General features: G+C 39.2%; 3 protein-coding genes, 1 long non-coding RNA gene and 31 other non-coding genes across 36 annotated transcripts; 18 read left to right on the top strand and 17 right to left on the bottom strand.

The window, feature by feature from the left end:
- Positions 1 to 51,833: 51,833 nt before the first annotated feature.
- LOC141320502 (uncharacterized) lies at positions 51,834 to 52,874 on the bottom strand. Its single transcript, XM_073833309.1, has one exon. The coding sequence runs from the start codon at positions 52,716 to 52,718 to the stop codon at positions 51,834 to 51,836; it is 885 nt and encodes a 294-aa protein (XP_073689410.1). The 5' UTR covers positions 52,719 to 52,874.
- A 3,461-nt stretch (positions 52,875 to 56,335) lies between these two features.
- On the top strand, positions 56,336 to 56,418 carry trnal-cag (transfer RNA leucine (anticodon CAG)). The gene has a single exon. It is a non-coding gene; the product is annotated as a tRNA-Leu (tRNA).
- Positions 56,419 to 57,303: 885 nt separating this feature from the next.
- Positions 57,304 to 57,377, bottom strand: trnam-cau (transfer RNA methionine (anticodon CAU)). Its single transcript has one exon. It is a non-coding gene; the product is annotated as a tRNA-Met (tRNA).
- A 4,880-nt stretch (positions 57,378 to 62,257) lies between these two features.
- On the top strand, positions 62,258 to 62,340 carry trnal-cag (transfer RNA leucine (anticodon CAG)). Its single transcript has one exon. It is a non-coding gene; the product is annotated as a tRNA-Leu (tRNA).
- Positions 62,341 to 63,051: 711 nt separating this feature from the next.
- Positions 63,052 to 63,125, bottom strand: trnam-cau (transfer RNA methionine (anticodon CAU)). The gene has a single exon. It is a non-coding gene; the product is annotated as a tRNA-Met (tRNA).
- A 287-nt stretch (positions 63,126 to 63,412) lies between these two features.
- On the top strand, positions 63,413 to 63,495 carry trnal-cag (transfer RNA leucine (anticodon CAG)). The gene has a single exon. It is a non-coding gene; the product is annotated as a tRNA-Leu (tRNA).
- Positions 63,496 to 65,502: 2,007 nt separating this feature from the next.
- Positions 65,503 to 65,576, bottom strand: trnam-cau (transfer RNA methionine (anticodon CAU)). The gene has a single exon. It is a non-coding gene; the product is annotated as a tRNA-Met (tRNA).
- Positions 65,577 to 65,863: 287 nt separating this feature from the next.
- trnal-cag (transfer RNA leucine (anticodon CAG)) lies at positions 65,864 to 65,946 on the top strand. Its single transcript has one exon. It is a non-coding gene; the product is annotated as a tRNA-Leu (tRNA).
- A 711-nt stretch (positions 65,947 to 66,657) lies between these two features.
- Positions 66,658 to 66,731, bottom strand: trnam-cau (transfer RNA methionine (anticodon CAU)). The gene has a single exon. It is a non-coding gene; the product is annotated as a tRNA-Met (tRNA).
- Positions 66,732 to 67,018: 287 nt separating this feature from the next.
- trnal-cag (transfer RNA leucine (anticodon CAG)) lies at positions 67,019 to 67,101 on the top strand. Its single transcript has one exon. It is a non-coding gene; the product is annotated as a tRNA-Leu (tRNA).
- A 702-nt stretch (positions 67,102 to 67,803) lies between these two features.
- Positions 67,804 to 67,877, bottom strand: trnam-cau (transfer RNA methionine (anticodon CAU)). The gene has a single exon. It is a non-coding gene; the product is annotated as a tRNA-Met (tRNA).
- Positions 67,878 to 68,164: 287 nt separating this feature from the next.
- On the top strand, positions 68,165 to 68,247 carry trnal-cag (transfer RNA leucine (anticodon CAG)). Its single transcript has one exon. It is a non-coding gene; the product is annotated as a tRNA-Leu (tRNA).
- Positions 68,248 to 70,254: 2,007 nt separating this feature from the next.
- Positions 70,255 to 70,328, bottom strand: trnam-cau (transfer RNA methionine (anticodon CAU)). Its single transcript has one exon. It is a non-coding gene; the product is annotated as a tRNA-Met (tRNA).
- Positions 70,329 to 70,615: 287 nt separating this feature from the next.
- trnal-cag (transfer RNA leucine (anticodon CAG)) lies at positions 70,616 to 70,698 on the top strand. Its single transcript has one exon. It is a non-coding gene; the product is annotated as a tRNA-Leu (tRNA).
- A 711-nt stretch (positions 70,699 to 71,409) lies between these two features.
- trnam-cau (transfer RNA methionine (anticodon CAU)) lies at positions 71,410 to 71,483 on the bottom strand. The gene has a single exon. It is a non-coding gene; the product is annotated as a tRNA-Met (tRNA).
- A 287-nt stretch (positions 71,484 to 71,770) lies between these two features.
- Positions 71,771 to 71,853, top strand: trnal-cag (transfer RNA leucine (anticodon CAG)). The gene has a single exon. It is a non-coding gene; the product is annotated as a tRNA-Leu (tRNA).
- Positions 71,854 to 73,857: 2,004 nt separating this feature from the next.
- trnam-cau (transfer RNA methionine (anticodon CAU)) lies at positions 73,858 to 73,931 on the bottom strand. Its single transcript has one exon. It is a non-coding gene; the product is annotated as a tRNA-Met (tRNA).
- Positions 73,932 to 74,218: 287 nt separating this feature from the next.
- On the top strand, positions 74,219 to 74,301 carry trnal-cag (transfer RNA leucine (anticodon CAG)). Its single transcript has one exon. It is a non-coding gene; the product is annotated as a tRNA-Leu (tRNA).
- A 711-nt stretch (positions 74,302 to 75,012) lies between these two features.
- Positions 75,013 to 75,086, bottom strand: trnam-cau (transfer RNA methionine (anticodon CAU)). The gene has a single exon. It is a non-coding gene; the product is annotated as a tRNA-Met (tRNA).
- A 287-nt stretch (positions 75,087 to 75,373) lies between these two features.
- trnal-cag (transfer RNA leucine (anticodon CAG)) lies at positions 75,374 to 75,456 on the top strand. Its single transcript has one exon. It is a non-coding gene; the product is annotated as a tRNA-Leu (tRNA).
- Positions 75,457 to 77,454: 1,998 nt separating this feature from the next.
- On the bottom strand, positions 77,455 to 77,528 carry trnam-cau (transfer RNA methionine (anticodon CAU)). Its single transcript has one exon. It is a non-coding gene; the product is annotated as a tRNA-Met (tRNA).
- A 287-nt stretch (positions 77,529 to 77,815) lies between these two features.
- Positions 77,816 to 77,898, top strand: trnal-cag (transfer RNA leucine (anticodon CAG)). The gene has a single exon. It is a non-coding gene; the product is annotated as a tRNA-Leu (tRNA).
- Positions 77,899 to 79,892: 1,994 nt separating this feature from the next.
- Positions 79,893 to 79,966, bottom strand: trnam-cau (transfer RNA methionine (anticodon CAU)). Its single transcript has one exon. It is a non-coding gene; the product is annotated as a tRNA-Met (tRNA).
- Positions 79,967 to 80,253: 287 nt separating this feature from the next.
- Positions 80,254 to 80,336, top strand: trnal-cag (transfer RNA leucine (anticodon CAG)). The gene has a single exon. It is a non-coding gene; the product is annotated as a tRNA-Leu (tRNA).
- A 1,992-nt stretch (positions 80,337 to 82,328) lies between these two features.
- On the bottom strand, positions 82,329 to 82,402 carry trnam-cau (transfer RNA methionine (anticodon CAU)). Its single transcript has one exon. It is a non-coding gene; the product is annotated as a tRNA-Met (tRNA).
- A 2,821-nt stretch (positions 82,403 to 85,223) lies between these two features.
- trnat-agu (transfer RNA threonine (anticodon AGU)) lies at positions 85,224 to 85,297 on the top strand. Its single transcript has one exon. It is a non-coding gene; the product is annotated as a tRNA-Thr (tRNA).
- Positions 85,298 to 85,463: 166 nt separating this feature from the next.
- Positions 85,464 to 85,537, top strand: trnat-agu (transfer RNA threonine (anticodon AGU)). The gene has a single exon. It is a non-coding gene; the product is annotated as a tRNA-Thr (tRNA).
- A 297-nt stretch (positions 85,538 to 85,834) lies between these two features.
- Positions 85,835 to 85,908, top strand: trnat-cgu (transfer RNA threonine (anticodon CGU)). The gene has a single exon. It is a non-coding gene; the product is annotated as a tRNA-Thr (tRNA).
- A 166-nt stretch (positions 85,909 to 86,074) lies between these two features.
- trnar-ucu (transfer RNA arginine (anticodon UCU)) lies at positions 86,075 to 86,164 on the top strand. The gene is given in 2 exon segments: positions 86,075 to 86,111; positions 86,129 to 86,164. It is a non-coding gene; the product is annotated as a tRNA-Arg (tRNA).
- A 3,615-nt stretch (positions 86,165 to 89,779) lies between these two features.
- Positions 89,780 to 89,853, bottom strand: trnat-ugu (transfer RNA threonine (anticodon UGU)). Its single transcript has one exon. It is a non-coding gene; the product is annotated as a tRNA-Thr (tRNA).
- Positions 89,854 to 92,795: 2,942 nt separating this feature from the next.
- trnat-cgu (transfer RNA threonine (anticodon CGU)) lies at positions 92,796 to 92,869 on the bottom strand. Its single transcript has one exon. It is a non-coding gene; the product is annotated as a tRNA-Thr (tRNA).
- A 377-nt stretch (positions 92,870 to 93,246) lies between these two features.
- On the bottom strand, positions 93,247 to 93,320 carry trnat-agu (transfer RNA threonine (anticodon AGU)). Its single transcript has one exon. It is a non-coding gene; the product is annotated as a tRNA-Thr (tRNA).
- A 3,768-nt stretch (positions 93,321 to 97,088) lies between these two features.
- Positions 97,089 to 99,623, bottom strand: LOC141320486 (uncharacterized). The gene is made up of 2 exons (XM_073833308.1): positions 99,539 to 99,623; positions 97,089 to 98,161 (listed from the first exon to the last, which is right to left on the bottom strand). The coding sequence occupies exons 1-2, from the start codon at positions 99,621 to 99,623 to the stop codon at positions 97,089 to 97,091; spliced, it is 1,158 nt and encodes a 385-aa protein (XP_073689409.1).
- Positions 99,624 to 108,728: 9,105 nt separating this feature from the next.
- LOC141320468 (uncharacterized) lies at positions 108,729 to 128,120 on the top strand. The gene is made up of 2 exons (XM_073833307.1): positions 108,729 to 108,813; positions 127,135 to 128,120. Exons 1-2 carry the CDS (start codon positions 108,729 to 108,731, stop codon positions 128,118 to 128,120), a joined length of 1,071 nt encoding a protein of 356 aa, XP_073689408.1.
- LOC141339570 (uncharacterized) lies at positions 114,809 to 115,623 on the top strand. 2 transcript variants are annotated; one of them, XR_012356164.1, is made up of 4 exons: positions 114,809 to 114,843; positions 114,949 to 115,107; positions 115,214 to 115,307; positions 115,609 to 115,623. It is a non-coding gene; the product is annotated as an uncharacterized lncRNA (long non-coding RNA). The 2 variants fall into 2 exon arrangements; XR_012356158.1 differs by lacking the exon at positions 114,809 to 114,843 and having other exon boundaries at positions 114,857 to 115,107.
- Positions 128,121 to 144,179: the final 16,059 nt, after the last annotated feature.

The raw sequence follows: 144,179 nt of genomic DNA, 5'->3' as shown, positions 1-144,179 counted from the left end.
TACATCAATGTAAACAAATTTCTGGTCCACAACCTACTAAAGCCATTAGAGCAATTGAATTGAAGCTTTTGTAATTGTAGTAATGGGACCCTGAATTTGGAGGAGGATAGATGCTGACATGCTTGCCATCTAAGGCACCGATGCAATGTATTTAGTTCCACCTCTCCTCAAATCTGGTGGAGATGAGTTTCCACTCCTCTTCTGTGGATGGTACTTTAAGGTAATCTTGCTGTAATGCCTTTTAAAGAGCCTCACAGGTTTCGACTACAATCCTGGAAATACTGTGCCTACTAACCCGAAATGTGTATTCGAGAGAGGAGAAAATCTGTCCTGTGGCCAAGTACCTCAGCGTTACTCCTCACTGTGTCTTGCCTTTTTAATGAAATTGTCCTCAAATTCTGAACTTGTTCCTTGACATGATATTGTATATATGTTTGTGCCATCAGATAGGGCAGTAACGGTTTTCAAATAAAATGATTCTATTTTTATTTTGTCCCCCTCGTAATGATATGAGGTGGCTTTTTTAGTGGACCTATTTGCAACACACTTGCAACGAATCGGTGCTGGCTGTGTCTATTTCCGTGTGTGAGTGTGGTTGCCAGCTGTGGGGTTAGTCAGACGGCAATTCTTCCAGTTATCTTCTATCCTAAAACAACAAAACGAAAACAATGCAGTAGTATTATTTTTTTTCATTTCTAGGACTATAGTTTTTCCATTGAAAAATAATTTGTAAAGACTGTTGAGACTGTTGGATTTAGACCAGGCGTAAATTTAGTGTAAATGAACATATCCGTCCCAAATGAGCTTTTTTGCCGCATTGGCGTCTCTGTGTATAATTTACCACGTGAAAATTAAATACTTAAGTTCAGTTTCTGTACATGTACATTTAATCACTTCACCTTCACATGCTAACGTTCACATATGCTAATGGTCAGCGGCTGTACACGATGGACAACTTCAGAAAACATTTTGTGAACTTTTTAGCACCAGATACACAGTGATTACGGTAGCTAATGTCTACAAATATAAAAATATAAATACCTTTTCAACCGACGAAAGAGAAAACAAAAGGCTGTGTCTGAAGAAATAAGCAGGAGGACCGTACTAACCTATACTGCCTCATGGCAGCCTTTCACACTTTCACACAGAAGCCTGACTATTTTTCAGGGTCTGACGTTTCCACCTACACTTGGAAACATTTCCGGTACAACCATTAGATTTGAACACTTTGACCAATGTTACATGTAAACTTCAGGCATGATAAAAACAACCCAATGATTAATAATTTCCACGCTGCTCATGGCAGTCATTGTAACAGTTCCGTTTTGGTAGAAAATACAGTGGAACCTCACAGATTGCACATATGACTGGTGTCTTCTGGATGCAAAGCTTGCACTTTCACTGTCCAACAGTGCTGTCATCTGTGACGTGCTTCAAATTGTGGCAATCAAATTTTAATTCCTGAGGTGCAGCTGCGCTTGATTCCAAACCTGCAAATTCCAGAACAAGTGTTTTCTGGGTCAGGGGTCTTTCCTTCTTTTCTCTGGCCAAAAGTTGTAATCCTGTTGAGACCACTGCCCATCATTGTCCTTCACCCTCCTTTGCACTGTGTGACCTTCATATGCTTTTTGGAAAGTGGAGCACATCAGTACTTCCCTTGTGTCTTTCCATTTCACAAACAGTAGCTCATTGCATGGACCCTCGTGGAGCATTCTGTTGCCGGTTGTCTTTGGGAAGCCAATCTTGTTTGGACGAATGGTGTCACATGCCCAAATCTTCTTAGAGAGGAGGTCTCTGAAAAGCATGGGACTGGTGTAAAAGTTGTCAACATACAGCTTGTAAGCAGTGCCGAACATCAGTTCATCTATGAGTGACATGACAGACTCATAGCTCAGCCCATTCTGAGATGGCATGGACTTACCCTCATACACAAACTCACAGGTGTAACCACTTAACGAGTCTGCCAAAACAAAAAGCTTTTAGCCCCATTTAGTGGGTTTGTTCTTCACGTACTGCTTATGTCCAGACCTCGCCTTGGATGCCAACATCCTGTTATCTATGGAGATGTTCTGATTTGGATGAAAAAATGTTCTGCAGGCATCCCTAATGTCATAGAGAGACCTGATCTTCCCAAATTGGTCATAGGCTGTTGTTCCCTTTTTCTTTTCATGTTCTTTACATCCCCAGGATCGCAAAGATGATGTTCAGAAACTTCCTACAGGTCAAAATCTTAGTAGGAAGGGGAACACTATTAGCCTGGAAAAATCCAGACCATAATCTATTAAGATTAAGGGTCTGGCATCGAGCAATGAAAAGGACCTAACCAAGCGTGCATTTGAAACTCTCACTGCACGCAATCTGATAAAGCCACAAGAATACATGGTGTGACGTATCCAGAGCGACGGTGAACACATAAGAGTGGATTTCAATGTTATAACATAAACAATGTGACAAGATTAGTAACTATTAATTACGACAGCCGTATCAACCTCATAAAACAATTAGGTCCAATCAAACCATTCAACTAATATGTGGATGGACGCTAGCTTTTCATTCAGCAGCGAGACATATCGTCCTGTTCCAGTTAGGCTACTGCATTACTATTGAATATTTACATTTTTCGTTACAGTAAGTTTACCAAGTGACTCTTACCATTTGTAAATGAGATGGACCTCATCCACCACAATCCCGATCAGCTTGTCCCGGTAGACCTTGTTCGAAAACATTTATCGCCACTTCTTTTCTAACAGCCAGGACTCGAGACTGCCGAAAGCTATCTGGCATTGCCCGCTTCGGATCTGTTCCTCTTCGTGGTCGCCCCATACGCTTAACTACCAGCGGAGCTAACTGAGAAATTATACTCTTGCCGTATCCAGTCTGCATAACAGCAAAAACGTCCTTCTTGCAAAGGACTTCTGTTCCTCTTTTAAATGAAAAGCCAAGTCTAACTCGGTCATTGTAGCGGCCAAAGCCGACTGATTTTCATCTGTAGATCTCTTTCAATGTTTACTAATGATTCCGGAGGTCGCAGTGCTGTCGTCATCAGCTTAGATCGCCTCTGGCCCGCCTACATCAGATTCACCTATTTGATTGTTTCCCAGTATTGCTTATGTATTGCAGTAACATGCATCATTGCTCGATACCAGAGTGTCTTGCAGAGACAATTCAAATTGTGCTCTCGCGAGACCTCTGGATTTTCAGGGTAGAAAACTATAGGTTTGAGAACTCCTTCAGTAGTGAGACCACAGCAGAGACCTCACAAGACCCATGTAAACAACATGTGCCAGGTAAGACTTAACCTTTTCACACGTGAGTTTAAAATATTCTATCTAACCCCAAAGAGTGAGTTTTTTTAGGCGACCGTTATTTTGGATTGTTTCGCATTACTGTTTCCATGGCGACGCGTCATGTGACACCGCATCCAAAACAACACTGTAAGACACATGGATCGCTTTTATTTCGTTTTCCCTTTTTTATTATTGATATTCACAAGCATGCTCACTATATTATGAAATATCTGATATTCCGATTTCGAAATATGTGAATGTATTTAAAAGTTGAAACACTTTTATAATGACCGCGTTAGTTAATCTATACCAGGTGATGGGCGCTGCCATGTTTGTTCACGCTGAATCCGAGCTGAGGGATTCACAACACGCAAATTCATCCTCTCCTCCCGAAAGACATTAACCCTCAAAGACCTACCCAGATAGCACACGCACGTCGCGGAGACGTCTATGCGACGTCGTCTTTTTCATCTGGCAGATGTCTGGCAGAGGACGTTTGCTCATCTGGCAGATGTCGCCGAGACGTCCGTGCCAGATATTAGAACGACGCTTAGCCTACATATTTAAGACGTAAATGAATTCAAACATCCCTAATCCGCTCTTTAGACGATGTTAATCAGAAGTTCATACATCTGCCAAATGTCTGATTCATGTCGGAAAGACATCGTTTTATTAAAACACCCCCATCCCATTATTTGAATTAAATACCCTTTTGCCACGTCTATAATCCTCCCTAGTACATGTTACAATAACCAAATATGATAATAAATATATAAACCGCACCTTCAGCTAATAATAAAACACACATTCGTTGATTTTATAAAAAATACATTTAATAACAAACAAACATTTGATTTATTTATACAAAAACGACAAAACGAGATAATAAACTATATGCAGACAAAACAATACACTTTATATTTATAACATATGTACATAAAAAAAAAAAAATTACATCCTCCCTGGGGCCAAGCGAAGGAAATCTTTAATAAATTTCTCCGCATCCGATTCCGTTGGAGACTGGAGGATCGGATTCCTCATAGCTGAAGGTGTAAGTTAAAAGGAGCAATTACAATAATTTAATGAATATAAACCAATCTTTTCCCACTTAAACTTAATTAACGTCAGATGTTTTTTCTTCATCTAGTTCTTCTGAATAAACAGGACAAAGTTATCCACTGAGCATAAACAACACCTAAAGCTAGTTTGCCACCTGCCAATAAACAAGAAGAGGGCGCACGTGAACTACGCACGTGAGTTGAGGTGAGTCAAAGCTCTTCGCGCGTATTTCAACCTAACCATGAGCTGTGCAGAAGACACGTCCTGGCATATTGCGAGGGAAGATTTGGTTAAGGTAGGTGCATATTTTAAAACTAATTGTGCAGTGTCTGCGATCGATTTTATAATAACTTCCAAATTAATTTTGTGTCGGTTGATCATGATGACTCTCACCAGTTTGTCAGCTAGCGAGGATACCATGCGTTGTTTAGGGAGCGTTTTGGTTTCAACTAAATTTCTAACGGATTTAACTGATGTTTTAAATCTCATTTAAGTTCTTAAGTTATTAGCATTTCTAAATATTCTCGAACACGGCTGATGCCACGTTATTTGACCAGTTTGAACATTGTTATAAATCATTGCAGTACTTAACTAATGCTGTCATAACAGCTCCACCATTAAGCCTTTCATGCATGGTGTCCACATTTGTGGACAGTTATTTAACTCCATTTAGAGTAATATGCTAGTATTTTATAAACTAAAATTTGGAGTAAAATGTTGTTTTTATTTTTATTAACAGTGGAGTCAGATTCCATAAAGTCTGATTTCTGTAATTTGCTAGTATATATATTCGCTTTTTTTTTCCAGAGATGCTATAAAATCTATCAACATAAAATTAATTACTATAACATTAAATGGCAACTTTACACATACATAGTGTAAATTAGCATTTTGCCTGCCAAACAGGTACAGCACAGGTCAAGGAGTCAGTACAGAATAATAGAGAATATCCCAGAGGACAGTGGAAGTAATGATGAAGTAAGGATGAAAATATAATAAGTTCTTAATATCAGCCATTTTAATTTGATTTTTATGATTTGCCTATATTGCTAATAGGTTTCCCCATATATGTAACCACTGTTATTGTTCCTACAATATGTATTTTATTGTTATAATATTGTGATATTGTTTTTAATAACTAAACTGACATGACGTGATTCTTACCATTCTCTGCATAAACCCTCTGTCAGATAATCTTCCAGCCTATCTAGATCCTCCGTAGATGCTATAGGAAAGACACTGCCCTCTTCCTCTTCAGCCATCTGCATTTGGGGTACAGCACGCCTGTTTCCCACTAGAGACTGGACCAATGACATAAGATGATTTATCTTCATGTCCATTTTCTCTAGTGTTTTCATTTAATTCCAGAATGATCCTTTCTACAGCTGCAATAAGAAGATAATGTAATTTGGTATGTTGCTTTGATGAATGAAATAATGCATTTTGCTGATTATTTAAATTGATAAATAACATATATGTGCATTGATTTGGGACAGAACTCAAGACTGGATTTTTCCTGTCTCACACCAGAAGAACCTGTAAGCATTAATTTACTGTAAGGTTTTAAATGTTTGATGTAGTTTCACATGCATCTACCTTGACAGAAGCTAATAATGATGGTTTTCATAACAGCATTTAAAGGGGTGGTCTACCAGCTTTTTTCAAAGACTTGATTGTTTATAGGGTACACCGTTTTTCACATTTCTTTATTCTATACTGCTTCTCAGTTCTAAAAATGGTCTGTTGACTTCCTGATTTTCATCCCTCAGAAATACACAATTGGCTCAGATTGTTTAGCTGTCCAAAAGTGTTGTGATTTACTAACCACCTAGTGCACATTGTCCAGAAATGTCACGTCACGTGCTATAAGTAGTTGCATGCCCTCCCAGTGTATTGTTAACAATATATATATAAATTTGAGCCTGAGTCAGACCCAGAGAATATTGTTGAAGAGGATCAAGCAGAACCTATGCAAGCTGGCTTAAAAACTTATGTGCACCCCTGATTATGCCCCATGTACATTATGGAACTTTTTTCACCTGGGTAGTGGCCAAATCAAACCATATTTAGCGTGCATGTAGCTAAATGAGCACAAAAGCTATAACTGAAGAATAGCTTACACTGGTCACATAAACACCAACATTCAAAGTTGGCTGGTGGGATTAAAAAAGAACTTTGTACGTGTTTGTAGACATTTGATGGATGAGTATGAACTTTGTACTTTGTTTACATGCTACGACATAAAATGACCCCACCCCCTCTGTTGCGCAGTCCCAGGTACAGAGTTTATGTAAATTACAGGGTTCCTAACCCAGGAAGTAGCTTGTTGTAAGCTATTTGTTGTAAGCCTTAAAAAGCTAATTCTGTAAAATACAAAAATTCTCCCTTTGTATTGAACTTTTAAACATAACTTTGCAGATGATGTTTATGCTCAAACTGCCACATTACACACTAACTAAAGTTAAAAAAGCGAAATGGTAATTAATGAACATCTCATGTTTTCTCCACAGCGCTGCATTCTCTTATCTTCTGTGTAGAATTCCTAAGCATTTCACATGGGACTGGCACTTTGCATGTTTACTTATTTTGTCATTTAACTTTTTTGCTAACTCTGCTTTTATGCCGTTATTGAATGCAGAATCAATGTGAAGCCTCTCTTTTGTATACAGTCCTAAATCTCTAATTTCAGAGCAAGCTGTACACTGAATTGACCCCTCTGTGGTAACAGCAAGCCATTCTCGACCCTCTCTCCATTTTGCAAAGAGTTCTGGATCAATGCAGCCTCCAATGGTAGCCCCAGAAGACACATCATAAGCATGAAAGCCTGAATCGTTCGTCACATTAGCGTCATAATAGGGTTCCTCTCAGCCTGGGAGTAGCCCTCTTTGCTTACAACAGTAGTTCCTGTGGTCTCATTCTTAGAATTTTTAGGATTTTTTTCGTGATGTCCTGTAAAATACGCTGATATGCTGCTCTGAATTCTTTTAATTTTTCTCTTATTTTGCTAGTTGTATTTTTCACGCTGCCATTGACCGTTACTTGGTGCTTGGTGACATTTCGAAAAGGTGTGCATGGAAGGCCACTGGAAGAGGATTGCGGTATTGTCCTCGATGCGGAGCGGGATCGTTGAAAATGAAAATTTTGGTTTTATTATTGTTTATAACTAGCCTGGTAACGCCAGACCACGTTATGACTTCGTCATGATTCGTGGTCTGGGAACCACATGTTCATTTTCTCGTATTTGAGGCGTGGTTTAGGAATGCCCAGAGCCGTTTATTGGGTGCTACGAATGTCTATCAAATGCACCTGTGCATAGCTCATAGCCAATCGTTTCAATCATATAGGATGACATATACAGATCGATGGTTTAATGCCAAAAGTTGCTCTTTTTTCAAAATAAACTTGCGTTCTAAACTACTTAGAACAATAAGGGGCCGTTCACATGTCGCGGCTTTTGCGCGCGCTAAAGTTCGTTATTTCAAATGTAGATGCACGGTATGCGCGCGCATAATGGAAGCGACGCGCTCGCGTTTTCCATGCGCAAGCTACAGAGCGGTTTGGAAAGAAGGAGAAAGCGACGCGCCTAGCGTTTTCCACGCATTTTTAGGCACGACATGTGAACGGCTGCATCGAATGATAACTTGCTGCCATGCTGGATCCATAGTTATAAATAAACTGCTTCGGTGAGTCGCATAGAAGGCGTCATCGTCTTGCTGCTCCCTCCCCGTTCTGTGATTGGTTCCCTATCTGAGGTGAAAATTTGGTCCATGGTTTCGGAAGGCAGCATTGGGACACCCAGGCTAGTTTATAACAGCATTTCACTTTATTATATATTTTTTAAATATTTGAATATTTTATTTGTAGGCAATTTATACAACCTATTTATGAATAAGCATTAATGACTATGGGGCGGGGGGATCAATTATGTCCTCGCCGGGGATAAAAACAATTCAGCAGAGGTAGGGATATTTAGACCAGAGGGGGAAATCTTTTGTTGAAACAATTTTTTGTTTGTTTTTAAAACTTATAATAGATTGTGTAACTTTAGATTTGATTTTAAAAAGGGCCAGACGTTTTAAAATAACTATTTACATCAATTTTCAATTAATTTTGCTTACTATTTACATTTATAATTCTCAAAATGTTAACTTTTCCTAAAATTCAATTTTCTTCAGAAAAAAAAGTTTTTTTGTTTTTTTTTTTACATTGCTTTTATGTATTTTATGTATATTTAGTTTTTTTAACCCCTGGACAGATCCATATCTGTTTAGTAGTATTTACATTTGATGAAAACAGGGCAGGTTTTGAAAAATAACTATTTATAATAATAATTACAGCATTAATAACTATAATAATTACAACATTAGTTTTCTGCTCATTTTAGAGAATTCTGTCTCAAACTCATCCATGTCCAGTTCATGTGTTATTGCTTTTTCATGACCTAAAAGTACAAGGTACATTTTCCTTTCATGAAGCATTGTTCGGCGGAATGGAGTCAAAATTCTTGCCAGAGTAGAGAATGAGCTCTCACATGAAGCAGTAGAGGCACCCATGACCATTGCAGATACATACAATTTATGAAGACCTGCAAATGCATCTTTAAATTCCTGCAATAGCTGGCAAACAGCAGAACAGTCTGCATCATTTGGAAGCTTTTTGGAGAGCAATGGGCTGGCAACAATACTTTCATTCTGGAGTTCATTTTTTGCAACCCCTGCAATACTACAGAGACGCTCAAGCAACTGAATGTCAAGAAATGTGTTGGACTTTGGTGTCAAACATGAGAGGGCTTGCATTAGCTCTAAATTCTTTGTGGAAAACCTGTTTTCCATCTCTGATACAGCTGTATCTAGTATGTTCAACATCGGTCGCCTTAGAGCTTCAGTGGCACATTTAGAGCCTGACTGCCCTTCTTGCCCTAGTTATTACAAACTTATCTCAGGCTGCCTCAAATGTCCTGCCGAGGAGGATGTTGACGTTGATCCATGAGCCTCCCTATTACTAATAACCCTAGTCTCCTTCTGGTGTGTAAAATATCCATGTTTTATAATTAATGTTCCTTAACATACTCCTATCACCATTAGTGTGGGCTACTTGCAGACTGTGTAGTGTAGACTGTTTTTATTTTCAGAGTTTATTTTCTCGTTTGTCAATGTATTTTTTTGTTCAATTCATTTGTTTTATTTGGCAAAAATCTGATTCCATAGGATACCAAATAGGGTAGCTTGATTAACAACAAAGGTTAGTTACATTACTTCATTAAACTTCTTTATAAAACTGTTATACTAATGGCAAAGCTCTAAGAAACACAGATTAAAGGATCACCTTCAGTTTTGCCTGCATGTGTTGCTAAATGTTGGACATTTCAAAAGTGTCGATGGCTACAGCCTTGTTGCAGGACCTCTTGTTAAATTTTTGAACCAGGAGGAGCATATAGGCATTCATGACCTGAAAGGAAAAAAGAAGCAAAATAACTTTTGTAATTACATGATATCTGAATAATCCAATTAAATTATACATCTTTTTTTAAAAACTGAAATATTAGAGCAATGAGATTATCACAAAGTAAAGATGTTATTTTGGCAGCAATGTTATATTAACATGTTGAGTGAGTTTTGGCCAAGTCTAACCCCGCTTTCAAGTTCCATTGATGGTGCTGTTCCATAAATGTCTGTACAGTAAATTTTATATGGCCCTATTTTCGACAGCAGTACATACACATTTTCCCCCTCCAGGCCTCTCTTACACCTGTCAATTAAAAACAGCAATAAAAGGAGGTCTTCTCTCTTTAAGGCTTTATCATATACAGTGCAAGGGCAGCCAAGTATGTTTATCTAATGCTTTGTAATGCCAAAATATGTCTACAAAACTAAGATAATTGTTCTTTATATGATCTGCTATTATAATTTATGGAGTACTAAATACATACATCTTTCTGTAACAGTGTCTTTTCCTGATGCTTGGCTAGACTTATCTGCAGAGATGACTGGAAAAGGAGGATTGCCCAGTTGGAAACTGTGTTGTGAAGCTTAGTAGAGAGGTATGTGGAAAGAGAGGATGAACAGGTGGAGAAGGTGCTGTGGAGCTTATTGGAGAGGGAGGATGGACAGGTGGAGAAGGTGCTGTGTACTCTTTCCCTCTAGTGCCACAATAGTGTAAGGACCAAGGTAGTTAGCCTCCAGTTTTCCCCCTTTCCGCTTCTGGCTTCTCACGTTTTGTGTCCATACTTTGTCCCCAACTTCAAAAGCTTTGGTGGATGGAGACAACCTTTTCCTTATTTTCTTTTGAGAGGTTTTAATGTTTGTCTCAGCCTCGCACCAGTCCTCAACACACACTCTTTGACTTGCTCCACGGTTACTGTGTATTCCACACTTTTGTCAATCTAAAAAAACAAAGTAATTTACATATTAAAATGGTTATTCTGTGTCAACTCAACTAGACACCCCAGCTCAAATTTTTGATTTTGTTATTTTTTCTGAAGAAGAATAGACATGAATAGTGATGAAAGCCAAAATGTTAAAAACCACTGACAATCCACTATTTTGTAGAGGGATGTCAAAATGGCAATTTTCACCTTGGATTCTGAGTTACAGGGGGATGGAAATTACTTCAGAAAGATGGCTGTATCATCATCTTTTACACAAAGCAAAATCGGTTGACTTTAGAAATCTTTGTTGCACTGTGTGCCAATGGTGACCATTCAAAAATGGTGAAAAAAATGACCATTTTCCACAAGTTCTATAATATACTTTGGTTAAAAATTCTCAATAGCAGTGTAAAAACAACAGCCTTTTACCGTGTCAAAATCAGCTCTGCAAAAACTCAACTCATTTTAAGACATGGCCCCTTTAAATGCCACCGAGCTCTGCTTGCCCCGCCTCTTTTTGGGAATAGGAGACATACAATGTTTACTTTAGCAGCATTTAGCTCGTTTAGCGGCAAAACTTGCTAACAACCCAGCTAACACAATTACGTAGTGACGACGTTACTGGACCGGACCATATTCGTCGCAGCGACGTTCCAAATAACGTTCCAGCGACGTAACTTTGTGATTCCCATATTCGTCGTAGCGACGTTATTTGGTACGTTGCTGGAACGTGATGAGTACGTCTCCATGACCAAACTGGCACGTCGTGAGGACGTTACTATAAAGGACCACATTGGTCGCGGCGACGTTCCAAATAACGTACCAGCGACGTAACTTTGTGATTCCCATATTCGTCGTAGCGACGTTATTTGGTACGTTGCTGGAACGTGGTGAGTACGTCTCCATGACCAAACTGGCACGTCGTGAGGACGTTACTATAAAGGACCACATTGGTCGCGGCGACGTTCCAAATAACGTACCAGCGACGTAACTTTGTGATTCCCATATTCGTCGTAGCGACGTTATTGCGTTACGTTGCTAGGACGTGGCAAGTACGCCCTAACGACCAAACTAGCACCTTCCCAGTATTTTTAATATTTGCTTCTCACCTTTAGTCCTGTCCGAGGATGTGTTCCTACCACCTTGAAATCAGTATATAATGACAAACTCAAACATTTTCTGCTGTAAAAAACAAACACTAAATCCTTATGTTTTCAAATTGTTGTAGTTTTTGTAAATATATTCACTGCATACATGCAAACCAATGCAAAATCATTAAATTCCAACAGAAAATCAGCAAAAACACAGTGCATTCATTTATTAAATCACCATTTATTCAGTTATTTTCTACATATACTTAGCCATTGCATTTTAAACATGACACCTATTATTTAACCATGTAAAGTGTAGCCAAGTCATTAGCACAGATAATTGAACACATCACATAAAGTACATAGTAATCAAAGAATAATACAACCACTGATTAAAATGTTTTACTTTTACTGAAAAATATTAAATATTTAATTAATGATGGGTATAGTATAGTAATAGTTATCAGTAGCCTACTCTTATTAACACAACTCCCCTAGTTTGGTACAAAAATACTGATACAAAGATAGAAACAATTCAGTAGTGGTTTCTGTATTACTTTACGTTAATTTGTTTTCTGAGTGTCCTGTGTATGAAACACCTGCTACAAATATCTGGTGGTGAAGTGCTGTAATACTGCTTCACTCTCAGAAGCAAAACCTAAACAATTACCAAAGGACCGTAATTCTTCTCAGAAGATAACAGAAATAAAGAAAATAGCAACATTAATAAACAGTAAGAACATGTTAATATAACAATGTAGAGATTACATCTCCCCTGTATTAGGCCCACCCAAAAAACATACAGTAAATGAGCCTGTTGACTTTTCCAGAAAAATCTGAGATCTCTGTCCCCAGCTGTGGAGAAGACTCTTTGCTGAGAATTTAGGTTCTGGACAGTTGTGAGAGAAAAAGAAGAATGTCTTTCTTACCACAGCAGCAGAAGGTACTCTCTTCTGAGGAAAGGATAGAAGGGTGACACTTCACTCTTGATCTACTCTTGGAGAGTTGATGAGGAGTTTTGCTAAAGAATAAGGTTCCTGCTCAGCACTTGGTCTTATTCAGCAACGAGTACCTCTAATGCAGTGCCACATACTCCAGATTCTTTGCAAACTTGAAACTTTTAATAAAATTGACCATATTATTGTAGTCAGGTTTATTGTTTTTATTATAACACATGGCAAATGTATGAGAAAATTATGTCAAAGGTGTTTTTCTTCCTCTTCGCTATCCTGAGGCTGTACTGTCAATATCCTTCTCTGGCAGCTGAAAGGGAGAATCACCTTGTTAATGTTGCTACTGTATGTACACACAACCAGTCAAAATCTGCAGTCTTTCAGTTTTTTTTTTATGTTTTTCGACACACCAAAGCTATATTTATATTTAACTTCCAATACAATAATAGTGTGAAATATTTTAATTTAAAATACGTTTTCTGTTGTTTTTCAAATAGACTTTAAAATGCATTTCTTTCCTGTGAGGCAAAGGTGAATTCTTCAGTAGCCTTTACTCCAGTCTTCAGTTTCACATGATCATTCTCATATGATTTGATGCTCAAAAAACATTTTTGATTATTATCAATGTTGAAAACAGTTGTGCTACTTAATATTTCTGTGTAAACTGTGATTTCTTTTTAGGATAATTTTATAAATACATAGTTAAGGTTTAAAACCTTTTTTTTTTTTTTTTACTTTTGTAACATTATAAATGTTTTTACTACCACTTCAGATCAGTTTAATGCATCCTTGCTATTAAGGTCTTCATAAAGAAAAAAAAAACTTAAGTGACTCCAACCTAGTGTACACAACTAAATTGGGCAACACAGCATATTAGAATGATTTTGAACACTTACAACTGGAGTATTGATGCTGAAAATTCAGCTTTGAATTTAAATGAAAACACATCTTGTAATAAACAATGCACAGATTGCAAAGAACTTACATTCTGATGATTACTTCATTTTCCTCACGGCTGCCTTCCTCAGTCATTCCTAGGCCTTCTCATTTTTCACCTTTCCCTTGAATCCACATAAAATATAAATAAAACTAATTAACCAATTAATTGTATAGACAGTTTGTATAAGTTTGTATAAAACTGCAAATCTTCCTTTTGAAATCTTAAGTTATTCTCCAGCTTCTAAAGGAAAGGCACAATCTGTGGCCATGTTCACAGAGAATTTGATCTTACTATTAGGTGTCCTGGCAAGGAGATTTAGCTTAAAACTTATTCATGAAACTCTTAAGAGTCCACAATAACCAAAAAGAGGGAAACGTCATTTGCATTGACTTTTTCTTTGTTAAATTTCCACACTAAGCATGGGACGGAGCTCTTAATACAAAGTGCACCAGATAGAAAAAATTAAGTTTAAACTGTACAGTACATACTTTTGTACACTAGGCCATGCCCCCAGACAGACGAAGGTCCAGCCCCCAAAGTCTCAAACAAATCCTGTGGGAAACACAGCAAAGTGATGTGGTTGTGTATGATTTAGAAATAGGGGAGTCTTACATTGGTCAAATTCAGGCCAACTCAAATATTTTTTAAACATGTTTAAAAATGATCAGGAGCACAGGAGGTGCTCATGAAGGCAGTGGTTTACAATTGTGGTCCAGGTGACCCACAGCACTGCACATTTTGTATGTCTCTCTTGTTAAACCCACCTTCTTCAGATCATCAGCTCCTTAGGAAAGAGCTTCATGAACAAATCTGTCAGTAAAGAGAGATGTGCAAAATGTATAGTGCTGTGTGTCCCCAGGTCCAGGTTTGAAAACCACTGTTGTAAGTTACCATGACATATGACAATCATACGAGCATCAACAATTTCACAAAAATGTCTCCTGACTGACGAAAAAACAAAATCATTCACAGGCTCTGGAATTAGACTATCAATTGGTATCTATCTAGCTATGAGTAATTGAAATGATAAATCCAACCCTGTGGATTACCTGTCTCTCCTCCTGAGCATTTTGTTGTGTGGGTCCAGGAAGGATACTGCAGCACAACTCCTTTAACCATGAGAAAATGCAGTTCCAGCATGTCTTCACATCCAGGACAACAGAAGGGTCAGGGAGGCCTGAAATATAAATATTTAAGCCACTGAAATCAATTTAAATCTATAGTTGTGCCTGAGTGACACTGAAACAATGAGGTTTAGTTTTTTACCGAGGATTTGCTGGGTTCTTTTGAACACAGTCTTCATGATGGATGATCTCTTGATCCTGGATCCTTTCTGCCATACACTTAGAGATGGTTTGGATGTCATGTGGTTGTGTCTAAAATACAAATAGCAGCACCATTAGTCCTGTTGCTTTATATATATTATTTGGTACTGAACAAGTCAGGAACCAAATCAGTAAGTTACCTGTACTTGATACCCATCCCTGATCATAATCATGGTTGTCGTGTTGCTGCTGCCCAGACTCTCTCTCCACCTGTTATTAAAAAAAGTATGTTAGTTTTGAATAAAACATTGATAAAACAATGAACAATGAATAAAGCATTCAAACTACTACTTAAAAAAATAGGCTCAATACATTTAGTGCAATAATATGAAAAATTATCCAGAGACCAGCTTTGAGGACGTGCCCACGACGTTTCTGGGACCTTAGCCAAAATCCTTAAACTACTACATAGTAACAATGAACATCATTTCTAATAAGCAACTCACTGAATGACTCAACTGGTTCACTGGCATTAAGGACATAAAATAGTGAACTATTTGTTGGATACATATTTGTTAAAACTAAAGTATCAGATCTGTTTGTCAATGAAAAGTCACTAGCATAAAAATTATGCAAGTTATGTATGTAAAAATGTTGTATGTAAAAACCAATAACATGTAACGAGCAAATTACACCATTTACAGGCCTGTTAATCGTCAGGAAAGCAGGACATTATTAATCCCACATACACTGAACGGGATTTCGGCAGCCTCGGTCTAATTAAAAGTTTATATAACATCAGTGGTTTATATTAAAGTTTACAATACGGCTAGGCTAGCATGAGCATAGTCTATGCGAACGACAAGCAGTCAACGTTACTAAGGTAGAAGTTAAAATAATTAAAAAAAAAATGAATACTGTATAGTTTATCGTGGGTAAATTTCAAACTAGACTAAAAATAAGGTATAACATTTTAATTTAGGATTTTAAAAGTTAACTTAACGTTACCACAGACCGCCTCCAGAACTAAGCTAATTAACTTTAACATTAACCAAACAGGGCATTTATTTATTAAATTAATATAGAAAACCTCCAAAAACACAAAACACTACTTATCTTACGTGTCATCTAACGTTATATCAGCAAAAAAATATGAATAAGAGAAGATTTTAAGCGCTTACCTTTTCCTTCTCGTCCGTCTTCTGGAAGTTGACTGTTAATGACGGGCACGCGCACGGGGCACACGCAGCACTCAGAAAGTGACGTGCGCTGGTTTTAACCATAGACTGTAAAAAATATGGACGTAGTATCCGTGACGTCACCCGTAGGATTCTGAAGCGCTATTTTGAAGCCTAAAGTGGGCGGGAGTCGGCCGTCGCCATCTTGGAATCGCGTCACCGCGCGTCACTCCCGGATAATCAAAAATGGGCAAAAAGGCGGGAAGTGGGTGGAGCTTGTTGCTGAAACCACGCCCGCCGAGCGCGACAGTGGTGACAGCAGCGGCAATCCCCCTGTCACTCAAGTGACCACGCCCTTAATTATACAGAACTTTAAGGCTTAATATAACTTAAACGGATGAGTTATAAAAAAATTCACCCCCCTCACAGTTGACATGAAGGGCAAAACTAGCTATATAGACCAAAACCATTTTTTGAACCAGGCTGTAAACATACTTTTTTCTGCTGTGAAGTTGGGCATTTTAACATGGGGAGTCAATGGGACTGACTCCCTTCTGCAGCCAGTCTCTAGCGGCCAGTCGATGAATTGCAGTTTAAGTCACTTCCGTGTTGGTTTCAATAGAGAGAGCGGGAGGTTGCCCCTTGGTTTTAACCATGGTTTTAACCTTAACATTTGTCCCGTTCCCCCTTTCAATAAACCATTCACAACCATAAATTATCACCATTTGCTAAGCAAACTATTTGGTTTTTGTTTTGCCATTAATTTGATGACAAACATTTCTATATTTTAAATGACGGGTTATACTTATATAATAATTCATTCCATCATGCAAAATGCTTGACGAATTCAGTATATTCCCCATATTATTAGCTATTAAAACGGTTTACACCTTTAAAAATAAGCTTAATACATGTAGTGCAATAATATGAAAAGTTAGTTGGAGACCTGCTGACCACGTCGCTATAACGTTTCCCACGCGACCAACCAGCGACGTCTTTTAAGGACGTGCCTACGACGTTTCTGGGACGTTAGCCAAAATTCAAAAATATGGAACGTTACCACAACGTCCTCACGACGTTGTCATAAAGTAATGTCACGCTGACCAAATGACGACCAACTGGCGACGTCCTCACAACGTACTGTGTTTGCTGGGAAGCGCATTATTAAGAAAGGCCATTTACAAAGATGTATAAAAAATCTCACTTCTGCTGTGGGTGAAGCTGCATCAGGAACGATTCGCACAAACACCGAGGCATATGTAGATCAGAGATGTTGAAAAAATCGTTAAAATATACAGTTTTTCAGTAGTCGAAAACCAAATGTTTGTTAGTTTGAAAAAATATACTTTCTGTCTAGACAAATGCATTGAACATACCAGTCTAGGTGCCATAAATATTATTTTTAGTATATTTTGTTTAGTATATTCATAAGATTCTATATTTTAACCAGTTAAGAGATGTTTGGAAGAAGGAATTTTGTAAATTTTAACAGTTTCCGAAGCTAGTAAGAGTTTAAACATGCAGTATTGTAACATGTTTGAAACAAATCCATAGCCTCAGTAAATGGTACAACAGCCCAGCAAACAGGGGACATCCCCCGGACGTTGCGAACGTCCTATTAGGTCCGCATTTGGTCCGCTTTGTAACGTTCGCTGGTTGACGTTCGGATGACGTCCGCATTTGGTCTGCTTTGTAACGTTCGCTAAAAGACATTGTGAGGACATTACGAACGTTCTCTACAAGTCCGGGTTTCGTTCGGTTGAAACGTTCTGTAAATGACGTTTGAGGGACGTTTGCAATGAGGTTCATACATATAACCAGGCCCGGTTCCAGAACTAAATCACTGAGGGTGCTTCCTAAATTAATGAGGGTGCTCTAACATTATACCATCATAGTCGACATTAGGGCGCGACACTGATGGCGCGCGTTGCTATTTTAAAATCAAAATACTTCATTTTTGTATGTAATGGCAAATTGATTATACTTTCGTTTTTTTATTAACTTAATTTAGAAAAAAACGTTTGGAGCATTTTTGTTCGTAAAATATAAGTTTTTATTTTATTTTATTATTATTATTTTTAAGGAACAGCGCCCAGCGGTAGACTGATCAGTCTGTTAATTTGATCAGTTTGCCTACTCAAATCATCACGATTTGCATAAAATCTATAGATATGAAATAGTTCAAGTATAAAACAATGTTAGTTTAAACGTTAAACCTAGAGATAAATGTGCGGTATTAGGCGCATATCCAATAGTTTGTGCAGAGAGTGGAAGCTGACGACGCAGGACATGGGCGCCAGTGCATTTTTTTCAGTGGAAGCAATTTAAAATTATCATTGTCATTTTTGCTCACAAAGGTAAGAGTAGGTTAATACATCATTCGGTACTGTAAATGGTGTACTTTTATTTGTGTGCACTTAAAAAAAACGTATAAAATAGTTTTAAATTATTACTTAACGAAATAAAACAAATCTGTTTTAAAACAGATCTGTTCCAGCTGCGCTGCAGTCCGTGCCCGGTCTCGAAAGTGAAACCGAAAGTGAAGTCTCCTGTTGTTTCCACCAGCGCGGCATTTTTTTCTTCACCATAATTTATGGATGTCTAAAATATTAAAATAAGGAGAAACCTAAAACAGATAAAACCGGTGCCCGTCCGCCTCTGGACTTTGACGTGAAAATTGGCCTGAAGCCCAGCAACTAGAGGTGTAAAAAAGTCGGGCTAGTCAGCCGAGGCTGAAATGCAACGCTCTAATTGACTGCTTTGATGCGTTACAATATGGTAGGGCATTGTTTTAATGCTTACAGCAGAAAAATAAATGTGTTTTTTTAATGATTACTCACTGGATTGTTATCTAAATCTGCAATAAAATGACATTATTACAGCTTTAACTGAGGGTGCTATTGATTTCGTTTGAGGGTGCTCCCTCAAGCACCCCCGTAGAACCGGGCCTGCATATAACGTCCATAAATGGTTTGTTGCAGACTGCATCCTGTAAACCATGTCAAAAATACTTTATACAGATGTCAGAGGCTCATGTTAATTTAGATTCATTTTTTGTCCCCAAATGGACTTTGCTTGTATTTAAAAATTCCTTCATCTAAATGGCATGAAACTTTCTGACTGTGTTCGCTCTACAATAAAACAACAAAGGCTGCTACTTTTTGTATATGGTTAAGAGACAAAAATTAAGGTTTTACCACAACGTAAACACAAACTAGCTGATTCAACATAATTCATAACCTGACTTAAAACAACAATTAATAGTTGACAAAGATGTGTGATCAATATTGTATTTTAATTCTGAGACCATTAAATGAATAAAAGCCAATAAACTTTTATTGCTTTCTTGAGTGGTAAAAATATTAAATTGTAAGTTGTTACACATTTTGTTGAATTTGCAAAATTCCTAAGGCAGCCTGGTTACTTTTTCATGTGAAGTTTAAGTTATTGCAAAGAATTGAACTTTCCCCAAATAACTTACAAGAAGCAATAGTGACAAGTGTGACAATAATATGTAAGAATATAGCATTTTAAATAATATTAGTTTTGTTAACTGTTTACCATGTCTTAGAAATAGTCAGCATTTATAATGAATCAAAACCTTTCAAAGTTTTCCTAAAATCAAAACAATACCCGTTCTTGTCTTAGAACAACTTTAATTAACTTTTTTTGATCCACTTCAAATGTTGACTATTGTAGTATAATAAAATAATAACAATAGCACAAATGAATGCAATGAAGTAAACAGTTGTCTTTTTAATAACTATTGCATGGACGCAATATACTGACACACACGTTTCTTAATTGTTTTTATGTTTACTTAAGACATAACAGTTTACAAGGATACTCAACAAAACATGCATTTTGACTTCATTTGTGACCCTGGACCACAAAACCAGTCATAAGAGTCAATGTTTCCAAACTGAGGTTTATACATCATCTGAAAGCTGAATAAACAGGATTTCCATTGATATATCCTTTTATATTCCATTTAAATCACCTTAAAAGTTGTCCAAATGAAGTTCATAGCAATGCATATTACTAATCAAACATTAAGTTTTAATATATTTACAGTAGGAAATTTACAAAATATCTTCATGGAAAATGACCTTTACTTAATTGCCTAATGATTTTTGGCATAAAAGAAAAATCAATCAGTTTGACCCATTTAATGTATTTTTGCCTTTTTCTACAAATATACCCCAGCGACTTAAGACTGGTTTTGTGGTCCAGGGTCACATTTTGTCTGTATTTAGCTGTTCATGCTGAAGAAAACGTGAAAATGATCTGATATTCTTGTGTAGAACATTATTATATGCTATATAATAACATCATTATTATATTATTATGTACTATTTTTAGCATCCTCTTAAGTGTGAATGAAATAAATGTACTTAGAACTTTGTCCAAGTTCTCCAATGTGACAGTCTTTTCCATAATGTCTACACAAAGCTTTAACCAACCAAAACAACTGAACAGCTTTGTGAGATAGTTGTCAAGACCTATATTATTTCCATGCAAACAACAGAGCTCCTGTGACCGTGGAATTTGTGACTTGTAGATTTAAAATGAAACACTGCAGTGTTGCTGTAAGGTGCAAAAATGTTCTGCTCCTGCATTTTCCGGAGCTCACATGCTTGACTGTATATATACCATATTTAATCTTTTTTACTCCTTTTAGGTATTAGGCCATGTTAAGCATAATCACTTAATGTAGTGTAATCAATAAGGTGTTAATTGAGTTTGGTCTTTTTATGCATTTGCAGTTGCCACCCCTTTCTCCTGGCTGCAGTTGTGTGCATCAGTGAGGTGGAGCATGGAAAATGTAGTCCAGAGTGAGACAGTCAGTGTAGTATGAGAGTCAATATAATCCGAAGGCGACCTCTGGTGGCGAGTAGACCGGATTCATGACACTGACCAACACGTCTGTTTGCATCAGTAATGAGATCTCGCGATAAATGTTGAGAACGTGATATCAGTATGCAACACTTTTTTTTTTTTTTTTTTTTTTTTAGTCAACATTGTCACTAGTTGTGTGTTAAACTAAACTGCGAAATCATCTTACATTGTTAAAATTTACCAATAATAAAATAAAACATTCTAAGAACTTTTATTTTATTTATTTATTTATTTTCGCGAGGGTATTACAGCACAACTGTAATGAGATACATTTAATGTTCATATGTCATGCATTTAATGTTAATATCTCAAAAATTAAATATATAAATTTTGCTCACAAGCTCTACATTTTTACTCGCGTGCAAAGCCCGCGAAATTGCCAGAGGGTATACTGAGGTTTGAGCAAAGCATTCTGAGTGGATCGCCAGCTGTTCGTTTTTCCGAGGTAAGTTTCTTTAACTTAAAGTTTTAATTAATTTCCGTTGTGAGACACACTTAACCCACTACAAATATCAATTACATAACAAAGAAAATAAGTAATACAATTTAATTATATGATATTACTAACAGGACTGCCTTTTCAAGTAACTGTACATAATCACGTAATATTCGCACTGTGGTTTCCATCTTTACTGCAAATTATTCTTTTTAAAAAGTAAAATTAAGACATGCCTAATACTTTATAATACATATTATTACACAAAATGTAAAAACATATAATCTACTACACTTTCCCGCATAAATGGAAGTCAATGGAACAAAAAATGCAGTGTAGGCTCTGACCACACCAAAGGAGTTTTTTATGTTGCTAGGCAACCATCAAATCAGCCGTCCTGTCAATCTAATCAAAGGATTATAGCGCGAGCGCTCTAAAATCTTTGGTTTTTTAGCTGTTTAGTAAACTGTCATATCAGCAAAATCCTTAGAAATAAATCTCCGGGTAACCCGTGATAGACACCAAAAGTTCATCACTGCCGTCTCCAGACTTTTCAGGCAACGGTAAAACTTCCGTCACCACAATGGAAGGCCCGCCTCTCCATTCATTCGATTGGCAATAGACCTTTCTCACAACTTCCGTATTTTGCACCGGAAATACGCAATTGCTGTGTAAACCTATTTCCGCCCCAGTATGCCGGTACCAATTAAACAACAAAGATGGCGCAAACATCGAGCAAGATTGTTTGTAACATCACGACCACGACTGTTTTATTGCTTTAATAAAGTTGTACATGTCCTCTATACTATCCAGACATAAACTTATAACCCTAGTCCTCGGTCTAAGTGGACACACTAGTAATTTGTTAGCCTGATTGCTCTCTAACGTTAGCTACGTTACTAACCTTGAAAGTTATGGATAAACGGGACGTTCTAAAACGCTTAAAGTTTATGTCAAACCTTGTACTTATAATAAATACTTGCTGCTGTCAAAAGAACGAGCTCTTATTCAGCATATAAAGTGATCGCCCCCCATAGAAGTCCATTATAACAAACCATGTTAAGCTTTTGCCTTAATGGAGTTCTATAGGGAGAAAAGCGTGATTATTCACTTCATATTATTCACTTTATATGCTGAATAAGAGCTCATTCTTTTGACAGCAGAAAGTGTTAATTATAAGTAAAATTTTAAGCCACGTTAAGCTTTTTTTTTTTTTTGTATAATAGACTTCTATGGGGGGCGATCACTTTATATGCTGAATGAGAGCTCGTTCTTTTGAGAGCAGAAAGTGTTTATTATAAGTGAAATTTAACAGAAGTTTGGTCTTCCCTGGTCGCTGTTAAGGTAAGTTAAACCAAGCTGTTTCCTTATAATGGGCTTCTATGGGGGAGAAAACGCTTAACGTGATATTATTCACTTTATCTGTGGAATAAGGGCTTGTTCTTTAGATAGTAGTTAGTGTTTGTTCCAAGTAAGGTTTGACAGAAATTTGGGGTTTCCTGGTCGTTTTTTACGTACGTTAAGCCACGTTAAGCGTTTTAGAATGTCCCGGATAAACTCTTAGTGGAAAAATGTATATCCTTTATCCAATTTGTTCCTCTTTGTGAGGGAGTTCTCCTCCACGACTCTTATCAGGTCGGCAAAAGTTATCTTTGGCAAACCAGTGAGGGAAGTTGTGTAGACTCTCTCCATTTTAATTTTAAATTACCCGGCTTTCTGCTGTGTTGACATTACACAGGAAGTCTGCATACCCTGCGATTGCGTATTTCCGGTTTCTGTGAAAAAGGTCTATGGGTTTCCTAATTTTTTTAAAATTAAGTCAACTTATGTCTCTTTACAGTGCATGTTCTCATTATGTAAATAGTAGAAGTGGTTTGCTTTTAAAACATGATTAATTTTTAATGAAGGTTTAGAAATGGTCTAGAAATAGCAATTTCTTAATGTGTTCTAGTTATAATAACAGTGATTTATGTGTTATTTTAAGGTGCCTGCAGTAAAGTGTACCCACAGTACAAATCACAACAGGTAGAGGAGATGATTGCGGTGACCCTGAAGCATGCTCCACATCGTGAAAAAGCAAAAACAAATGCTCAGGTGAGAAAATTATATGCAAAAACTAATATTACAATTTTATTTCATGATAACTCTGTTTACTTGTGGTTGGAAGTTTGAATAAACATTGCAGAATTTTAAAAATGTTAATCATTTTGACAAAATAAGTGATTATACAATTTGACAGTATTTTGTTTGTTTGTTTTACAACAGCTCTGAATAAGGTAATTGGCATATCAGAGGTTTACATAAAGACTATAAGACAAAATAACAGAATTTACAAAAAAAAATTATTTAATAGCAATTGTGTGTCCAGTGAGTCTCCTAGTCTGCAGTTGCAAAAGAGTTATATCAAAGCAGAAAGAAAGAATTGTTGATTTGTTCTTTAGTTAATTTACTTATTACACCATAATGAATATTTGTTATTAAAACTGCAGTAATTTAAAAAATGTCCACAATTCTTTAGGGTGTTTTTGTGTGAATGTATGTACAATATGTGATCTTTTTTTCTACATAAAATCATCATATATATATTGTAAAGAACATTCTGTAAATATATATAACCTTGATATCATTAATATTGATTGACTAAGGCTATTTCAAATTTTAGACTCAGAAAATTATGTTTTTTGGGAAATTGCAATATTTAAAACCGGAACACATTTGAACCATAATTACCCTGACTATGGTACATTTAAGCTGAGTGTCACAGCGGGAGTGAGACGAGAGGCGAGCGGATCCATTTGCAAGCTTTTATTACAAGGACGCAGCAGAAACATGGTCAGGCAGGCAGAGTCATAACAGGTACAAACAGATATAACAGACGGCAGGCACAAGGGAGGTCAATAAAACAGGCGTAAGTCCAATCGGGCGAAACAATGTCCGAGAGGGGCGATCTGAGAGAATAATCCAAAACGAAGCAAGCAGTAGTCCAAAGGGCGGGCGGCAGAGAAACAAAGACCAGGCAGGAAGAGAAAACTCGGGAAACTAGGAAACAACAAAACTACTAACAACATTCCAGGAAGTGTATGGGGAAGTCCGGTGAGAGTGACATCTGGTGGTGGGTAGTCCGCAGAGCACCAACCAGATTCGTGACACTGAGATTCTCCCCATTTTTAGTGATATACTGTACAGTATAATGTTATATTTTATGCATGCTGTGTATTGTGTATATACAAAATATTTAAATTATAATATGAGTAGATAAATCATTTATGTCTTTTTTGGGCTGTTGTGTAGCATTATAGTAAATCCTTTACAACACGCACACTCACAAAAAAAAAAAAAATCACGGCATTGTTTGCGTTTCCTAGAGGTTCTGTGAACATCCTCCATCACATCCTTTCAACGTTTAAAGAACCCTACACAAAGACGTCCAGGGGACATCCGCAGGCGCTATTCAGGGGATTACACGCAAAGACAGATTTTTTGAAACATTGTATTTCTGTGTGTTGTCTAAGCGATCAGTGTGTGTGCTTCGAGTGTGTCAGTCAGAGGTGTTTTTTAACAAGTTTATATAATGCCACTATTGTTATTTTTTAAATAATAAGGCTTAAGTTTACAGTGATTGAAATGTAAATGCTACATAAACAAACAGCAATATACATAGCTGCCACTTTCGTGTAAAGTGCATCTTTGATAAACCAGGATGGTCTAAAAGTCATAAGAGGTGGTAAGGTTTAAATCCACTACTGATTTTTGTTCATTCATATTTTTTTAGGTTCCAAACATACGGCTGGAACTAACACGCAACAGATGGAACACACGACACGCACGCACGCACACACACACACACACACACACTTAAACAAACAAACCATAAAATGAAAAGATAACAAATAAAACATTGTCAAAGTACTATTGCTTCTGTGTTTATTCCTTGGGTAGTTCAATTTGACTAATGACATGTTTACAAAGGATGTTAAATTGACCTGCAGAGAACGTTACCTATAGGTCCTCACAATGTTTAATAAACGTCCTGCGAACCGCCGTGGCACATCCCCGTTTCTTTCTCCGGACGTCCCGCGAACGTCCGTGGTACGTCCTGCGAACATCCCCGTTTGGTCCTCAGAACGTTCCGCGAAACGAACTGGCGACGTCCCCATGACGTCCAAAAAAACCTACACGATGACGTCCAGGGGACGTTCACAGATGCCATTCAGGGGATGTTGTGGCGACCTTTTTTTGTTAGCTGGGATGTCTCTTTATACAGTTGTGCTCATAAATTTACATAGCCCTTGCAAAATATGCTGAATGTTAACACCACAAAGGCTCTTTTAAAAGCCATATCTCAAGAGCATATTTGGCTTTGTTAGTATATATTTTGACTGAACACTCACTATTTGAGTTTAGATCAATTAAAGCAACATCATGTCCCCATTATAGCGTCTTAAGAGGGATCAAGAAAACGGTGTTATTTTTTATTTAGTTCTGCCCTAAATAAACTATTTAACATAAAATATGTTCATATACACTCCAAAAGACAAAACAATAAATTAATTTATATAAATTACCCTGTTCAAAAGTTTACATGCCCTTGAATCTTACAGTTTTTTTTTCAATTGCTTACACACTAAAATTAAAACTTTATCACAATTAACAAAACCTTACACTCAAGGAGCAAAACACCAGCCTAGATTTGCACAACTGTAAGCACATTGTCAGCTTCACACTTTTTGCAAAACATTACACACAGTGATTTGCAAAACACTAAACACACTTGTATGCATTTGACACCGAAATTTATCATGATGTCATTTCCTTGCAATTTTAAAGCAAAGGCTTTTAAATGAACACACCCCATGAACCAATTGGTTAACCACAGCCACCAGGTGTACACACACACACTGGTGCTTAAATGTAGACTCTTCTTACCCTTCCTCTTCCCCCTCCTCGTCCTCCTTGTCCTTGTTGTCCTCTTCCTCCTACTTCTTCACATCCTCTTCCTCGGCCTTCTCTAATTCTCACTCTTCTCACTCTTCCTGCTCCCTCCATTGTACTCCACACGGACAACTTACCTGTAGCTTATTTATAGTGCTTAGGCTGATTGCAAAGTGAACTAATTATCTAAAACAGTTTTCACATGTGACAGTGTGCCAGACAGTTGGCAAAATAGTAGGGGTGTAACGATACACCAAAGGCACGATTCGGTTCGGTTCACGGTTTTGGAGCCACGGTTCGGTTCGGTTCGGTTTCTTGACTGCAATGCTAAGGATAAGCTTTACTTATCCGGGGCAAAAAAATGCCTTTTTTTGCTGTAAATTAATCCATTCTGAAGCAATAGTCTCATCACTACTCTATAAGGTCTTACTTTGATCTGAATATTTGTGATAATTGCCTTAAATTGATTTCTAGGACACCTTTTTAACCTCATTTTCCTAACCTTACTAACTGTATGTGTCATCATTCACATCAAATTCTTAAATTATCAATACATCAAATTAGAATATTATAAAACTGAATATTAAATAAAAAATATACAAAACTGTATTTACTTAGACTGTTTAATGAAGATAAGGGGTTCCAAAAAATGCATTTAGACAGTAAAATTGCACTATGTTATACTTTTTTAAACATCTAAAATACTGGAAAAATGCAATACCTTTAAATATAAAATTGAACCACCAATAGGTGGCAGTAGTCACTGTCTTAATGAGCGAGTCACGGATTCAACCATAGATGGATTCAACCAGTTCGTTCACTGACTCGATTCATTAAAAAATGCTAAATCATTCAGTACTGAAATACCACCGTGTTGCTCGGAGATTCAAGGAGTTTCTGCTGTTGCTTAGAACTATTTTGTTTGCAAAAACGGTTAATGATGTGTCTAAAATGTAAGTCAGTTAATATAAACTACTAGTTTATTGAACTACTGTTGTATAAAATCAATGTCATATTTGCAATCGTAATGGTGCTTTTCTACCGCAGTATTTTTGTTCATGCTTGTTTCTTTGTGTATGCTGTTGCGCCTATTAGTGTTGATTTTCTGTGAGTCAGATAGCCTGCACGAGCTTGATACTTGATACTGTCTGTTTTCAGTCATCTTAAGTAATAAAATCAGAATTATGCTCACCAAAGTTTCGTTGCTGCGCTAGTTATTGTTTGTCATTGATGTTCTGTTGGGCCAGTAAAATACTCGTTCACTTGAGTCCCTTTCATAAAATCCACTGGTCCCGGACAAGCGTTAATGTCGAGCCCTGAGTAGTAACCGAGTGTGATCGCTCACTCAAGTCACATGACATGACATGCAATTGGAAAATACTAACTTTAGAATATAATATTTAGAACAAAAGTTCATCATTAATAATACAATTTAATCAAATGAGATCAAATAAAGATGTTTAAATTGGTTAAATTAGTTAGAGACAAGTGATGTCAACCTCAACAATTGGGCAGCAAGGATCGTGAGAGTACCGCGGTACACCACGAGAGTTTCGCGATACGTATCGTGGTTGGTGTATCGCGATATTTCGGTTCGGTTTGTAATATCGTTACACCCCTACAAAATAGTGTAAATAATAGCCATAAATGTGTATAGTTTTGCTAGGAGTGTGTTGATCATTTGGAAATTGAGAGTAAAGCAGTGAGTTGTGTTTACAGTTCCGCAAAAAGAGTGCTGTGCAGTGGATTGTACACAAAATTACAACTGAGTGCAAAGCAGTGTTTGTGCTTTTAGTTTTGCAAACTCAGTGAGTGGTTTTGATATAAGTATGAATAGTTTTAGAAATTGTGCTATAAGAATCACAGTTAGGGTTTAAGCCATCAGAAAAAACTGTAAGACTTTTTACCAACTATAATTCCTGACTACAGCAAGTGAAACATTATAAAGTACGTTTCATTTCACTGCATCTAAATGCCTTACGATGCCAGGATGTTTTTAATAGTCTACACAATAAAGAATGATGCAATATAAAGGTTATAGTGTTCACATTTAAGCTTAACAGTTATAATATGGCCTAGTTTCTTTGTATTGTATAATACATACAAAGCATGCTTATGTTTATGACTATAAGATCATATTATTTATTTAGTTATTAATGTATCTTACAACAATAGGATGTAATATGAGGGTTTACACTGAGTGTATGTTTAGACAGTATGTATTAGTAATACTGTGTTCTCGAATGGATGTTTAACACGATAAACAAATATTATTAGTTTCTCAGATATAAAATGTCCTTTTTACGTTAGTTAGAGTCTATGACTACAAAATCATAATATATATATAAATAAATAGTATGATGCCCCTGATATTAACATGCTCACAGATGTTTTGTTTTTGTTGTTTTTTAGTGATCGGAAACCTGCTTAACACATGAATCCTGCTGACATTTACTTGAGTCTCCTCAAACTGTTTTCCTGAGAGCACTGTACCATCGTCAGATGTTAAAGAAGTTCACAAGTGAATCTCAAGTTATTTTGCCTGATAAATAAATCTATTCAAAATAAGCTATAAACATATTTTGTCCTTACATTCCTCCTTCATTCTTTCCTTAGTTCCCTCAAACATCTGACTGAATAAGTCATTATGCGGCTCATTATGCAGGTCTTTGTCTTCTCAGGTGTGAATCACAGCATTATTCATGATCATTCAAGCCTCCTTGAATACGGCCATTCTAAACAAAAAGTGTTTTCAAAAATTAAAATCAATATACTGTTTTGTGTTAACAAGTTAACTAGATGATTTTCACATCATTTGGTAGAAAAAATTCTAGCCTACCACATCCAGTTCTCAAAAGTCGTGTGAACAAATATTCTGTATGTGTTTCATGACCTTATTTCAGTGACTTCAGAAATTTAGTTTTTCACTAAGCACGCATAAACGTTGTTTTCTCAAAAACACAAACATGTACATTCATGTTGCTTACATATTATTGTAGCCCAATTTGTGCTGATTACAATGTAATCAGATTTGGGCCATTAATGTTTTTAAGATACTGAAAAAAGCACAAATGTCACGTTCCTCTGGCGGCGGTGCCCGCTGACGCTCCTCTGGCGGCGGTGCCCGCTCACGTTCCTGAGTCCGGTCACGCCCTGCCTGAGCTCCCAAGCCCTACGCTGGTCTCGCCCAGCCTCCCGGACCCTTCGTCTCCGGGACTGCTACCATTACGAGGGCCTGGCCCGTCATCCCTCCCCCTGGTTCACCATTCCCCCGTTCCTCCTCCCTCCGGATTTTTTTTCTCGGCCTTGTGGAACGTCTAGAAGCCGTTCCTTGAGGAGGGGGTACTGTCATGACTCTGGGCTGCAGGTTTTCCCTCCTCCTCCGGAGGTCGCTGTTTCCCTTCCTCCCGCACTTCACTCCCTTGATTGTACACACCTGTCTTTGATCATGACACTCGTTACACCACAGCTGTTCACAATTACCACGGACTATATAGTCAGTGTTGGGTTACTGTAATTAAAATACTTTTCCACTGAAAAAGTAGAGTAACTGATTACTGTTTATTTTTAGGTATTTTAATTACAGTTACTTTTAATGTACTTGCGTTACATTGTAAAATAATTAAACTCGCTGAATATCATTATTTAATTTTATTAATTAATCTTCTATAGATAAAAGTAAACTCTGTCGCTTTAAAATCGTTGTAGTGCAGGTGCACCTGATTACTCGCCAGTTTGCTGCATAGTCATGTTCTTAAAGCGGAAGATGTCTGACTCGGCTGAAGCAAGTGGCTGTTTTACGAAATGGAAATATTCTTAATTCAGTTTTCTGAAACAAGCAGACAAGAACATTACAGTAATATGTAAGCTACAGTATGTCCTGGGGAGAAAAAACTATCGGCCGCTGTCAATAGCACGGGTAATCTACTGAGGCACCTGACACGGCAGCATAGACGAACACTTCTGAGTGATCCTTGTTCATCATCGACGGATAACACTGCGGCAACTCCTGCTAAACAGGCAAAACTTGATTTTATGTCGGCAGTGCAGAAAGGTTACAGTTAACTTCACTTTGTTGAAACACATGACATGATAACATATGTATGAATATGGTAGTCATTGCTTTGAAAGTAAGTTTCATATTTACAGGTTGATACATGTCATGTTTAACTTTTCTTAAGTTAGTCTTTTTTGTTTTTCAGATATTTTGCAGAATAATGATTTTTTTTCTTCTTACCTAAAGAAGGTTACATTTCTTACAAAAAGTTCAGTATCATAGAATTTTTTTATATAATGTAATAAAGATGATTCAAAAAGCTAAAATGCTAAACTATATCATGTTTCATTTAATTATTTATTATTTAAAGAGTTTAATTTCTATTGTTTGTCCACTCATTGTTTATACAGATTTTAAGAAGTATTTAGTTAAATTACTTATTGAGTAATTAAGTTACTTTTCAGACACAGTAATTAGATAAGTATTTTAAATACAACATTGATTAAGTAATTAGTTATTAATTACTTTTTTAAAGTAACTTACCCAACACTGTATATAGTTCCCCATCTAGCACCACTCGTCCTGGTTTCATTGTCTTCTGATGTCTGTCCCTCACGTTCCGGATCTCTGTACTCAGCTCGTGTTTTCAGTTCTGTCTGTGTTGCATTTCAAGTCGTGTTTGTGCCGTGTTGGCCTTTTGTTTGTGTTTGTTTGTTTATTGTTTGATTAAAATATACTTCCCTGCATTTTTGGACCCTGACCTCATCTCTCAACGTGACACTGACAACATTACGCTTTAGAGGCTTTCTTTTATTTTCTATTAATTAATTTGATTGCTTAGTGTTTGCGCGCCCTGTAATAAATTTTTAGTCTGCATATAACACAGCATGTGATGGAGTCCATGCCTCATCTTATTAGTTTTTGTTAATAAATGCTATATAAGCTAGTTTAGTTTTATTGTTGTTGTGCTGTTTAATTAAAAATAACAAATCCATCTTTTATTATTTTTTAATCTTAAAATTGACAGGTTTAGCCCATATATGTAAGCAAAACCAAGATCACAAATTTTAAAGTAAAAGTGAAAAGCATCCTAAAACATCCCAATAGCGGAAATCCCGTTCACAAAATTAAAATCACAAATAATACTAATGAAAAAGAACGGGTTGAATGTTAACTACGTTACCATAAAACTATAAATTATGATAACAGACAAACTATTTATCAGCAATGAGCATTGATTAATCCCATGTTGTATCAAAAAATAAATAAACAAATAAAAATGAAACTAAAGCATATGCATGTGCGACCAGCTGAGGGCGTTATGCCGCGTTCCAGGCAACCCGTTACCCGTGTTTTTCCAAACTTCTACCCGTAAAAGTGCACTGGGAAGACAGTCAAACCCGTGAATTCCCACCCGTGAACTCGTACTAGATCGATGTATTCCCAGTTCAGAGTTCTGACATAACATAGCCCGAGAAACAACAATAACAGCCTCTAGGGGTGCGGTGTTTATGCAAGTGGCACACGGTGGAAAAATAGAGTGTAGGACAATATAACGTTGCAATCAAATTATTAGTAATAAAAAAATTATAAATGCGCTTAGGCCGTTTGGTGTGACTTGCCTGGAACGCTTCAAAGTCCGTAGTCGTGGTTTGAAGTCGAGATTTACAAGCTCAAAAACCTGCCTGGAACGCAGCATTAGTGTGTGTCCTGTTGCAAAATGTGCCGAAAAGTCCTACACAAGGGTAATTAACATACAGACCACACCTTTTACGAAAGGCGAAACTTCATTTACATTAAGCGTACAGAATCATCCCAGACAAAGGGGTGTCAGAACTTAATTAACATACAAACCACAGCTGTTACGACAGGAGCCACTTCATTTACATTAGGATAGTAAACTGTAATGCTATAAAATTGTTTGAGCTAAGGATGTTCTGGGTTCATTCTGACTCCGCTGAATCCGAAGTGCTGACTGTACTTTGTTACTGCCAAGCTGTAATAAACGACATTCTCTTCAAGATCTTCGACGTCTTCTTCACTTTTTCTTACATTGGCGAGCCACCCAACGAGGATTTCCGAAAAAAGCAAGGAAAGGTAAGAAAAGCAGTTTTTTTTTATTTTATGCTGTTTTTGTCAGGGAACCCCCTCGTTTAAAAAAATCTAGAAAGAAAATTTTAAGGACAGAAGAGAATTTGATTTAGTCAGTATTAGCAGGAGGAGTTCTTAGGCCTATACTGTACAATTCTGTTTAAAATTCTAATGGAACTGAATTAACCCGACATAGTGTGGTAACAGAGCTGTATTAGGCCTAATTGTTTCTGAAGTAACTGAAACAGAGTTGTACGTTTCTAAAGTAATTCAAACAGATTGAGTTGTTTTGATAATTCTGATGAAAGTAAACTGTTTTAAAAATATAACCAAAATTCGAATTAATGTTGCTTTTGTCTGACGTACTGTGATTGTGTTACATTTTTAATAGTTTAGTGTAGTGAAGTGTAAGGCCCGACGGTGTGTGGCCATGTCCGAAGAAGTAAAAATTTGGTTAAGAAGCCAGACATAGTGTGGTTGTTTTATTCATTTGCGTCTAGACTAACTAGACGGTTGGTACATGCCCAATCCAATTCTGAATATGCAAAGAAGCCTTTAGTCAACAACATAATTCTTCAGATGATTCTGTGAGGTTCCCAATAGCAGCAGTGCGAACAAGACAGTTTGGAAATAGAAATGGAAATGAGAAGGTTCTTGATCAAAGCACTGAAAATGGCCAAGCTGTTAGACAGCTGTCTTTTATGGACTTCCAAAGTCTTCACGATCGCTCAGGGGTGCAAATTGGTATTAAAATCGGCCTTAAAATCCTCTAGTGTGCAGCCGGCTTAAGCATTTGTGTTATTTCTTAACGATGGTGAATGTATAGAACACTAAAAAGAGACTTTTGGTGGAATATGTTTTTATTGCAGGTGTGTGTTGTTGCTAATTTTTGTCTTCCAGTGCTACCTACACAATGCTCATGTCTGTAATTGTTCAGGTAAACAATTTACTGAGAAAAATATGCTAAAAGCTATGAATTGACAAAATCTGAACAGTTACAGCAGTAATTTATGCTTAGCTTAGTTGTTCAACTGTTCAACTCTTGGAAATAATCCCTAAAACAAAACGTAATCTGAGGCACTCTTGATAAAAAATTCTGTTCCACTCACCTGTAGTACTTCTTGGCATGATTGTTTTCACATGCTGCTCTTCAGAACTGTGTAAAGTTGTCCAAGTAAGTGTACACTTGTTGCCTTATAGTTTGTATGTTAGTTGGGTACTTTATAAAAACAGCTGTTATGCATATATAGTGTTTGAATATTTTATTTTCGTGTTTTATAATAGGCTATAAGATGTGGCAAAAAGGCTAGCCCCTTAAAGAATATTCAGACTAGGCTATTAAAACTAAATTTGGAGACTGCTTTAAAACCAGTCATAATGTTCTGATACTTATTTAGCAAACACAACGTTTTAAGTCTAGTTTTTTAGATGTTTTCCAGATTTTATTTATTTATTTATTTTTTTTTTGTCATTAGGTATTTGCCAGGCTCATAGTTTCAACAAAAACAGCTAAAGCACATATTGTAGGGGCAGGGTCACAGAGAAAAACAGACCTGACCTGCTTAAACTAACATTTTTTTAAATGCAAAAGTTTACTTTTTTTTCCCTCTTTCATAAATAAAGACAGAATGTTTTGGTTATCAGTCAGCTCACTCTATAGTAAAAGTTGAATGACAGCATTCCATTTGGGATGGAGATTGAACGCTTGACTTATTCTGTATTGCAGGTTCAGACATGATGAAGGGTATTATTCCCAAGAACAAAACCAAAGGTACTGACTTCTGCGGCATCAACAGCTACTATTACATAATCCGCTCTGATCTTGGCTGCTATATGCAGTCAAGTAATTTTAACAAAGCTTTGGACATCACTGTTTTGAGTCTGCACCCTGCCTGCAAAAATGGAGACCATTACCTTGGTAGTGGAGATGGCAACTTTTACATCATCAAGGGCAAGTCGTACCGCAGAGTCAGCAACCTGACTACAGACGACAATGGTGTAGTTTACAGCCTTCATCCCAACTGCCAGGGCGGAGACCACTACATCGGGGCCTTTGGCAAGTTTTACATCATTTTCCAAGAAAAGGGCACTTACCGGAGAACAACTAACATGAATAAAGATTCAGATGCTGTTGAATACCCGCTGCATCCCAACTGCAGAGATGGCCTGTATTACTGGGGCCTGCCAAACCACTACTACTTCCTCAAGCCCGTCTCAGAGTGGGGAGTGGAGTACTACAAAGGGACCAACTTCAACAAAGACGAATGCACTGCTGTCTATTCTATCCATCCCGACATCCTTAACTTCCTTCCTGGAGGGCTGTCAATGACTAAAGGCCCAACTTTTGGCATTTGGGAAAACATTAAAACCATCACTAATGACAGCAGTACACCACTGACATGGCAACAGAAAGTCATTAGAAGGGTTGGATACAATAAGGAGAAGATGACCGAAATCACACACAACTGGAAGATAGCCATGTCAACTTCGGCTGAATCTAAAGACCTCTTAGGGTTAATTGCGAAGTGCCAGTTCTCTTTGTCGACCGAATATGGAGGCTCACATGTCAGCACTGAAAACGAAATCTGGAATCAAGCGACTGAAGTGGAAGAAAATCTCACCGTTGAGCTGAAACCAAATGAGCGTTTATATCTGTGGCAGTACAAACTAGGTCTGGGCGAAGAACCAGTGTTGTTCTGCCGTGATTTAAAGATTGACGATGAGCCAAACCCTCCAGCTGAAGTCCCGCTGCCACCTGCAAAGTCATGAAAAATATCAGTTAACTAACTCTAAAAAAAAAAAGAGGTGGTTGGTACTGTATAGCAAACACTGTTTGGACTTTAAATATGACTTAAAATATGGTAATAAAAAGTTGGTTACTGCATTTTGAGTCTTGGCATTTGGCATTTTCTTTGCTAAATCTGGTTTATCTGTTCATGGTTGGACCTTTGGGTCAGTATATAGGTACACACATCCAGATCTCTTTAATGTTCAAATAATGCAAAGATAATTGGTTATATCTTTGCTTGAAGTGAGAACATATAGCAAAAAAGCCTTTTTATAAGGAGGAAATTTACCCATTTACATGAGCATAATTTAGTTCCCTATCGAAAGGTAACTCTCGTTGCGTCGTCATTTTTGACGACTGCTTATGGGGAAACTCCTGTTTACTCCGATACTGAAGCCTGATTTGTTAACGTTTGTGAAGTTGCTCAAACCAATGGCGTTTTACCCGCCAGAAGGGGCGGAGCCGACTACTATATAAGTCGGCGAAAAGTGCCATATAATCAGAATTTTCTCCTTCAGCGACGAGACATCTCTTTGCTGACTCTACTACAAGAAGCCAAGGAAGAAGCTAGAAGAGCAAATTTGAGCAATTATCCAAAGCGCATTGTTGCAAATGTCGCTTCGCGAGTGCGGTTCATGCAAACAGCCTTTGCATGAAACAGACGGTCACAGACTGTCTGGGGATTTCCCATGCAGAGGCTGCGCTTGTTGAGGCTTCATGTTCTCACTGCGAGGATATGAACCTTTCCTGTCTTCGCTCGCGGATCACCTTTTTCAAGAAAGGCGGTCCTTCTCGTCATGTTCTCCCGCCTCTCTCAACGGAGGAAGAAGCAGCTGAACAGCGGGTCTTCTCTTCACGGTGCGAGTGACGTGTCGTCGGCGCAACGCCCGCGCTCATCACTCTCCCCGCCGCCCCCCCTCCCTCCCTCCGGTGTGTTTCGCACAGGACGACCAACGCCCCTCTTCTGATGCGAGCGGCTTGGTTTCCTTCGGCGTTTCCTTGACGGCCTCTGATGCTCGAGTGGGCATGTTCCGGCGAAGATCCCGAAGCCCCGCCGTCTCCCCAGTCGACGCGGCCAAGCGTTGACACGGAGCTGATCCGTGTGCTGATTCAGGCTGTGGAGGAGCTCGGGTTTGTCGGCACCTGAAGAGCCCGCCCCCGGCCTGCATGACGAGTGGTTTCTTAAAGGGAAACGTCAGCCTCCTACATGTCAGCTCCCAGCTCCGTTTATGCCTGCTGTCCATGATGAGCTCACTAAAGCTTGGTGGGCGCCGTACTCGGCGCGAGTTAACCCTTCCACTGCCGCTGCTCTCACGATCGTTGACGGCGCGGAGGAAAAAGGGTACTGCAAGCTCCCCCCTCTGGAAGAAGCGGTAGCTGCACGTCTTCTCCCGCCAGCGAGCAGAGGACTGAAGGCTGCAGTTCTGCCATCCAAGCCCTGCAGAATGACTTCAGCGCTTTCAAACAGAGCTTATGCAGCGGCCGGTCAGGCCGGCTCGGCCCTGCATACGATGTCAGTACTCCAAGTGTTTCAAGCCAAACTTCTCCGTGATATGGACGAGTCTGGCCGCGACATGGGTGCTTTCAGCGAGCTGCGCACCGCAACAGACCTCGCCTTTTGTGCTTCCAAGGCAACAGCCCAGGCGATCGGGAAGGTGATGGCCAACTTGGTGGTGCTGGAGCGGCACCTATGGCTGAACTTAACGGAGATCAGGGACGCAGAGAAGATGGCTTTTCTCGATTCTCCAATCTCCCCAAAAGGTCTGTTCGGCCCTACTGTGGATGGCTTTACGGAGCGTTTCACGAAGGCACAGAAGACGTCGCAAGCGCTGCGTCACTTCCTTCCTAAACGCCCCAGTGCTCCAGCGACTGTTTCAAGTCGCCCAAAGACGGCGTCCACACCACTGCCTGCAAAACCTGCACAGCCTCAGCTCTCGCAGAAGCCGGAGCCTAGCCTACAAACAGTGCCCCCGTACGGCTAGGAAATATCCTTTTCCAAAGCGCCAAGGTCCTCGTCCACGTGTAGTGCTAGAACCTGAGCCGCAGAAGCCGTCCTAAAGGAAAGAGGGAGAAAAGAGGGAAGATTCTGGCTTATGCCGGAATTCCCTTAAAGGGATGGTTCGGAGTAGAATTGACTTCATTGCTATGCACTCCGAAGCCCATGTAAATACCCCATCCGAAGTTTTTTTTTACCTTAGTCGAACATTTATGGAGATATTAGAGTTTTTCGAATTGCTTGTTACAGAAGTAGATGGTACATGAAGTGTATTGCACCACTAAACGTGCCAGTAATCTTACCAAACTTGTACAGTAGTGTAAATAGGGTATGTACTCACAAAACGCTGCATCGGAACATTTGTAAGTCCACCATGAGTGTTTTAAAAACACGTTTTACCCGATCCCTACTAGTCTCAAAAACTACAAATGGCGATACGTCGACATCACTTCCCTGGTTTGGGAAAAAGCACGTAAAAGTGCTCCTACAATTTGACATGAGACAGATTGGAATCCGCATTTTGTACTACCTCGACGACTGGCTGCTGCTAGCCGACTCAGAACATCAACTGATCGCTCACAGGTCGTTACTGCTAGACCACCTGAAGCGCTTAGGGTTGAAAATCAACGCGTCCAAGAGTCATTTGACTCCCAGACAACGAATTTCCTTTCTGGGTACAGTCATAGACTTGATTCAATTGTGAGCTTGGATGACATCAGAACGCTCCCTAACTATTCAGCGAGCGGCGATGTCTTTCAAGTTAGGGACGTTACCTCCCCTAAAAGCATTTCAGAGGATGCTGGGCCTCATGGCTACCGCATCCTCTGTGATTCCTCTGGGCCTTTTGTTGATGCGACCCCTGCAATATTGGCTGAAAGCTCATGTTCCGTCCCACGCCTGGGCCGTGCTTATGTCAAGGTGACCCACCGCTGTCTCAAAGCTGTGGCCCCTTGGACATCCCCCCGCCTATATGTCTCAGCGTTCAGTTGGGGATGACATCCAGAAGGAAGGTGGTCACAACAGGCGCTTCCAGCTGGGGCTGGGGCGCTCTGTACGAAGGCAATCCAGCGTTCGGCTCCTGGTCAATCTACGAGCGACGCCTACACATCAACTGCCTCGAAATGATGGCTGTGTGTTTAGCCTTGGAAACCTTCCTCCCAGCCCTAAAAGGACATCATGTCTTAGTGTGGTCAGACAACATGTCGGTAGTAGCCTACATCAACCGCCAGGGCGGCCTCAGATCGCGTCCCCTTTACAAGTTGACGCAGCATCTTCTGTTATGGGCACAGAAAGAACTCCTCTCATTACGAGTGGTTCACGTGCCGGGCAGTTTGAACCAAGGAGCAGATATGTTGTCAAGGAACAACATGGCTCCGGGAGAATGGAGGCTGCATCCTCTATCGGTTCAAGAAATATGGTCAGTTATTTGCAAGCCCTGTCTGTCAGTGCTGCATGCCTCAAATTTGGACCTAATGACTGCAAGGTCATCCTTCAGCCGCGCAGTGGCCATGTACCAAAGGTGCTCTCAACATCGTTTAGAGCCCAGGTCATTTCCCTTCTGGCCCTCCCCACAGTGGATGGTGAACAAGGCCCCAACCTACTGTGTCCTGTCAGGACAATTAGGCTGTACATTGAGCGTTCTGCGTCTTTCAGACAATCAGAACAGCTCTTTGTATGCTTTGGAGGTCGCACTAAAGGGCTGCCAGTTACAAAGCAAAGATTGTCACGATGGATTGTTGATGCTATAGCCTTGGCTTATGCCTCGGCTGACCTACAGTGCCCTGTCGGGGTGAAGGCTCACTCCACTAGAGGGATGGCCTCGTCCTGGGCGTGGTCTAGCTGAGTTTCTATTGGGGAGACCTGTGCGGCTGCCGGCTGGTCGTCGCCGTCTACCTTTATTAGATTTTACAATCTCGACGTGCCCGCCTTGCAGATGCGAGTACTATCTGCTTAGTTCTCTCTCACCTCCTGGTCTAGTGGGTGGAGTTATTGAAGGACAGCAGACCACAGGATATCCTTGGGTCTCTTCTTTAGCTCAAGTTCTTTCGGGCCCTTAGACTGAGCACTGAGCAGGCTAGTTCTGTTCTTGCTTTTAGCACGGCGTGACTGGATACGTTCCCCATAAGCAGTCGTCAAAAATTACGACGCAACGAGAGTTACCTTTCGATAGGGAACGCTCCGGTTACTCACATAACCTCGGTTCCCTGAGATAAGGGAAAGAGCGTTGCGTAAACTTCCGTGCTAAAGTTGCACATGAGTCAGCGACTGTAGCTTCAGTCGTTAATTCTGATTATATGGCACTTTTCGCAGACTTATATAATAGTCGGCTCCGCCCCTTCTGGCGGGTAAAAGCGCCATTGGTTTGTGCAACTTCACAAACGTTAACAAATCAGGCTTCAGTATCGGAGAAAACAGGAGTTTCCCCATAAGCAGTCGTCAAAAATGACGACGCAACGCTCGTTCCCTTATCTCAGGGAACAGCATTATTTATTAGGGCTGTCAGTTCAACGCATTAACTTAACTATGAAAAAATAACGTGATTAAAATATTTTAATGCAGTTAACATGCTGGCCCCGGCCACAGATAATTTTGTATTTCTTACAGTTGACTGCTGACAAATATGATGTGGGGCAACAACTCTATGAATGCAGTTATGATCTAAGATTCAAAATATTGGTGAAAAAATATGCCCCTGTACAGTAGCCAATGTGTTTTGTCTAATATGTCATATATTACATGGGCAGCAAGAGCAATATTACACAAGTGCTGATTTTGTCACAAGCTTAAATGTGATTTTATACAACAGTTCAGGAAATAAGGATTTGATATTGTGTTATATTTTAAACACAATACTCCATACTATTTTCTAGATTAGAGTCTTGGGTGGGTCTAAAAGCTAATGTTCTGAAATGGTTTCAGTCATATTTGTCTGACAGAAAGTTTTTAGTAAAGATGGGTAATTTTACTTCTTCCCCTGCACCTCTGACCTGGAGCCTTCCACAAGGCTCTATTTTAGGTCCATCTCTGTTCTCTCTCTACATGCTACCTCTGGGCTCTATTCTACGGAAACATGGTGTATCTTTTCATTTCTACGCGGATGATACTCAAATTTATCTTCCCATCAAAAAGAAACAACGCTACTGCTACCACTAATCTTTTGCAGTGTCTAGAGGAGGTTAAATCATGACTAGCTCAAAACTTTCTCTTCCTAAATGAAGACAAGACCGAGGTAATTGTTTTTGGTCCTAATGAGAACTCTCAGAGTTTTAGCCCTGACCTGGACAGTTTATCTGTTTTTAGATCTTCGCAGGTGCGTAACCTTGGTGTCCTCATTGACCAGCATTTAAAATTTGATAAACATATCGCCTCCGTTATTGGATCCAGCTTCTATCAGCTTCGTCTACTCGCTAAAGTGAAACACTTTCTCACCCCCAAAACTTTAGAAATGGCTGTTCATGCATTCGTTACGTCTCGTCTAGATTACTGCAATGCTTTATACTGCGGTATATCCAAATCTCAAATTGCTCGCCTACAGCTTGTACAAAATGCAGCAGCAAGACTTCTTCGTAAATGTCGTAAACATGAACACTTCACTCCAATTCTGAAAGATCTACACTGGCTGCCAGTCTATCAGAGAATTCATTTTAAAATCCTCCTTTTTGTGTATAAATCTATACATAACCTAGCAGCAGTCTACCTCTCTGAACTTCTTCATCTTTACTCTCCTTCTAGAACACTAAGATCTTGTGACCAGGCTCTATTAGTAGTCCCACACGTGAGGCTCAAGCGTAGAGGGGCACGTGCATTTGCGGTAGCAGGGCCTCAACTTTGGAATACCTTGCCTTTAGAGATTAGAATGGCACCTTCTCTGTCTTCTTTTAAGTCCTTGCTCAAAACCTATTTTTTCTCTTTAGTTTATTGATTCTGTTATACAGTTGTTTTAAACAGGTTGTTTTACTTTTGTGTGAATTTGTTTTTGTGGTATGTTTTATGATCATGCTTTTCTGTGAAGCACTTTGGTCAGCCTGTAGGCTGTTGTAAATGTGCTATACAAATAAACTGAACTTGAACAATATTATGTGTGTTTTTTCCCTCAAATTGGCGAAGCCATATTTGGTTTGATGGCTACATCTGGTGGAAATTTTGTGTCAATAGCCCACTTAGAAATACCCTTACTGATAAAAATGCTGATGTGTCAAATACTTATTTTCCCCGCTGTATCAAACATGTTTGATATTTACGATTTGAGTTTGGGGACGCTTCGTCTTGATCGGGAGCAGTTAAAAATCGGAATGACACCACACAACAGAGGATTTTTGGGGTTGTTGTTCATTTTTGTCTTCCAGTGCTACCTACACAATGCTCATGTCTGTAAAGAAAAATATGCTAAAAGCTATGAATTGACAAAATCTGAACAGTTGCAGCAGTAGTTTATGCTTAGCTTAGTTCAACTGTGTTAACTCTTGGAAATAATCCCTAAAACAAAACGCAATCTGAGGCGCTCATGATAATAAAAAAATATTTTCCACTCACCTGTAGTACTTGCTTCTTGGCATGATTGTTTTCACATACAACATGACCAAAATATTTACCTAAATGAATAAAGGCAGGTGCTGTAATATACAGTGAAGAAATATTCATTGTAACAATAACATTAAGATTCTATAGTGGGATTGGGCTAGATAGGTCTTAGATTTGGCTCAGTTTCTGATCAAGGTCCCCCCTCAGTCTCCACTCATAAACAACAGAAAGCTGCATAAACAGAGAAACCTGGAATTGGGGTTCTCTGTGGAGAAAAAGTGGATGTTTCTGACTTTGTGGTGGGTGTTTCTAAATCATCCAATGAATATGATGCCCTTACCTGACCCCACCCCTACACTGTAACACCCCTGTCGTTCTGTTTTGGTTTAGTCCGTTCCCCATATTTGTTTTTTCATGTCAATTTACGTTATTCCCATTACCTGTCTTTGTAACTATCACCCCTTTATAAGTTTGTTTGAGTTCTCTGTTCGATGTCAGGCTTCAAGTGTTCCTTTATTTCCTGTTTATTTCCCAGCCTGTGGATTAATTGAAGGCGTTGCCTTTTCTCCAACTTCGTGTTGCACATCCCTACACACACTGTGACATAAACATAACTATCACTCTGTCGTGAGCCAATCAGGTAACATGATCAAAAATGCCCCTCTGTTTTGGCCTTGCCCACCAATCTGGTGACTCCCATTTTCTTTCATGCAGAGACCTATATGTAGCAGGCACCTATGATCAATAACTCAACATATGCAGACTACGCCACCCTGTTAACAGGGAAATCTCACTAAATACGAATAGTTCACTAAAAGAGACACACAGGAACGTGGTTTCAAAAAGGAGTTGAGACGTGAATACCAAAAAGTACAAAACTTTATTTTACAATCAAATATGAATACTTAAAGTCAGTAAAAGGCAAAGGAGCCAGGCTGTAATGGCATAGAAGACAGTTGGAAACAAATGGCTTACCGAACACAGGTGTCACAGTTCTGTCTGTCTTGTCTTTGGTTTTTCCCATTTGTCTTCCCCCCATTGATCTGTCATTTGGTTTAGCCCTTCGTTATTGTGATTCCCTGCACCTGTCCTTGTAATTATTAGTCATCTGTGTCACCTGTGTTTGTTAATTAGTCTGTCTTTAAAAGTCTGTCTTTGATTTCAGTTCCCTGTCGGTCCTTTTGCAAAATAGCTGTGTGTGAATATTCCTGCCTTGTTCCTGCCTTGTTCCTGCCTTGTTCCACTCGGAGATTTATATTAAATATATTGTACTTTGTAAATATTGTCTATCATCTCGTCTACTCCTGCACGCACCCCTGACATAAGGACCGACCGCAACAGTTTACCCGGCACCTCTCCCTGCGTTTATTTTCCGTTTTTGTATCAGTGTTTTATTTTTTTTTCCCTTATGGATGACCCTAATGTCTTCATCATCCTCCTGAAGCAGGGGAAGCGCTCTCTCGAGGACCACATCAGAGACTTTCTGTTCCTCGTGCCATCTACACACTACCCGGACAGCTGCTTGTGCACGTTCTTCCGCAACGGACTAAGTGATAACATCAAGACGCAGCTGTCCGGGGAGGGTCCTCGAGAGAGCCTTGCCGGATACATCGAGTGGGTGCTGGCGTCCAGTGGATCTTCCTGGACTGTCGGCTTCGTCGAGGAGGACGTCAGCCCCACTCACGACCCAGAGAGCAGCCAATCATCGCCCCGACAAGCAGAGCGGGAACCCGAGCGCACCGCGGATGAGGGACTAGAGCCGCGAGCGACAGAGCCAGAGCCCTCTCCGGCTGACCAGGTGCGTGAGCCGGATTCCACATCTGTGACGGTGGATTGCGACGTGGAGCAAGTGAGGGAAATGGAGAGCCCTGCCCACTGCACCACCGCTGAGGGTGATATGGAAACTAACTCTGGGGACTTAATTGACTTTTTCTCTGAAGCTGTGGTACATGAATCATATGACTTAATAGACTTTTTCTCTGAGCCACTGACCTGCATAGACTTCCCTCCCACCCGCCCTCGTCTGTCTGAAACTGCCTGGTCCCCGCTGGTTCCGCCCAGTCGTCCTGAGTCCCCGCTGGTTCCGCCCAGCCGCCCAAAGTCTCCCAGGTCATCAGTCAGTCCCCTTGCTCACCCTCAGCCCACCATCTCTGCAGTGGGCTCGCTGCAGGGATGCCAGCTAACATCGGTGGCATGGCTGGAGGATCCCTCAGCTCCGCCTCCAGCCTACGAGTCCAGATCTCCACCTCGGCCCTCCGACCCTGCGGCTCCACCACGGCTCTCGACGCCCTCCTCTCCACCGTCGCCCGTCGGCCCACCAGCTCCACCGGGCTCCATCGTCCCTCCGGCTCCACCTTGGTCAGTCGTCGACCATCCGCCGCCTCGGGACTCCACTCCTCTGGCTTCGCCTCGTCCCTCTGTCCCTCCGGCTCTGTCAGGCTCCTCCTTCCCGTCAGCGTCGCCTTCGTCCTCTGTCGCTCCGGCTCCGCCGCGGACCTCCGGATCTCCGCCTCCGCCTCGGCCGCCAGAGCCTCCTGTTCCGCCTTGGCCCTCCGGATCCGCGGTGTCGCCCTGGATCTTCGGCTCTCCATCTCCGCTTTGGGTTCCTCTGCCAGCTGCTCTGCCTCTGTCGGTCGGCCCCACGGAGTCGGCGGTCCTTCCTCCACCATGGCTCCTCCCTCCGTCGGCTCCTCCGTGGGCCGTCATCCTGGCTGCGATCTGGGTCCTGCTCTCCTGCTTCAGGTCCCTCCTGTTTCCTCCCTGGCTCCTCCATCCGTCGTCGCCTCCATGGACTGTCTTTTGTGTCACCTGGACTTTTGTTCTGGTCCTCCTCCGGGGGTTGCGTCCTCCGCCGGAGCCCCCTCCCTCATTGACTCTGGTTTCCTGGTTTTCCGCCCCTCTCGTTTTTTAGTTTTTTCCACGGCGCGAGGACGCGCCTTTCCGGAGGGGGGCGTAATGTCACAGTTCTGTCTGTCTTGTCTTTGGTTTTTCCCATTTGTCTTCCCCCCATTGATCTGTCATTTGGTTTAGCCCTTCGTTATTGTGATTCCCTGCACCTGTCCTTGTAATTATTAGTCATCTGTGTCACCTGTGTTTGTTAATTAGTCTGTCTTTAAAAGTCTGTCTTTGATTTCAGTTCCCTGTCGGTCCTTTTGCAAAATAGCTGTGTGTGAATATTCCTGCCTTGTTCCACTCGGAGATTTATATTAAATATATTGTACTTTGTAAATATTGTCTATCGTCTCGTCTACTCCTGCACGCACCCCTGACAACAGGTAATCTAGTTACTAAATGTAATCTCTAATGTCTCAAATCTTACTACCCGGTGCACAGGTCACACTGCACGCGCACACACAAAATCAAGTCAATGTGCAAGTCAACCACCGCACATGAGGGCAGCCTTTCCGGAAGCCTCGACTCCTGCAACAAAATTAACAAACAGTCAATAAACGAACCAAAGAAATAACAAACTAGCTCTTATAGCTCAGAAAGAAAAATACAAAAAAAAAAACAAAATATACATGGTTAGTTACACACAGACCTAGTAGAAAACTAAGATCTGCATCAGAAGGTGGCAGATATTTACACCACCAATGAAATCAATACAAATACAAAAGAAACAAATTATCAACAAAACAATTAGATGCCGCTAAAGCAAAACCAACAAAGTTAAATAAACTTTACAAATAAAGCAAAAGCAGCAAAATACAAACTGAAATACAACTTTAAAGTAAATAAAACTGACAAAGAATTTTTGTAAATCCACAATGTACCATACAAACATAAAACAAACCAACTAAACCACTTCTACAACGAGGACGAACAACAAATACTCGTTGGAGCAGGATTAATAAGGAAACCAAAAGAATGGTACAGCTACACATCGAAGGACCAGTGTAGCATCCAGGAAATCACTCCGACAAAACAGCAGCATCAACAGATGTCACCCTGCAGGATTTGTTACATGCATTGGACCCAAATCAGACTATTGTTCCTAAAAGATAGCATTAAAATTACTCGTCACATAACAACAAAATCTGCTGCAACATTAATTGTTCTACATACCTTCTTGTTATCGTCGTTCCTACACATCCATTCACATGCAGACGTAAACATGAAAGGACATCAAAGCGCCGATCCAGCACGGGATTACAGAGGGAGAACGTGAAGGCAGCGAAAGATACTGATAAACCACAATTGATGCTCTCCGTAATGAAACTATAAATCAAATGCATTAAATGGATTATCCCAAGCCACGCATCATGATGCTACTGAGTTAACCAACAACGCATACCTGTAAGAGCGGAAGGGGCAAACGCGGAACTGGCGAACCTCAGGCAATGACGCACAAACGGTGCTCGAACACACAAATGGTGTCGTAAAATTTCCTCATATATATACCCACTGAAATTATGTGATTTGACAATGCATGCTTTGCTTATTAAATCTATTACAGATCCTCTCACTCACAATCTACCCCCCCCCCCCCCCCCGGATCGTCGCCCCGACGATCCACCACCAGATCAAGTTTACCTAATCCCAAGGCCTAAAAATGCCTGCTGCCCTCCCATGCATTTGCGGAAGAGAGGCTCTGCCCGTCTCTCCTGCAGAACGAGGAAGGTGATGTGGATTTGGATGCCGGCCCGCCGTTACGCGCCTTGTTCGACGCAAAACACCCTCATCTACCTGAAATAAGCCTTCGCACTGGGATGGCTGAGAACTGTCCATTTCCTCTTCTGGAACCTGTGGACCTGGTCCATTAACAGGGGCTGACCACATGGCACCCACCCACTCATATGGGCCAAGTTCCACCTCAGATACTAGCCCTCTCAGCTCCGGTCGGGCAACAACTGGGTTCCGCTCTTGAACTACAGCAAGCAGATCTACCTCATCCTCTTCTACAGGCAGTGAAGGTGCATCCCTAACCAAGTCGTGCAAAGGACTACCAGGGTCAACTGCCACTGTCTCCTTACAAACTCTGCTTTTCAAAAGTGAATGGTGCTCATTTCTTACCTTGGTCTGATCATTTACAGGCTTAATGGTGTACACTACACCACCTTCCTTGGGCGCCCTTCAAGAGCAATGACGTGCGGAAGGCAGTGGAGGCGGCTCTTCGAACACTGCCAGCAGACCAACAGCAGGCAGTGAAAGAGTACCTCGCTCATGGTGCTGGTGGGGTCCAGCAAAGAATGCAGTAGCCACATTTTGTTGCTGAAACAGCTCTGCTGGACTCCTTGGCGGGGTAGGTCATTTCATCCAGTGGTTCAACATGATTACGTTTTCCTTATGTTGTAATTTTTAATTTATAAACAGTTTTTTCCTTCCTTTTGCAGTTACATCAGACGACGATACTCCTGGAACCAGCACCGAGAACAGAGTGTTCTCTGCGTTTCTCTACTAGTTTCCGGTGTCACTGGACGGCCAGCCACCCAGCAAAAAACGGCGGGTGGATCAAGGTGTCCCAGCTGACCGTCTCTTTAATGACAAGTGGCGGAGCATCCAGTATTCGAAGAGAAACTAATACCTGTTGTCTAAGTAACACAAGCTAATTACATCTGACCATAGAAGCCAGTCTCTTTTAAAGGTCCAGCCATGTCTGATAACTGATTATGCTGGAGTTTGTTTTGGAAACCCTCCCGAACAATGTGGTGATGTAGGTACTGTTTTAAGATTGATTACGATTGTTATATGACTGACCTTGAGACTCTTTCTGACCCTCCAGCCGTGGTCCTTGGAGAGTCTTTAAGTCAAGTCACCTTTATTTACACAGGGTTTTTAACAATGCAGATTGTGTCAAAGCACTTTACTGACACTCTGTCCTCCAATTTGATACTGTTATGTATAATGGTAAGATTAAACTCTCCATTTTCAGTTAAAGGCATTTATTTATTGAATTCAGAGATGTCATTGTCTAGTTCAGTTTAGTTTAAATAGTATCTGTGAAATATCTGTAAATCTCACTAATTCCATTCAAGAAGTGAAACTTGTATAATGTATACATTCGTTCCACACAGACTGACCTATTGCTGTTGTTTATTTCTTTTCATTTTGATGATTATAACTAACAACTAATGAAAACCCCAAATTCAGTGTCTCAGAAAATTAGAAATATTGTGAAAATGTTTAGTATTCAAGACACCTGGTGCCACACTCTAATCAGTTAATTAACTCAAAACACCGACAAAGGCCATTAAATGGTCTCTCAGTCTACAATCATGGGGAAGACTGCTGATTTGACAGTTGTCCAAAAGATGACCATTGACATCTTGCACATGGAGGGCAAGACACAAGGTCATTGCAAAAGAGGCTGGCTGTAAACAGAGCTCTGTGTCCAAGCACATTAATAGAGAGGTGAAGGGAAGGAAAAGATAGAAGGTAGAAAAAAGTGTACAAGCAAAAGAGATTACCGCACCCTGGAGAGAAATGTGAAAAAAAAAAAACATTCAAAAATGTGGGGGAGATTGACAAAGAGTAGACTGCAGCCAGTGCTTCTAGAACCACTACACACAGACGTATGCAAGACAGGGTTTCAGTTGTCGCACAACAGACAGCGTCAGAAGCGTCTCTCCTGGGCTAAAGACAAAAAGGACTGGACTGCTGCTGAGTGGTCCAAGTTATGTTCTCTGATGAAAGTAAATTTTGCATTTCCTTTGGCAATCAGGGTCCCAGAGTCTGGAGGAAGAGAAGAGAGGCACAGAATCCACGTTGCTTGAGGTCCAGTGTAAAGTTTCCACAGTCAGTGATGGTTTGGGTTGTCATCTGCTGGTGTTGGTCCACTGTGTTTTCTGAGGTCCAAGGTCAACGCAGCTGTATACCCAGAAACCTGGGCTCTCATAACACCTGAGCAGTGCCACAGACTGATCGACTCCATGCCACGCCGCATTGCTGCAGCAATTCAGGCAAAAGGAGCACAAACTAAGTATTGAGTGCTGTACATGCTCATACTTTACATGTTCATACTTTTCAGTCTGCCAAGATTTCTAAAAATCCTTTTTTTTTGTATTGGTCATAAGTAATATTCTAATTTTCTCAAATACTGGATTGGGGTTTTCATTAGTTGTCAGTTATAATCATCAAAATTAAAAGAAATAAACACTTGAAATATATCAGTCTGTGTGGAATGAATGTATACATTAAACAAGTTTGACTTCTTAAATGGAATTAGTGAAATAAAACAACTTTTTTGAAGATATTCTAATTATATGACCAGCACCTGCAGATTAATGTATGTTTTTCTCCGTTTGCAGAAGCACTGCATGTGTGTGATGTGACCATGTGAATACTCACAATCAGTTGTTAATGCTGTATTTTTTTTTTGCGTGTATAAAATTAATACTTGGAAAACCAATGTAGGTATTTTTAATGGATCACAGTGTAGTGAATTTAGCTCAAAAGGAAAATGTATATAAATAATTACTATAAATTACAATTATTTATATCAGCCGCCGGTAGTAACTGTTGCGGGATTAACTCGCCATCGACACATAACTAGTCTAAACGAACACATACACATACAAATCACACATACATGGTACCTAGGAACGGTGAGAGGTGATGGCTAGAAACAGACAAGGAAAGAGGTATGAGGCCGAGTTGAGCATCTGAAAGAACCATCAGTTTCTATCTCAAAGCACAGTATAGCTTACACAAAACCTGTTTAGTGGAAGGAACGATACTTGCATTTGACTTTGCTGTTAAACAAGAGTCTCGTGAAGCCTCTGAGGTAGTTCTGGATGGTTCCATTTGATGGCCAAAATTGCAATTTCTTGAAACTCTGAGGTCTTGACTCTGTTGTGGTTAGGAGAGTCCTCTCTCCTGAGTAAGCAGTTCTGAAGGACTGCAGACGACAATTCAGAGATGGGGGTACATGGACGGCCACGAGTAAAGAGAGAGAAGTGTCTAATAGGGTTGTGACGATGAGGAAATTTCCCCACCGGTTAATCGGCACGTGACAACACCGGTAATACCGGTATCACCGTGGGGGTGGGGGTTTGCTCTTTTTTCTGCTTTTAAATAGCTTATAAATGCGTGCGTATTATACTTTCACTTTCAGTTTTGCGGGAATTGGCAATTCTGCGTCAATTGTTTTAATGGACGACAACGAAACTACAAAAAAAAAAAAAACTTTGGACCCAAAATATTGCCAAACAGGTGCTTTTGGACACTAAATCGTCCGCCATTCTCTTTCTGTAAATTCGACTCCTCGCACAGATAATTAACACGGCCAATTCACCATCAGCAATCACACTCCCTATCCAAGCACTACAAGAGAATCCCTTTAAATAGCCAAGCAGTCTTACCTTCATCATCTCTTGTTTTCAGCATCCCTCTCCCTGGGCAGGGGGAGTGCCCCGGGCTCGGCCAAACATGCTTAACTTTTACGCTGTTTATTATATGTAAGCGTGAACTCCTCACGTGATAAATGAAATATGACGCATTGTAGCTATGTTCAGTTTTTAATTAAATTGCATGCTCTCGTCTTAAGTAAATTATTTAGAATAATATTTTCCATTCAATTCAAATAAATATTTAATAAAAAAACGAATACTTAAAAAAAAAAAAAAAAAAAAAAGTGGAGACGGTGTCACGGTGGAAAAGTGATGTCACCGGTGTTGCGTCTTAAAACCGGTAACACCGTCAACACCGTCTATCGTGGCAAGCCTAGTGTCTAATCATTGACATTTTCATGATGATGAGTTCCAGGGTTGCGTGCAACGAAATCCAGCGGTATCAGTCTGACTCTGTGTAGTTGAGAGCCATCTTCCCAGGTTGGGGAGACCGCACACGGCTCTATATGTTGAGGCCCGCTCTGGCTCTGGGTTGTGTGAGTTCAGCAATCAAGATTTTTCAGAAGACAGGACGGAACTATGGAGGAGCCCTTTAAAGTCTAGGAAGAGTCATGCACAATGAGAAGGGCTAAATTTAAAAGCAGGAGGATGGAAATAATGGTTTTTATGAGCATTTGTCTTGGACCATTTGTCTTTCGAATGGTTGTGGCATTTTATATTCGGATTAAAGTACGAACACACATGGCATTCTATGAGGAGGTGGCATACACCAAAGTGTGCATCATTAAATGCATTAGTTTGATAGGAGACACATAGTTATACGTTGGGTTACATTGACTAGTACTTCACATATTAAGCATGCATACAACAACAACAACAACAACAAAATAAAATTCAAGAGACATTATACAAGACAGTTATAGTACACACCTTAAAGAAAATCTGTGTCCATTCAAAGAAGTTTTTCTATGAATTAGGTACGAGTCCATTTCTATGAGCATAAAGTCTTTCCTATAGGAAAGGAGTAGGAAAGGTTTTTCTGCCTGCATTCCTTTGGATAGTAAAACTAGTGTCATCAGATGGTTGCTCTGGTGACTGAGCTCCTTTTGGATGTTATGCAGCGTTCCAGGTAACCTTTTACTCGTGTTTTTCCAGCCTTCTACGCATAAAAGTGCACCCGAATGGCAGTCAAACCCTTGACTTCCCATCCGCGAAACCACCATGTCAGCACCATTATTTAAATTATTTAAAAATCATAAAATATGACTGGATTTTTTTTTTTTGATTCTGTCTCTCACAGTTGAGGTACACCTACGATGAAAATCACAGATTTCACCATTCTTTATAAGTGAGAAAACTTAAATCAGCAGTGTATGAAATACTTATTTGCCCCATTTTACTTGTTGAAATTCATGCCAGACTTGTTAGCCCACCTTTTCTTGGCACAAGTGGACAATTTAGTAAGAAGGAACTTGTACGTACACACAACATAACTCACTTGAGAATTTATATTTAATATTTGCCAAGGTTTCAGTAAATAATTTCAGCCTTCAAAATTATTTGTGCTATTTCAGTCAAAATTTCTGCAGAGCTATTTGAAACTATTTACGTACAAAAACAGAAATGCGGTCTGGTACATACTAATATATACATATAAAATTGCTCCTTCTAAACTTTTCAATGTCTTTCAGGTTTCTCTGATTGTGAAACTTATGTTGCAGAAGGTCTGTCTCCAGTGTGAAGCCTCATGTGAGCGGTAAGGTTTCCTTTAAGTGTGGAACTGTCATGTGAGCCCGAAGGTTTCCTCTAAATCTGAAAGTCTTTCCACAGTAAGGGCAGATATAATCCTTCTCTCCAGTATGAATTCTCATGTGTAGATTTAGGTTTGTCTTGTTTGAGGAAGTCTTTCCACAGTGACTGCACATGAACGGCTTCTCTCCAGTGTGAGATGTTACATGATTTTTAAGGTGGTCACTGTCTGAGAAACTCATTCCACACTGATGGCATATAAAACTGAGAGAGGGAGCTCTTGAGTGAACCACCATGTGCTTTTTAAGGGTTCCCTTATGACTGAACTTCTTTTCACACTGATCGCATGCATATGGCTTCTCACCAGTGTGAATGTTCATGTGATACTCAAGGTTTGGTTTGGTTGTAAAACCTATTCCACAAAGTTTGCAAAGGTACGGCTTCTCTCCAATGTGAGTTCTCATGTGCCTGTTAATGCTTCCTTGTTGACTGAAATGTTTTCCACACAGAGGGCATGTGAAGGGCTTTTCACCTGTGTGGACGTTCATGTGGCTTTTGAGGGCTGCTTTTTTAGTGAAAGATTTTCCACACTCTTGGCAGGTGAAAGGCTTCTCTCCAGTGTGAATCCTCATGTGGACTTTAAGATTTCCATGTTCACTGAAATGTTTTCCACACTGTTGGCAGGTAAAAGGCTTCTCTCCAGTGTGAATCCTCAAGTGGACTATAAGGTTTCCATGTTGACTGAAACTCTTTCCACAATACTGGCAGGTGAAATGAGTTTTACTTGAAGTATTTTCTGTCTGAGAGCAACTAATTGATTCTCGTCCAGTTATAAAATACTGATCTTCATCTTGCATTTCATCTAGTACTTCACTCTCCATTCTGGGCACCACCAGTTCTAAAAAGAGACAAATACAAGTTAACCCCTGTTTAAAAGCAACAGTAGAACAGAGTGCAACAATGGCCCAGATCTGGCATTTATTCTGGAGAGTCACAGTCCTGCAGAGTAAAGCTCCAACACACCTCTAATAAGTTAACCTTGAAGACCATGATTCAGGTGTGTTCAGTTAGAATTGGAGTTAAACTCTGCAGAGCTGAGCTTGACACCCCAGTTTACATTTATAGAAAGTCTTGGATATGTGAAAACATCAAAATGTGTTCTACTGGGGATGTTTGAAGTGTTTGATGTTTGACTACTGTTTTAATTTCTCATTGAAAACTTGGAATCAAGTTTTTTTTTTTTAAATGCAGCATTACATAGACGTAAAGGTATGCTTGGGATTTTGGGGGAAACTTCTGTAATTTTTAACTAAGATTAATAGTGTCATGTATGTAAACCACATTTGGGCAGCATGAAAATCACAATTGTGAGAGATTTGAGAAATGCACATTTCAGAACAAAAATTTACAGATAATGTACTCACACACTTGTCATCCAAGATGTTCATGTCCTTCTTTCTTCAGTCGTAAGGAAATTGTGTTTTTTGAGTAAAGCATTCAGGATTTATATGGTTTGAACTTCTAAAATGCAGCTTCAAAGGGCTCTAAATGATTGCAGCCAAGGAAAGAAGGGTTTTATTTAGCAAACAATGTTATTTTCTAAAAAAAAAAAAAAAATTACAATTTATATACTTTTTAACCTCAAAGTCTTGTCTAGCTCAGCAAGACAAGCATTTGAGATTAAAAAGTATATATCTGATCGTTTCGCTAGATAATAAACTTGTTCCTCAGCTGGGATCATTAAAAGCCCTTTGACGCCACATTTAAACTGCATTTTGGAAGTTCAAACTTGGGGGCACCATAGAAGTCCACTATATGGAGAGAAATCCTGAAATGTTTTCCTCAAAAAACATTTCTTCACGACTAAAGAAAGTAAGACATGAACAACAAAGCAGGAGGAAAGCAAACAAGATTACAAAAAAATCACTTGCCAACAGCAACCGAACTGAGAAAATGCACAGGCCAAAATATTGCTTACCAGCCATTAACCAGTATTTGGATTTTAAAATGTATTTGTAATTGTGACTTTTTTTTGTCTGTGCATTCATAAAAATCCCAAAACGCTCCAAACCCCCTTTTTCTGTTTCATTGTCAACAAACAATAATACCAAAATGGGGTGGGGGATGAGAAACATACAGTATCTCACAAAAGTAAGTACACCTCTTACATTTCAGCAACCATTTTAGTATATCTTCCCAAGGGATAATACTATAGAAATGAAACTTGGATATATTTTAGAGTAGTCAGTGTCCAGCTTGTATAGCAGTATAGATTTACTGTCCTCTAAAAAGACAGCCATTATTGCCAAAATAGCTGGCAACAAAAGTGAGTACACCCTAAGTGATAACAGCAGTATGTTGTTTAGCCATGTAAAGCCACATGTCCTATTCATTATGTTTATGTTTTTGTCTGCTTGACTGTTCTGTGCATCAAGTGCAGAACCTGGCTTCAAAAAAAAAAAAAAAAAAAAAAAAACAGATGCATGAGTGCTGCCAGCTTTGCTTTAAAGGTTGCAGAAGTAAAAGGTCAGTTTGTCAGTGCTCACACCATACGCTGCACAGTGCTAAAAGTCAGTTTGCACAGGCGTCATCCCACATGAAAGCCTCTTCTGAAGCTGGCTCATAAGAAAGCCTGCAAACAGTTTGCTGAAGACAACCTGTCCATGAGCATGAATTACTGGAACCATGTTCTGTGGTCTGATGAGACTATAAGATCAACTCAGATGGTGTCCAGCATGTGAGGTGATGCCCTGGTTAAGAGTACCAAGAAAACTGTGTCTTGCCTACAGTCAAGCATGGTGGTGGTAGCATCATGGTCTGGGGCTGCATGAGTGCTGTTGGTTCTGGGGAGTTGCAGTTTATTGAGGGAAACATGGAGTCCATTATGTACTGTACATTCTGTAGCAGAACACGGTGCCTTCCCTCCAGAAACCAGGCAGATCGGCAGTTTTCCATGATAACGATCCCAATCACACCACCAAAATGATAGCCCCCTTGCTGAGGAAGCTGAAGGTGAATGAGTGGCCAAGTTTGTCTCCAGACCTGAACCCTGTGGGGCATCCTCAGATGGAAGGTAGAGAAGCACAATGTGTCTAATGTACTGCAGCTATGTGATGCCATTATATGGAAGAGGATCCCAGCAACAACCTGTGCAGCTCTGGTCAATTCCATGCCTTGCAGGATTAAGGCAGTGCTGGATAACAATGGTGCTAACATAAAATATTGACACTTTGGACACAGTTTTGACAAGTTCACTTCGGGTGTACTCACTTTTGTTGCCAGCTATTTTGACAATAATGGCTGTATGCTGAGTTATTTTCATAGGACAGTAAATCTATACTGCTATACAAGCTGCACACTGACTATAAAATATATCCAAGTTAAATTTCTATAGTATTATCCCTTAAGACAATATACTAAATTTGTGTGAGGGGTGTACTCACTTTTGTGGGACACTCTATAACACTTGTTCTCAAACTGGGGTATGCGAGGTGACGGAAGGGAGTTGCCAAAAAAATGCTGAGCTTTGCCATTCATTTAGTTCTACCCCAATTTAAAGTAACATTAAAACAGAGCATGTATTTCTGACAAGCAAAATGCCGCTTTTATGCTGAAACAGGAAAATGGGAGTGCCGTAAACAAACAAAGACATCAAATTACCTCATCTCTTGCAGTCAAAACTGACTGTATCCATACCAGCAGTGTGCATATGATAGGATGCCTGCAAAGTATGCTACTTTAGCAAACAGCGCTGCATGTACTTAATTCAGGTCATGAGGGGAGGCCTCAGCAAACTGACAGCTTATCACCCTGGACCCTCAGATTAAAACTCTGATGCTCTACCGACTGAGCTATCCGGGCCACCTGCATGACAGCAGAAAATGTGCATTCTCTGTCTGCTTACAGTTTGTGGCACTACAGGATGAAGGCCACAGACTATTAGGGCAGAGACAGATAGGCTCCTTCACCGACGCCCACCAACTGCCCGACGAGGCCACACAGCCGATCGTCGGCTTGGTGTGTCCGGGCCTTTAGGTTTACGAAAGCTTGTCTTCCCAATGACATGTAATTTCATTTCATCGAATGCCAGCATTATACTAACCTCAAGAAAGCCTCACAAGGACACGGCCACATGTTACATGATTATGAATGCTATTACTGCATTCATTCAGCATTAGCCCAGCATGAACACTGAATTTCGATTACACTGTATATCAACGGTTGGTCTAGGACTGGGTGGGAGTCAGGGAATTTACCTGGAACCTCACAGTTTCTCACAAAACATCATGTCGCACGCCCTCCAGAGGAGCTGTGGCCTTTTGACTCGGGAGAAAAGGGACAATCAGGCGGAAGGGATCCTTCAGATTATGAGACTGACACGCTGCCCAACTGCGTCAATGAGGCCGGTGGGTTGACCGGTCTGAACAACGAAGAACTAGCTTCTCTGTCCTTGCCTGTAGGTGTAGCCGCAATGGGTCAGCTCCCACCACGCAGGTGTGTCAGGATGGCTGAGCGGTCTAAGGCGCTGCGTTCAGGTCGCAGTCTCCCCTGGAGGCGTGGGTTCGAATCCCACTTCTGACAGACGTAAGTTTCGGCTACGGTTTTCAGCCGCAAGGCTGTAACTTTGCCAACTTTGCCTTGTGTCACGTCAAGAAAAGCGTCTCCCTGACGCATTGATCGCAACAGCTTTCTCTGAAGCCTTGACTTGGCAGAATATGTGAAGCTGTATTAGAATCGAGTCAACACTTCATTACTATAAATACAGCATTACTTTAAGGTTCACAAAAGCTTGCCTTCCCAGTGACAGGGAATTTCAGTCCGAATGGTCCAGCAGGGCATAAACTTTGCCAAAGCACCACATTTCAGTCGACGTCAGAATTAGTATAAAGTGGCAGTAACGCCGGCGGGCGTTCCGTTAAACTTGAGAATTACTCCATTGTGTCGTTTGTGCGACGTCACTCCTTCCCCGATACCAAGTTGCAGGCACTTTTAAAGAATGCCTTGAAAGACTATGTCAAGTCATATTAGAATCAAATCAATATTTCCTTAAGATGAAGGCAACATTGCTTTAAGGTTCACGAAAGCTTGCCTTCCCATTAATAGGGAATTTCATTTCCAATGCCAGCATGATATTACCCTTAAGAAAACCTCACAAGAACACCGCCACATGTTACATGAATACGACAGGGATGGTATTCCTGCATTCATTCAGCATTAGCCCAGCGTGAACACTGAATTTCGATTATATTGCATGTCAAAGGGTGGCCTAGGACTGAATGCAATGTCGCTGGATGGGATTTAGGGAATTTACCTGGAAACTCACAGTTTCTCCCGCAATGTCGTGTCGTCCACCCTTCAGATGAGCTGTGGCCTTTTTCCCTCAGGCGAAGGAGACAAGCAGGCGGACGGGAACAGAGAGGCCTGCTCTGTCGTGTAAGCGCTCTAAGCTATCAAAAGGCACCACGCTGCCCCGTGTGAGGCTCGAACTCACGACCTTCAGATTATGAAACTGACGCGCTGCCTAACTACGCCAACGAGGCCGGCGGGATGACCGGTCTGAAATGTGAAGCGCTAGCGTGTCGGTGCCTGCCTGCAGGGCGTAGATCCAAAAGCTGCGTTCAGGTCGCAGTCTCCTCTGGAGGTGTGGGTTCGAATCCCACTTTTCCGACAGAACTGTCCTTTGTCAAGTCAAGTCAAGTCAAGTCAAGTCACCTTTATTTATATAGCGCCTTTTACAATACAGATTGTGTCAAAGCAGCTGCACAGTATTTAAACAGCACCATAGTGTGTAAGTAACGCATTATTGTAACAATCAATATTCAGTTAAAGGCAGTTCATCAATGAATTCAGTGATATCATCGTCAGTTCAGTTCAAATAGTATACGATATCACTGAAAAATGTCCCCAACTAAGCAAGCCAGAGGCGACAGCGGCAAGGAACCAAAACTCCACAGGTGACATAGATGGAGAAAAAAACCTTGGGAGAAACCAGGCTCAGTCGGGGGACCAGTTCTCCTCTGGCCAGACCAAACAACAGTTTGTACCAATGTCCGATTGTTGAGAACTCATCAGGATCCTGTGGTGTAGCGCCGATGGCCGTCAAGGTTGGCGAGGTCTATATTGATGATCCGCCTTGGAGCTCATCTGGTTGACATCCACGGCTATTGAAGTCATCTCTAGGTGGTGATCCATGATCTAAGCTGGGTACGGACTGGATCCGGGGGACTGGAGTGACCATCTGATCTGGATGCAGGCTGGGTCTGGTGGCTACGGTGACCTCGGAATAAGAATGAAACAGACTAATATTAGCGTAGATGCCATTCTTTTTACGATGCAACGAGTGCATCAGGTGTTTTGGGAGGTGTTTTCGGTTCCGGTTGACCTAATTAATGCAGCCTAACAATCCTTTAACGGATTTGAATTATGGGAATGTGTTAATGATTTTATGTGTAAGCCAGGTTAAAGAGATGTGTCTTTAATCTAGATTTAAACTGACAGATTGTGTCTGCCTCCCGAACAGTGTTAGGTAGATTGTTCCAGAGTTTAGGCGCTAGATAAGAAAATTATCTGCCGCCCGCAGTTGATTTTGATATTCTAGGTATTATCAAATTGCCAGAATTTTGAGAGCGCAGCGGACGTGAGGGACTATAATACGATAGGAGCTCGTTCAAGTACTGAGGAGCTAAACCATTGAGGGCTTTATAAGTAATTAGCAAGATTTTAAAATCTATACAATGTTTTATAGGGAGCCAATGCAATGCTGACAGAACCGGGCTAATATGGTCATACTTTCTGGTTCTAGTAAGAACTCTAGCTGCTGCATTTTGGACCAGCTGGAGTTTGTTTATTAAGCGTGCAGAACAACCACCCAATAAAGCATTACAATAATCTATCCTTGAGGTCATGAACGCATGAATTAATGTTTCAGCATTTGACATTGATAGCATAGGTCGTAATTTCGATATATTTTTAAGATGGAAAAATGCGGTTTTGCAGATGCTAGAAATGTGGCTTTCAAAGGAGAGATTGCTATCAAATAGGACGCCTAGGTTCCTAACTGATGACGACGAATTTACAGAGCAGCCATCTAGTATTAGACTGTGTTTTAGGTCATTACTTGTGGAGGTTTTAGGTCCAATAATTAATACCTCTGTTTTTTCAGAATTTAACAGTAAGAAGTTATTCGCCATCCAGTTTTTAATATCAGCTATGCATTCTGTTAGTTTTTCGAATGGATATGTTTTGCCGGGCTGCGAAGAAATATAGAGCTGAGTATCATCAGTGTAACAATGAAAGCTAACACCATGTTTCCTGATGATATCTCCCAAGGGTAACATGTAAAGCGTACAAAGTAATGGCCCTAGTACTGAGCCTTGTGGTACTCCATACTGCACTTGCGATCTAAATGATACCTCTTCATTTATTGCCACAAACTGATGACGTCAGATAAGTACGATTTGAACCATGCCAGTGCACTACCATTAATGCCTACATAATTTTCAAGTCTATTTAAAAGAATGTTGTGGTCAATAGTATCAAATGCAGCACTAAGATCCAGTAGCACTAATAGAGAGATGCATCCACGATCGCTTGACAATAGCAGGTCATTTGTAACTCTAATAAGAGCAGTCTCAGTACTATGATATGGTCTAAAACCTGACTGGAAATCCTCACAGATACCATTTTTCTCTAAGAAGGAGCATAATTGTGAGGATACTACCTTTTCAAGTATCTTTGACAGAAAAGGGAGATTCGAAATTGGTCTGTAGTTAATTAATTCATAGGGGTCAAGTTGTGGTTTTTTAATGAGTGGCTTAATAACAGCTATTTTGAAGGTTTTGGGGACATATCCTAATGATAGTGACGAATTAATAATATTCAGAAGAGGATCTATGACTTCTGGAAGTACCTCCTTTAGTAGCTTAGATGGAATAGGGTCTAACATACATGTTGTGGGTTTAGATGATTTAACAAGTTTATACAATTCCTCCTCTCCTATAATAGAGAATGAATGGAATTGTTCCTCAGGAGATATACAACGCACTATCTGATGCGATACTGTAGCGGGCGGCTGTATGGTTACAATTTTATCTCTAATAGTGTAGAGAATTTTGGTTAGCTCAAAGAATTTAAGATGATCAATATATGTGTGTATATGTATGAGACTGTTCCTCTCATCACATATACACTGCAAACTCCACCAGGTCTTACGACCAATGAATAGGATGAAATGAGTTATTTAAAACATACATTTCAGTCAGGGAAAGTAGTTTAACTCACAGGAAATCGTGTATAATAATCGTCATTAAATATACGCAATTTCCAGTTTCTGATCAGTAACAGTAATAACGATATCGACTGGTTTCTTTGTCCAGCAAATTATTCAGCGATACCCATTACTCTGACGTTGGCCCGTCGTCACGGCAACGCGTTTTTACTAACCAGAACGGAGTTAAAACAATTGAACAGAATAGGGCTTAAGGTAGCAATATGAGATCGAAACAGTTTAAGTGACTTTGTAATGTAAGCATTCAGCACAGAGAATCATTATATGTGAATATATGGTTGTTTATTAAACTATTCTACTTACAAACGATCGCACATAGACAAACGTACATAAAACACAAATAGACAGAGAACGCGCGAGAGAGAGAGAGAGTAAGAGAGAGAGAGAGAGAGAGAGAGAGAGAGAGTAAGAGAGAGAGAGAGAGACAGAAAGTGAGTTTGCAAAGGGACAGGAATGAAACGGTTCTGAACATCCTGAAATCGTTTCTTTTATAAAACGCCTTAAACGCAGCTATCTACGTTTGTAGAAAGGACGGATACTTGCAAGCTTGTTGTTGTTGTGCATTGTTCCGTTTGTGTTCAGTTCAGAAAGTCCTTTCCAGTATTGCAGGCCTCATCATCTCCTCCGCTAGGTGAGACCCCCCCCCCCCCCCCCCCCCCCCCCCATGGATCTGGGGGGAGGTGCGGGTGACGTGTCTTTGTGTCCCGAAGGCAAGAGCGGGCGAGAGAGAGATGAGGGGAGGTTTATAAACCTGTAGGTCGTTCACGCCCACAGTTGGACCTTGTCCAATCCGGTTGATCTGAGTTTTGGAGGGAAGATTGAAAGTCTTTGTCTCTCACAATGGGGTTTCGCATGTGGAAGCTGATTGGTTGTTTGGCCACAAAACTTTCAAAAGTTCAATAATACATATAAAGCAAGGAGTTATTAAGATGCCACAAACATTAACATTTAGGGAATAATAAATGCTGCTCATAGACACCAAACATGATCTATGAATCTTCTCGGTTGACTGAGTGATTCTAAACGTGAGTCTTAGCATGCACAATGATTCACCTATTGCGGATTAATGTTTGAGGCCGACATACATAACAGAAACAACGATATAAGAAAAGGTAACACATTGATATGTGTACATTTCTATATAACTGTATGTGGGACTGTATGTCTGAATAAGGAAAGTGTATCTGCATTTCTGTAAGAGTCTTATCTTGATGGTGGGGGGATGAGTTGGATAGTGAACAAAGGTCTGGCTCATAGCACATAGGTGTTAATCATGGGGGAGAAGTCATTTAAGGAATATAACTAGTTATTTCATGTCTGATTGCCCTCCAGGCACTACAATAGTGTCTATCTTGGAGGTAAAGTACGTCATAAAGTCATTACTGCTGTGCTTTTGGGAAATGTCTAAACCTGTTGCTGCTATATTTTTAGTTAATTTAACCACAGTATTGAACAAATACCTAGGGTTATGTTTGTTTTCTTCTAAGAGAGATGAAAAGTAATCCGATCTGGCAGTTTTTAATGCTTTCCTATAAGATAAATTACATTCACGCCAAGCAGTACAAAAAACCTCTAGTTTTGTTTTCCTCCAGCTGCGTTCCATTTTTCGTGCTTTTCTCTTTAGGGCACGGGTATGATCGTTATACCACGGTGTTACACTGTTTTTCTTAATCTTTTTTAGGTGCACTGGAGCAACTGTATCTAAAGTGCTAGAAAAGAGAGAGTCCATAGTTTCTATTACATCATCAAGTTTTTCTGAGCTATTGGATATGCTGAGGAATTCAGATAAGTCAGGAAGATTACTTACAAAGCAGTCTTTTGTAGTAGAAGTGATGGTTCTACCGTATTTGTAGCAAGGAATTGAATTAACAGTTTTAGATATCTGGATTATACAAGAGACTAGATAATGATCTGAGATATCATCGCTTTGCTGCAGAATTTCAACGCCATTAACATCAATTCCATGTGACAGTATTAAATCTAGAGTATGATTCAGGCTTCGGATAACAGCTACAGTCTTCAGCGCTTGGCAGAACATGTGGAGCTATATTTGAATCGAATCAACATTTCGTTAGGGATTAAGACCACAAGCTGGGTGTAGCCGCAACGGGTCAGCTCCCACCACGCAAGCGTGTCAGGATGGCCGAGTGGTCTAAGGCGCTGCGTTCAGGTAGCAGTCTCCCCTGGAGGCGTGGGTTCGAATCCCACTTCTGACAGACTTAAGTTTCGGCTACGGACAACAGCTACGGTCTTCAGCCGCAAGGCTGTAACTTTGCCAACTTTGCCTTGTGTCAGGGCATTAACTTTGCCAAAGCACCACATTTCAGTCGACGTCAGAATTAGTATAAAGTGGCAGTAACGCCGACGGGCGTTCCGTTAAACTTGAGAATTACTCCGTTTTATCGTTTGTGCGACGTCACTCCTTCCCCGATACCAAGTTGCAGGCACTTTTAAAGAATGCCTTGAAAGACTATGTCAAGTCGTAATAGAATCGAGTCAATATTTCCTTAAGATGAAGGCAACATTGCTTTAAGGTTCACGAAAGCTTGCCTTCCCATTAATAGGGAATTTCATTTCCAATGCCAGCATGATATTACCCTTAAGAAAACCTCACAAGAACACCGCCACATGTTACATGAATACGACAGGGATGGTATTCCTGCATTCATTCAGCATTAGCCCAGCGTGAACACTGAATTTCGATTATATTGCATGTCAAAGGGTGGCCTAGGACTGAATGCAATGTCGCTGGATGGGATTTAGGGAATTTACCTGGAAACTCACAGTTTCTCCCGCAATGTCGTGTCGTCCACCCTTCAGATGAGCTGTGGCCTTTTTCCCTCAGGCGAAGGAGACAAGCAGGCGGACGGGAACAGAGAAGCCCGCTCTGTCGTGTAAGCGCTCTCAGCTATCAAAAGGCACCACGCTGCCCCGTGTGAGGCTCGAACTCACGACCTTCAGATTATGAGACTGACGCGCTGCCTAACTGCGCCAACGAGGCCGGCTGGATGACCGGTCTGAAATGCGAAGCGCTAGCGTGTCGGTGCCTGCCTGCAGGGCGTAGATCCAAAAGCTGCGTTCAGGTCGCAGTCTCCTCTGGAGGTGTGGGTTCGAATCCCACTTTTCCGACAGAACTGTCCTTTGTCCTTTGGCTTCGGATAACAGCTACAGTCTTCAGCGCTTGGCAGAACATGTGGAGCTATATTTGAATCGAATCAACATTTCGTTAGGGATTCAGACCACAAGCTGGGTGTAGCCGCAACGGGTCAGCTCCCACCACGCAAGCGTGTCAGGATGGCCGAGCGGTCTAAGGCGCTGCGTTCAGGTCGCAGTCTCCCCTGGAGGCGTGGGTTCGAATCCCACTTCTGACAGACTTAAGTTTCGGCTACGGACAACAGCTACGGTCTTCAGCCGCAAGGCTGTAACTTTGCCAACTTTGCCTTGTGTCAGGGCATTAACTTTGCCAAAGGCAAGGCAAGTTTATTTATATAGCACATTTCATACACAATGGTAATTCAAAGTGCTGTACATAAAAAGGAATTAAAATCACAATAGCATAAAAATTTAAAATAATAATCACAACAATAAAAACAAAATTTAGAACATTTAAGATGATTTAAAAAAAAGGAAAATGATTTCAAATTAATTAATACAGTAAAATGATTATACATAAAATAGTGCAAACTGTTCGGACAAAGCACAGTGCTCATTCAATAAATGCACAACTGAACAGGTGAGTTTTGAGTCTGCATTTAAATGTGGCTAATGTATTAGCACATCTGATCTCTTCTGGAAGCTGGTTCCAACTGCGGGCGGCATAATAGCTAAAAGCGGATTCCCCTTGTTTTGTGTGAACCCTTGATATTACTAACTGACTCGATCCTAGTGATCTGAGTTGTCTGTTAGGTTTATATTCAGTGAGCATATCTGCAATGTATGTAGGTCCTAGGCCATTGAGTGCTTTATAAACAAGTAAAAGTACTTTAAAATCTATCCTAAACATAACTGGAAGCCAGTGTAAGGACCTGAGGACTGGTGTAATATGCTCTGATTTTTTGGTTCTAGTCAGAATCCTGGCAGCAGCGTTCTGTATGAGCTGCAGCTGTCTAATGGTCTTCTTGGGAAGGCCAGTGAGGAGACCATTACAATAGTCCACCCTGCTGGTGATAAAGGCATGAACAAGTTTCTCCAAATCTTGACGGGAAACAAAACATCTAATTCTTGCAATGTTTTTAAGATGATAGTATGCTGATTTAGTTACTGCTTTAACATGACTACTGAAACTGAGGTCTGACTCCAGAATCACACCCAGATTCTTGACTTGATTTTTAGTTTTTTGACCCCTAGTGTCAAGGTACGCATTTACCTTATGAACTTCATCTTTGTTTCCAAATGCAATGACTTCCGTTTTCTCCTTGTTTAACTGTAAAAAGTTTTGGCACATCCAACTGTTAATTTCATCAATGCATTGGCAGAGAGAGTCAATGGGGCTGTAGTCATTTGGCGATAAGGCTAGGTAGATCTGGGTATCATCTGCATAGCTGTGATATGCAATTTTGTTCTTTCTCATTATTTGACTTAGTGGGAGCATATACAGGCTGAACAACAGCGGCCCTAGAATTGAGCCTTGTGGGACTCCGCATGTCATGGACGTCCACTTAGACTTATGTTCTCCTATACTCACATAATAGCCTCTCCCTTCTAAGTATGACCTAAACCATTTGAGAACCATCCCAGAAAGCCCGACCCAGTTTTCCAGTCAAAGCACCACATTTCAGTCGACGTCAGAATTAGTATAAAGTGGCAGTAACGCCGACGGGCGTTCCGTTAAACTTGAGAATTACTCCGTTTTATCGTTTGTGCGACGTCACTCCTTCCCCGATACCAAGTTGCAGGCACTTTTAAAGAATGCCTTGAAAGACTATGTCAAGTCGTAATAGAATCGAGTCAATATTTCCTTAAGATGAAGGCAACATTGCTTTAAGGTTCACGAAAGCTTGCCTTCCCATTAATAGGGAATTTCATTTCCAATGCCAGCATGATATTACCCTTAAGAAAACCTCACAAGAACACCGCCACATGTTACATGAATACGACAGGGATGGTATTCCTGCATTCATTCAGCATTAGCCCAGCGTGAACACTGAATTTCGATTATATTGCATGTCAAAGGGTGGCCTAGGACTGAATGCAATGTCGCTGGATGGGATTTAGGGAATTTACCTGGAAACTCACAGTTTCTCCCGCAATGTCGTGTCGTCCACCCTTCAGATGAGCTGTGGCCTTTTTCCCTCAGGCGAAGGAGACAAGCAGGCGGACGGGAACAGAGAAGCCCGCTCTGTCGTGTAAGCGCTCTCAGCTATCAAAAGGCACCGCGCTGCCCCGTGTGAGGCTCGAACTCACGACCTTCAGATTATGAGACTGACGCGCTGCCTAACTGCGCCAACGAGGCCGGCGGGATGACCGGTCTGAAATGCGAAGCGCTAGCGTGTCGGTGCCTGCCTGCAGGGCGTAGATCCAAAAGCTGCGTTCAGGTCGCAGTCTCCTCTGGAGGTGTGGGTTCGAATCCCACTTTTCCGACAGAACTGTCCTTTGTCCTTTGGCTTCGGATAACAGCTACAGTCTTCAGCGCTTGGCAGAACATGTGGAGCTATATTTGAATCGAATCAACATTTCGTTAGGGATTAAGACCACAAGCTGGGTGTAGCCGCAACGGGTCAGCTCCCACCACGCAAGCGTGTCAGGATGGCCGAGCGGTCTAAGGCGCTGCGTTCAGGTCGCAGCCTCCCCTGGAGGCGTGGGTTCGAATCCCACTTCTGACAGACTTAAGTTTCCGCTACGGACAACAGCTACGGTCTTCAGCCGCAAGGCTGTAACTTTGCCAACTTTGCCTTGTGTCAGGGCATTAACTTTGCCAAAGCACCACATTTCAGTCGACGTCAGAATTAGTATAAAGTGGCAGTAACGCCGACGGGCGTTCCGTTAAACTTGAGAATTACTCCGTTTTATCGTTTGTGCGACGTCACTCCTTCCCCGATACCAAGTTGCAGGCACTTTTAAAGAATGCCTTGAAAGACTATGTCAAGTCGTAATAGAATCGAGTCAATATTTCCTTAAGATGAAGGCAACATTGCTTTAAGGTTCACGAAAGCTTGCCTTCCCATTAATAGGGAATTTCATTTCCAATGCCAGCATGATATTACCCTTAAGAAAACCTCACAAGAACACCGCCACATGTTACATGAATACGACAGGGATGGTATTCCTGCATTCATTCAGCATTAGCCCAGCGTGAACACTGAATTTCGATTATATTGCATGTCAAAGGGTGGCCTAGGACTGAATGCAATGTCGCTGGATGGGATTTAGGGAATTTACCTGGAAACTCACAGTTTCTCCCGCAATGTCGTGTCGTCCACCCTTCAGATGAGCTGTGGCCTTTTTCCCTCAGGCGAAGGAGACAAGCAGGCGGACGGGAACAGAGAAGCCCGCTCTGTCGTGTAAGCGCTCTCAGCTATCAAAAGGCACCACGCTGCCCCGTGTGAGGCTCGAACTCACGACCTTCAGATTATGAGACTGACGCGCTGCCTAACTGCGCCAACGAGGCCGGCGGGATGACCGGTCTGAAATGCGAAGCGCTAGCGTGTCGGTGCCTGCCTGCAGGGCGTAGATCCAAAAGCTGCATTCAGGTCGCAGTCTCCTCTGGAGGTGTGGGTTCGAATCCCACTTTTCCGACAGAACTGTCCTTTGTCCTTTGGCTTCGGATAACAGCTACAGTCTTCAGCGCTTGGCAGAACATGTGGAGTTATATTTGAATCGAATCAACATTTCGTTAGGGATTAAGACCTCAAGCTGGGTGTAGCCGCAACGGGTCAGCTCCCACCACGCAAGCGTGTCAGGATGGCCGAGCGGTCTAAGGCGCTGCGTTCAGGTTGCAGTCTCCCCTGGAGGCGTGGGTTCGAATCCCACTTCTGACAGACTTAAGTTTCAGCTACGGACAACAGCTACGGTCTTCAGCCGCAAGGCTGTAACTTTGCCTTGTGTCAGGGCATTAACTTTGCCAAAGCACCACATTTCAGTCGACGTCAGAATTAGTATAAAGTGGCAGTAACGCCGACGGGCGTTCCGTTAAACTTGAGAATTACTCCGTTTTATCGTTTGTGCGACGTCACTCCTTCCCCGATACCAAGTTGCAGGCACTTTTAAAGAATGCCTTGAAAGACTATGTCAAGTCGTAATAGAATCGAGTCAATATTTCCTTAAGATGAAGGCAACATTGCTTTAAGGTTCACGAAAGCTTGCCTTCCCATTAATAGGGAATTTCATTTCCAATGCCAGCATGATATTACCCTTAAGAAAACCTCACAAGAACACCGCCACATGTTACATGAATACGACAGGGATGGTATTCCTGCATTCATTCAGCATTAGCCCAGCGTGAACACTGAATTTCGATTATATTGCATGTCAAAGGGTGGCCTAGGACTGAATGCAATGTCGCTGGATGGGATTTAGGGAATTTACCTGGAAACTCACAGTTTCTCCCGCAATGTCGTGTCGTCCACCCTTCAGATGAGCTGTGGCCTTTTTCCCTCAGGCGAAGGAGACAAGCAGGCGGACGGGAACAGAGAAGCCCGCTCTGTCGTGTAAGCGCTCTCAGCTATCAAAAGGCACCACGCTGCCCCGTGTGAGGCTCGAACTCACGACCTTCAGATTATGAGACTGACGCGCTGCCTAACTGCGCCAACGAGGCCGGCTGGATGACCGGTCTGAAATGCGAAGCGCTAGCGTGTCGGTGCCTGCCTGCAGGGCGTAGATCCAAAAGCTGCGTTCAGGTCGCAGTCTCCTCTGGAGGTGTGGGTTCGAATCCCACTTTTCCGACAGAACTGTCCTTTGTCCTTTGGCTTCGGATAACAGCTACAGTCTTCAGCGCTTGGCAGAACATGTGGAGCTATATTTGAATCGAATCAACATTTCGTTAGGGATTCAGACCACAAGCTGGGTGTAGCCGCAACGGGTCAGCTCCCACCACGCAAGCGTGTCAGGATGGCCGAGCGGTCTAAGGCGCTGCGTTCAGGTCGCAGTCTCCCCTGGAGGCGTGGGTTCGAATCCCACTTCTGACAGACTTAAGTTTCGGCTACGGACAACAGCTACGGTCTTCAGCCGCAAGGCTGTAACTTTGCCAACTTTGCCTTGTGTCAGGGCATTAACTTTGCCAAAGGCAAGGCAAGTTTATTTATATAGCACATTTCATACACAATGGTAATTCAAAGTGCTGTACATAAAAAGGAATTAAAATCACAATAGCATAAAAATTTAAAATAATAATCACAACAATAAAAACAAAATTTAGAACATTTAAGATGATTTAAAAAAAAGGAAAATGATTTCAAATTAATTAATACAGTAAAATGATTATACATAAAATAGTGCAAACTGTTCGGACAAAGCACAGTGCTCATTCAATAAATGCACAACTGAACAGGTGAGTTTTGAGTCTGCATTTAAATGTGGCTAATGTATTAGCACATCTGATCTCTTCTGGAAGCTGGTTCCAACTGCGGGCGGCATAATAGCTAAAAGCGGATTCCCCTTGTTTTGTGTGAACCCTTGATATTACTAACTGACTCGATCCTAGTGATCTGAGTTGTCTGTTAGGTTTATATTCAGTGAGCATATCTGCAATGTATGTAGGTCCTAGGCCATTGAGTGCTTTATAAACAAGTAAAAGTACTTTAAAATCTATCCTAAACATAACTGGAAGCCAGTGTAAGGACCTGAGGACTGGTGTAATATGCTCTGATTTTTTGGTTCTAGTCAGAATCCTGGCAGCAGCGTTCTGTATGAGCTGCAGCTGTCTAATGGTCTTCTTGGGAAGGCCAGTGAGGAGACCATTACAATAGTCCACCCTGCTGGTGATAAAGGCATGAACAAGTTTCTCCAAATCTTGACGGGAAACAAAACATCTAATTCTTGCAATGTTTTTAAGATGATAGTATGCTGATTTAGTTACTGCTTTAACATGACTACTGAAACTGAGGTCTGACTCCAGAATCACACCCAGATTCTTGACTTGATTTTTAGTTTTTTGACCCCTAGTGTCAAGGTACGCATTTACCTTATGAACTTCATCTTTGTTTCCAAATGCAATGACTTCCGTTTTCTCCTTGTTTAACTGTAAAAAGTTTTGGCACATCCAACTGTTAATTTCATCAATGCATTGGCAGAGAGAGTCAATGGGGCTGTAGTCATTTGGCGATAAGGCTAGGTAGATCTGGGTATCATCTGCATAGCTGTGATATGCAATTTTGTTCTTTCTCATTATTTGACTTAGTGGGAGCATATACAGGCTGAACAACAGCGGCCCTAGAATTGAGCCTTGTGGGACTCCGCATGTCATGGACGTCCACTTAGACTTATGTTCTCCTATACTCACATAATAGCCTCTCCCTTCTAAGTATGACCTAAACCATTTGAGAACCATCCCAGAAAGCCCGACCCAGTTTTCCAGTCAAAGCACCACATTTCAGTCGACGTCAGAATTAGTATAAAGTGGCAGTAACGCCGACGGGCGTTCCGTTAAACTTGAGAATTACTCCGTTTTATCGTTTGTGCGACGTCACTCCTTCCCCGATACCAAGTTGCAGGCACTTTTAAAGAATGCCTTGAAAGACTATGTCAAGTCGTAATAGAATCGAGTCAATATTTCCTTAAGATGAAGGCAACATTGCTTTAAGGTTCACGAAAGCTTGCCTTCCCATTAATAGGGAATTTCATTTCCAATGCCAGCATGATATTACCCTTAAGAAAACCTCACAAGAACACCGCCACATGTTACATGAATACGACAGGGATGGTATTCCTGCATTCATTCAGCATTAGCCCAGCGTGAACACTGAATTTCGATTATATTGCATGTCAAAGGGTGGCCTAGGACTGAATGCAATGTCGCTGGATGGGATTTAGGGAATTTACCTGGAAACTCACAGTTTCTCCCGCAATGTCGTGTCGTCCACCCTTCAGATGAGCTGTGGCCTTTTTCCCTCAGGCGAAGGAGACAAGCAGGCGGACGGGAACAGAGAAGCCCGCTCTGTCGTGTAAGCGCTCTCAGCTATCAAAAGGCACCGCGCTGCCCCGTGTGAGGCTCGAACTCACGACCTTCAGATTATGAGACTGACGCGCTGCCTAACTGCGCCAACGAGGCCGGCGGGATGACCGGTCTGAAATGCGAAGCGCTAGCGTGTCGGTGCCTGCCTGCAGGGCGTAGATCCAAAAGCTGCGTTCAGGTCGCAGTCTCCTCTGGAGGTGTGGGTTCGAATCCCACTTTTCCGACAGAACTGTCCTTTGTCCTTTGGCTTCGGATAACAGCTACAGTCTTCAGCGCTTGGCAGAACATGTGGAGCTATATTTGAATCGAATCAACATTTCGTTAGGGATTAAGACCACAAGCTGGGTGTAGCCGCAACGGGTCAGCTCCCACCACGCAAGCGTGTCAGGATGGCCGAGCGGTCTAAGGCGCTGCGTTCAGGTCGCAGCCTCCCCTGGAGGCGTGGGTTCGAATCCCACTTCTGACAGACTTAAGTTTCCGCTACGGACAACAGCTACGGTCTTCAGCCGCAAGGCTGTAACTTTGCCAACTTTGCCTTGTGTCAGGGCATTAACTTTGCCAAAGCACCACATTTCAGTCGACGTCAGAATTAGTATAAAGTGGCAGTAACGCCGACGGGCGTTCCGTTAAACTTGAGAATTACTCCGTTTTATCGTTTGTGCGACGTCACTCCTTCCCCGATACCAAGTTGCAGGCACTTTTAAAGAATGCCTTGAAAGACTATGTCAAGTCGTAATAGAATCGAGTCAATATTTCCTTAAGATGAAGGCAACATTGCTTTAAGGTTCACGAAAGCTTGCCTTCCAATTAATAGGGAATTTCATTTCCAATGCCAGCATGATATTACCCTTAAGAAAACCTCACAAGAACACCGCCACATGTTACATGAATACGACAGGGATGGTATTCCTGCATTCATTCAGCATTAGCCCAGCGTGAACACTGAATTTCGATTATATTGCATGTCAAAGGGTGGCCTAGGACTGAATGCAATGTCGCTGGATGGGATTTAGGGAATTTACCTGGAAACTCACAGTTTCTCCCGCAATGTCGTGTCGTCCACCCTTCAGATGAGCTGTGGCCTTTTTCCCTCAGGCGAAGGAGACAAGCAGGCGGACGGGAACAGAGAAGCCCGCTCTGTCGTGTAAGCGCTCTCAGCTATCAAAAGGCACCACGCTGCCCCGTGTGAGGCTCGAACTCACGACCTTCAGATTATGAGACTGACGCGCTGCCTAACTGCGCCAACGAGGCCGGCTGGATGACCGGTCTGAAATGCGAAGCGCTAGCGTGTCGGTGCCTGCCTGCAGGGCGTAGATCCAAAAGCTGCGTTCAGGTCGCAGTCTCCTCTGGAGGTGTGGGTTCGAATCCCACTTTTCCGACAGAACTGTCCTTTGTCCTTTGGCTTCGGATAACAGCTACAGTCTTCAGCGCTTGGCAGAATATGTGGAGCTATATTTGAATCGAATCAACATTTCGTTAGGGATTCAGACCACAAGCTGGGTGTAGCCGCAACGGGTCAGCTCCCACCACGCAAGCGTGTCAGGATGGCCGAGCGGTCTAAGGCGCTGCGTTCAGGTCGCAGTCTCCCCTGGAGGCGTGGGTTCGAATCCCACTTCTGACAGACTTAAGTTTCGGCTACGGACAACAGCTACGGTCTTCAGCCGCAAGGCTGTAACTTTGCCAACTTTGCCTTGTGTCAGGGCATTAACTTTGCCAAAGGCAAGGCAAGTTTATTTATATAGCACATTTCATACACAATGGTAATTCAAAGTGCTGTACATAAAAAGGAATTAAAATCACAATAGCATAAAAATTTAAAATAATAATCACAACAATAAAAACAAAATTTAGAACATTTAAGATGATTTAAAAAAAAGGAAAATGATTTCAAATTAATTAATACAGTAAAATGATTATACATAAAATAGTGCAAACTGTTCGGACAAAGCACAGTGCTCATTCAATAAATGCACAACTGAACAGGTGAGTTTTGAGTCTGCATTTAAATGTGGCTAATGTATTAGCACATCTGATCTCTTCTGGAAGCTGGTTCCAACTGCGGGCGGCATAATAGCTAAAAGCGGATTCCCCTTGTTTTGTGTGAACCCTTGATATTACTAACTGACTCGATCCTAGTGATCTGAGTTGTCTGTTAGGTTTATATTCAGTGAGCATATCTGCAATGTATGTAGGTCCTAGGCCATTGAGTGCTTTATAAACAAGTAAAAGTACTTTAAAATCTATCCTAAACATAACTGGAAGCCAGTGTAAGGACCTGAGGACTGGTGTAATATGCTCTGATTTTTTGGTTCTAGTCAGAATCCTGGCAGCAGCGTTCTGTATGAGCTGCAGCTGTCTAATGGTCTTCTTGGGAAGGCCAGTGAGGAGACCATTACAATAGTCCACCCTGCTGGTGATAAAGGCATGAACAAGTTTCTCCAAATCTTGACGGGAAACAAAACATCTAATTCTTGCAATGTTTTTAAGATGATAGTATGCTGATTTAGTTACTGCTTTAACATGACTACTGAAACTGAGGTCTGACTCCAGAATCACACCCAGATTCTTGACTTGATTTTTTGTTTTTTGACCCCTAGTGTCAAGGTACGCATTTACCTTATGAACTTCATCTTTGTTTCCAAATGCAATGACTTCCGTTTTCTCCTTGTTTAACTGTAAAAAGTTTTGGCACATCCAACTGTTAATTTCATCAATGCATTGGCAGAGAGAGTCAATGGGGCTGTAGTCATTTGGCGATAAGGCTAGGTAGATCTGGGTATCATCTGCATAGCTGTGATATGCAATTTTGTTCTTTCTCATTATTTGACTTAGTGGGAGCATATACAGGCTGAACAACAGCGGCCCTAGAATTGAGCCTTGTGGGACTCCGCATGTCATGGACGTCCACTTAGACTTATGTTCTCCTATACTCACATAATAGCCTCTCCCTTCTAAGTATGACCTAAACCATTTGAGAACCATCCCAGAAAGCCCGACCCAGTTTTCCAGTCAAAGCACCACATTTCAGTCGACGTCAGAATTAGTATAAAGTGGCAGTAACGCCGACGGGCGTTCCGTTAAACTTGAGAATTACTCCGTTTTATCGTTTGTGCGACGTCACTCCTTCCCCGATACCAAGTTGCAGGCACTTTTAAAGAATGCCTTGAAAGACTATGTCAAGTCGTAATAGAATCGAGTCAATATTTCCTTAAGATGAAGGCAACATTGCTTTAAGGTTCACGAAAGCTTGCCTTCCCATTAATAGGGAATTTCATTTCCAATGCCAGCATATTACCCTTAAGAAAACCTCACAAGAACACCGCCACATGTTACATGAATACGACAGGGATGGTATTCCTGCATTCATTCAGCATTAGCCCAGCGTGAACACTGAATTTCGATTATATTGCATGTCAAAGGGTGGCCTAGGACTGAATGCAATGTCGCTGGATGGGATTTAGGGAATTTACCTGGAAACTCACAGTTTCTCCCGCAATGTCGTGTCGTCCACCCTTCAGATGAGCTGTGGCCTTTTTCCCTCAGGCGAAGGAGACAAGCAGGCGGACGGGAACAGAGAAGCCCGCTCTCTCGTGTAAGCGCTCTCAGCTATCAAAAGGCACCGCGCTGCCCCGTGTGAGGCTCGAACTCACGACCTTCAGATTATGAGACTGACGCGCTGCCTAACTGCGCCAACGAGGCCGGCTGGATGACCGGTCTGAAATGCGAAGCGCTAGCGTGTCGGTGCCTGCCTGCAGGGCGTAGATCCAAAAGCTGCGTTCAGGTCGCAGTCTCCTCTGGAGGTGTGGGTTCGAATCCCACTTTTCCGACAGAACTGTCCTTTGTCCTTTGGCTTCGGATAACAGCTACAGTCTTCAGCGCTTGGCAGAACATGTGGAGCTATATTTGAATCGAATCAACATTTCGTTAGGGATTCAGACCACAAGCTGGGTGTAGCCGCAACGGGTCAGCTCCCACCACGCAAGCGTGTCAGGATGGCCGAGCGGTCTAAGGCGCTGCGTTCAGGTCGCAGTCTCCCCTGGAGGCGTGGGTTCGAATCCCACTTCTGACAGACTTAAGTTTCGGCTACGGACAACAGCTACGGTCTTCAGCCGCAAGGCTGTAACTTTGCCAACTTTGCCTTGTGTCAGGGCATTAACTTTGCCAAAGCACCACATTTCAGTCGACGTCAGAATTAGTATAAAGTGGCAGTAACGCCGACGGGCGTTCCGTTAAACTTGAGAATTACTCCGTTTTATCGTTTGTGCGACGTCACTCCTTCCCCGATACCAAGTTGCAGGCACTTTTAAAGAATGCCTTGAAAGACTATGTCAAGTCGTAATAGAATCGAGTCAATATTTCCTTAAGATGAAGGCAACATTGCTTTAAGGTTCACGAAAGCTTGCCTTCCCATTAATAGGGAATTTCATTTCCAATGCCAGCATGATATTACCCTTAAGAAAACCTCACAAGAACACCGCCACATGTTACATGAATACGACAGGGATGGTATTCCTGCATTCATTCAGCATTAGCCCAGCGTGAACACTGAATTTCGATTATATTGCATGTCAAAGGGTGGCCTAGGACTGAATGCAATGTCGCTGGATGGGATTTAGGGAATTTACCTGGAAACTCACAGTTTCTCCCGCAATGTCGTGTCGTCCACCCTTCAGATGAGCTGTGGCCTTTTTCCCTCAGGCGAAGGAGACAAGCAGGCGGACGGGAACAGAGAAGCCCGCTCTGTCGTGTAAGCGCTCTCAGCTATCAAAAGGCACCACGCTGCCCCGTGTGAGGCTCGAACTCACGACCTTCAGATTATGAGACTGACGCGCTGCCTAACTGCGCCAACGAGGCCGGCTGGATGACCGGTCTGAAATGCGAAGCGCTAGCGTGTCGGTGCCTGCCTGCAGGGCGTAGATCCAAAAGCTGCGTTCAGGTCGCAGTCTCCTCTGGAGGTGTGGGTTCGAATCCCACTTTTCCGACAGAACTGTCCTTTGTCCTTTGGCTTCGGATAACAGCTACAGTCTTCAGCGCTTGGCAGAACATGTGGAGCTATATTTGAATCGAATCAACATTTCGTTAGGGATTCAGACCACAAGCTGGGTGTAGCCGCAACGGGTCAGCTCCCACCACGCAAGCGTGTCAGGATGGCCGAGCGGTCTAAGGCGCTGCGTTCAGGTCGCAGTCTCCCCTGGAGGCGTGGGTTCGAATCCCACTTCTGACAGACTTAAGTTTCGGCTACGGACAACAGCTACGGTCTTCAGCCGCAAGGCTGTAACTTTGCCTTGTGTCAGGGCATTAACTTTGCCAAAGGCAAGGCAAGTTTATTTATATAGCACATTTCATACACAATGGTAATTCAAAGTGCTGTACATAAAAAGGAATTAAAATCACAATAGCATAAAAATTTAAAATAATAATCACAACAATAAAAACAAAATTTAGAACATTTAAGATGATTTAAAAAAAAGGAAAATGATTTCAAATTAATTAATACAGTAAAATGATTATACATAAAATAGTGCAAACTGTTCGGACAAAGCACAGTGCTCATTCAATAAATGCACAACTGAACAGGTGAGTTTTGAGTCTGCATTTAAATGTGGCTAATGTATTAGCACATCTGATCTCTTCTGGAAGCTGGTTCCAACTGCGGGCGGCATAATAGCTAAAAGCGGATTCCCCTTGTTTTGTGTGAACCCTTGATATTACTAACTGACTCGATCCTAGTGATCTGAGTTGTCTGTTAGGTTTATATTCAGTGAGCATATCTGCAATGTATGTAGGTCCTAGGCCATTGAGTGCTTTATAAACAAGTAAAAGTACTTTAAAATCTATCCTAAACATAACTGGAAGCCAGTGTAAGGACCTGAGGACTGGTGTAATATGCTCTGATTTTTTGGTTCTAGTCAGAATCCTGGCAGCAGCGTTCTGTATGAGCTGCAGCTGTCTAATGGTCTTCTTGGGAAGGCCAGTGAGGAGACCATTACAATAGTCCACCCTGCTGGTGATAAAGGCATGAACAAGTTTCTCCAAATCTTGACGGGAAACAAAACATCTAATTCTTGCAATGTTTTTAAGATGATAGTATGCTGATTTAGTTACTGCTTTAACATGACTACTGAAACTGAGGTCTGACTCCAGAATCACACCCAGATTCTTGACTTGATTTTTTGTTTTTTGACCCCTAGTGTCAAGGTACGCATTTACCTTATGAACTTCATCTTTGTTTCCAAATGCAATGACTTCCGTTTTCTCCTTGTTTAACTGTAAAAAGTTTTGGCACATCCAACTGTTAATTTCATCAATGCATTGGCAGAGAGAGTCAATGGGGCTGTAGTCATTTGGCGATAAGGCTAGGTAGATCTGGGTATCATCTGCATAGCTGTGATATGCAATTTTGTTCTTTCTCATTATTTGACTTAGTGGGAGCATATACAGGCTGAACAACAGCGGCCCTAGAATTGAGCCTTGTGGGACTCCGCATGTCATGGACGTCCACTTAGACTTATGTTCTCCTATACTCACATAATAGCCTCTCCCTTCTAAGTATGACCTAAACCATTTGAGAACCATCCCAGAAAGCCCGACCCAGTTTTCCAGTCAAAGCACCACATTTCAGTCGACGTCAGAATTAGTATAAAGTGGCAGTAACGCCGACGGGCGGTCCGTTAAACTTGAGAATTACTCCGTTTTATCGTTTGTGCGACGTCACTCCTTCCCCGATACCAAGTTGCAGGCACTTTTAAAGAATGCCTTGAAAGACTATGTCAAGTCGTAATAGAATCGAGTCAATATTTCCTTAAGATGAAGGCAACATTGCTTTAAGGTTCACGAAAGCTTGCCTTCCCATTAATAGGGAATTTCATTTCCAATGCCAGCATGATATTACCCTTAAGAAAACCTCACAAGAACACCGCCACATGTTACATGAATACGACAGGGATGGTATTCCTGCATTCATTCAGCATTAGCCCAGCGTGAACACTGAATTTCGATTATATTGCATGTCAAAGGGTGGCCTAGGACTGAATGCAATGTCGCTGGATGGGATTTAGGGAATTTACCTGGAAACTCACAGTTTCTCCCGCAATGTCGTGTCGTCCACCCTTCAGATGAGCTGTGGCCTTTTTCCCTCAGGCGAAGGAGACAAGCAGGCGGACGGGAACAGAGAAGCCCGCTCTCTCGTGTAAGCGCTCTCAGCTATCAAAAGGCACCGCGCTGCCCCGTGTGAGGCTCGAACTCACGACCTTCAGATTATGAGACTGACGCGCTGCCTAACTGCGCCAACGAGGCCGGCTGGATGACCGGTCTGAAATGCGAAGCGCTAGCGTGTCGGTGCCTGCCTGCAGGGCGTAGATCCAAAAGCTGCGTTCAGGTCGCAGTCTCCTCTGGAGGTGTGGGTTCGAATCCCACTTTTCCGACAGAACTGTCCTTTGTCCTTTGGCTTCGGATAACAGCTACAGTCTTCAGCGCTTGGCAGAACATGTGGAGCTATATTTGAATCGAATCAACATTTCGTTAGGGATTCAGACCACAAGCTGGGTGTAGCCGCAACGGGTCAGCTCCCACCACGCAAGCGTGTCAGGATGGCCGAGCGGTCTAAGGCGCTGCGTTCAGGTCGCAGTCTCCCCTGGAGGCGTGGGTTCGAATCCCACTTCTGACAGACTTAAGTTTCGGCTACGGTCTTCAGCCGCAAGGCTGTAACTTTGCCAACTTTGCCTTGTGTCAGGGCATTAACTTTGCCAAAGGCAAGGCAAGTTTATTTATATAGCACATTTCATACACAATGGTAATTCAAAGTGCTGTACATAAAAAGGAATTAAAATCACAATAGCATAAAAATTTAAAATAATAATCACAACAATAAAAACAAAATTTAGAACATTTAAGATGATTTAAAAAAAAGGAAAATGATTTCAAATTAATTAATACAGTAAAATGATTATACATAAAATAGTGCAAACTGTTCGGACAAAGCACAGTGCTCATTCAATAAATGCACAACTGAACAGGTGAGTTTTGAGTCTGCATTTAAATGTGGCTAATGTATTAGCACATCTGATCTCTTCTGGAAGCTGGTTCCAACTGCGGGCGGCATAATAGCTAAAAGCGGATTCCCCTTGTTTTGTGTGAACCCTTGATATTACTAACTGACTCGATCCTAGTGATCTGAGTTGTCTGTTAGGTTTATATTCAGTGAGCATATCTGCAATGTATGTAGGTCCTAGGCCATTGAGTGCTTTATAAACAAGTAAAAGTACTTTAAAATCTATCCTAAACATAACTGGAAGCCAGTGTAAGGACCTGAGGACTGGTGTAATATGCTCTGATTTTTTGGTTCTAGTCAGAATCCTGGCAGCAGCGTTCTGTATGAGCTGCAGCTGTCTAATGGTCTTCTTGGGAAGGCCAGTGAGGAGACCATTACAATAGTCCACCCTGCTGGTGATAAAGGCATGAACAAGTTTCTCCAAATCTTGACGGGAAACAAAACATCTAATTCTTGCAATGTTTTTAAGATGATAGTATGCTGATTTAGTTACTGCTTTAACATGACTACTGAAACTGAGGTCTGACTCCAGAATCACACCCAGATTCTTGACTTGATTTTTTGTTTTTTGACCCCTAGTGTCAAGGTACGCATTTACCTTATGAACTTCATCTTTGTTTCCAAATGCAATGACTTCCGTTTTCTCCTTGTTTAACTGTAAAAAGTTTTGGCACATCCAACTGTTAATTTCATCAATGCATTGGCAGAGAGAGTCAATGGGGCTGTAGTCATTTGGCGATAAGGCTAGGTAGATCTGGGTATCATCTGCATAGCTGTGATATGCAATTTTGTTCTTTCTCATTATTTGACTTAGTGGGAGCATATACAGGCTGAACAACAGCGGCCCTAGAATTGAGCCTTGTGGGACTCCGCATGTCATGGACGTCCACTTAGACTTATGTTCTCCTATACTCACATAATAGCCTCTCCCTTCTAAGTATGACCTAAACCATTTGAGAACCATCCCAGAAAGCCCGACCCAGTTTTCCAGTCAAAGCACCACATTTCAGTCGACGTCAGAATTAGTATAAAGTGGCAGTAACGCCGACGGGCGTTCCGTTAAACTTGAGAATTACTCCGTTTTATCGTTTGTGCGACGTCACTCCTTCCCCGATACCAAGTTGCAGGCACTTTTAAAGAATGCCTTGAAAGACTATGTCAAGTCGTAATAGAATCGAGTCAATATTTCCTTAAGATGAAGGCAACATTGCTTTAAGGTTCACGAAAGCTTGCCTTCCCATTAATAGGGAATTTCATTTCCAATGCCAGCATGATATTACCCTTAAGAAAACCTCACAAGAACACCGCCACATGTTACATGAATACGACAGGGATGGTATTCCTGCATTCATTCAGCATTAGCCCAGCGTGAACACTGAATTTCGATTATATTGCATGTCAAAGGGTGGCCTAGGACTGAATGCAATGTCGCTGGATGGGATTTAGGGAATTTACCTGGAAACTCACAGTTTCTCCCGCAATGTCGTGTCGTCCACCCTTCAGATGAGCTGTGGCCTTTTTCCCTCAGGCGAAGGAGACAAGCAGGCGGACGGGAACAGAGAAGCCCGCTCTGTCGTGTAAGCGCTCTCAGCTATCAAAAGGCACCGCGCTGCCCCGTGTGAGGCTCGAACTCACGACCTTCAGATTATGAGACTGACGCGCTGCCTAACTGCGCCAACGAGGCCGGCGGGATGACCGGTCTGAAATGCGAAGCGCTAGCGTGTCGGTGCCTGCCTGCAGGGCGTAGATCCAAAAGCTGCGTTCAGGTCGCAGTCTCCTCTGGAGGTGTGGGTTCGAATCCCACTTTTCCGACAGAACTGTCCTTTGTCCTTTGGCTTCGGATAACAGCTACAGTCTTCAGCGCTTGGCAGAACATGTGGAGCTATATTTGAATCGAATCAACATTTCGTTAGGGATTAAGACCACAAGCTGGGTGTAGCCGCAACGGGTCAGCTCCCACCACGCAAGCGTGTCAGGATGGCCGAGCGGTCTAAGGCGCTGCGTTCAGGTCGCAGCCTCCCCCGGAGGCGTGGGTTCGAATCCCACTTCTGACAGACTTAAGTTTCGGCTACGGTCTTCAGCCGCAAGGCTGTAACTTTGCCAACTTTGCCTTGTGTCAGGGCATTAACTTTGCCAAAGGCAAGGCAAGTTTATTTATATAGCACATTTCATACACAATGGTAATTCAAAGTGCTGTACATAAAAAGGAATTAAAATCACAATAGCATAAAAATTTAAAATAATAATCACAACAATAAAAACAAAATTTAGAACATTTAAGATGATTTAAAAAAAAGGAAAATGATTTCAAATTAATTAATACAGTAAAATGATTATACATAAAATAGTGCAAACTGTTCGGACAAAGCACAGTGCTCATTCAATAAATGCACAACTGAACAGGTGAGTTTTGAGTCTGCATTTAAATGTGGCTAATGTATTAGCACATCTGATCTCTTCTGGAAGCTGGTTCCAACTGCGGGCGGCATAATAGCTAAAAGCGGATTCCCCTTGTTTTGTGTGAACCCTTGATATTACTAACTGACTCGATCCTAGTGATCTGAGTTGTCTGTTAGGTTTATATTCAGTGAGCATATCTGCAATGTATGTAGGTCCTAGGCCATTGAGTGCTTTATAAACAAGTAAAAGTACTTTAAAATCTATCCTAAACATAACTGGAAGCCAGTGTAAGGACCTGAGGACTGGTGTAATATGCTCTGATTTTTTGGTTCTAGTCAGAATCCTGGCAGCAGCGTTCTGTATGAGCTGCAGCTGTCTAATGGTCTTCTTGGGAAGGCCAGTGAGGAGACCATTACAATAGTCCACCCTGCTGGTGATAAAGGCATGAACAAGTTTCTCCAAATCTTGACGGGAAACAAAACATCTAATTCTTGCAATGTTTTTAAGATGATAGTATGCTGATTTAGTTACTGCTTTAACATGACTACTGAAACTGAGGTCTGACTCCAGAATCACACCCAGATTCTTGACTTGATTTTTTGTTTTTTGACCCCTAGTGTCAAGGTACGCATTTACCTTATGAACTTCATCTTTGTTTCCAAATGCAATGACTTCCGTTTTCTCCTTGTTTAACTGTAAAAAGTTTTGGCACATCCAACTGTTAATTTCATCAATGCATTGGCAGAGAGAGTCAATGGGGCTGTAGTCATTTGGCGATAAGGCTAGGTAGATCTGGGTATCATCTGCATAGCTGTGATATGCAATTTTGTTCTTTCTCATTATTTGACTTAGTGGGAGCATATACAGGCTGAACAACAGCGGCCCTAGAATTGAGCCTTGTGGGACTCCGCATGTCATGGACGTCCACTTAGACTTATGTTCTCCTACTCACATAATAGCCTCTCCCTTCTAAGTATGACCTAAACCATTTGAGAACCATCCCAGAAAGCCCGACCCAGTTTTCCAGTCAAAGCACCACATTTCAGTCGACGTCAGAATTAGTATAAAGTGGCAGTAACGCCGACGGGCGTTCCGTTAAACTTGAGAATTACTCCGTTTTATCGTTTGTGCGACGTCACTCCTTCCCCGATACCAAGTTGCAGGCACTTTTAAAGAATGCCTTGAAAGACTATGTCAAGTCGTAATAGAATCGAGTCAATATTTCCTTAAGATGAAGGCAACATTGCTTTAAGGTTCACGAAAGCTTGCCTTCCCATTAATAGGGAATTTCATTTCCAATGCCAGCATGATATTACCCTTAAGAAAACCTCACAAGAACACCGCCACATGTTACATGAATACGACAGGGATGGTATTCCTGCATTCATTCAGCATTAGCCCAGCGTGAACACTGAATTTCGATTATATTGCATGTCAAAGGGTGGCCTAGGACTGAATGCAATGTCGCTGGATGGGATTTAGGGAATTTACCTGGAAACTCACAGTTTCTCCCGCAATGTCGTGTCGTCCACCCTTCAGATGAGCTGTGGCCTTTTTCCCTCAGGCGAAGGAGACAAGCAGGCGGACGGGAACAGAGAAGCCCGCTCTGTCGTGTAAGCGCTCTCAGCTATCAAAAGGCACCACGCTGCCCCGTGTGAGGCTCGAACTCACGACCTTCAGATTATGAGACTGACGCGCTGCCTAACTGCGCCAACGAGGCCGGCTGGATGACCGGTCTGAAATGCGAAGCGCTAGCGTGTCGGTGCCTGCCTGCAGGGCGTAGATCCAAAAGCTGCGTTCAGGTCGCAGTCTCCTCTGGAGGTGTGGGTTCGAATCCCACTTTTCCGACAGAACTGTCCTTTGTCCTTTGGCTTCGGATAACAGCTACAGTCTTCAGCGCTTGGCAGAACATGTGGAGCTATATTTGAATCGAATCAACATTTCGTTAGGGATTCAGACCACAAGCTGGGTGTAGCCGCAACGGGTCAGCTCCCACCACGCAAGCGTGTCAGGATGGCCGAGCGGTCTAAGGCGCTGCGTTCAAGCTGGGGAACAATAGTCCGTCAAAGACGGGGAAGAAGGGAAGAAAAGGGGGAAGGAAGAAAAGGAGAAAGGGAAGAAGAAAGAGAAAAAATGACGAAAAGAAAGGGTGAAATGTGACGTTGGAACATATTACTTCCTTAGAATGCACGCTACGATACATTTTCAGGTTTCTTTGTGCGTGAAAATCGCGCATTTATATTACACTGTTTCCTATTGCAGGCGCTCACCAAGACGGGTTCGAATCCAGATAAAGGCACCTTTTTGTATTGTTATTGTTATATTGTTCATTTCATTAAATAAATGCAATTTTTAAGGTTAATAAAATGTACATATGTACAATTCTTTCATGAAAAATAAAGAATGCCAATGGAACTGTGGTATTGTTGATGTTGTTGTTATTATTACTTATTATTTTGTAGTTGTATTAATATTATTTATTCTGATTAAGCACAATATTATAGGTGAGGTGAGCGCTACCATCAGTCCTGTGTCATGCCAACAGTAAAGCATCCTGAGACCATTCATGTATGGGGTTGCAATATTATTCCTTGTTTAATTGATATTACTTATTCTGATTAGGAGTTTTGTATGTTACATTCATTCAAGACACTTACAAATCTGTTATTTGTATTGAAAAAAGATAGTAATTAGAATAAAATAGAAAAAAAAAATACATTTTTTTTTACAATCATGCCAACAGAACAGTAAGGAATTTTAAATAAATACAATTATATTAACTATTAAATAAGTTTTCGAACAACAATAAATTAAAAGGGAAATAAAATGAAAATAAAAACAGAAATCAACAAGTAACAATTTCCCAGTTTGTTTTTGTTTTACAATTATTCCAACAATACAGTAATGCATATTAAATAAAATTAAATATGAAATAAGTTTTCAAACAACAATAAATTAAAAAGGAAATAAAATGAAAATAAAAACAAATCAAAAAGCAACAATTTCCCAGTTTGTTTTTGTTTTACAATTATTCCAACAATACAGTAATGCATAAATAAAATTAAATATTAAATAAGTTTTCAAACAACAATAAATTAAAATGAAAATAAAAGTAAAAGTAAAAAACAAAAAGCAATAATTTGCCAGTTTGTTTTTATTTTACAATTATTCCAACAATACAGTAATGAATATTAAATGAATCAAATTAAATATTAAATAAGTTTTCAAACAACAATAAATGAAAAGGAAAATGAAATGAAAATAAAAGTAAAAAACAAAAAGCAATAACTTTCCAGTTTGTTTTTATTTTACAATTATTCCAACAATACAGTAATGAATATTAAATAAATAAAATTAAATATGAATTAGGTATTCAAACAACAATAAATAAAAAGGCAAATTAAATTAAAATAAAACTAAAAAACATAAAGCTATAATTTGCCAGTTTGTTTTTGTTTTGCAGTTGTGCCAACAGAATGGTAATGAATATTAAACAAATAAAATTATATATTAATTAGGTATTCAAAGAACAATAAATGAAAAGGGAAATAAAATGAAAATAAAAGTAAAAAAATAATTAGCAAATTTGTTTTTATTTTGCAATTGTGCCAACAGAATGGTAATGAATATTACATAAATGAAATTAAATATTGAAAAATTTTTCAAACAACAATAAATGAATAAAGAAATAAAAACAAAAGTAATAAACAAAAAGCAATAACTTCCCAGTTTGTTTTTATTTTACAATTATTCCAACAATACAGTAATGAATATTAAATAAATAAAATGAAATATTAAATAAGTATTCAAACAAGTATTTTTGACCTCTGACACACCCCCTGAGGATGTGTCATTCTTTCGTACACCTTCGGCTCGGTTCGGCAACTTGATTGACACCTGACTAGAACGCTCACTCCTCCGCCTAGCGGCAATACGCGAAAACATGCCGTCGACATTCTCTTCTACTCTGATTGGTCAAATGTCGAAAATGTTAAGAAAACGCTTTATGATTGGCTAGAAATGTTGAAGCGCTTCGACGCGATTGGCCCAAATGTTATAGTGCTTCGACGTGATTGGCTGCACAGTTCAACATTGCTCGACATTTCCAAAATAATGTCGGACTATCCTTCGGCAGCTGGCGTTCAGGTCGCAGTCTCCCCTGGAGGCGTGGGTTCGAATCCCACTTCTGACAGACTTAAGTTTCGGCTACGGACAACAGCTACAGTCTTCAGCCGCAAGGCTGTAACTTTGCCTTGTGTCAGGGCATTGACTTTGCCAAAGCACCACATTTCAATCGACGTCAGAATTAGTATAAAGTGGCAGTAACGCCGACGGGCGTTCCGTTAAACTTGAGAATTACTCCGTTTTATCGTTTGTGCGAAGTCACTCCTTCCCCGATACCAAGTTGCAGGCACTTTTAAAGAATGCCTTGAAAGACTATGTCAAGTCGTAATAGAATCGAGTCAATATTTCCTTAAGATGAAGGCAACATTGCTTTAAGGTTCACGAAAGCTTGCCTTCCCTCGCCTAACGTGCGGGGTGGCGCCGTGGCTTAGTTGGTTAAAGCGCCTGTCTAGTAAACAGGAGATCCTGGATTCAAATCCCAGCGGTGCCTTTGGTTGAGCGCCACAATACAGCCGAGCTCGTGCTTTACCAAAAAACAGACGACGAATGGGGACACAGAGTAGCTCGAGGACAGCGGGTGGTTTTTCTTTTGCTACACTACCCTCTCACCTGCTTTTGACAGGATTGCATCCCAGGCTATCGAGTCCCACCGAGGAGGCGCTGTGGCTTAGTTGGTAAAAGCTCCTGTCTAGTACACAGGAGATCCTGGGTTCGAGTCCCAACAGTGCCTTGAATGGCGCTCCAGTCCCCCAAATGTGCCTCAACTGTGCACAGACCTGAGGACCTGTCTTTCTGTCCACGCAGCAGGATGTTTGAAGTGTTGATTCATGCATCCTCTAAGTTGCTGCCAGATGAGATCATTCAAAGGTTGTGGGTTCAAGTCCCACCAGAGTCATGGCTTTCTGGTAACTCTCATACTGGGGAGTTTTAGCCCTCAGGCAGTAGAAATTTGTAGACATGTTCTTTTAGCATCCGCCTCTGGATGTTTTAACCCTCTGAGTCACCCTCCCGACACTGCAAGAGGTTTGGCGCCGTGGCTTAGTTGGTTAAAGTGCCTGTCTCGTAAACAGGAGATCCTGGGTTCAAATCCCAGCGGTGGCTGTCTCTGGTCTCGCTGTTGGATGGGGACCCCGACGACGCTCTGTTTTTGAACCGTGCAAAGACCCGAGGACCTGTCTTTCTGCCCACACAGCGTGCCACTTGGCTGAGCTGGACGGGCACAAATCTTTAAGGAAAGCCCTCAGTGGCCCAGCCTGGCATACCGACGGGCTCTGTGGCGCAATGGATAGCGCATTGGACTTCTAGGCTGCCAGATGAGGCCATTCAAAGGTTGTGGGTTCGAGTCCCACCAGAGTCGTGCTCTTTGGCATTTTGTTAAGCCCGTACTGCGCAGTAGTGATGCGCGGGTCGGGGTTTTTTTCAACCCGCGGGTCCCGCAATTATGAAATTATTTGGCCCGCCCCAGCCCGCCCCGCAGTACTGTGTCTATTTTTACAACCCGCCCCGCCCCGCACCCGCCACAATTAAATAGACATACTATGCATAATGCAATTGAAAACCGAAAGTGCTTTTCGCCCTTTAAACTGGCAACAATACTGTACGATTATGAATATGAACCATAAATCAAATCATATTAATAACAAGATAATCAGTGGTGTAACGTTAGTGGTGCCGGAAGAAATGTGGGTATATATGCTTCATTTATGAATATCGTTTTGAACTTTCTATTTGAACGCATTCGTTTACTGGATCCTTGGACTGAAAGGTTTAAAGGTTCACTGGTTTAAGGAAGTTCTGATCATGAAAATCTGCTTCTTTTTATTTGTAAGATATTGCTTTCGTTATTATGTACTGTTTAAAATGACTAGGGTGCAGGAGACGCAGCGGGCGCAATCACCAAATACATTTCAAAGCAAGCCGGCGCCACAGTCTGACTACATCATTGCTGTCTTTATTGTGTGTTTTTAGCGAATATTTACATTCATTCACATATGACTGGATGTGGTTGACTGTCATGATTTTGGCTAATGCAGGATAATGCGCATCAGAGGAGATTTAAATACGCATAGCACCAGGCCTGCAGAGCTGAATGTGCGTTCGCTTGATGCGCTTGTGGCTGGCAGCGGGAGCTGCTTGGCGCTTTCGTGACGTGACGTGTTGATAACCTTATTAAAGAACTAAATAAAATATGAAAATAGAAAGTCCCAAATATGTAATATAGGCTATAGGGAATTGCACGCAACATACATTGATTTTTTTATTTTATTTTGTTTTTAATGACCCGCCCCAACCCGCCCCGCAAATAAAGTGACAGTTTCTTTACCCGCCCCAACCCGACCCGCGGGTTACCCGCGGGGCCCGCGGGTTATGAGACGACCCGCGCATCACTACTGCGCAGTGTTGCTCTCGGACAGCAGAAACCATTTTGAGGCCTCCTGTTCTCAGCGTACATTGATTTAAAAAAAAAATGTCAATCATATTTAAAAGGTAGCAAAACATGCCCAAGATCCAATTCAGTGAGGTATGGCAATCACTGTCTTGCATCAAGTGAAGGCAGCAGGACGTTCGAAGTGTTGATTCATGAATCCTCTGAGGCGCCCTCCCCTCGCCTAGCATGCGGGGTGGCTCCGTGGCTTAGTTGGTTAACCCTCTGGGGTCTGAGGTGTTTTGGGGCCCTGAAGAAGTTTTGACATGCCCTGACATTTGTTTTTTTTTCAGTATCTTAAAAACATATGAATGGTTAAAGTCAGATTACATTGTAATCAGCACATATTGGGCTACAATAATATGCAAGCAACATTAATGTGCATGTTTGTGTTTTTGAGAAACCTATGTTTATGCGTGGTTATTGAAAATCTAAAGTTTTGAAGTCACTGAAATAAGGCCATGAACGACTTATAGGACATTTCTTTACAAGACTTTAGATAATTGGATGTCGTAGGCTAGAATTTTTTAAACCAAATGATGTGAAAATCATCTCGGTCACTCGTTCAGAGAAAACAATATATTGATTTAAATTTTATAAAACATGTTTTGTGATCGAAAGGGATTATTCATAGGTGTGGCAATGACCCATGAATATTTAGCAGTTCACACCTGAGAGACAAAAGAGCCCTCCCTAATGGCCCCATCAATGACTGACTTGGAAACAATGTGAGAAGATTCAGAGAATGGAGTTTTAGATTATTTTTATTTTATTTACTACACTGTATAAACAAAACATACATAATGAAGGTCAAAGACACATTATTGAGCTCCCTCTCCTAACCACACAGATGTGCACAGACTTTGTGGCATTTCTGAAAACTTCTTCTGAATTCTGTTCAACAAATGAAACAATAAATCTTACCTGCTATTTTGCGTGCACACAAAAAAAGTCAAAAAATTGTTTTACACTAGAATATCACTGTCTATATATCATATGAATATCATTGCACTTGCTGGGCTGGAACCCCGCCCAAGGCACCGCTGGGATTTGAACCCAGGATCTCCTGTTTACGAGACAGGCGCTTTTTTTTATTTTTTTTATTTTTTTTTTATTTAAAAAAACATATTACATCACAAAAAGTACAAAATACATTTCACATCTATTACATATGCAGATATGTACATTAATTCATTCATATTTCTGCCATTTCCATTCCAAACTGTTTTCTGAATACTCTACCAATGTGTTTCCTTTTACAAACGTTTCAATAAAATCATCCTCTCTGTCACTCATTAGAAAATATTTCCATATTAAATTCACAGAATTTTCCATTTTGTTTTTAAACAAAAACCATACATCAACTTTCCTTTTTTCATATTTTGATACATTTCTTCTTAGCCATATAACATTCTTTGCAATTGTTGTCAATATAGTAAAGACATTCACATTACAACCTTTACCATTGTACCCAAATAAAACCATTTTTTCCCAAGCATTTTGTCATATTCTCATTATATTTTTCTTTCAGCATGGATTTTACAATTTTTTTCATTCTTCCCATAAAATCATCCAATTCTTCACAATAAAAAAATAGATGTAATAGACCTTCATCACTTTTCATGCATACCTTACACCTTGCATCTTTTTCTATCCCAATTTTACACAACCTCATTTCTGTTAAAATACCATTATGTCTTAATAAGAAATTAAAATCTTCTAAAATTGGATCCATATATTTCATTCCCACATTTTTCCAAATACCTATTTCATCTACATCATATCTTTCTTTCCAAACCACTCGCTGACCCTGCTTGCAGGTCGCTCGCGGGACAGGCCCTAGGGTCTCTGCACAATTGCGGTGTCGTTTGAAAGGCAGAGGCACTGTAAGGGCCTCAGGTCCAAGGGAGAGCAAAAAGACCCAACCTGTCGTTTGCAAGGCTCCGCTGGGAGCCAGGATCTCCTGTTTACTAGACAGGCGCTTTAACCAACTAAGCCACGGCGCCACTCCGCTTGTTAGGCATGGGGAGGGCGGCTCAGAGGATGCATGAATCAACACTTCGAACTTCCTGCTGCCTCCACTTGATGCAAGACAGTGATTGCCATACCTCAATGAATTGGTTCTTGGGCATGTTTTGTTACCTTTTAAATATGATTGACTTTTTTTTAATCAATGTACGCTGAAAACAGGAGGCCTCAAAATGGTTTCTGCTGTGCGAGGGCAACACTGTGCAGTATGGGCTTAACAAAATGGCAAAAAGCGTGACTCTGGTGAGACTCAAAACCACAACCTTTGAATGGCCTCATCTGGAATTCTAGAAGTCCAATGCACTGTCCATTGCGCCACAGAGCCGTTCAATATGCCAGGCTGGGCCACTGAGGGCTTTTCTTACAGATTTGTGCCTATCCAGCTCAGCCAAGTGGCACGCTGTGTGGGCAGAAAGACAGGTCCTCAGGTCTTTGCACAATTGAGGCACGGTTCAAAAATATACAGTGTAGTTGGGGTCTCCCATCCAACTGTGAGGCCAGAGACAGCCACCGGTGGAAAGGCACCGCTGGGATTCGAACCCAGGATCTCCTGTTTACAAGACAGGCGCTTTGACCAGCTAAGCCACGTCGCCACCTCGGTTGGATCCGTTAGCCTGGGATGCTATCCTTCAAAAGCAGGTGAGAGGGTAGTGTTGCAAGAGAAACCGCCCGCTAACCTCGAGCTTCTCTGTGTCCCCATTCGCCGTCCGTTTTGAATGAGATTTTTTGAATGTAATCGATTCTTTCAATCTTATACATCACGTGCATAAACCCACTCATGTTCAAGGTCATATTTTAGACCTAGTTTTGACTCATGGTTTATCTATTGCTGATGTTGAAATATCAGATCAAGCTTTTTCTGACCATAAGTCAATTATTTTTAAGATGTTGACACCACGTAGAGTTGAAAAACCTAGAGCTCAAAGCCAACTACGACGGGCTTTAAATGCTGGAGCAATAGAGCAAGTTAAAGATCAATTTTTTGAAATTAATCCTTTTTATTTTTTGGATAGTTTCTCTCTTAATGTGGACTCCTCACTTGAGGTGCTATATTCTGTTTGTTCATCCCTCTTGGACTCAGTAGCCCCACTTTATGTTAAAAAGTGTAAATTTAGATCAGAGCCTTGGCTGAATGATGAGATTTGTGGGTTGAGGATAAACTGTCGAAAACTGGAACGAAAATGGAAAAAAGATAAGTTACAGGTATCTTTTCAAATGCTAAGGGAGTCTCAAGATAAGTATCAGAATACCGTACAGATGGCTAAGAGGAATTACTTTGCAGAAGTAATTACAAATAATAGTAGTAAGCCGCAAGTTTTATTCAACATAGTAAATTCTGTTTTTAACCCAAAATCAGATGCGCTATTCCATCTGTCAGCCATAACTTGTGAGACTTTTTTGGATTATTTTGTCCGAAAGATCTCTGATATTAAAACCACAATCAAACCTAGTTTGTTTGATCCTTCTGTTGTTCGGCCACCATTTGTTACATTTGATCATTTTGAAATGATCTCCTTGCAGTCACTAGCCGAGGTAATTAAACACTTAAAAATAACTGACTGTTCATTAGACATTATTCCAGCTAAATTGATAAAAGAAGCATTTGATGTTATTGGCCATAGTATTTTAGTCATTATAAACAATAGTCTTTTAACTGGAGTTGTTCCTAAACATTTTAAACACGCTCTTGTCCAGCCCCTTTTGAAAAAAACTCACCTGGACCCTGCTGTCGTATCAAATTATCGGCCAATCTCGAAGTTACCTTTTTTGTCTAAGGTTTTGGAGAAGGTCGTTTTGAATCAACCAAATAGTTTTTTGATTCAGAACGATATCTTTGAAGTTTTTCAGTCAGGTTTTAGGGCTTTTCACAGTACAGAGTCCGCCTTGATTAGGGTTTTAAATGACTTACTGACTGCAGTCGACTCAGGGTCTTCAGCAGTTCTTGTTTTATTAGACCTTAGCGCTGCGTTTGATACCATTGACCACGACATTTTACTCACACGTCTAGAAAATGTAGTAGGAATTAAAGGCTCAGCGCTCGCATGGTTTAAGTCTTTTCTTTTAAATAGAACTTTTTCTGTAAATATTGGTCGAGATAGTTCACAATCTGCTTCTTTGCTTAGTGGGGTTCCACAGGGGTCCATTCTTGGCCCAATTTAGTTTTCCCTCTATTTGTTACCCCTCGGGTCAATTTTTAGCAAGCATGGAATACCCTTTCATTTCTATGCAGATGATATGCAAATTTATCTCCCTCTGAAAAAAAACAGCAAGAATCAAATTGAGTTGTTGCAAAATTGTATACATGACATTAAGTCATGGTTATCTTTAAATTTTTTAAAACTAAATGAAGAGAAAACTGAGGTTGTGTGGTTTGGAGTTCCAAACAATCTTGATGATCTGGGTGATTTAGCCCCCTTTTGTAAGCGAAAATTAGTCCGAAATTTAGGTGTTCTTTTCGACAGTGATCTCAGGTTTGAGAGACAGATTCATTCTGTCGTTAAGTCTTGTTTCTATCATTTGAAATTAATAGCGAAAGTGAAACCATTTCTGTCCACTCGTGATCTCGAAAAGCTCATTCATGCATTTATACAAGACTAGATTATTGCAATGCGTTATATATCGGCATAAATAAATCACTGATTAATCGATTACAATTAGTTCAAAACGCCACTGCGAGACTGTTGACGGGGACTCGTAAGAGAGACCACATTACCCCAGTATTGAGCTCTTTAAATTGGCTACAAATTGACTGCAGAATAAATTTTAAAATTTTAATTTTTGTTCATAAATCACTGCATGGTATGGCACCATTGTACCTGGTAAATCTTATTAAGAAATATGAACCAAAACGGTCCTTGAGGTCAGCTGACCAGCTGGTTTTAATGACTCCAAGAACAAAGCGGAAAAGTGGAGATCGAGCTTTTGCAGCGATTGCTCCAAAACTCTGGAATGATCTACCACTTTCTATCAGATTGGAACGTACTTTTATTGTTTTTAAACATAAGCTTAAAGAATACCTGCTAGCTCGAGCATTTAATGGGGTATAGTAGTTACATTTGTAGGTTTATCAAACTGAGGTGTTTATTTTATTTCATTGTTATTCTATGTGGTGTTAATGATGTATGTTTATGATTATTTGTGTTTGTACAGCACTTTGTTCAATGACAAATTGTGTAAAAGTGCTTAATAAATAAAGTAAAGAAAGAAAGACAGAAAGCCGTCCGTTTTTTGGTAAAGCACGAGCTCGGCGGTATTGTGGCGCGCAACCAAAGGCATCGCTGGGATTCGGACGCAGGATCTCCTGTTTACTAGACTAGCCTGGCAGCACGTTCGCCCTCCGGGAGGGCGACTCAGACGATCCAGGCTTCCAGAGAACAGGCCAAGGGTTGGCTGACCGTGCACTGGACAGCTTTAAGGCGTTTGCCGACAACTGAGTCTGGGCGATTTGCAAAATTACCCACTCGCTGCCCTAGCTATCCCTGTTTCCGGGTCGCTTTCGGAAAAGCTTGCGCTTGCTGGACTGCAAATCCACACAAGGCACCGCTGGGATTTGAACCCAGGATCTCCTGTTTACGAGACAGGCGCTTTAACCAACTAAGCCACGGCGCAAAACCGCATGCAAGGCTGTCGGGAGGGTGACTCAGAGGATCAAAACATCCAGAGGCGGGCCAGGTGCTGGTACGCTTAAAAGAGAACGTCTACAAATTTCTACTGCCTGAGGGACCACAACCTTTGAATGGCCTCATCTGGAATTCTAGAAGTCCAATGCACTATCCATTGCACCACAGAGCCGGTCAATATGCCAGGCTGGGCCACTGAGGGCTTTTCTTACAGATTTGTGCCTATCCAGCTCAGCCGAGTGGCACGCTGTGTGGGCAGAAAGACAGGTCCTCAGGTCTTTGCACAATTGAGGCACGGTTCAAAAATATACAGCATAGTTGGGGTCTCCCATCCAACAGTGAGGCCAGAGACAGCCACCGGTGGAAAGGCACCGCTGGGATTAGAACCCAGAATCTCCTGTTCACTAGACAGGCGCTTTGACCAACTAAGCCACGGTGCCAACCCGCATGTTAGGCGTGGGGAGGGCTGCTCAGAGTATCAAATCAGCATATTAGATTTCTGAAGGATCGCATGACACTGAAACCTAGAAAAATAATGATGCTGATTATTTAGCTTTGCATCACAGAAATGAATTATTTTTAAAATTATATTAAAACAGAAAACATTGTTATAATGACATTTCACAAAATCACTTTATTTTTGTATTTTTATCGCATAAAGGCAGATTTGATAAGAATAACAGACATTTGATCAATACTGTAATTGATTCTTTTTGCTTCATAATTTTTTTTTAATCTGCTATAAAATCTTAAAATATGGTCCACCCAAAAAGTTCAAATTCTTTTATCTCTCTCGTGTTATTCCAAACCTTAATGGCTTTGTTACTTTTTGTATTCTTTCTATATTTTAAATATGACATATTATGAATTAAATTTTAGTTTTTACCATGCACTTCATCATCTATCAATCTTATTTGATTCTGGTGAGCCACACATTTTAAATGTAAAATGCATTGGTTTAGGTTGGCTGGTTCAGGATGGGCCAATGAACTTGGAAGCTATTCTGGTGGTAAACAAAAGTGGAGAGAAAGAGAACTTGACACAGCCTGATAAATGAAAACCAGACAACAAGCACAACTGTGAACTGTGTGGCACCCTCTCAAATGATGAATGTGATTTTATTCAGATTTGACTATTAAGCAAAACGTTGCATTTGTAATGCATTGTATTTAGATATTTCGTATCTAACGCCGGTTTCACACTGCACGCGTAAGCAGCGCGTATTTTTTTCGGCGCCCATGTTAACAGATTAGAGCATTCACACCGCACGCAGGGACGGCGCGGCAGCGCGTAGCAGGAGCAGAGCAGAAGCGTCAGTGCCGCGATCGTTTCGGCGCCGAGTCTATTTTTGCTGCGACGCTTACGCTGGGTTAAAGCCACAGTGCATCCATCTCGATCAAAACTGGCCTGATTAACACGAAAAATAACAATTTCACCATAAAATCATGTGTCACATGTTACACAATCACGGTTTAAAAGGCTCACCAGTAAAAATAATGTTTTTTTTTTTTTTTTTGTAAATAATGTCTAGTTTGCCTACTTGTTCAAAACAATCACTTTAGCAAAGTTTGTACTATTTACTGCTTGTTTTGATGAATATTTTGATATACAAGAATAAATATATTTATACTACTGCCATTAAAATGTTAATATAGAACATATTTTAAAATACAGAAACAAAATCATTTTTAAAAGTGAAGATTCTGAAAGTATTGAAGGAGATCCTATAATAATTTTATATAGATTCACAGTAGTAACAACAATATTTTTTATATGATATGTCTTATCATGTTTTTAAATATGATGGTTTCATTATCTCAAAGTTGGACAACCACCATAAAAAATATGATATATACCATATGAGTCAACAAATGTAAAAGTCAGTAATCTATTACTTATCTTGTAAATTATTGTGCCTTTAGCCCCAACAGCCGGGGCAATTAGTACCCCATATATAATACTTTTACATACTCTTTTCGTTGTTGAAAAACTGTTGCTTTAATTATCTTAAACCAAACTGGTAATAATTAAGACCTTTAAGATCTTTGTCTAAAAATATATTAAATATTTTAGAGTTTCTCATTTTCTGCTTAAATCTACAACATACAACCATATTACAATTCAATGCACATGACAGACAGTTGTCGGAGAACACCTGAAATGCGTGACCGAATGAACGATACTCGTCTATATTTGCGACAAACGCTGCCAGTGTGAAAGCCCAATGGATGCGCGCTGCTTCTGCTCTGCTTAGGCGCTGTGCACGCGCTGCTTACGCCCTGCTTACGCTTGCAGTGTGAAACCGGCGTAATAGTGTTATATTAAGACTAAATTTATGGCAAGAAAATCTGATGTGAAGATTCATAAACTACAGATCAACTATCAAAACAAACCTATGCCCTTGTGTGATGATTCAGCAAAACATTTAATAATAGGCTGTTATTTACAGTCGCAGATTCCAAGGATGACTATGACGCAAGACACCAAGTTCCTGTCTTGGATTTGTACTGAAATGCAGCCCATATTTCATGTTTTTTTTCTGGCATGACAAGGCCCTTGAAGAGCTTCACCTCAACATTCAGGTAATCTTTACCTGTCTGAAGGCTGTCATCAGACGTGGCCACTGCAAGCTCAACTCCCCATCTGTGATATACTGTTGAGGTATATTATATATTAGACAACATATTAATTCGCTTCACTGGAAATCATTTTAAAATGTCAAGTAAATGATGACAATTTTCATTTTTGGTGAAATATCCTTTCATCAGTTTCTTTAATTTGAAATAAAGTTTCTGAGCTAGCTTGAGATTAAATGTGGGTCATGTTCTTTGAAGTTATATAGTTCTCCACTGTAGTCTTCAAGCTTTGCACATGTAGCTCTTCAAAGTTAGCCTGAAGTTGTTAATCAACACATGCACATAGTTTCACAAAAAATACATACAAATTCTCATTAGATCACATTGCACATACACAACTAGTGCATCTAAAAAAAAATAGAATATCATGAAAAAGTTCTATATTTGTTGCAATTTAATTCAAAAAAGCAAACTTTTTTTATTCTAGATTCATTGCACACAAACTGAAATGTTGCTAGATATTTTTTGATGTATTATTCTGATGCCTGGGCTTCAAAAACGCCTCAGCAGTGCCACAGGATTATTGCCTCCATGTCACGCCGCATTGAAGCCGTAATTTGTAAAAGGAGCCCCAACCAATTATTAAGTGAATAATTAAATCTACTTCAGAGATCTTGAACATTTCTGTTTTGTATATCTTTTTGATCTTTGGAAAAAATATTCAAATTTTTTGAGGGACTGATTTTTTGTATATATATTTGTAGGTTGTATCAATCTGAATTAAAACTAAAAAAAAAAAAACCTCTTGAAATATTTCAGTTTGTTTGCAATGAATCTAGAATATAAGAAAGTTTCCTTTGAATAATTAAATTACAAAAAATAAAGAACTTTTCCATGAAATTCTAATTTTTTGAGACACACTTGTACACATGCAAACAGAAAACATATTTAAAATGCATAAAAAAAGTAAAAATAAATAAATAAAAATCACAGGAAAAGGTTATATAAAATACATTTTCACTACTAGTGTTTATCCAGTTATGGCCAGCTACATTATTACCTTATTAGACATTATAAACTCACATCCCACACAGAATATGTTGTCTTTTTTGCTATTGTCATCACACACTGAACTGCCTAAGTCTGATTGGGACCATGGGTCTCCAAATATGAAGACCAGCCTAATAGGTCAACAATGGGGTCATGGGCAAAATCAGTCTCAAATGCCCTTGAATAAAAACAAAACCATTCACAACAGAACTTTCAAATCTGTGGACTCAACCAAAATAAATGACCCAATGTTCACATGTTGGACTTACATTTAATACATTTTATCTTCATGAGCTGCAGGGTGTAATTTGGATTTGTCTGTGCATGTGTTGTTTTACTTTTAAAGGTTTGGTGCCCATCCACTTCGATTATATGACTGACAGACTGCACCGGTTTTAGTCAAAAATCTTTGTTTGTGTTCTGCTGAAGGAAAACAAAGTCACCTACATCTTAGATGCCCTGGGGGTAAGCAGATAAACATCACATTTTCATTTCTGGGTGAACTATCCCTTTAACATAATTCCATAGCTGTAGATGTGTGAAGAAATGAGAAGAGGGTAATCCAATGAATCACTCTGTTGTCTAAACATGATTTTGCAAATGGTTTTTCAGGTCATTTTGATATATGAAACTCTCCTCACACTGAAGACACTTGTAAGGTCTCTCTCCTGTGTGTATTCTCATGTGAACTTTTAGGTTTCCTTTAACCGTGAATCTCTTTCCACACTGAGGGCAGGTGAAAGGTTTTTCTCCAGTGTGAACTCTCATGTGATTCTCAAGGTTTGCTTTGTGTGTAAAACTCTTTCCACAGTGATGACACATGAAAGGCGTTTCTCCAATGTGAATTTCAACATGATCCTTAAGGTGATTCATGTCTGTGAAACTCTTTTCACATTGATGACATTTAAAACCGTTCTCTCTTGAATGAATCCTCATGTGATTATTAAGGCTTAAATTATTTCTGAAACACTTTCCACACTGATTGCATGTGAACGGGTTCTCTCCCGTGTGACTTCTAATGTGAATCTTCAGGTTTCCTTTAACCGTGAAACTCTTTCCACACTGAGGACAGATGTAAGGTTTCTCTCCGGTGTGAATTCTCATGTGGATATTAAGGCTTTCTCTGTATGGGAAACATTTTCCACACTGATCACATGTGAAAGGCTTCTCTCCAGTGTGAACTCTCATGTGAATCTTGAGCTTTTCTTTTTGATTCCAGGTTTTTCCACACAGTTTGCAGATGAAAGGCTTCTCTCCAGTGTGAATCCTCATATGATTAGAAACGGTTGATTTATGTGAGAAACGTTTACCACACTGACCACATTCAAACGGCTTCTCTCCAGTGTGAACTCTCAGGTGACTCTGAAAATCCTCTGTTCTTAGGAAGCTCTTCCCACAATGTTGGCAGGTGTAAGGTTTCTCTCCAGTGTGACTTTTCATGTGGACTTTAAGGTTTCCGTTTTTACTAAAACTCTTTCCACAATGTTGGCAGAAGAAATGACTTGTAGTTCCAGTCTTCTGAGCTCTTTTTTGAGAGGAAGTTTTTTCAGTCTGTGAAAAACTAAAAGATTTTTCTCCAGTTATGAAATCATGTTTTATATCTTTCTCTTCCATTTCATTCAGATCTTGACTCTCCACTTTTACTGTCACAATGTCTAAGGCAAAAAAAACAAATGCATGTTAAGCCCAATTGAATAGCATAACACTATGCTATCCGTTATGGAGCAGAATTATTATTCACATTTTGAGTTTGTGTTATGCACCTTTACATAGACATATAAGCATGCTTGGATGGCTAGAAACACTTTTAAAAATTTACAGATAATGTACTCACCCTCTTGTCATCACAGATATTCATATCTTTCTTTCTTCAGTCATAAGGAAACTGTTTTTTTAAGTAAAACAGTTCCGGATTTCTCTCCATATAATGGACTTCTATGGTGCCCCTGAGTTTGAACTTCCAAAACGCAGCTTCAAAGGGCTCTAACTGATCACAGTCAAGGAAAAAATGAAAATCTAGAAAAATGATGGGTTATTTTCTAAATTGTTTTACAATTTATATACCTATTAACCTCAAATTCTTGTCTTGTCTAGCTCAGCAAGATGAGGGTTTGAGATTAAAAAGTATATAAGTTGTAAATGTTTTTCAAAAATACCCGATCATTTCGCTAGATAAGTACCTTCTCCTCGTCTGGGATCATTTAGAGCCCTTTGAAGCTGCATTTTAGAAGTTCAAACTCAGGGGCACCATAGAAGTCCATTATATGGAGAGAAATCCTGAAATGTTTTCCTCAAAAAAAAAAAAAAAACCACCATTTCTTTACGACTGAAGAAAGAAAGATATGAACATCTTGGATGACAAGTGGGTGAGTACATTATCTGTAATTTTTACTATAGTACACAAGTTGTGTGTGGTACTATCTAAATTATTCTCAAAATGTATTCTGTTTGTAAATGTAAAGTAAAAAACAGCACTAACTCACTGGATCATATACAAGCTAGTCTCAGTCTGTCTGAAAAAATAATGTCGCTAAAGGTTCATTGAGAGTTTGTTCCTCAAATTTACATCGTGGGTCTTAATATGAAGAAGATTCCACACATCTGCTGCTACTACGTGAAGAAGAGAAGAAACACTCATCCTAGACCAACTTCTGATGATACATACATTTACAACTGAGCTGGACAGAAGATCAAGGTCATAACAGATGATTTATTATTATTATATATATATTTTTTTCATATTATTATGCATTATTATAAACATACTGGCCATGTTATCTGCTCTTTAAAGCTCTATAAATCAAGAACTAATGTAGACAGCATGCAGTGAATATAGTAAGCTGTGTCAACTGGAGAAATGTTTCATATTACTAGCAGACTGATGTTTTTGAAGCTCTGAATATTGTAAAATCCAAGTTTTAGTATTACACAAATAAAATGTTTAATTACTACACAAAACATTAATTAATTTCTGTAGAGCTGGACATTTTAATAATGAACAAATGAGTTCAGCTTTGAAAATGAAAACCAACCTGTTTGTTCCTCAGTGTCTTCATGTTTAACTCTGAATGTTTCTTCAATCTTCATGTCTTCACTCTCCTCTTTAAAAAACGCCATCTTGATAATTGTGTCGCATGGATCTGTTTTTTTCTGTGTGTTTGAACACTTTGTCCTGTTTAAGATCATAATAATAATGAAAAATAAACTGAAATGAATAAAAAGCACACACAGAAGATTCCTATTTGCATTAAGTTGAACTTAGCCTTTACTGAAATAGCATGCTACATTTAAAGTATTACAGGTTCATAAAAAAATCATTACCCATGCTGATTATTATTTATTTTCGTTGCATTTCCAGTTTTGGTCAGCAGCGTGTGTTGATTCGAAACAGTGAATCATTTAAAAATAATTCATTTTTTGAATCATTGATTCAATTGACTCGGAATTTCTCAAAGATCCGTTTCTCCATCAGTGACTGAATTCGTCTTTATGATAAACTGGTTCAGATATAAAGAGCGAAATCAGATGCACTGTTTCTGAGCGCTTTATTCACACAAAATAACCTTAATAAGTTACACTATTTAACAATTCATTTCACATTTTTATAAACAATTCTCTAAACGAGTTGTTTTGATTTAAACACTTTAAAATTTTAAAAACACTCACCTTTCTTCAGCAGAATCACAGGCTGCATCCGAAATCGCATACTTCCATACTATTTAGTAGGCAAAAAGCAGTAGGCGAAGAAAAAGTATGCATGAAATCTCAAACACCACAAAAGAGTAGGCGAGATTTACCAGGATGAAGCACTATTTCTCGCGAGATTCAGGTGTACGTATACCTAAGTATCGTTCAATATGCCTACTTATCTACTATATAGTAGGCGAAATGGGTACGTGAGAAGAGTAACCACAAAAGAATAAGCGAGAGATCCCCGGATGCCTACTGCGTCCCGCCCAGATTTCGAAGTGCCGATCGAGGGATACTTTTCTACTTTTCTATCCCAGAAGCCCACGGGAGATCAATAGCCTACGTCATCATCGAACGTGATGGAGAACAGCAACAAGGGTGTTTTCAAAAGTGAGTAACTTTACGCTGTTCCTTGTGTCACAATCGCGTAGAACAAACTGTTAAATCGCTTAAGGTGTAACAGTATAGTATATTTGTGACTGTTCTGGAAAAACATGTTTTATGTATAGCAAACAGGGGAGATCCAGTAAACACACGTATATCTCCAAAGTGAATGTACATAAACCATATACATCTAAATGTCTACAGTATTTAATATGTGACAGGAAAAAGTTCGCAAACAATTGCATATGAGCACGTAATAGACATCTGAGTGTTGTGTGCTGTTACAGTAGAATTCACTGTTGTCAACACTGTTTACTTTATATGGAATGTAAATAAACGCATGTACATATAGTAACTGAACATAACTGATCTTTTTTATTAATATAAATAAATAGAGGAGCATTTGTGTTGGATAAAATGCGAGTGTAAATGCAGTGTTGAGCACATGAATCACAGAGGTGACTTGAAACTTTTCTGGATGTTACAGGGACAGGGACGTGATGGACGACAGAGACAGGTGAAGGTGGACACGCTGGTCAGCTGCTTCATCAGAACAAAGCTGCAGAATTGGCACAGCTGTTGATGGCAGTTGTTATTTACAGGCTGTGAACACATGATTGTTATAACAATTACTTTGAATAAAGCTTTGTTTTATGTGTCTTTAACTTGTATTTATTTAACATCAAGGTTACTTTTATTTATTCTTTTACAAATTTATTTGTGTTTCTTGTTGTCAGTTAATAAAATATAGCATTAATTCATTACTTGACTGAGAATTGAGATGTATTCAGATTGACTGCATAGTCATGAATATGTCATGCATATGGCGTATTAAAAAATGCATGTAGTTCATTTTACTAAAAATATAATTAATTAGTGGTTAGCATTTATCAGTATTATTGTTCATAAGAGTTGGTGGTGTCTAGCAATGCATTCCGAGGTCATCTTTAATTTCTAAGTAATACTTAATTCTTTCGAGTGTAAAATCAAAAGTCTTCTCCAAAGACGTGATCTTCCAGCAGCTGATTGACGTCTACAAGGAGGGCAACGTACTAGGTAGGGTTGTCGTGATGCCATTGGGTGTTCTGTGCATCCGTCGCCTTTATTTTATTTTATTATCACTGCAGAACTTAGAAGTACATACAACCGCAAGAAAAGGCTGTTTTATCAGTAAAAAATAATGACAGAAAAAAACTGTAAAGGGTTTGCGTACATGTAATTCTCTACACGTGAAAAAAAAAAAGATTAAATATCTTTAAATTATCGTAATATTCATTTAATCATAATGCATTAAAATTGCATGTGTTGTTTTTTGTTATTTATAATCCTCGGGGATGAAATAAGAGAAGTCCCACAATAAAAAGAGGAAAACAAAGGAGATTTTAAGCCAGTTTTAGGTGTGGATAAACAATTTTGCACATAAATAAATTAAAAACATATTAAAGTTACGATTTTAGGTTTTCGTAATAAAAAATAACATCTTTAAGGATTAAACTGGGTTATAGCCTAAAAACGTACTAAAAACATAAAGGTATCTGTTTCTTCTGGAAGACCACAAAATGAGAAATTTGATCAACATCATAATATATACAAATAGATAATATATACAAATAGATTAATTAAACCTGTCGCTCATATCTTTTAAATTGTTGCTCTTGTCTTAACGTCGTAGATCACATGATAACGTCATCATGGCGGATCGCATTCATACTCAACGAGATTTGGCTGTAGAGTAGGTACTCTTTTAGCGCTTGTTAAGTACCTACTTATTGAAATTAAGTACCTACTCATGAAGTATGCGATTTCGGATGCAGCCACTGACAGGAGCGCAGCGCAGCCTTATGACGTCTTCACCAGGCCAAAATAAAAGTCCTGTTCTTTAGAATATAGAATTTATTATTAAAGGTCTTATTTTTAAATGCAAAATCAATATCTTTTCATCAAATTACAGGACTATAAAGGCAATAATATTTGGTTCATAATATTTATTTGAGCAAATAGCTACTTAAAATAGATGTGTGTAAATAACAATTAATGCAAAATGTAATTATGTTGGTCAAAATTTAATCATAGCCTACAAAAAAAAGCAGATAGATAAAAAAATAAAATAAAAAATAAACGGAATACATTTTGCTTAACAAGATTTCACATTTGTATTTATACACATATTAAGTGTCACATTTTGTCTTTATTGATGCTTCTGCTTAATTTCTTTAATTGGTGTCTTTGTTCTTGCTGATCAATATCTGAGTTAACCCTCTGGGGTTCTTCGGTCACTTTTGACCGGAATTTTTTAAATAAAATCTTTTAAAAAATCGTAGCTTCATCGGAATGGTATGAAACCTGGTGACTTTTATGGTACTTGGTATATGAACACACAAAAAAATTGGGGACAGGATTGGAAAAGTCTAAGTGGTCGTAAAAAAAATAGTCACACTCGGGGTCTTCGGGTCAAAATGACCGGCCATAGGAAATGAATGGGAAATTGGCAAAAATATGAAAATACAGAGTTTTTTTGTGCATACAATCTACAAATCAGCCACAATCCAGAAAAAAAGCACACAACTGTGAAGGGGTGACTCTCTAAAACATCAAGAGTGCAAAACACTACAATACACTCACACACACACACACACACACACACACACTTATACACACAAAAACACACGCACACACAAATGAATGTGTGTCATTTCAAAAGCTAATTTTGGGAAATGTGTGAAATAGAGGCAATCAATGTAAGAAATAAAGCACACAGCAATGAAAGCATGAGACTGTAAGCCATCAGAGTTCCAAAATAGACACACAGACACACAGACACACAGACACACACACACACACACACACACACACACACACACAGGGAAATATGAGATTGGTGAGACTGTAACAGAGGAATGTGAGACTATGAATCAAATAAAAGGGAGACATTGGATCCAAAATCCAAAAGTCACACACCATGTCACACACACACACACACACACACACACACACACACACACACACACACACACACACACACACACACACGTTGGGTTTACATGTTTTATGGGGACATTCCATAGGCGTAATGGTTTTTATACAGTACAAACCGTACTTTCTATCGCCCTACACCTACCCTACAGCTAAACCTAGCCCTCACAGGAGATTGTGCACACTTTTACTTAAAAAAAAAAAAACTCATTGTGCGTGATTTTTTAAGCCTGTTTCCTCATGGGGACCTAAGAAATGTCCCCACAAGGTCAAAATCTACTGGTATTCCTATCCTTGTGGGGACATTTGGTCCCCACAACGTGATGAATACCAGGTATACACACACACACACACACACACACACACACACACACACACACACACACCTTAAATTGAAATTTACAAAATTGAAACATTGAACAAAAGCCTTACCTTCTATTTACTCTAACTCTAACCTTGAGGGCCCTGGTGCTGGCTCTACACCTGGTTCTGGACTTAGAGGTGGCGTCACGGACTGATCTATGATTGCTGCACTTGATGCTTTGGCTGTTCTGCTTTTCACTTGTGCTGCTCTCCAGTTCCACCGCTTGGCTCTCCTTTCTCTGTCATTTAGTTCACTAACTGATCGCTTTTTCCCTGTGTCTCTGTCCTTTCTCCATTTTGCCCTCTCTTTTTCTAAATATGCTTCTCGTCTCTCAGGATCAGCATCTCTACGTTGTCTGAATCTGCGCTGTTTTTCAGCTGCAGAAAGAGGCATCCTTACAAAATCAAATCAAATAAAAATACATAAAACACTTTAACAGCAACCTTGTTAATTTATTGACTTCTCATAATAAAAATAATAATGAATTTTGGTTTATAAAGCACATTTATAAAACCAAATGCACTTGTGTGCATCAGTATAGATCAGTAACCTCAACACATTTTAGCCTACCTATCAGTAGAATAAATAAAAAACATGATTTTTAGGGATGAAAACTGTAAAAACATGTATATTATGTAAATACTATTAGGAAGAATAGTACGTCTATGAAAATTCTCAGTCATCCAGGTCATAGTTATCCAAGAAGGGTTAGCTCAGGGGTGACAACCCCACAGAGGTTAAATACCTGGCACTCCCCATCAGTCATTTAGAACTGAAGAAACCCCTTGGATTAGAGGCAAAACATCTTCAAATGAAGTACCAAGTCCAGTTGCCCTTGATTTAACCCTTCTTTGGTATACAACATGGGTAAGACACACAAAAGCATACTTTCGTCAACCCTGTTATCCTGGAATGGTAACAGGGTTGACGGTAACAGGGTTGACGGAAAATGATATTGGCGGCCATTACTAGCCATGAGATATAGGTAATGACACCACATTATGTGACTAAATGAGAGGCTTAAATGTTGTTATATATGTACATTTTTAAATATGTACAAATCACTTTTTAACGTATGCTTTTCTGGTAACAGGGCTGACACAATGAGCGTGTCCCTGTCTTTCAGACATTACATAAACTCAAAGAAAATGCATTAAAAGAAGAGAACACTTACTTTTCTTCTACCTTCAACTTCTTGAAAGGCAGATGATTTCACTTCCTGGAAATGATGTAACTTTTGGAAGAGTCCATTATCTTTAAAGAGGTGTTTTCATAAAAAGTAACAGGGTTGACGAGAACCTAGGGACCCGACTAAATTGTGTTTTTTTGTTTTTTTTGACACATGTTAAGAATAAAATCCATTCATGACTAACGAACTGACACTTAAAGCTTTATACAAGTATATGTTTTTTTATGATAGTTTGACTTTTTTGGCCTCGATAGCAAGTAGAAGTAGAAAAATCATACTGAGGGACAGGCCATTTTCAACATTTCTGCAAGATGCTTTGCACAAAAATGTGATTAAAATCCTTTAAAAACAAAAGAAACAGCAATTAATTTATTCTTATATTATGAGACATATTATGGAAACTAAATTATAAAATATTTTATTTGTTTAATGGTTTATTAAGATTTACAGAGCTTTTTTTTCCTGAGGGACACAAAATGGCACGTTTTCGTATAATGACCCATATACTTAAATATTAATTCCTGTGAAAAATAACTTTAGGGGATTTTTGCAAACATTTTTTAAACATCCCCAAGTTTTAACACCACAACAGTAAGTTACTCATTTCTTAACTGTCATGTGATGAAGGTACACCCCGATATGAATAAATGATTAAATAAAGCCTAAATAATTACACTTGCAACAATTACATTTACAGAGAACACATACTCTGTGAATAAAATCCAAAAATGCTAAATAATAAGCCTAATCAAGGATAGTATTAGTCATTTCCAAGCATCAACATAAAAAAAGTATTGAAATATTGAATACAGTTGGAAAAGGCACTTTTACTTATTACTCTTTCCATATTTAATTTTATTTTTGAAAGGTTTTTGTAAATCATGTTAAAATATTGTTTTGAATTGCTTGCTATTTACAGTGGTTACTGCAGTTAACTGTTTTTATAGTGTGTTTTTTGCTGATCTGTGTTAAAACCAGACTAAAAAATGAATAATAATCTTGAACATAGTAATTATTAACTTAAATAGTAACCTTTATCACAACAATTGAAAACATTAAAAATATTGTCCTTGTTTTGTTAAATAGATGATAACAAATGATATTTCAGGGATATTTTAACCACTCAAGTAAGAAATCTCCATGGTTTCAATTTTAGAAATCTGGTTACCTTTCTTTCTGCACTTCAGTGATTTTAGACAGCATGACTTTTATTTGGTCTGACGATGACATCATGAGTCTGCGCGGCGCTCGTGCTTCTGTTGTGATTTGACTCTAGAAAGGTTTGTGTTTTTCCACATTCAAAGTGTTTAAATAGATGCAAACATTTCCGTATATGTTACAGCTTTTAAATAACTGTAAAGTAATCATTTTATCTAATATAGCAGTTTAATACTTCATCTAGGGTTAAAGAACGTTATTTTCGCGAGTGAAGCGCTTCTGCTCATCATAATAGAGATAATGCTGCGTCTCATTTCGCGCTCTATATCTGAATCAATTTAAACTAAACATGCAAATGTGTAAACGGGGAAAACCGCATGCATTCGGATATTTCGAGATCAGTTTCAGTCCTCATTCATATGTGGAAATAAATCAGATATAAATCGGATATGTGCCAATGCTACTGTCATGTAAACAGGCAGATGGGATTTTCTGAGGCATTGCGTTCACGTTACTAAAAACTGCTACAATTGGGTATATCTTCACATTTAACCCTTGTGAGTTTAAAAAAAATGTACACATAGGTGCAAAATGGACAAAACTGTCCATGTCCAAAAACTGTTATAATAAATTTGATTTATTAATATTTTTTTCCACTTTCACTTATGTCTATTTTTTAACCAACATCTGTTCTATCCATAGATACCAAATATTCATTCATTTTCCGTATTGTAACTCTTTAAATGCTGGTTTGTTTGCATAATGCCACAGGTGTTTTTTTTTTTATGAAAAAAAAATTGTAATTTCCATGTACTAAATGCTGAGCAGAATTTTTTCTTTGCTTATTAGATTCTAAATTCTAAATGTGAAGCCTTGTCGATAGAATGAATGCCCATTAGCATAATTTTATAGTCAAATGGCCCTGGGTTAAACAGTTGCAGTTTTAATGGGTTTCAATGTGGACATTTTTGTCCTAAAGGTCCTGAGTGTGAGTATGGTACAGAGAGTAAAATTTATTTTTTTGAAGGAAATGATGGTTAAGTATTAAAATTTCAATAAAAATAAACACCTGAGCCAAAATGTATGCAGATGGAATTAACACAGGCACACTTATGACAAAAAACAAAACTGAAATGGACAAAAATGTCCATAAGATCACACAAGGGTTAATGTAGTCTTATGGGACCTGTGCTGGCAAAATGAGTGTAAAAATTTAAAAATTGTCTGTAAAATGATCTAAATTTGTACATTTTCTGAAATGATTACCCTGCTGAAAAAAACAGCTAAAACCAGCCTATGCTGGTAGGCTGGCTTAAGATGGAAGTAGCTGTTTTTAGCTGGTTTCCCTTTTCCTGGAAAACCACCATCATTCTAATGCTCCTCATTGACTTTGTATTGCGGGAAGCGGACTCCTTGTCATTTCTGACTTCTAACAAAAAACTGAACAAGGTGTAAAAGCTGTTCTGAGTCGAGGTGTACCGTAAACAAGCTAAAAAACAATCTACGTTTTTATAAGCTCTTGACCTAAAAAACACAAATAGTTGTAGATGTCAGGGTATTTCATGTTGGGCCATTCAGTTGGATCGTTTCTCCAACAAAGCAAGGTAAGGAAAAGGTGCACTGACATTGACCAATTAGTAGTAAGACACATTGCACTCTACTTTTGTTCTTGTTTTTAAACACTCCTTTTTTTAGGTCGACAGCTTATAAAAACATAGTTCTGTGATTTTTAGCTTGTTTACTGTACACCTTTATTTAATAGCAGCTTTTAGACATTGTTCTGATTTTTGTTATGTATGTTCTCCTGTCTTTAGTTGTAAGGAATTTTTTTTTTTTTTGAGGAAACCATTTCAGGATTTTTCTCCATAAAGTGGAGTTTGAACTTCTAAAATGCAGCTTCAAATGGCTCTAAACGATCACAGCTGATGAAAAAAGGGTCTTATCTAGCAAAACGATTGTTTATTTTCTTTAAAAAAAAAAGACAATTATGTACTTTTTAACCTCAAATGCTCATCTTGTCTAGCTCTGTGTGTACTCTGTGTAGAGATTAAAAAATAAATAAATTGTAAAATAACCGATCGTTTTGCTAGATAAGACCCTTCTTCATCAGCTGGGATCATTTAGCTGCATTTAAGCTGCATTTTGGAAGTTCAAACTTGGGGGCACCATAGAAGTCCATTAAATGAAGAGAAATCCTGAAATGTTTTCCTCAAAAAACAATTTCCTTACAAATGAAGAAAGACATGAACATCTTGGATGACAAGGGGGTGAGTACATTATCTGTAAATTTTTGTTCTGGAAGTGAACTACTCCTTTAACTATTGTACTCTGACTGAGATGCACCCAGATTTAGTTTGCATTAATTTCTGTTAATTGTTCTGATCTTAATTATGACTGATTGTCCAAACAGACAGAAAAACTCCTGCTGAAGCAACTGAGATCCCCGTGAGGCACTGTTATAAAGATGGCCCTTATTAAAGAGGAGGATGAAGACATAAAGATTGAAGAAGTATTCATTGTGAAACAAGAAGATGACGAGGAAGAAACAGGTTTGTTTTTATTCTCTTTAATAATATTTTTATTATAAAGAGTGTCATTATTACGGTGGTTTTATTTAAAAATGGAGCTTCATGTGGACAAAAATATGTTGAGATCAAATGACCAGACACATACTAATGTGCAGCAGAGAACTATTTGATTAATTTCTTAGTTTGATTGTTAAAAAAAAGCAATAGATGCTGCTATATTTTGTACTTTCTTGAGGTGATACAGAAGCTCAAAATTCTTACTAATAACATTTTATTAACTAGACTAGACTAGCTTGTACGAAAGTGATCCCAATCCTCCCTATTCACAAAATACATCAAAAATGGATTCTTTTTATTTTTTTATTTTTTTTTTTGGTCAGTGGTTAGGAAAACACGAATATTCCTTTCCTTTAATGCGTTGAGCTGTCGCTCTTTCTACGTAACATCTAAATCAGTCAAATCATGAAGCTGACATATACAGTCTCCTGCCAGTCTTGCTCAACACTGGTCTTCACTGAATGTTTTTCAGTAAAGAGCAGTGGTCGTAGCCGGTTAAAGATGGGAGTAGCTGGTTTCCCAGCCTGACATTTAAGACCAACCAGGAAAAATGGCCAAAATCCCTCTAAAACCAACCTGCTGACCAGCTAAAATCAGCCAACCAGCCTAGGCTGGCAATAAATAACTAAAATCGCCAGAAGGTGGCAGTAAGTGGTCTTAATAAGTGAAGCATCTTTCATTCATTCAGTAAGTACTCATATCATTACTCATATTTTAAACATGAAAAGTGTTGTTTCTGTATCAGTCTTTGTACAGACTGTCAATATTTGTTCTTTGCTATTAAGTGCTACAAATATACTTAAAAGATACTTAAGTACATGCAGCGCTGTTTGCTAAAGTAGCATACTTTGCAGGCATCCTATCATACGCACACTGCTGGTATGGATACAGTCAGTTTTGACTGCAAGAGATGAGGTAATTTGATGTCTTTGATTGTTTACGGCACTCCCATTTTCCTGTTTTAGCATAAAAGCGGCATTTTGCTTGTCAGAAATACATGCTCTGTTTTATGCTACTTTAAATTGGGGTAGAACCAAATTAATGGCAAAGCTCAGCATTTTGTTCGCGAACCCCCTTCCGTCACCTCGCATACCCCAGTTTGAGAAAAACTGCTATAGAGTATCCCACAAAAGTGAGTACACCACTCACACAAATTTATAGGGCTGTAACGTCCCAGTCGATTAGTCGATTAATTGGTCGATACGGTCTGGTTCGACCAAAATTCTGATTGGTCGATTTTTTTGCCGCGCTCATTTCATCAGGTGGAAAGCACTAATTGTGTTATATTATTTTAGCATTGCAGTCATTAGGATAACAGAGGTAGTAAAACGTGGTTCAGGCTGAATTAATTACGATGTATCATAATCGGTCTGTATATAGGAAACATAAGCATTCACCTCTGTAACATCTATATGCGTTAATCAGAATTACGATGCGATCAAATGGCGCCAAACATACGCACGTGAATTACACGCGCATCACTTCTCCGCATTCAATATGAACTGAACTACAACATCACCTGATGACAACGGTCAGACATACAGCGGTAACATTATTGCAGTATGACGGGTAAAGAAAGATTCATTCATTTACATTCATGCACGCACATTTACAACTCACTCACTGACGATAGCAGAGAATGAAACCGAAAGTAACTTAAACAACTCCGGCGCAACTCCAGTCAGCGCTCTGTACACGCACAACTTAATCATATGCCAATAGCAGGTCTACCTTTACAAAACGAATAAGGAATTTAGTACATAGATAATTAATTAAATTAGCACCATAGTATCGTGTATCGGCGATCTCTCAGACTGCACTAGTAAAAGCTTTAAGTCTATTCGTGTCTCACCCGCGAAGCTGAGCTCTAATGTTCAGCCTCGTTCTGTGCGAGCTGCGCAGAGCGGCTGAAATGATAGTGTCTGACAGTTATACTTATATGACAAAAATAATTTTCTAATATGTTGCACATTACTCAAAAGTTCTTGTGATATCACTAGTTGACAACATAGTACTGTTTTCAGAAATCACAGGCTATGATATTGCGCAGGTGCACGTGATGCACCGCTGTCAGAGACGACAGACTCGTGTGTCAGACTCATTTCAGTGCAAAATAATTAGGTCAAAAATGATTTAATATACTGCAAATAGCCTATTAGTTTTTTATGTTTATTTAAAATTAATTTAGGCAGACAACAAGGCTACCAAGTACTGAGCGCAGTGCGTATCTAATTAATGTAACATACTTTTTTTTTTTTTCTCCACAACGTCTTTTTTAGTCGATTTTTAGTCGAAAGTTTCAGGACTTCAGTCGACCAAGATTTTCTTTGGTTGATTACAGCCCTACAAATTTAGTATATTGTCTGAAGGGATAATACTATAGAAATTTAACTTGGATGTATTTTGTAGTCAGTGTGCAGCTTGTATAGCAGTATAGATTTACTGTCCTATGAAAATAACTCAGCATACAGCCATTATTGTCAAAATAGCTGGCAACAAAAGTGAGTACACCCGAAGTGAACTTGTCAAAACTGTGTCCAAAGTGTCAATATTTTATGTTAGTACCATTGTTATCCAGCACTGCATTAATCCTGCAAGGCATGGAATTGACCAGAGCTGCACAGGTTGTTGCTGGGATCCTCTTCCATATAATGGCATCACATGGCTGCAGTACATTAGACACATGGTGCTTCTCTACCTTCCATCTGAGGATGCCCCACAGGGTTCAGGTCTGGAGACAAACTTAGCCACTCATTCATCGTTATCCTGTTGGAAAACTGCCATTCAGCTTAGTTTCTGGAGGGAAGGCACCATGTTCTGCTTCAGAATGTACAGTACATAATGCAATCCATGTTTCCCTCAATGAACTGCAGCTCCCCAGAACCAGCAGCACTCATGCAGCCCCAGACCATGATGCTACCATGATGTCTGAAGGCAAGACACAGTTTTCTTGGTACTCTTAACCAGGGCATCACTTCACATGCTGGACCCCATCTGAGTTGATCTTATAGTCTCATCAGACCACAGAACATGCTTCCAGTAATTCATGCTCATGGACAGGTTGTCTTCAGCAAACTGTTTGTGGGCTTTCATATGAGCCAGCTTCAGAAGAGGCTTCCATCTGGGATGACGCCCGTGCAAACTGACTTTTAGCACTGTGCAGCATATGGTGTGAGCACTGACAAACTGACCTTTTACTTCTGCAACCTTTAAAGCAAAGCTGGCAGAACTCATGCATATGTTTTTTTTTATTTTTTTTTGAAGCCAGGTTCTGCACTTGATGCACAGAACAGTCAAGCAGACCATAACATAAACATAATGAATAGGACATGTGGCTTTACATGGCTAAACAACATACTGCTGTTATCACTTAGGGTGTGCTCACTTTTGTTGCCAGCTATTTTTCAATAATGGCAGTATTTTTAGAGGACAGTAAATCTATACTGCTATACAAGCTGGACACTGACTACACTGACTACTAAATATATCCAAGTTTCATTTCTATAGTATTGTTCCTTGAGAAGATATACTAAAATTGTTTGCTGAAATGTAAAAGGTGTACCCCCCCCCCCCCCCCCATTTTTGTGTTATTGTTTGTTGACAATGAAACAGAAAAAGGGTTTTTGGAGCATTTTGGAATTTTTATGAATGCACAGACAAAAAAAAGTCACAATTACAATACATTTTAAAATCCAAATACTGGTCTTGTTTGCTGTTCTCCTGCTTTCTCTACTTACTTTTTCGAAGGTATGATTTCAACATCATTTATAGCTACGTTTAATTGTCAGGGCCCATATTCACAAAGCATTTTAAGGGTAGAAGTAGCTCATAATTAATTAACCGATTTAGGAGAAAACCTTAAAAACAATGTTAAAAACAAATTTATCCTACATTTAGAACACCTACATTTTTTGTTTAAGAGTATTTTACAAAGCGTTTAGTGCTAAAACTAGTTCCTAAATCTGTTAGGAGTAGTGACAAGGACTCACTAAGAAGTCACTAAGACCAATTCACAACTGCACAACTGACCAAATGCAACATCAAAGACAACATTTTTAACCCTTTATTTAAATATGGCAACATAATATGACGCTCTACAGTATTTCTATGAATAAATCTCTGACAGACCCCTTCCCTATCAGCCAATCACTGTGTGCATAGTTAATAAGTATGCTGACATCATCCATTGCAGCAAGGTCAACCCCCGCCCTTATTCTTAGCTTAAGACTTATCTCTGTTCCTTAATAAAGTTTGTCTCAGCAGCTTTGTGAATAGGTTTAAAGAGAAAACTCTCAGCTAAAACTTACTGATATTTAGGAGTACTCTTAGTGGTAAGAGAAAATGTTTTGTGAATATGGGTGCTGAACTGTTAGACTTCTGCATTGAAACTGCATCAAAAAGACCATTTTGTACCTTGATTTTAGTTATCTTATTTAAAGTAGTTCACTTTCAGAACAAAAATTTACAGATAATGTACCCCACCCCTTTGTCATCCAAGATGTTCATGTCTTACTTTATTTAGTCGTAAAAAAATGTTTTTTGAGGAAACAATTTCAGGATTTCTCATCATATATTGGACTTCTATGGTGCCCCCAAGTTTGAACTTCCAAAATGCAGTTTAAATCAAAGGGCTTTTAATGATCCCAGCCGAGGAAGAAGTTTATTGTCTAGTGAAACGATCAGTTATTTTCTGAAAACATTTACAACTTATATACTTTTTAACCTCAACACTGTAAAATGTAACTGATGATCTTACTAATAAAAGTAAGTGATTATAGCTTATTTTGAATAAGTTTGTTGACTTTACTAAGTTTAACAAAGTAATGACAACTTTTGTGCACTGAAAGTGATTAAACTAAATAGGTATAATTAAACTTTACTTACAATAATTAGTATTCTGAAATAAGTGGTTATGCACAGTTCCACCATAAGGTAGCGTTGATTTGTGGCAGTGCATCTGATGATGGGAGAACCACATGGAGAGGTGAGTCATCTCGTGTTTTTTTATCTTTTTCAGTTGCTTAATATACAGTAATCGACCATGTAATAATCTGAGTAAGTAAAGTAGAGCTACATAGCAAAATTGGATGCTATATTTTTTTTATCAAATTGTTGGATTGTACTGGATTGTGTTCATCGAAATGAGCAGTCTAACATTTGCTAATCACTGCATCTTTGGCTGCATTTTTTTTAATCAAGTTATTGTTTTGAATGGCCTCATTCTTGAAAATTCAGCTAATGTGTAAGTTGTTAATTCCGTTCTGATGGAAAATCTTTGGTTCATGAAAGTGTTTTCCAAATGTTAGTAGGTTTTACACCTACTTCCAAGCACATGTAAATTGTGTTTGAAATATACAATGTTTCTGTATTCTTTTAAGCAAACTGCTTTTAGTTAAAATTGTGTGCAAAAATATTTTTAACTCTCACATCCTACATTCACAACTACTGAACAAAAAAAGAAGAGGTTAATATTGCCTGTGTGACTGCATTTGTATATTCAGTAATTGTTGATAAAACAAACTAGATGCAAAACCAGATGCTGGTGTAATATATTAAACTGTGGATAATCCATATCAGCATCTCAGCTGAAAAACGCTGCACCATCAAAGTGCTGTCACAGTTTGCATATAGACAATTTATTGAAAGGGAGATAATGCTGAGTGAATGGCACACATATGCTATTTAATGATTGTGATTTAATAACAGACACATGTTTGATGGTCAAATCTGTGATTAATAAATCATTTGTGAAATCTAGATTAGCTTTTTCATGAATGTCTGGTTTACGCAGTTTTCCGTAAATATATTTTATATATTTTCATGAAACTTTAAAGAATGAGGGCAAATGTGTGCAGTGCCTGACTAAAACATTACTGATTACTCTGATTCACTGATTTATATTTGAATGTTATTTTAGATGTAGGCCTATGATGATAATAATACATATTCTTTTACTTGCAGATCTTACTAGATGATGAGACATGCAATGGAAGTGTAAGTATTGTTTGTTTTTTTCCTATGAAAAGAGATCTATTCTATTGAAGCATTATAGCATAAATCATGGAAGCTACTCTCGAACTTGTTCAATTCCTTTTACAGATCAATTCAGAGTTTAATTTAATTACAAGCAAAAACCTCAAGCAAGAATTATTCTCTGCACTCGATTAACATGCTTCACGATTTCTGGACATTTTTGAGAGCAAGAAAGGGGCTGTTGGAAAAAGACGCTCTGAATTTCTTCAGCAAATCAAACCTGTGGTAAGCTTATCACTTTTCTTTCTTAAACTAAATTGTCTTATTAACTGATTTCATAATTTTATGTTATACATACACTATAAAATGTAATTTTATCTTTTTTTTTCAGAGCACTGACATTACTGCAAAGCGCAGAGAAGTTCTTCGTGGCCTTCTACTCATTCTTGGAGAAGAAGCCTCTAACTTTTTTTACAAGAGCACTGGTAAGTACCTTTACTTTAACCCCCACACAAACATCATATAAGCATTCGATTATGTTTTAGGCAACTTCTTAATTTGGACCAGATAAGTAAATTCTGCTTTTGTTTCACATTTCCTAATCAAGCCTTTGTACTATTAATTTTTGTCAAATTTCTACAATGTAATTTAACAACAGTTTTTATTAGTTGTACGTAGAACATGGCTCAAGAGATGGTCCTGATTCTTTAGGTGACATACTTTTGTGAGATTTCCCATTTATAATGTAACAAGAATTGTAATATTGCTATTCCTTTTTTTAATTAGGACTTCGAATGTGACAAACCCCAGATTTCCATTGGGATACTGTCTGTAATACCAGAAGATTCCCAGGATTCCCCATAAGCACTGCATTTGGAGGCTTCAAACACCGCAATCATCTTGGAAGGAATCATCGTGATGGATGATCTTGAGAATCTTCCAGATCCCATGTGTCTACTTTTTGGGCTGATATATGCACTGAATTTGGAGTACCCTCCACAGCTCAAGAACACCTTTGGTTTTATTCAGAGAGTGTTTCTCATTCTTGGACACAAATCTTTGAAACCAAAACTACAGTCACTTAACAACCTGCTGTTGATATAAGTTGAGGCTGTTTGAGATTAACATCAGTTACAATGTGGTTTTTGTATATCAAAAAAACTGTTTACAGAGTTGGGTCATCTGACTTTGTTTGCTGTAGTACCTGAAGAGATTTAATTTATAATAAACTGTTAAACTCAAGTTCAGTTGTTGCTTTTTGTCTTAACTTATTGTTTTGAGTTTAGCTAACTTGGTATTTTTAAGGCAATCGGTTTCCTAATATTTTCCTAGTAATGTGAACACTAATAGAACGTTAACTCAAATAATGATTTTAAGTCAACAGTACTTAAGTATACTTGATTAACAAGTTGTCCCTACAAATTGTGTTAAAGTAATGCCAACTAAACATTAATACTCTACTTTACTTGGAAATTTTAAGGCAATCGGTTTCCTCACTTTTTCTAATGTAGCGGCTACTCCGTAGTTACCAAACGCCGCTGAGAGGCTAAACAAGAACTCAATGCATTTGCGACGCAACAATAAAACATCCGTGAGGCAAAACTTCTCTTGGTTGTTCTGATTTATTGTACAGACTGAAGATATCAAGTTTTGTTATATTACGTTGTTGGTCAACAAAGAATACATCGTCCCTGCTCACCCCCTCTCCTTCCCAACTCTAATTGAACAGGTGATTAATATTCCCAATTCCACGTAACCCGTGACTCTCCACCACGAACACGTGACATACGTAAAACACATTAACCCTTTCATGTCCACTACAATCCAGCCCCTAATTATTATCAAATAATTATTACATTCATCAAAATAGAGACATGAAATAATCAAATTGATGATTTTTAACAACATTATGTAATGTACAGTCTTCTTTCTTCTTCAAAAAGAGAATAGAAAGGCAAAAAAGTGTTCATAACATGGATTAGTCCAAGTGTCCTTTACAGTTCCACTCTGTCAAGCCGCAGAAGTCAATGTCAAAGTCAAAAAACTGTCAAGTAATAAGTAAAGTTAACCGTCTTCTGCTTCTTGTATAAGACAGAGCTTAGTTATCGGTCTGTCTAGACAGCTGCTTTTGGTCTTCACTTTTACATGACGCACCAATCCTCTTCTGTCTGGAAACGTTTGAATTACTCGTCCCATAAGCCAAGAGTTGCGTGGTGCTGTGTTATCGACTATAAGCACTATATCTCCTGGTTGAAAGTTACGCTTGACTCTGGTCCACTTCTGACGCTCTTGAAGTTGCTGCAAGTACTCCATAACCCACCTTTTCCAGAACAAATCTGCCATGTACTGGACCTGCTTCCATCGCTTACGAGCATAAACATCTTCCTTTTTAAATTCTCCTGGTGGTAGGGATGGTGAAGTTTTAAGGAGCAACAGATGGTTTGGTGTTAATGCTTCCAAATCGGATGGATTTGTGGATACTTCGGTGATTGGACGACCATTAATAATAGCTTCCACTTCACAAAGTACAGTATGAAAGCCTTCTTCATCCAGATTCTGCACCTTTAAAATAGAGTTCAGAATTTTCCTCACAGATCTAATTAACCTCTCCCATGCTCCTCCATAATGTGATCCAGTTGGGGGGTTAAACGTCCATTTAATTCCTTTTTGAAGAAGGACATCATTGATCTTACATTGATTCCATTCCTGTATCGCTACTTTTAGTTCACTCTCTGCTCCTACAAAGTTCCTTCCATTATCAGATCGAAGTTCCTGGACCTGTCCGCGTCTTGCAATAAAACGGCGAAGTGCATTTATAAAAGAATCTGTGTCCAAAGAGGATGCCACCTCAATATGTACTGCTCGTATGGCTAAACAAGTGAAAATTACTCCATACCTTTTTACTACACTTCTTCTGCTTTTTACCTCAAAAGGTCCAAAATAATCAACCCCAACACGGGTAAATGGAGGTTCATTTGGAGTTACTCTTTCTGAAGGCAAATCTGCCATCTGTTGACATCCTGGAAGGGAATTCAATTTCCGACAAACAATGCACTTGGACAGTACTTTCCTTATGGCTATGCTCGCACCAGTAATCCAATATTTCTGGCGCAATTTGGACAACATATGATTGCGACCACCATGTCCTACTTCTTGGTGTATATGTCGCAAGAGAATGTCTGCAATGGGAAAATTCTTAGCCAAAATGGCTGGATGTTTGGATACTTCAGGCATTGATGCCCTACTTAATCGTCCTCCAACTCTTAAAACATCTCCAAGAATAGGACAAAGTCCATAGATATGGCTACTTTTCTTTATGCTTTCACCTCTTTTAATGCTATTAAGCTCATCAGGAAACATCCTTTCTTGAGAAAGTCTAATAATCTCTAATTCAGCCGTCTCTAGTTCTTCTGTTGAAAGGTGAGGATGTTCAAGTTGACCTTTAAAAATCTCCATTTCCTTTTCCAAAGAGCCATCTTGTTGTCCATTTAGGCCAGAATCAGCCAAAGTTAAGTTCAGTTGTTTCCTTTTCTGATTAAGAGACAAGAGTAGATTCTTAAATCGCAAAATCCAAGCCACCGCTTTTTTCAAACGGAACCAAGATGAAAAGCGATGAGTGAAACTTGCAATTATGTCATCCTCTTCTTTGAGTTGTGTGGAATTAATCTCTATGCACTTCTTGATTTCAACGTCATTTACTTCATATTTTTCAAGGTCAATGAGATTATCAGGCCACTCACTCTCAGAACAAAGCAGAAAAGCAGGACCTGATATCCATGTTTTATTTTCAAGAAATGATCTTACAGCTGATCCTCTCGAAGCAACATCAGCAGGATTGCTTGCAGAGCCTACATATCTCCACTGTGAGGCTTGCGAGGCCTTGAGGATTTCTGTCACCCGGTTTGCTACAAATATTCGAAATCTGGAAGTCTCATTTTTTATATATTTGAGAACAGAAGCACTATCCGTCCAAAAGACAGAATCTTGCAGCTCCAGATGCAACTCTCTCTTCCACAACACATCCATTCGGCTTGCCATGGTAGCGGCAATGAGCTCCATGCGAGGAATGGTAATGGACTTTACTGGGGCAACTCTTGATTTTCCCATAATAAAAGCACAGTGGGATTGTGAATGTGCATTACGTAACAACAAGTATGTCACAGTTCCATATCCATCATTGCTCGCATCTGAAAAGTGATGCAACTGTGCAGTAGTGACATCCCCAAAGTTTGGAGGTTTCAAACATCTTGCAAGTTCAAAGTTTTCCAGATGGTGAAGTTCTTGCAGCCAACTAATCCATTTTTGAGCCACCAATTCAGGAAGGACATCATCCCATCCCAGATTTCCTTTGCAGAGGTCTTGTAAGATTTTCTTAGCGGACAAAACCACAGGACTTACAATTCCTAACGGATCATAGATGGAACTGATGATGGACAATATTCCTCTTCTTGTCAGAGGTCTATCTTTTAATACAATCTTAAACTTGAAGGCATCGGACTGAATACACCACTGTACTCCCAACACTCTCTCCATTGATGGAAAATCCCAATCCATGCTCAAGCCTTTCATGGTCTTTGCTCTTTCAGCTTCTGGTATTGCCTCTAGCACTTGACATCTATTGCTCATCCATTTTGTGAGCTTAAAGCCACCCTTGGCACATATGGAAACAAGCTCATGATACAAAGCAATTGCCTTTTTAGTAGAAGTAACTGAAACAAAACAATCATCAACATAGAAGGAATGTAGGATTGTATCCACTGCTTCACTGCTAAACTGCTCTTTATGATCTTCAGCACATTTTCTAAGAGCAAAGTTTGCGCAGCTAGGAGACGAAGTCGCTCCAAAGAGGTGCACTAGCATCCTAAAGTCAACTGGATCTTGACTGAAATCCCCTTCAGGCCACCAAAGAAACCGTAACAAATCCACATCATCAGCTGGAACCTTTACTTGATGGAACATTGATTCCACATCGGCCATAATTACCACTGGTTCCTTTCTGAATCTTGTCACTACTCCAACAAGTGAGCTGGTAAGGTCTGGTCCTTGCAAGAGTTTATCATTAAGTGATGTTCCTTGAAAACTCGCTCCACAATCAAACACCACACGGATTTTCTTCTTAGTGGGATGGTAGACACCGTGATGTGGAATATACCAGATCTTTCCATCACTACGCATCAACTCCTCTGCAGGAACTCTCTCTGCATACCCTTTGGAGACCATATCCTGTAGAAAGGCTTTATAATCAGCAAGAAAGGCAGAATCCTTTTGAAGTCTCCTCTTTAAATGTAGAACACGTTGTTCCACAATTTTTCGATTGTTTGGCATATGAACTTTCTCTTTCAAAGGTAAACCAATTTCGTAATGCTCATTTACAAGTTTGGCAGAATTTGTCACCATTTCCATAAATCGTTGATCTTCCTTTGAATAACCAGTTCGTTCATCTTGACTACATTCTGGGAAATCCATTTTAAATTGCTGTTGCCACACATCTTCCACATTCACTACTGAAATTCTGTTAACTGTGACTTCTGGCTGTGCACTGGATACTACATTCTCACCATCTGCAAAGAGTGGTCCATTCACAGTCCATCCCAACATGGTTCTGATTGCATAAGGCCCATCATTTACACTGCAAATTACCTCCAATGGTTCCAATGCTTTAGGAACATTTGTACCTATGAGCAGCTCTATCCCAGCGTCAATCTGAGGTAAATGAACAGTCTTTAAATGAGGCCATCTTTGAAGATCTCTTTCTCTGGGTATATTTCCTTTGTGAACAGGCATGCTTTCCTGGGTGTAAACTCGATGCAAATCACAAAATTCACTTCCATTCAAGTCAGCCACTTCCAATCCTGACAAAACATGGCTACTCACCACCTTTTCTTGCCCCATGGTTCTTAAAAGTATCCGCACTTTGGTTCCTGTAAGGTTAAGTCTTCTCATCAAATTCTCAGTACAGAACACAGCTGTACTACCTTGATCTAAAAAGGCATAAGTAGTAATAATATCACTGCCTTTCTTGGCTTTGATCTGCACAGGAACAATCGGGAGTTTACAGTCATAATCACCAGCCCCAGTCAGACCACTAGACACCAAAACATCATCCACTGTTGGTTTGGATTTCTTCTCAGTTGCATCAGTTGTCCCTTTTTCTTTAGGAAAGATATGCAACAAAGTGGGATGTTTAAGTCCACAAACATCACAACAAAGACGTTTTCTGCATTCTTTGCTAATGTGCCCAATGCACAAACAGCCAAAACAAACTCCACTCTCCTTTAAGAAGCCAATCTTCTCCTTGTGGGGTTGTTTTCCCAACTGAGGACACATATCCAACATGTGTGCACCTTTACAGCAGAGACATCCTTTATCAAATCTAGTCTGTTTCTTTCCTATATTTTGAGATTCACATTCTTTGTTTATAGCAACACTGGTAGCAAAGCTGGTTCCTTTTATGCCAAAATGAGGATATGATTTAAGTTTCTTCACATTTCTATTCACTGCTGGTGATGGAACATCCTGTATATTTCCAAATATTGGATCGGTAAGGACTTTAACTTGATGTTCAAGAAAGTTAACAATATCCGTGAAAGAAACTCTGCAATTACGTCTTTCTTGGAGTTCACAAACAACACTTCTCCATTTATCTCTAAGTTTGTAGGGCAACTTTTTTATAATCGTCATCATATTGGTAGGCATGTCCAAATCATACAGATATTGCACTTCCTCCATAACATTACCGCAGCCTCTAAGAAAGAGACTATATTCCTGTAAGGCATTAACATCTTCAGCTTTAATTTGAGGCCATGAAAGAGCTTTACTCATGTAAGCAGATGCAACTTTCTGTTCATTGCCAAAATGTTCTTGCAGCAAAGTTTTAGCTCTGACGTATCCCCTGCATGGATCAATATGCTGACAACTCTGTATCAACTCTCTTGGACGACCAACAGTATATTGCTCAAGGAAGTATAAGCGGTCACTGTAGTTGTCTGTCTTACTTTCAACACTGTTTTCAAAGGCTCTCATAAATGCATGATATTTTAATGGATCACCATCAAAAACTTTCAAATCTCTTCTGGGTAAAGATGACAAACATTGCTGTTTTAACAATAGTGTTGTTATTTCATTTTGCTTTCTCATGATGCCCATTACATTACTTTCCTCTTCAGTGTTGGATTCAACATGTAAATTCAAAGCATTTCCACATGCCATCCTTTCCCCTGTTTGACCTCTAGATGGTTGATGCACTGGATAAGGCTGTGAAGGAACCCGTTGTTTTTCAAATTTCTCTTTAGGTTTTGCTCCCAAATTTCCAGCATCCTGCACCGATCCCTTCTCTTTTGTAGACATTTGAGGAACAAATGAGTTAGCACTGGCATGAAGACTTTTTGTTTTCCTTTGTTTTGGCTCTGAACTAGAATGTCTTCCTGCTGAATGACCCGATTTACTGCTTGATACACTTTGAGATTTCAGAACATTCAATTTAGCCATTTGAATTTCAATTTCTCCTTGAAGATTAAGTTGTTCTTTCCTTCTTCGTAACTGTTCCTCTTGATCCTCTAGTTCATGTTTCTCCTTCAAGAATTTTTGTTGTGCCCTTAATGCAGCCAACTCAGCCTCTGCTTTAAGACATACAGAAGAAATTGACGACACCCCAGATCTTCTTCCAACAACCGAACTTTGATTTTTGGATGATCTGCTCCCCACATTAGATACACTGTCATTGGGTTTAATGTCATCTTGCAACTTATCTGACACAACAATGGATGAAGCATGAACTGTGACTTGAGGAATGATATCTTCTTGTGTTGCATCAACATCAGAATGAACAGGAACACTACTCTCCAATGATTCTTCCGGACAACTTAACCAATGTTGCACAGTATCTTTAAATGTGTTGCTGTATTTCATGATGCTCAAAAACCATTCGTTTTGTTTTTCCTGTTCCTCTTCAGGAAGTAAAGGAATGACCATATCATGTTGCTTGTTGGCATTTTCACAAAGCTGAACAAGAGTTTTAAAAAGCATTTGCACCCGAGAGACATTTCCTTTTCTTGTCATCAGACTTTTCATCTCTGGAATCAGTCCTTTAATTTTATTTACATCTTTCTTTCGTTCCTTTTGAAGCATTTCAATTTTATTGGCTAAAGCCTTTGCAGTGAGTTTAGTTTCTCTTTTACTGCCATGCAGATCAAGGCCAGCGACGTCATCAACGCCCGCTTCATCCATGTTTTTGCGTTCCCCAACAAGCCAACAATATTTGTTCAACCAGATTCTCCAACATCACAGCGACATATAAACAACCTCTGTCAACTCTATAAACATCCTGACTTATTTACCACACTAAACAAACCAGCAAAAACATACTACAATAACCAGAGCTCTGGACCAACCCAACTGAAGCCAAACAAAACAATAACACTATCTCACGATCATCCCCAATGGATGAAACAGCGTACCAAATTCAAATACCGCGCAATCATCCCCAAAGGACAAATATTGCGCTTTCTAAATACAGCTCAGCCGAGTAACAAGAAGCCCAACAGGCTTACCTATATGGTGATTGTTTGCTTGCTTCTCCTAGGAACTTTGCCGATCGGTTTGCGCTGGCATTTCAACTTCTGCGGCTGCAGAATTCTCCTTTCCAAATGAGCAGAATCCTGTACTCCGCAACACGATGTAATCCTTTGCTGCGTTTGCCGAGAAATGATGTCTTTGTTGACATAATGTAGCGGCTACTCCGTAGTTACCAAACGCCGCTGAGAGGCTAAACAAGAACTCAATGCATTTGCGACGCAACAATAAAACATCCGTGAGGCAAAACTTCTCTTGGTTGTTCTGATTTATTGTACAGACTGAAGATATCAAGTTTTGTTATATTACGTTGTTGGTCAACAAAGAATACATCGTCCCTGCTCACCCCCTCTCCTTCCCAACTCTAATTGAACAGGTGATTAATATTCCCAATTCCACGTAACCCGTGACTCTCCACCACGAACACGTGACATACGTAAAACACATTAACCCTTTCATGTCCACTACATCTAAGTAAAGTCAACTTATTACATTTTACAGTGAAACGTCTGGTCTAGCTCAGCAAGACAACCCAGGTGAAAAAAAAAAATACTTAAATGCAATGAAAATACACTTAAATACCCGCAAATACATTTTTAGTACATTGTTATTTTTTTGTGTTAAAAAAGTGATGTTTATACACTATAAATACACTAATTAAAAGTATGTTTATACTTCAGTAGGACTTAAGTACACTTGAAAAAAGTATACTAAATACCAGTGATACTTATGATTACTTAAATAAATTTTTAGTGTACTAAAATAAAGTATACTACAGAAAAAACATGCAAAAGAGTTTTATTAGTGTGTTTTTCAAAAGTGTGCTTTAAATGCTTTAAACATTAGTTGATTATTAGTAGACTGTTTACATACTAATCCTAAGTTTAAAATAAGTTAATATATAAAAAATCTATTAGTAATGTATTTTAGTAGTAGAAGTACATTTTCTCAAAAGTTGTACTAAAGTACACCTAATATGAATGCATTATTAGCACTAACACTTAAACTGATTTTGAGTGTGGTAATTTTCCCAGGTTAAAAAAAGGGCACTAAAATACACTTTATTTTAGTATACTTTGTACACTTTTCAGTAATGTACTAAAAGTGCTCTATTTTCGCACACTAATTTTGTACTTATTGTACTAAAAAATAGTATTAAGTATATGTTAAGATAAACTTAATACCATCTAAGTGTACTCAACTGTGATATTTTGAGACACCTTGAAATTGAAGTAAAATGTGCTTTTAACATACTATATCTGTATTTAAAAATATATATTTAGTTACAAATAGAAATACACTTGAACCCTACTTTTGAACATTTATAAATATATTTATGACTAATTTAAAGTATAGCAATAATATATTAAAAGAATATACAAAGTGTAAAAAGTGTGCTAAAATACAATTTAAGTACACTTAGTGCACTTCCCTAATGTGCTCTATTTTCGGGCACTGATTTTGTACTCAATATACTAAAAGTTATTCTTAAGTACTCCTTAAGATAAACTTAAGATCATCTAAGTGTACTCAACTGTGCTATTTTGAGACACCATGAAGATGAACTAAAATGTGCTTTTAACATACTATCTCAGCATTTCCAAAAAATGTATTTTGTTACCACTTATAATAGGATTTCATAAACCTTTAAATATACTAATTATACCTAAAAAAATAAACTTACTGATTATTTAAAATACATGAATAATATATAACAAATGTATACAAAGCGTATTTATAATGTATTTCCCACATATTTTTATTAAAAACAAAATACACTTGTTGATTATTTAAAATACATGAATAATATATAATAAATGTATACAAAGCATATTTATAATGTATTGCCCACATATGTTTAATAATAAAAAATACACTTCTTAATTATTTTAAATACATGAATAATATATGATTAATGAATACAAAGTTTATGTCACGCCCTTGGACTGTTTGTCTTGGTTTTTCCCAGTGTTTCCCCCATTGGACTGTCTGTTTGGTTTCTCCCATGCCCTTTTTTGGTCTTCCTGCTCATTAGTGTGATCCCCTCCACCTGTTGTTGTAATTATCTCCCCTTTATAAGTTTGTTTGATTTCCTTGTTTCTTTGTCTGGCTACAAGCGTTACACCTATGTTCCTTCGTTGTGTGCACATCTTCTCCAGTCATTCCTGTCTTTTGTTACTCTGCCTGAGGATTTATTGAAGACGTTATTTTTTGCTTCCCTACACGTTTTGTGACAACGTATTTATAATGTATTGCCCACACATTTTTATTCATTATAATACACTTATTAATTAATTAAAATATATCAATTATATATAATAAATTTATACAAAGCGTAATTATAATGTCTTGCCCACATATTTTTATTAATAAAAAATACATTATAAATACGCTATGTATACATTTATTATATATTATTAATGTATTTTAAATAATCATCAAGTGTATTTTTTATTAATGAATATATGTGGCCAACACATTATAAATACGCTTTGTATACATTTTTTATATATTATTCATGTATTTTAAATAATCAGTAAGTTTATTTTTTATGTATAACTAGTACATTTAAAGGTTTATGAAATATGTTTCAATCCTATTAGAAGTGGTAACAAAATACATTTTTTGGAAATGCTGAGATGGTATGTTAAAAGCACGTTTTAGTTCATCTTCATGGTGTCTCAAAATAGCACATTTGAGTACACTTAGATGATCTTAAGTTTATCTTAAGGAGTACTTAAGAATAACTTTTAGTATATTAAGTACAAAATCAGTGCCCGAAAATAGAGCACTTTAAGTACATTAGGGAAGTGCACTAAGTGTACTTAAATTGTATTTTAGCACACTTTTTTCACACTTTGTATATTCTTTTAATATATTATTGTTATATTTTAAGTTAGTCATAAATATATTTATAAATGTTTAAAAGTAGGGTTCAAGTGTATTTCTAGTTGTAACTAAATATATATTTTTAAATACAGATATAGTATGTTAAAAGCTAATTTTAGTTCAATTTCATGGTGTCTCAAAATAGCACAGTTGAGTACACTTAGATGGTATTAAGTTTATCTTAACATATACTTAATACTATCTTTTAGTACATTAAGTACAAAATTAGTGTGCGAAAATAGAGCACTTTTATTACATTACTGAAAAGCGTACTAAGTAAACTTAAATAAAGTGCATTTTAGTGCACTTTTTTTTTTTACCTGGGAAGCATTTGAGATTAAAAAGTATATAAGTTGTAAACTTTCACAATTGTGATTTTCATGCTGCCCAAATATGGTTTGCATACATAAAACTATTCATCTTAGTTAAGTAATACAGAAGTTTTCCCCAAAATCCCAAGCATAACTTTATGTATTTGTAATGCCGCATAAAAAAACTTAGTTCATTCCAATAATGTACATCTGAGTCCACAATATGGAGGTAATTGCGTACAAATTTGAAGTGGAATAAACTTCAAACATCCCCAGTAGAACACATTTTGATGTTTTCACATATCCAAGACTTTCTATAAATGTAAACTGGGGTGTCAAGCTCAGCTCTGCAGAGTTTAACTCCAATTCTAACTGAACACACCTGAATCATGGTCTTCAAGGTTAACTTATTAGAGGTTTGTTGGAGCTTTACTCTGCAGGACTGTGACTCTCCAGAATAAATGGCAGATTTGGGCCATTGTTGCACTCTGTTCTTCTGTTGCTTTTAAACAGGGGTTAACTTGTATTTGTCTCTTTATAGAACTGATGGTGCCAAGAATGGAGAGTGAAGTACTAGATGAAATGCAAAATGAAGATCAGTATTTTATAACTGGACGAGAATCAATTAGTTGCTCTCAGACAGAAAATACTTCCTCAAGTAAAACTCATTTCACCTGCCAGTATTGTGGAAAGAGTTTCAGTCAACATGGAAACCTTATAGTCCACTTGAGGATTCACACTGGAGAGAAGCCTTTCTCCTGCGAACAGTGTGGAAAACATTTCAGTGAACATGGAAATCTTAAAGTCCACATGAGGATTCACACTGGAGAGAAGCCTTTCACCTGCCAAGAGTGTGGAAAATCTTTCACTAAAAAAGCAGCCCTCAAAAGCCACATGAACGTCCACACAGGTGAAAAGCCTTACACATGCCCTCTGTGTGGAAAACATTTCAGTCAACAAGGAAGCATTAACAGGCACATGAGAACTCACACTGGAGAGAAGCCGTACCTCTGCAAACTTTGTGGAATAGGTTTTACAACCAAACCAAACCTTGAGTATCACATGAACATTCACACTGGTGAGAAGCCATATGCATGCGATCAGTGTGAAAAGAAGTTCAGTCATAAGGGAACCCTTAAAAAGCACATGGTGGTTCACTCAAGAGCTCCCTCTCTCAGTTTTATATGCCATCAGTGTGGAATGAGTTTCTCAGACAGTGACAACCTTAAAAATCATGTAACATCTCACACTGGAGAGAAGCCGTTCATGTGCAGTCACTGTGGAAAGACTTGCTCAAACAAGACAAACCTAAATCTACACATGAGAATTCATACTGGAGAGAAGGATTATATCTGCCCTTATTGTGGAAAGACTTTCAGATTTAGAGGAAACCTTCGGGCTCACATGAGAGTTCACAGCGAAGAAAAACCTTTTACCTGCCTTTCATGTGGAAAGAGTTTCACACTTAAAGGAAACCTTACTGCTCACATGAGGCTTCACACTGGAGACAGACCTTCTGCAACATAAGTTTCACAATCAGAGAAACCTGAAAGATCATTTGCAAACGCATTCTGGAAACACACTGACAAGTTTAGAAGGAGCAATTTTATATGCATATACTTGTATGTACCAGACCGTATTTCTGTTTTTTGTACGTAAATAGTTTCAAATAGTTCTGCAGTATAAAATGGCACCAGAAAAAAAAAAGTAATTTTTTTGACTGAAATAGCAAAAATAATTTTGAAGGCTGAAATTATTGACAGAAACGTTGACAAATATTAAATATAAATTCTCAAGTGAGTTATGTTGTGTGTACGTACAAGTTCCTTCTTACTGAACTGTCCACTTGTGCCAAGAAAAGGTGGGCTAACAAGTCTGGCATGAATTTCAACAAGTACAGTGGGGCAAATAAGTATTTAATAAACTGCCGATTTTTCAAGTTTTCTCACTTACAAAGAATGGTGAAATCTGTGATTTTCATCGTAGGTACACCTCAACTGTGAGAGACAGAATATCAACAAAAAAAAATCCAGTCACATTGTATGATTTTTAAATAATTAATTACCATTTTATTGCATGAAACAAGTCTTTGACAAACTAGAAAAATAGAACTTAGGCTCAATCCCAATTCTACCCCTTAGCCCTACACTTAGCCCTACCCCTCCGTTTGGCGCGTTCACGTGAAGGGGTAGGGGTGTCTCATTTCTCTTTTGGTTGGAGGGGTAGGGGTAAGGGGAAGGGCCAGATAGCCCTCCAAACGAAGATTTTTCAGGACCTCACTTCAAACGAAGGGCTAAGAGAAATTTCCAACATGGCTGCTCACTCGAGCAAGCAGACTCGTAAATATAAGTAATTTTTGCCTTTAATAAGGATTTTCATGACAATGTTTCATTATATTTATATTACCTTCAATCTTGTGTTTGTGTTTATGGTGTTGTTTTGTAAATAAACGTTTGCAAAAAAATCGCTAAAGTTTGCTAGCGGATAGCACTGATTGCACGATATTACAAAATATATTTTTATGTCATATACACTTGACTGCATGTTAGAAACATGAAAGACCCGTGGCACGGCAATTTCCACTTTTTAAATCCCCTCTGATGCGCATTATTCAGTAGTGTCCTGCATTCGCCAAAATCACGGCAGTCCACCGCATCCAGTCATGTGAATAAATGTAATATTCGCTCAAAACACCCAATAAAGGCAGTGATGATGCAGTCAGGACCGTGGAGCCGGCTTGCTTTGAAATGTCTTTAATGATTGCGCCTAATGCGCCCGCTCACCGCACGAGTAATTTAAATCAGTAACGTTACATAATAATAAAAACGACACCTTACAAATAGAAAGAAGCTGATTTTTACGATCAGAAATTTCTTAAACCAGTGAACCCCTGTAAACATTTTAGTCCAAGGATCCAGAAAACGAATGCGTTCAAATATAAAGTTCAAAACGAAATTCACAAATGAAACATATATACTTCTCCAGGCACCACTACACTGATTAGCAATTTGCCGCGCATGTGATAATGCGTTGTTTGTTTTGCTTAAGAACACATGTGAATGAACGGTGCGTACACCGTACATCTGTACTTTTTGCAACATGACAACATTACATCTTGGAATGAGTGATAAACATCTGCGCATGTCCTCTGACGTAACATTAGGAACTAGCGACAACCTATGATGACGTATCACAGTGTTGTAGTGGTGTCCCATTTCTTAGGGGAAATATTTTAGCCCTTCCCCTTTACACTTTGTTTCAAGGGACAAGGGGAAGGGGCGAGGGGTAGGCGGAGGGGTAGAAAATAGAATTGGGATTGGGCCTTAAGCTTATGTTTAACCACTACAGCAACACTATAGGCAGCATCATATTTTAGGAGCAACTGCTGAGGCAGCACTGCCCTCGACAGGTAAGTTACATGAGCGCTGACTGCCTGGTAATTGTTGGGACTCTTAACTCTGAAATCCTCTGAGGAAAGTTTTTAAATAGGGGCTAACCTTATAATTTAACAGCAGTTTTAAGTTTAAACAACTATATTCTCACCTCAAAAGCTCTTAAAACTACATTTCGTGACACAACAACATTTTTTCGAAATGTATACCCTGGTGAAAAAACCAGCTAAAACCAGCCTAGGCTGGTTGGCTGGTTTTAGCTGGTCAACCAGCCTGGTTTAAGCTGGTCATAGCTGGGAGGCAGGCTGGTTTTAGAGGGGTTTTGGCCATTTTTCCAGCCTGGCCAGGCTGGGAGACCAGCTAAAACCAGCCATTTCCAGCTTAAACCAGCTAAGACCAGCCAACCAGCCTAGGCTGGTTTTAGCTGGTTTTTTCAGCCATTAGGAAACGTCCGTTGGCGCGAACTGAATTCTGGGTTATAGGCTTTATCAAGTCCACACAAGTCACCTCCTGATGCATCCTCAATAAAAGGGGCGGAGCAAGAACACATCCGGGGATTTTAACTGTACTTGGCTATAGACGGTGGGCCGAGGGTCCGTATCTGCTTTACTTTTCGAAATGGATGATCCCCATGGAGGGAGAACCTGGATTTGTAAAGTTGGGACGGTTGTTTTATTCTCAACGATATGAAAAGTGTTGCCACTCCCATTTATTGCAGGCAAACGCGGTTGCCTACTATATCAGTTGAGCCAATAGCGCGGCAAGATATTGACACGGGATTATTATTAACCAATCAGATGTAGTTTATTTAGAACAGCTGTTACACGGATGATTTAGCTATCAGACACGAGCAGCAGCGCATTGATCATCGTCAAGGACATTCTTTGTGTGATTGGAAGTATTCATTTAATTAGAATATGATATCTATATAAAATGTTTGTTTTGTACACTGTGTTGTTCAAACGTGTGTAAGCGTCTCGTTAGTGTCGTTTTAGTAGGGTAACGTTTCAGTTGGCGAACTAGTAGTAGCCATAGCCGTTGTAGAATATCATATTTAATATCTATTTAATATTTACTATCACATTTTACTTTCGGGCTTGGCCTTTTCAAGCCAATGTAAAAGTTTGCCAACAAATTTTGTGTAGTTTTTTATATGTGCATATATGTGCAGTGTAGTTGCAGTAACAATATAAGATTAGTACAAAAAATAATATAAATTAAATATATTATATATAAAAGCAAAATAGATATACAGTATGAACAACATATACAGATATATCTGTATATGTTGTTCATACTGTATATCTATTTTGCTCATATATAATATATTTAATTTATATTATTGTAAACCATACTATCTTAACTGTATACTACTGTCCATACTGCACTGTACAGTACAGGTCAAAAGTTTGGAAACAATACTATTTTTAATGTTTTTGAAAGAAGTCTCTTCTGCTCATAAAGCCTGCATATATTTGATCAAAAATACAGAAAAAACAATAATAGTGTGAACTATTATTACAATTTAAAATAATAGTTTTCTATTTGAATATACTTTAAAAAGTTATTTCTGTGATGCAAAGCTGAATTTTCAGCATCATTACTCCAGTCTTCAGTGTCACATGTGACATCCAGTCTATCACATGATCCTTTACAAATCATTCTAATATTCTGATTTATTATGAGTGTTGGAAACAGTTCTGCTGCCTAATATATTTGATGAATAAAAAGTTAAAAAGAACTGCATTTATTCAAAATAATAAATAAAATAAAAATTCTAATAATATAAATCTTTACTATCACTTTTTATCAATTGAACACATCATTGCTGAATAAAAGTATTGATTTTATAGCAGCAGAACTGTTTCCAACTTTGATAATGAATGATATTAGAATGATCATGTGATAATGATCCTAAAAATTCAGCTTTAAATCACAGAAATAATTTAAAGTATAATAAATTGAAAATCAATCATTTTAAATTGTAATAATATATAACAATGTTAAATTTTATTCTGTATTTTTTTTTAACAAATAAATGCAGGCTTGATGAGCAAAAGAAACTTCTTTCAAAAACATTAAAAATAGTAATGTTTCCAAACTTAAGACCTGGGGTCCGTTCTTCGTACCTCGCTTACTACATCCAAGATCAAATGACACATCCTAGATCAAATCATCGCGCTAACTATGAGCTCGCTATTCCGGTTCTCCGAACGCACCTGTTGTTGATGATTAGTATAGCTGGATGAAGTTATTTGAGATCACTGGGTGGCTTAAAAGGGGATACGTATCGATAGTAGAAACATTGATGGGCAACGCTTTGATTGGTCGGCGAACATGACGAAGGAGCGCGCTCAGTATTTTTCTGCAGCAGAGCAAGAACTCTTGATTGAGGGATTTCAGGAGTTTCAGAGTTTATTTAAAACGCAAGGGAAAACTGCAAAGGCTGGAAAAGCAAGGAGAGAGGGCTGGCAAAAAGTTGTGAACACATTAAATGTGTTAATGTGTTAATTAAAATGCTGTTTTTTCCTTGATATGTTATTTTATTTATATATATATTTTTTTATACACTACCGTTCAAAAGTTTGGGGTCAGTAAGACTTGTAATAGTCTTTAAAGAAGTCTCTTATACTCATCAAGGCTGCATTTATTTGATTAAAAATACAGAAAAAACAGTAATATTGCAAAATGTTTTTACAATATAAAATAATGTTTTTATTATTATTATTATTTTAACATACTTTAAAATAGAATTTATTCTTGTGATGAAAAGCTGAATTTTTATCAGCTGTTACTCCAGTCTTAAGTGTCACATGATCCTTCAGAAATCATTCTAATATGCTGATTTGTTATTAGAATGATCAATGTTGGATAATATCAACAGTTGTGCGCAGCCTAAATCCTGTTTACATGAAATAAACCTGCTCCAGAGCAGGTTTAAGCTTGCGCACCTGTTGCTATGACAGCAAGTCCCGGATGAGCTTCGAAGAACCGAGCGATCCAAGATCACGCAAAATCGTCAACAATTAAATCCAGCTAACTTAGTTAGCGAGGTACGAAGAACGGACCCCTGTACTGTGTCTAATACTGCACTGCCTGTCTATACAATATAATACCAACCTTCCATTGCAGTTTCTTCAACTAATACTAATACTAATACAACTAATAAATCATGCTAACGACTTGCTAGTCATGTTATAATCATGCTAGGGACTTGCTAGTCATGCTAAAATCATGCTAGCGACTTGCTAGTAATGCTAAATAATGCTAACATCATGCTAGGAACTTGCTAGTCATGCTAAAATCATGCTAGCGACTTGCTAGTCGTGCTAAAATCATGCTAGCGACTTGCTAGTAATGCTAAATAATGCTAACATCATGCTAGGAACTTGCTAGTCATACTAAAATCATGCTAGCGACTTGCTATTCGTGCTAAAATCATGCTAGCGACTTGCTAGTAATGGTAAATAATGCTAAAATCATGCTAGCAACTTGCTAGTCTTGCTAAAATAATGCTAAAGTAATGCTAGCGACTTGCTAGTCGTGCTAAAATCATGCTAGCGACTTGCAAGTTGTGCAAAAAATCATGCTAACGACTTGCTAGTCATACTACAATCATGCTAACGACTTGCTAGTTTTGTAAAAATTATGCTAGCGACTTGCTAGTCATGCTAAAATCATGCTAGCGACTTGCTAGTCATGCTAAATAATGTTAAAATAATGCTAGCGACTTGCTAGTAATGTTAAAATCATGTTAGCGACTTGCTAGTTGTGCTAAAATCATGCTAGCGACTTGCTAGTCATGTTAAAAATCATGCTTGCGACTTGCTATTCATACTACAATCATGCTAACGACTTGATAATCTTGCTAAAATCATGCTAGCGATTTGCTAGTCTTGCTAAAATTATGCTAGCGACTTGCTAGTTTTGCTAAAATCATGCTAGCGATTTGCTAGTCATGCTAAAATAATGCTAGCAACTTGCTAGTCATGTTAAAATAATGGTAAAATCATGCTAGCAACCTGCTAGTCATGCTAAAATAATGCTAAAATCATGCTAGCGACTTGCTAAAAATCATGTTAGCGACTTGCTAGTCATACTAAAATCATGCTAACGACTTGCTAGTCTTGCTAAAATCATGCTAGCGACTTGCTAGTCGTGCTAAAATAATGCTAGCGACTTGCTAGTCATACTACAATCATGCTAAAAATCATGCTAGCGAATTGCTATTCATGCTAGAATCATGCTAGCGACTTTCTAGTCATGTTAAAATAATGTTAAAATCATGCTAGCGACTTGCTAGTCATGTTAAAATAATGCTAAAATCATGCTAACGACTTGCTAGTCATGTTATAATCATGCTAGGGACTTGCTAGTCATGTTAAAATCATGCTAGCGACTTGCTAATCATGGTAAATCATGCTAGTGACTTGCTAGTCATCCTAAAATCATGCTAGCGACTTGCTAGTCTTACTAAAATCATGCTAGCAACTAGCTTATCATGCTACCACCCTGGGAACCCTAGTAACCTCATATCTATCTATTCACATTCAAACTATATCTTCTAACTATTTATATCTATAAATCTTTCTATTTTCAAACTATTTATATCTATCTAGCCTATCTATCTTCAAACTTTATCAATCAAACTAAAACTATTCCATACTGAAAACCTTTAAACTTTATTTAAACTAAAAGCTTTTAAAACTACTTGAAACTTACTGGCTAGGCTTTCTCAAGCCAACTTAAAGTTTGCTAACAAACTTTTTATCTAGTCTCTGTGTTGGATTCTCTGTGTATGACTCTGGACTGTGTACCCCGTTATTGATTCCTGCTGCCTGCCATTGCGACCATTGCTTGAGTATTGACCTGTTTCCCGGATTACCTACGTTGTTCCTGTTTTCTGGTGTTTACTCTTGCCATTTGACCATTCTCAATAAATGCTGCAAATGGATCCGCATGTCTCTGACCCTCTCTGTGACACAAATGTTTTCATGGATGTGTAGTGTATTAAATATTATGTACAAATAATTTAATGCCAAATATAAATCATAAATACCTAATGTCAACTTAATTAATGATGTATAAGTTAATATTATTTGTATAATTTGTATGTATAATCAATTGTAATTAATCAAATCATTATCACTGTGACTGACTTCATTACCAGTGCACTGACTTCTGTACTAGGAAGCTAATTGAAACTCAAATCAGAGATTTAGTTTGCAGTAATTAAAAAAAAAAATACTGTCTGTTAATTATTCTCATCTTAAAAAGGACAAAGTGTCTGAACACAGAAAAAATCCTGGTGAAGCAGATGAGACCCACGGGACACACACTTATCAAGATGGCGTTTATTAAAGAGGAGAGTGAAGACATGAAGAATAAAGAAACATTCAGAGCCAAACATTAAGATACTGAGGAACAAACAGGTTGGTTTTCATTCTCAAAGCTGATTTAATTAATTTGATCCTTAAAATGTAGCTCTACAGAAATAAATGATTTTTATAAAGAATATCATAAAATGTAAAACTGAAACTTTCTTTGTACAAGCTGAGGTAGACACAAGCTTGTTAGTGGTATTATCCAGTTTAGTTTGCTCTGAATCAACAGGTGCTTGTTGACTTGTTAAGTGATTAAAGCAAGTTGGTTGTATTTCCTGAATATTTCAGTGTAGCCTGGCAACTTGTAACTTGTGCACTTTTCGCATAGAAAGACTGACACGGCTGAATTTGGCAAATGCTGCAGCCAGTAACTGTTTATTCTCTACACCGTGTTCCAAATTATTATGCAAATGATATATTTCTCTGATTTTCATAATTAGTCAAAGCAAATGACAGTCAGTATAATTTTTAAGTCATCAACCATTAGGATATGATTTTAATTTTAATGAACAAACCTCCTAATGATAACAGTATTTATTTCAAAAATAAAACAACTGAAAATGCACTGTTCCAAATTATTTATGCACAACAGAGTTAAAACATTTTATAGGTTGTAAAGAACTGAAAATTGGCATTTTCTGAATTTGCAGCATTAGGTGGTCATATTTACTGAAATCAAAAGCTATTTCAATCAAAAACATCCTAACTTGGCAAGTTACATCTTAACATAGGACCCCTTCTTTGATATCACTATCACAATTCTTGCATCCATTGAACTTGTGAGTGTTTGGAGAGTTTCTGATTGAGTTTGTTTGCAGGATGCCAGAATAGCCTCCCAGAGCTGCTGTTTTGATGTGAACTGCCTCCCATCCTCATAGATCTTTTGCTTGAGGATGCTCCAAAGCAGTGATTCTCAACTCCAGTCCTCGAGGCCCACTGCTCTGCACATTTAGTATGTTTCTGAATCTTGCACAGTCAGTTTAGTTAAAGAGTATAGAATACCAAGAGGCGAAACTCTGTTGCTGTTTTGGTAACAGCCACTAGGTGTCGCTTCGGTAGCGCGGCCGCCATTCTGGAGTGAAAATTCCAACTGGACAACAGCACAGAAGCAGACAGAATGACATCGAAATAGAAGTCAATGTGGAAATAAAAGAACGCAATGTCTGCAGGGAGGTAGTGTGTGACCTTAAAAAGTGCAAAAAGTCACTCTACACTGTTAGATTTATTTTACGGATCAGAATTCATCATATCTTACGCACCCAAAATCTTCTCAGCCAATTCAGAAGTGCAACAGACAATTTCTCAAAATTAAGTCATCAGTAAATGTTATGACTACTACAGTAAAAGTTGTATTGTATTATTATAAGTTTTATGTTATCAATTGTGGAATCCAACCATTACATTTGAGACAGCCTGCTGTATTTTTATTTTATGCAACTTAATGCATTTACTATTACTATTGTTATTTACTATTATAGGTCTGAAATATATATTGTATACATTATATTGTACGTGTTAAACCCATGGATCACACTACAAATATTGATGATCTTACAGAACATGATGTATTGCTGTGTCTTGCATAACTAAATAATTAAATAATTTTGGAGTTTTTAGTCATGCTTTAACGGACATTAATAAAAGATAATACTGCAAAAACAGTTTACTGTTAAGCTGTTATATTCCTGTCGTATATTTATTGTCTAACATTCCCAATTTTCTGATGCATGTCCTTAATTTAATTATATATGTTGTATTAGTTCAGCGTTTATAATGCTAGAGCAAACATTTTGCGAAAAATAAATGCAAGACAAAGTCTGTTTTTGATAATATACGTTATTTTGTGTTGTCATATTTTTTAATTGCATTAATAACAAAGGTTAGGGTACGTACAAAACATACAAAAATCCTTTTAATAACAAACGAGTTATGGTTTAATATTTAACAGAAGTAGCCTAATATAATACAAAAATTCTTAAGAAATAAACGGAAAGGAGTAAAAAAATATATATATTTAAAAATGTTGTCATGATTCAGGTTGTGTATTTTAGCTTTAAAGTACTTTAAAAAAACAAAACAAAAAAACAAAGCAGATGATATTTGCCATAGCGACAGCATGGAGGTAGTGGACTGCCGAGTGGCTTTCACTCCAAAATGGCGGAAGCGTAGGGCTGCTACCGGGCGGCGCTGTTGCAATGGAACCTTCTATTGACTTTCACTTCAGTATAAGTTCTTTGGTTTAGTTCATGGATCTTTCTCCTAATGAACTGATGATCTGAATCAGGTGTGTTAAACGAGGGAGACATACAAAATGTGCAGAGCAGTGGGCCCCCGAGGACTGGAGTTGAGAACCACTGACCTAGCACAATGGTGTCCCAGAGTCTAAAAGTTGTAGCCTATATCAGTCTGGATAAGTACCACTAGTGGTAGTCCGGCTATTGGAATGCAGCGGAATCACTAAATTGAAAATAAAATAATGTTGAAACACTATGGCCTGGTTTCACAGATAGGGCTTAGGCTAAAACTGGATTAGTTCATATTTCGATTGGAACATTGATGTATTATTTTTTCTTTTCTTTTTTTATAAACATGATTAGAAAAAATTTTTTTTACTGGTTTGCATCTTGTGAAAAAAAGGCACTGATATATTTTTCTTTCGCTGAAACAGCTCATATTTATATAGGCTTGAGCCTTGATCTTTACTTGAGTAAAACTTGTTAACATTACAGTATTTCACTTTTAAGCACAACACATTTTAATCATTATTTCAGTTACTTACCTTTATATGCAGTGTTAAAGTTCAAACAGTGTATTTACACTGTAAAAGTGGCCGACAATAAATATTCTTACTAGGAATAAAACTTAAATTTTGAAGACTGCAGAGCTATAACTGAATAGTTAGGCATACTACCCTACTGTATTGATGTTGATAATTATTGGGTACTTGGTATGAAAAGTTGAATGACCACTGGCCTATAGCATTATTGTACACAGAACTTGTTCTGTTTGTGTTAAGGTAGGCATGTAGGAATGTAGGCTAATTAATTCATTTCAATATTGTTAACTTATATATATATATATATATATATATATATATATATATATATATATATATATATGGCACCTCTTAGAGATGTTATTTAATAAGAATATAATATATCCAAACATTATTACTTTTTATTTAGATATATGAAATAATAATTAGGCAAAACAAACGTACAAAGCATGAGAGACACGCTAATAAAGCACGTCTTTTCTGCATCCTCCGCTGCATTCTGGCTCTTCTTTGAAGTATTCTTCTTATTCTTCTCCTCAGTTCAGCAGCCTCCTCTTCAGCATCTTGGTAAAGTATACCAACTGCAATGGCAATCCCAAGATGTTCCATTTGATTGATTAATTCGTTAATTAATTAATTTACTTATTTCACTTTTCTTTATTTTTCCTCACAACATCCAACAACTTACCAACGTTTTTTTCCCGCTTTTTAAAATTTAAATTAAAAAAAACGAAAAGAGACAGTTGTTTCACATTTTATTTTATTTAAATATATTAGGTACAAGGTAACATGTTTAATTCAAAAAAACATACAATGAAGTTAATTTAAGTAAGCATGGCATGTTGCTATGATGCTATCAAGTATGCTGCTGTTCCAATTGCAGGATTACCGGACTTGTGTGCTCCTGTTCTCGGGAGTTCCGACTCCCGAGTCGAACTTGCCAAGTTCGAACTTACAAGAACACAAGTCCAGACTTTGGACCATCTTCTAGATCATCAAAATACAAATTCAATGAGACCAAACATCTTATATGTGTGGTTACACTCCATAGTGATCTATCATAATACACGCATAAAAACATTTCACAGTACAAAAGACAAAATAAATGAACAGTAATAATATACAATGATCCGAGGATGTGGGTTCGTTCATAGAAAGGTTTTTCTAAGAATTAATGAAAGTCGTCCGTTCCTATGGCAGTATGTGGCCTTTTTTTAGAGTATTAGTTGGGGGAAATTTTCTCCACATACTTTTGAGTCATAAAGTATATATGGTCTGGCAGAGGAGTCCTGGATGCCATAGTAAGACCATTTGTAGACATCATGGTAGCCAGTGTTGTGGATTGGGTGAAGGGGGGACTGTGATCATTTGTTAATCTAATGAAAAATTGATTATTTGGTAAATCTAATGAACTGTGTGTCTGATTGGTCCGGATCCTACATTGTTTTTTCCGAGCAACAAATAGGTAACAAAGAATGTCGGTTTGAAGAGTAATTTACGACAGAATCAGATGTGGCTCAACCAATCAGAATCAAGGACCAAAACTGTCCGTTTTATAAATTTTGGTTGAAACTCTTTCCACACTGAGGGGATCTGTCAGACTTCTCTCTATTGTGAATTTATGTGCCTGTTAAGATTTCCTTTATGAGTGAAACTCTTTCCACACTGTTGGCATGTGTAAGGCTTCTCTCCAGTGTGAACTCTCATGTGAATGTTAAGGTATCTTTTACTAGTGAAACTCTTTGTTGGCTGGTAAAAAGGTTCTCCAAAGTGTTAATTCGCCTGTGGGCATAAAGGGTTTGTTTTCGATTGAAACTTTTCCCACAGATGGCAGGTGAAGGGTTTCTTTACAATGTGAACTTTCATGTAGTTTGTAAGTTGTAATTTTATGCGGAAACACTTTCCACACTGTTTGCAGGCGTAATGCTGCGTTCACACCAAACGCGAATATGCGTCTAAATTCGTGCCTGCCGCATCTAGTTATACGCATGACCACTTTGTGTTCATTCGCGCATCAAGAGCGAAATCGACGCGCATAAAAACAAAAGTTTGAAGCGAAATTTACGCGCGTCAGAGGCGAACGTTTCAAACCCCGTTGGCGGCCATCTTTTTACAAGATGTCTGTTGTTGATCGGTCATTTATCGAGAGAGTCACCGCTCTGTATTTGCTCTGGAGAGCAGAACAGCGGCGTAGGGATCATCGTCGCCGTATTTGGGTCCACCACACCCTTCGGAGGCGAACCCAGTTCGGCGAGTTTCATCACTTGCTCCAGGAGCTGCGCCTGCATGACGGCCGCTTTCAGCGGTACTTCCGTCTGTCCCGCGCCCAGTTCGATGACCTGCTGTCCCGCATCGGAGCGAGGGGATTTCAGGAGCGGTGGAACTTCCCTTTGTGCGTTGGAGCAGTATATGATGCCAGAATTTTCATTTTAAAAGTGAACTACTCGTTTATGTCATTCCTCCTTTGATGTATAATAATTCTATAGGTCTGTGCCATTTCTTTGTTCAGGTTATTACTGTAAAATCTGTTATTTATTTTTGTTTTGATGATAAATGGAGCCAGCCTCCAAAAGTATTTGACCTGTCCTGTGATTTCTTTATTTTCCTCACACAACACTGTCCAGACACACTAAAGTATACACACTATTATAGTTATTATTGTTCTGTTATTATAGTGTAGACACACTACACTATAATAATGTTTCATACAATTAAGATTTAGATATGGAATAAATAGCTGTCCTAAGGACTATGAATTCGTGCCATGATGAATTGATACCAACTACAATGAGGGTAAGTATGCATTTTTGTTCTGCATTCATGTTTCATTGGGTATTAACACTTGAATGCATGCTTGTTCACTGAGTCAGATTGCTCCGGCTGCTCAGACTAGTGAGTAGTGTTTAGGGTAGTACATTGGTTTGGCATGTCTGTGGGATTTAATTAAGTTTTACTTATATAGCTAAAACGAACTAAAAAAAGCACAGAATTAATGTATCCAATCTCTGCGATCTTCAGGGTTAGGCCACATGTTTCCAAACAGGATTGGGGCCATTCATGAATTGAATTGAGAATGAATGGTAAATTCCAGTTCACTTCCTGGAATGAAATTTGATTTGGAATTGGAATGTCAGGAAACAGAATTGAAATCAAATAAATTCCACTTAATTCCACTTGCGGTGCTAAATAAAACAATTTGACTTGTTTTGCTTTATAGTTTATAGTACATCAAATATTGTAAATCACATAAACAACAAACAAATAAAAGAAATATAAAGTACTGTATGTTTAGTATGTTAAGCATGATCATTTCACATGCCACATTTCAGGAAATGATGATAATTCAATGCAATAGAAAGTGAATGAAATACATGAATGAACATGATTCATTTGTTTGTGAGTTGAGACATATCTTATGTGGTAATCATATATTGAATGTATAGTACATCCAGAAACTTATCACCACTGTTATTCAATTATTAAAGTTTTTTTTTTTCAGTCGCTAACAAGAGTTTGTCCAAACAGTTGTCACATTTTCAAAACTCTAAACACAGCATCGGTCTTTTGTGGCCATACCATTCACACATTTCATGTCGTTTTCACCCAATATGGAGTCAGTGAACACATTTCCACAATGCTTACATTTTCTTAACAGACAAGCTATACCTAGCTATATGCAGTGAGAGATGCAGTGAGAGGAGCAGATGCAGTGAGAGATGCAGTGAGAGGAGCAGATGCAGTGAGAGATGCAGATGCAGTGAGAGGAGCAGATGCAGTGAGAGATGCAGATGCAGTGAGAGATGCAGATGCAGTGAGAGGAGCAGTGAGAGGAGCAGATGCAGTGAGAGATGCAGTGAGAGGAGCAGATGCAGTGAGAGATGCAGTGAGAAAAGCAGTGAGAGATACAGTGAGAGGAGCAGATGCAGTGAGAGATGCAGTGAGAAAAGCAGTGAGAGATGCAGTGAGAGGAGCAGATGCAGTGAGAGATGCAGTGAGAAAAGCAGTGAGAGATGCAGTGAGAGGAGCAGATGCAGTGAGAGATGCAGTGAGAAAAGCAGTGAGAGATGCAGTGAGAGGAGCAGATGCAGTGAGAGATGCATGTATTTTTGAGACGAAAATTATCCCTTTGGCTAATTATGTTTTGTAGATGTGAGTCTGTCTTAAGAGTTTAGAAAAAGTATCTGAAGTATGGGTAAGCGCTTGTTAGCGATTGAAAAACTGTAATTCATACTTTTTTTTACAGGATACAGGTTTTTATACTGTATCTAAGGTTTGAAACATTGTTTTTTCTTTTGTGGGATGTTGTGTTAACATTCGTAAATACTACAAAAACAATCCATAATTTTGTTGGTAGGTATAGCTTGTTTGTTAAGAAAATGTAAGCACTGTGGAAATGTGTTCACTGACTCCATATTGGGTGAAAACGACATGAAATGTATGAATGGTATGGCCATAAAAGACCGATGCTGTGCTAATTGTGTTTAGAGTTTTGAAAATGTGACAACTGTTTAGACAAACGCTTGTTAGCGACTGAAAAAAAAACTGTAAGATGGTCTCAAGGTACACAGTGTGTAAATGTAAGCATTTTAAATCTATGACAGGCAGGAGAAGGAAACATATGGCTGTTTTAGTTCCTACTTACACCAGCACTATACTATTACTAGCATATATTGTATGCTCTGAAATGACTGATGGTTTTGTATGTTATAGTTCCATCTGCTGCACTATCCAAACCAACTCCTGATACAAGTGCTGGATTGAAGGCATCACCAGCTGATGGTAAAAACACTGTAATCTAGATCATGTAATCAAATGTTACATAAATATAATAATTGGTCTTTTTACGTTTGTGAAGCTCCAGCCTCTCCAGGCCTAAAGGGGAAGACACCTGTGGCTCTTCCAGCAGAACTGATGTTCCTAGTGAAGGAGACCTCAGCAGAGAGGCCTGAGTCAACTCCAGGTATGTTTCCATTTTAGTGTAGGGCTGATGATCAGACAGGGTTTCCGCAGGGCATTAAAAGTATGAAAGTCAATAAAATTACATACGATGTAGCCTAGTTAAGCAACGTGAGCGGACCAAAAGAGAAAGCTGTTTTCAGAACATAACCACGATTGCAGATTTCTCATTCAATTAACAAGTAATAATTAGTGTTTTGTTACAGAATAAATCAGCGTTTTTTGTTTTTTTTAGTTAAATAATTTTTGAGTCGATGAATCATTGATACATTCATAAAGACAGACACTTGATTGATTCTTGAATGAATCAGCAGAAAACTATTTAAGGGGGAAGATATCATGAATATGCTGATTTAAGTAAGGTTAGAAGTGATGCAGTTTAAATTATAAAGATTTTCTCACATATCCAAGACTATCATCATTGCATTGTCAAATTCAATGGCACTTAATTTAAAACATATAACCGGTCAAAGTTTGGGATCATTAAGATTGTTTAATGTTTTTGAATAGTCTATATTATATAATATGTAATATATATATATATATATATATATATATATATATATATATATATATATATATTAGTATAGTATATAATATAATATAATATAGTATAATATAATATAATATAATATAATATAATATAATATAATATATCATTTAAATTTATGATACTTTTTATGTGAATGCATTTCAAAATATAACTTATATTATATGTGATTGTATTATTGTCACGGATTGGCCAGGCTCTAACACCAGCCACACCCAGCGATCACAATCACCAGAATACTGATTAGCACCACCTGCACCCAATCACCTCACAACCTATTTAAGCACACACCGCAGTTCAACCATTGTCCGGGCACGTTAACTCTACACGGACTCATTGTGTCTCTCGCCTTCGAAGCCACAATCTATACTTACCTGAAAGTACTTACCTGTCTCTCTTGTGTTCTAGTCTTGTGCTCCCTGTGTCTCCAGTCCAGTCTGCGGTGTGTGTTCATCCTAGTCTCGTCCCGATCCATCTCCTGCAAAAGAAAGGACGGATTAATCATCTGCTGTACTGCTATTCTCTCTA

The sequence above is a fragment of the Garra rufa genome, chromosome 1 (genome assembly GCF_049309525.1).
Source record: "Garra rufa chromosome 1, GarRuf1.0, whole genome shotgun sequence".
NCBI lineage: Eukaryota > Metazoa > Chordata > Actinopteri > Cypriniformes > Cyprinidae > Garra > Garra rufa.
The sequence above is the reverse complement of the archived record's forward strand: the minus strand, read 5'-3'. Positions and strand labels throughout refer to the sequence as shown.

Excerpts from the sequence above, each read along its gene's own strand:
- LOC141320502 (XM_073833309.1), bottom strand. The coding sequence starts at position 52,718 with ATGGAGAGTGAAGTACTAGATGAAATGCAAGATGAAGATCAGTATTTT.
- LOC141320468 (XM_073833307.1), top strand. The coding sequence starts at position 108,729 with ATGGCCCTTATTAAAGAGGAGGATGAAGACATAAAGATTGAAGAAGTA. Across the intron at positions 108,814-127,134 it reads AGATGACGAGGAAGAAACAG|AACTGATGGTGCCAAGAATG; the intron begins GTTTGTTTTTAT and ends GTCTCTTTATAG.
- LOC141320486 (XM_073833308.1), bottom strand. The coding sequence starts at position 99,623 with ATGGCGTTTTTTAAAGAGGAGAGTGAAGACATGAAGATTGAAGAAACA. Across the intron at positions 98,162-99,538 it reads AGACACTGAGGAACAAACAG|ACATTGTGACAGTAAAAGTG; the intron begins GTTGGTTTTCAT and ends TTTTTGCCTTAG.